The sequence below is a fragment of the Bos grunniens genome, chromosome 13, assembly GCF_055505025.1.
Source record: "Bos grunniens cultivar Pamir isolate PY7600 chromosome 13, Bosgru_T2T1.0, whole genome shotgun sequence".
Classification (NCBI taxonomy): Eukaryota; Metazoa; Chordata; class Mammalia; order Artiodactyla; family Bovidae; genus Bos; species Bos grunniens.
The window spans coordinates 45,480,430-45,615,694 of NC_141177.1; the positions used below are offsets into that span (position 1 = coordinate 45,480,430).

The 135,265-nt window shown below is 49.0% G+C and overlaps 2 protein-coding genes and 2 long non-coding RNA genes across 6 annotated transcripts; 2 read left to right on the plus strand and 2 right to left on the minus strand.

Moving 5' to 3' along the window:
- Positions 1 to 20,243: 20,243 nt before the first annotated feature.
- Positions 20,244 to 68,410, plus strand: RRBP1 (ribosome binding protein 1). Of its 3 annotated transcripts, XM_086333826.1 has the most exons (25): positions 20,244 to 20,425; positions 26,787 to 26,894; positions 41,287 to 43,675; positions 52,647 to 52,795; positions 53,836 to 53,958; positions 54,512 to 54,664; positions 55,255 to 55,373; positions 56,213 to 56,366; positions 57,787 to 57,925; positions 59,407 to 59,576; positions 59,704 to 59,738; positions 62,308 to 62,398; positions 62,771 to 62,863; positions 63,227 to 63,319; positions 63,402 to 63,485; positions 63,607 to 63,696; positions 64,135 to 64,227; positions 64,564 to 64,635; positions 65,101 to 65,196; positions 65,619 to 65,702; positions 66,182 to 66,268; positions 66,791 to 66,874; positions 67,035 to 67,133; positions 67,463 to 67,606; positions 67,871 to 68,410. In XM_086333826.1, the coding sequence occupies exons 3-25, from the start codon at positions 41,308 to 41,310 to the stop codon at positions 67,904 to 67,906; spliced, it is 4,656 nt and encodes a 1,551-aa protein (XP_086189952.1). In that variant the 5' UTR covers positions 20,244 to 20,425; positions 26,787 to 26,894; positions 41,287 to 41,307; the 3' UTR covers positions 67,907 to 68,410. The 3 variants fall into 3 exon arrangements, with proteins under 3 accessions (XP_086189952.1, XP_086189951.1, XP_086189953.1); XM_086333825.1 differs by lacking the exon at positions 26,787 to 26,894; XM_086333827.1 differs by lacking the exons at positions 26,787 to 26,894; positions 65,101 to 65,196.
- A 3,849-nt stretch (positions 68,411 to 72,259) lies between these two features.
- Positions 72,260 to 97,914, minus strand: DSTN (destrin, actin depolymerizing factor). The gene is made up of 4 exons (XM_086333828.1): positions 97,838 to 97,914; positions 77,878 to 78,185; positions 75,278 to 75,354; positions 72,260 to 73,459 (listed from the first exon to the last, which is right to left on the minus strand). The coding sequence occupies exons 1-4, from the start codon at positions 97,838 to 97,840 to the stop codon at positions 73,350 to 73,352; spliced, it is 498 nt and encodes a 165-aa protein (XP_086189954.1). The 5' UTR covers positions 97,841 to 97,914; the 3' UTR covers positions 72,260 to 73,349.
- LOC147360910 (uncharacterized) lies at positions 79,906 to 93,773 on the minus strand. The gene is made up of 3 exons (XR_015139490.1): positions 93,684 to 93,773; positions 81,069 to 81,169; positions 79,906 to 79,949 (listed from the first exon to the last, which is right to left on the minus strand). It is a non-coding gene; the product is annotated as an uncharacterized LOC147360910 (long non-coding RNA).
- Positions 97,915 to 98,361: 447 nt separating the features above from the next.
- On the plus strand, positions 98,362 to 104,047 carry LOC147360911 (uncharacterized). The gene is made up of 2 exons (XR_015139489.1): positions 98,362 to 98,598; positions 103,657 to 104,047. It is a non-coding gene; the product is annotated as an uncharacterized LOC147360911 (long non-coding RNA).
- The last annotated feature ends 31,218 nt before the right edge of the window (positions 104,048 to 135,265 follow it).

The following is a 135,265-nucleotide window of genomic DNA, read 5'->3' on the forward strand; positions in this document are numbered from 1 at the left end:
GTAAAAAAAATCTGCCTGTAATATAGGAGACCTGGGTTCCATCCCTGTGTTGGGAAGATCCCCTGGAGAAGGGAATGGCTACCCACTCCAGTGTTCTGGCCTGGAGAATTCCATGGACAGAGGAGCCTGGCAGGCCACAGTCCACGGGGTCGCAAAGAGTTGGACACGACAGAGAGACTAAGCACAGCACAGCACACATAGCCTTCAGACCTCTGGACTCAGCCACCCTGCCCCGATGAGGACCTCTTCCTCACTGGTGCTGAGCTGTACTAGGGAGGCACAGCACCACGTGGCCTCCTGGTTCTACTCCTTCAGTGTCTGAGGGAGCCTGACCTCCAGCTGCTAGCACCTGTGTCTCTTTGATGGGTGGCTTTCTCCAGCTCCTGGAGCCCACCCTGCCTGCAGGCGATGCAGCTGCAAGGCCAGGGATTAAAGTCTCCCTGGGGACATTCTTAACCAAAGACTGTTGGCGGTTGGTACCCTTCTGCTCAGGTGTGGTCATTTGGAGGACTGCTGTGTACCATCCTCCACAGGTCCCCCAGGATGAAGCCCCTGGTGCCTACAGCCTACAGGGAACCACTTTGACTATACATCCTGTCTTTTTGCTCCCTCTCCTGGCTCACTTCCACCCTCCCCCATCAGGACCAGCCCCCTAAATAAATGACTTGCCCTTGAATCCTCATTTCAAGATCTGCTTGAGGGGAACCCAGACTAGGACATCATGAACAAGAAATGGTTTTTGTCCTTGATAAGGTCACATTGAGAGGAGGAAAGACAAACTGGCTGAGTAGCACCGGGAGTTTTTGGGAATTGTTGGCAGGTGTCGGGTCTCAGGGCAGAGGCAGGTGGTCTGCTGGTGGCCCTTTGGGGCGTCATGAGGGTGCCCTGAGGAAGCGCAGGAGCTCAGCTGAGACTCTCCGAGGGAGGCCAGTGGGGACAAGGGGACTCGGCAACCTGGCCTGAGGTCTTTTTTTCCGCCCAGGGGGCTGAATGTGGTACCCGCAGGGGACTGAGTTGCTGTGTAAATTCCTCCTGCTTTTCACCTTCCTAGACAATTCTTCCTGAAAGAAGAATTTGGAAGGGGACCTGGAACCATATTAAATATGGCTCTTGTTAGGCTTGGACACCTTTCAGATGCTTGGAGGGGAGTTGATAAGAGTCTCTGCTGACCCAATGGGATGAATATGCTTTCCTGGGTGCCCACCTCATGCCGACACTGAGGCAGGATCAACCAACTGTTTTTGCAGGGGGCTGTGGTCCCCCCAGTTCCTTTCTCTCACCCCTCCGCATTGTTACCAGTCCTCCCAGGGTCCCCCAAACAAACATGTAGCCTGAATGAAAACACTGTGCCTGGCATCAAAATACCCTTCGATGCAAGTTCTCACCCCCTCACTCGAACACTTCACGTATGGAAATTCTGGAACTCCCACTGAGGAGCCCAGTGGCCGTTTGGCTGGGCAACTGCACAGATGGTTCTTAGGGGACGAGGCACCCAGAGTTCTTCTTGTCTCACATTTCCTTGTGGCTGGAGAGAGAACGAAGCCCATTGTACTGCCACGTGGGGTCAATGAGTCTGCACCTTCTCAGCATCACCCAGGACTCAAAACGTAATTGACTTTCTCTTTCTGATAATAGGCTCTGTATAATAGGCTCACTACGAGCAAAGCTAGTGGAGGTGATGGAATTCCAGTTGAGCTACTTCAAATCCTGAAAGATGATGCTGTGAAAGTGCTGCACTCAATATGCCAGCAAATTTGGAAAACTCAGCAGTGGCCACAGGACTGGAAAAGGTCAGTTTTCATTCCAATCCCAAAGAAAGGCAATGCCAAAGACTGCACAAACTACCACACAATTGCACTCATCTCACACGCTAGTAAAGTAATGCTCAAAATTCTCCAAGCCAGGCTTCAGCAATACGTGAATCGTGAACTTCCTGATGTTCAAGCTGGTTTTAGAAAAGGCAGAGGAACCAGAGATCAAATTCCAACATCCGCTGGATCATGGAAAAAGCAAGAGAGTTCCAGAAAAACATCTATTTCTGCTTTATTGACTATGCCAAAGCCTTTGACTGTGTGGATCACAATAAACTGTGGGAAATTCTGAAAGAGATGGGAATACCAGACCACCTGACCTGCCTCTTGAGAAATCTGTATGCAGGTCAGGAAGCAACAGTTAGAAATGGACACGGAACAACCGACTGGTTCCAAATAGGAAAAGGAGTACATCAAGGCTGTATATTGTCACCCTGCTTATTTAACTTGTATGCAGAGTACATCATGAGAAACGCTGGACTGGAAGAAACACAAGCTGGAATCAAGATTGCCGGGAGAAATATCAATTACCTCAGATATGCAGATGACACCACCCTTATGGCAGAAAATGAAGAGGAACTAAAAAGTCTCTTGATGAAAGTGAAAGTGGAGAGTGAAAAAGTTGGCTTAAAGCTCAACATTCAGAAAACGAAGATCATGGCATCCGGTCCCATCACTTCATGGGAAATAGATGGGGAAACAGTGGAAACAGTGTCAGACTTTATTTTTTGGGGCTCCAAAATCACTGCAGATGGTGACTGCAGCCATGAAATTAAAAGACGCTTACTCCTTGGAAGGAAAGTTATGACCAACCTAGATACCATATTGAAAAGCAGAGACATTACTTTGCCAACAAAGGTCCATCTAGTCAAGGCTATGGTTTTTCCTACGGTCATGTATGGATGTGAGAGTTGGACTGTTAAGAAGGCTGAGTGCCGAAGAATTGATGCTTTTGAACTGTGGTGTTGGAGAAGACTCTTGAGAGTCCCTTGGACTGCAAGGACATCCAACCAGTCCATTCTGAAGGAGATCAGCCCTGGGATTTCTTTGGAAGGAATTATGCTAAAGCTGAAACTCCAGTACTTTGGCCACCTCATGTGAAGAGCTGACTCATTGGGAAAGACTCTGATGCTGGGAGGGATTGGGGGCAGGAGGAGAAGGGACGACAGAGGATGAGATGGCTGGATGGCATCACTGACTCGATGGACGTGAGTCTGAGTGAACTCCAGGAGTTTTTGATGGACAGGGAGGCCTGGCGTGCTGCGATTCATGGGGTCGCAAAGAGTTGGACACGACTGAGCGACTGAACTGAACTGAACTGATCACTAATGATGTTGAGCGTTGTTTCACAGGCATGTGTTTTCATAGTTGTAATTCTTTGTGTTCGCTGCTTTTTAACTTTACACTTAATATTACCATTCTTTTCTGCTACCTTATAGTGTTCATGATCACTGTATTAATGGCTTCTAATATTTCAACAAGGGAATTTTATACAGCTTATTTAAACATTCCTCTATTAGACATTTATGGACTTTCCTAGTAGCTCAGTTGGTAAAAAATCTGCCTGCGATGCAGGAGACCCCAGTTCAGTTCCTGGGTGGGGAAGATTCGCTGGAGAAGGAATAGGCTAACCCACTCCAGTATTCTTGGGCTTCCCTGTGGCTCAGCTGGTAAAGAATCCACCTGCAATGCGGGAGACCTGGGTTTGATCCCTGGGTTGGGAAGATCCCCTGGAAAAGGAAAAGGCCACCCACTCCAGTATTCTAGTCTGGAGAATTCCATGGACTATACAGACCATGGGATCACAAAGAGTAGGACATGACTGAACAACTTTCACTTTCTATTAGACATTTATAGGACTTCCAGCTTCCCACATTTCTGAATAACACTGAAATTAATGTGTGAGTACATAGATTTTCTCCATATTATAATTATTTATTTTATATTAATAAAAAAATAAAATGACCAGGTCCAAGGCATTTTTGTGGCTTTGGGAGTGTAAAATATGAACTGAACATCAAGACCAGTGTCTTCAAAGGTACAAGCTAAGCCCCCTTCCCATCTCAGCTCTGGGCTGGGGTCTCAGAAGGGGGCCCCTTTCATGAATGCAATCCTTCTGTCGAAAGGCAGAGCTGATGGCAGCTTTGTAGCCATTTTTTTTTTTTTTTAATTGGAGGATAATTGCTTTACAATACTGTGCTGGTTTCTGCCATACATCAACATGAATCAGCCACAGGTATACACATGTCCCCTCCCTCTTGAAACTCCCTCCCATCTCCCACCCCGTCCCAGCCTTCTAGGTTGTCACAGAGCCCTGGATTGAGCTCCCTGTGTCACACAGCAAATTCCCACCAGCTACAGAGAACAGTGTGAAGATTCCCTAAAAAACTAGGAATAGAAATACCATATGACCCAACAATTCCACTATCGGGCACATACCCTGAGAAAGCCATAATCGAAAGAGACACATGTATCCCAATGCTCATTACAGCACGTTTTACAATAGCTAGGATATGGGAGGAACCTAGACATCCATCGACAGATGAATGCACACTGAATTTATGGTACATATATACAATGGAATATTACTCAGCTATAGAAAAAGAATGTGAGTCAGTCCAATGAGGTAGATGAAACTAGAGCCTATTCAGTTCAGTTCAGTTCAGTCGCTCAGTCGTGTCCAACTCTTTGCGACCCCATGAATCGCAGCACGCCAGGCCTCCCTGTCCATCAAAAACTCCTGGAGTTCACTCAGACTCACGTCCATCGAGTCAGTGATGCCATCCAGCCATCTCATCCTCTGTCGTCCCTTCTCCTCCTGCCCCCAATCCCTCCCAGCATCAGAGTCTTTCCCAATGAGTCAGCTCTTCACATGAGGTGGCCAAAGTACTGGAGTTTCAGCTTTAGCATAATTCCTTCCAAAGAAATCCCAGGGCTGATCTCCTTCAGAATGGACTGGTTGGATGTCCTTGCAGTCCAAGGGACTCTCAAGAGTCTTCTCCAACACCACAGTTCAAAAGCATCAATTCTTCGGCACTCAGCCTTCTTAACAGTCCAACTCTCACATCCATACATGACCGTAGGAAAAACCATAGCCTTGACTAGATGGACCTTTGTTGGCAAAGTAATGTCTCTGCTTTTCAATATGGTATCTAGGTTGGTCATAACTTTCCTTCCAAGGAGTAAGCGTCTTTTAATTTCATGGCTGCAGTCACCATCTGCAGTGATTTTGGAGCCCCAAAAAATAAAGTCTGACACTGTTTCCACTGTTTCCCCATCTATTTCCCATGAAGTGATGGGACCGGATGCCATGATCTTCGTTTTCTGAATGTTGAGCTTTAAGCCAACTTTTTCACTCTCCACTTTCACTTTCATCAAGAGACTTTTTAGTTCCTCTTCATTTTCTGCCATAAGGGTGGTGTCATCTGCATATCTGAGGTAATTGATATTTCTCCCGGCAATCTTGATTCCAGCTTGTGTTTCTTCCAGTCCAGCGTTTCTCATGATGTACTCTGCAAACAAGTTAAATAATCAGGGTGACAATATACAGCCTTGATGTACTCCTTTTCCTATTTGGAACCAGTCGGTTGTTCCGTGTCCATTTCTAACTGTTGCTTCCTGACCTGCATACAGATTTCTCAAGAGGCAGGTCAGGTGGTCTGGTATTCCCATCTCTTTCAGAATTTCCCACAGTTTATTGTGATCCACACAGTCAAAGGCTTTGGCATAGTCAATAAAGCAGAAATAGATGTTTTTCTGGAACTCTCTTGCTTTTTCCATGATCCAGCGGATGTTGGAATTTGATCTCTGGTTCCTCTGCCTTTTCTAAAACCAGCTTGAACATCAGGCCACAGGAGTGGAAAAGGTCAGTTTTCATTTCGATCCCAAAGAAAGGCAATGCCAAAGAATGCTCAAAGTACCGCACAACTGCACTCATCTCACATGCTAGTAAAGTTGAAATATTAGAAGCCATTAATACAGTGATCATGAACACTATAAGGTAGCAGAAAAGAATGATAATATTAAGTGTAAATTTAAAAAACAGCAAACAGAAAGAATTACAACTATGAAAACACATGCCTGTGAAACAACGCTCAACATCATTAGTGATCAGGGAAATGCAAATTAAAACTACCACACACTCCAAGGGGGCTTCCTTTGTAGCTTAGTCAGTAAAGAATCCGCCTGCAATGTAGGAGACCCAGGTTTGATACCTGGGTCGGGAAGATCCCCTAGAGAAGGAAATGGCAACCCACTCCAGTATTCTTGTCTGGAGAATCCCAAGGACAGAGGAGCCTGGCGGGCTACAGTCCATGGTGTTGCAAGAGTTGGACACGACTTAGCAACTAAACCAGCATCACCACAAACTCCAAGAAAGAGCTAAAATCAAAAAGTAGCCATACTAAGTGCTGGTGAGGATGTGGGGCGCTTAGATTCCATCCATTGAAGATGCTGCACCAGTTAGAAAATTGTTGGGTAGTTTTCCACAAAGTGATACATACAGGCCTACTCTATGTCCCAGCAGTTCCACTCCCAGGTGTTTCCCCAAGGGAAAGGAAAGCATCACAAAGAGACTGGCACAAGAAGTTCATAGCTGCTAGATTCAAAATATCTCCAGACCAGAAACCAAAAACAACCCACATGTCAGGTGAATGAATAAACAAATTCTTATGTATTCTTTAAACAGAATGTTAACCAGCAATACAAAGGAATAAACTGCTGGTGCATACATGCTAACATGATAATCCTCAAGAACACCCTGAGTGACAGAAGCCAGAGACAGAAGAGCACACACTTGACTGCATTTATGTGGAGTTCTGGAACAGGCCAAACTAGTTCAAGGCTATAGATGTGAGTCAGTGATTACCTGAAGGAGGGAGGGAGCCCCGGGGGGAATGGGCTAAAGGGTAAAAGGACCTTTGGGGGGAAGGAAAGCTCTCCAGTCTTTAGCACAGCAGTGGTTACTCAGGTGCATACTTGACAAAGGCAAAACTTATCAACCTGCACACTTAAAATATGTGAATTTTAAAGTACATAAATTATACATCAATAAAGGTGAGCCTATGTGTGTATTTGTACTCGTAGTGTGTGTATATACAACACATATTACATATAATGTGCGTAGTCACTCAGTCGTGTCCGACTGTTTGCGACCCCATGGACTGTGGCCTGCCAGGGTCCTCTGTCCATGGGATTCTCCAGGTAAGAATATTGGAGTGGGTTGCCATGCCCTCCTCCAGGAGATCTTCCTAACTCAGGGATTGAACTCAGGTCCCCTGCATTGCAGGTGGATTCTTTACCATCTGATGCAGCAGGGAAGCCCATACCACACACACACACACACACACACACACACATACACACGTTCATATATAGGTATTCTCTCTATATATGTATAAATACATAAATACACACACACACACACACACATACACACATTCATATATAGGTGTTCTCTCTATATGTATAAATACATAAACACACACACACAAATCACTTCCCTGGGCAAAAAATCAGAAGGAACTATACTAAAATGTGAAAAGTAGTTGTTTCATGAATGAGATTATAGATGATTTTTTTTCCTCTTCTTCAGTTCAGTTCAGTTCAGTTGCTCAGTCATGTCCGACTCTTTCCTCTTCTTAGGTTTGCCAAAATTTTGCCTGTATGGTTCATTTTTTACTTGATAGAATAATAAATGCTCATTTAAAAAAAATTGGCAGCTGCTAGAGACCAGCTCTCGTGAAGGTCTGCAACAGACCGAGATTTCATTGCATGTTCATGTGGTGAAGTCCTGTGATTTTTTTTTGCCTATATGTCCACCAATCAAAATCTTCAAACCAGGTACAAACCTCACAGCCCCTACCAAATCATCCATAATGTCTTTGCTGGAACAAATACTGTCTATTACCCACTACCTTTTTATATGTTTTTTCTCTTCAACTACATCCTGTGCTCATCAACAGCTAAAATAATATTTTTTATTCTTTGTATTTTCAATAGCATCAGCACAGAAAAAAAAAAAAAGAAATTTGGAGAAAACAGACCTGAGCTGACACAGGGTCACAGTATACAGTGGCACAGGCCTGCATTGTGCAAGCTCCAAGCAGATACAAACGGCTCCCCCGGCTGCGTGGATAGCTCCTTTGGAGTCGTGCAACAGAGTCCTTGGTCAGAATTCTGTCCCACCACTTCCTAGTTTGTGACCGTGAGGAAGTTACCTCCTCAGCATCAGTTTCTTCATCTGTTTGGTAAGGAATATTAATAAGGAAAATGACTGAATGGAGATAGCATATGTTTAAAGCCCTCTGCAAACTGTAACACACTCTACAATGTTAGACGTGATGATTCCTCTAATAAACCTGGTCTCTGCCTGGTGCTCATCACCACCATTTCCTCATCAGCTCTCACTCAGTTCCCTGAAGTTGTCAAACATGTTGCTGCCTCAGGGCTTTTGCACAACCTCTGCCTGGAAAACTGGTGTGCCCGTTTCTTCCCTCCGCTGCTCCTTCAGGTGATTCTGATTTTAATGACAGTGTCACTGGAAGCTTCCACTGAGAATCCTAAGACAAGCTCCCCCCACACACCCTCTGTCTCACTGTCTTGTGCTATTAGTACCTGAAATTATTTTGGTTGTTTAATGCCGATGGTCACCCCTGCCATCCCAAACTTCCTTTCATGGAGGGTCTGTGTCTGTTCTGTTCACAGCTGTCTCCAGCCTCTGGAGCATAGGTGGTGCTCAAAAACCACATACTGAGAATGAACAAATACTTATTGATAACTAGGCCACACGTTGTGTTTATTCAGTCAGTCTGCCAACTGTTTTCCGAAAACCAAAGACTGTGAGGCAAACATGGCTTTTTCCTCCTCTGCTGAGAGTGGGAACCACCCCAGTGGCTGAAGGAATCTGCCTGAGACGTGCTGGCGGCCGCAGGTCTGAACATTTGCCGGGGAGGCTCCACGTCAGCTGTGGTGATGACCAGGGAATAAGGAGGGCATTGTGCTGCCTGCAGAGACGGATGGTTCCAGAACAGCTTGGGGAAGCACCTCTGTAGCCAGGTGCTTTGTTCCTCTCTCTTTTTTGTCTCCCGACTGTGAGCGAGGAAACCAGGCCAGCCAGCCTTACCTTTGTTCCTCCCGGCTCTCAACGTGGGCTCTCTTTTACGTCTTGGTGTTGGCGCGAGCCTTGCCAAGGCCACGGTGAAATTTTCTAACCCAGGCCAAAGATGGAGCTCATTAACTTTCGTGCCTGCAAGAAAACACTTCTTTAGGAATTGGCGGATTTTGCTTTCTGCTAGAGAGTGAGACGTTTCTGCAAGGGAGATGAATCTAGGTTTGTAGGTGGGTCATTCGAGGGAAAAACGCAGCGGACCCACAGAGCTCACAGGCTGGCCAGCGCCGGGCATTGTCCATACCAGAGGCTGCCCCCTGCAGTGGCCTGATGGCCTTGAGCAAGTGCCCACCTAGTGCATTTCCAGAAAGTCCTCTGCCCTCTCTTCCGTCCCCTTCTAAAATGTGCACAATTCCTGGAAGGCTCACACCTGAGGTCAGGTGAGCCATCTCCCCTGCCTGGACCTAACACCACTGTGTGAATTGCCAGGATCTTTTTACATAGCAGAAAATAATGTAAAACTTTATTTTATTTATATATAGATGAAATGTATATTATAATGTTAAATATTTAATATGTATTGAAACAAACTATCTGTATTCATTAATAGAAAATAGGATAGCTTCCCTGGTGGCTCAGTGGTAAACAATCTGCCTGCCAATGCAGGGGACATGGGTTTGATCCCTGATCCAGGAAGATCCCCCACGTGCCATGGAGTAACTAAGCCCATGCATGCATCGTAACTACTTAAGTCCGAGTGCCCTAGAGCCTGGGCCCTGCAGCAGGAGAAGCCACTGCAATGAAGACCCAGCACTGCCCAAAATAAATAACATAAATAAAATTTTAAAAATAAAAGAAAACAGTGTAGAAGGGAAAAAGTGGACAATGTCACACAGGGAGGGTTGTGTATTCAGGTGATTTTTTTGGGAATTCAGGTGATTTTTTTTTTTTTAATAGAAGATTCCTAAGTGCCTAGCTTTATTTTTAATTAATTAGTTATTTTAACTTCTGGCTGCACTGGGTCTTCATTGCTGTGCACGGCTTTTTGTAGTTGTGGAGAGCGAGGGCTACTCTCTAGTTGAGGTGTGTGGGCTTCTCACTGCAGTGGCTTCTTTTGTCGTGGAGCACGGGCTCCAGGGCGCCCAGGTTCCTGTAGTGAGGGCACGTGGGCTCATTTGTCCCATGGCATGTGGCATCTTCCCAGATCTGGGATCGAACCCGTGCCCTCTGCATTGGCAAGCAGGTTCTTTACCATTGGACCACTAGGGAAGTCCCTTCAGGTGATTTTTTAAGCATTCAATGAAACAATATTCTTGTTTAGAAAATCTGCCTTTGTGTATATGTTGTGGAGAAGAAGAATGCAAAAATCACATGGATCTTTAATATAAACTTGAATGCCTTCCTGATGCAGATGGGTTAGAGGCTGGTGCCCCATTCTCACTGCCTGCCTTCACTTTCCTCTGCCTTTAGGGGCATTGCATGGTAAGCCAGTAATACTTTAGTGTGAATTACTCTGAGTTCATCTCCTTCTCTTTTTCTCTCTCTCACACACAGGCATACACACAGACACACATGCCACAGGTGGCACCCAGAACTCTTGTGAGAGTCTGTGAACTTACAATGGAAGAAGGAATAAAAGTTGCTTAAATTAAACTGGCTAACGAAATTCTGCTGAGGACTGGATTTTTCTGCCCTCAGGGGCCAGCAGCAGTCTAAAGAAGAGTGTCAATGGGGCCACAGGCTCTGTTCTCATCCCTTCAGATCTAATTTGTCTGCTGCTCACATTCAGATTGGAGACTGTATGCTTGGGCTGATCTGAGACAGTCTGCTTCATCTATTAGCTGGTGGAAGGGCCTGCCAGGCCAGAGGCAGAGAGCCGAGCCCAGTCACCCTCATAGGCCCTTTCTGGATTTTCTTTTCTTTTTTGCTTCTGGTTTAAAGACGTTTTTCAAAACTCTCACTAATGATTAAAAAAGGAGAAGAAGCTGATTAACAGAGTTCAAGAAGAGCCACGTGATGATTAAGAGATTCAGGAAAAAACACAGGGGAAAACAGGCTTAAGGAGCTGCAGTTTTTAGGCCTGGAGAAAAGAACCCAGAGGAGGGGATGGAATAATGATTACTAAGGGCCAGGAAGTCACTAATCAACCAATATGCACTCCATGAACACTGAACAGACACTGGAGTCGCGTTGGCATGCCTTAGCTGTGCCCTAAAGCCAAGATGAATAAGACTTCAGACAAAAGTACGTAGAAGGGATTTAAGACAGACACGAGAAAGGACTTCCCAAAGCAAAAAGCAGATCCTTGGCAGAATCAGAGATCACAGTGGATTCAGCAGGACTAATACATGACTCAGGCCTTTTATAAGTTATACTAACAGTAAAGATTCCTGTACACAGAATCTGCCAGCAAACTAGCGCTCAGTTGTGTTGGGGCAGCCTCTCCAGGGGGCCAGTGAGAGGGAAAAATGTATTCAGAAGTTTGGTGGAGGAAGTAGTTCCATGAACTGTTCAAAGGAAGAGAGAAACCAGAGTTGACCCAGCTCGGCTCCCACCATGAAGCAAGGTCTGGAGAATGCAGTGATGGCTCCAGAATGAAGGAGTAAAGACAGCCTTTGAAAGGGGGCAGGAGGGGAGGGTGTGAGACTGTGCAGAGGCACGGCGTGGGCACAGGCAGTAAGGGGCAGGGCCTGCTGAATGTCTGGGGCACCCGGCTTTGGGGAATCCACACCAGTCAGGCAGAGAAAGGAAGACCTGACATCATGGGAACCATCTGAGTCTCCCGAAGGTGAAGCAGGTGTGAGATGGAGACAGTGGTTTCAGAAGGTTGCGTTTGCTCAAAGTGAGGGGATGGATTGGAAAGAGAGAGAGAGAGCAAGAGAGAACACAGTTGGACCTCTCATGGCTCTGTACACACTTCATGCTGTTTACTTTGGAGCATCTACCTCAAGCTGGACGTTAGTCTAATGAATTATTGATTGCCTGCCCCACGCCTACCACAAGCTCACTGAGCATAGGATCCTGCTTTTCTTGTTCTCCATTGAGTTCTCAGCCCTGAGCAGCAGGGCTCGGTAAATGTTTATCAAAGGAATAAAATCAGGTGGTGGGGACAAAGTTCTGACATCCTGAGCTCTTTGTCACTGGTAATCTTAGAAGAAAAGAATCAAGGTGTCTAACGAGCTAGGCTAGTTAAGGAGGCTTTCTGCTCAGGGAGAGCCTTTCGACTTGACGGGCCTCAGATTGTGAATCTGCATGTCCAGTGTGAGGCATCTAGTCAAGCCAGGTGACCTCACAGCCACGAGGTATTGCTTATGATTGGTGCATCCCACCTGAGACAGAGGGGTGTGATTCCAGGATTCCTAGGACAACGGACCTGAGCAGCTCAGTAGGGCAATGTTTGCTGTTCACCAAATGCTTGCTGTTACCTGAGGAGCAAGCTTAACGGGGAATGCATGGAATCCCAGAAGAATAGTTGACAGGAGGAAGGTTTCATTAATTCCTGTAGGGTCTGTTATACCTGCTCATTATCCCCCTGGCTTTTCCACAGCAATAAATTTGTCATTTATAAGTGCGATGTCCTGAGTGAGCTACTTAACACATCTCTGAACACGAGCTGCCTTACTGTAAGCAGATAGTAATAGTAACGCTTCCTTCTCGTGGTTCTAGTAAAGATCGCTTGCAAAGCACTTTGGAAATAGGAAAGTACCAGGCAAATATTATTCATCTATTTCCCCTCCATATTTTCTTTGGGGATTAAGCCAGCATCAGAACAGTCCTCATTTTCACAAAAGCTTCTATCTCTAAGCTCACTTCCAACATCAGCCACACAACAAACCAAACATTTTTGACTCAAGTTATCTTTTACTACCACTAGCCAGCATAAAAATTAGTAATTTGGGATCTCTCTTGCCATATATTTTCTTTGTGTAAGTTTTCTTTTGCCAGTTACTATAATTTATCTATGGGCTTCCCTGGAGGCTCAGTGGTAAAGAGTACACGTGCAATGCAGGAGATGTAAGAGATGCAGATTTGATCCCTGGGTCAGAAAGATCCCCTGGAGGAAGAAATGGCAACCCACTCCTGTATTCTTGCCTGGAGAATCCCATGGATAGAGGAACCTGGCGGGCTATAATCCATAGGGTCACAAAGAGTCAGACATGACTGAAGCGACTGAGTATGCTCACATAATCTATCTATTGAGGTTTTTTTGGTAAGTGTATAACAACATTATTCTGATTTTGAGTAATGCTGCTGCAGAATTTAAATCGTCTGGGATGTCGTAGGTCCCCTGCTCGAGATTTTGCAAAACTATAAGATAAATGTGCTGACTGTGGAGTGTTACTGTTTCAAAACCTTTAAATTCTAAATTCATGTTTAAAGGAGCTACATTCATTCATTCATTTGTTCATTCAAGAAATATTTATCAGTTTTGGATCAACTCAGTTGGTATGCTGTTCACATCTCCTCTGCCATTCCTTTGTATATTCATAGCCTCTGATTGCAAACGCCAGCAACCTTTCTCAGGTTTTTCTCTAGGGGCATGGGCTGGAAATGCCAGGAGCAGTCTTCAACCAGCGATGGGTGGGAGCTGGTGAATAAGTATTCTGGCTTCCTCAGTTCTCAGATTGGGTACCTCTGAGGCATAAAGCTTCCTGTCTCCCAGGGCTGTTCAGCAGGATTAAGCTTCAGATGCCAGGGGTGGAAATTTGCTGGTGACACACTGTTTACCGGCTGTCTTCCTCCACCAGCTCACTTCTCCACATACTTCCTACTGATTCCTGGGATCACCTTCCACATAAAATGCTTTCACTCGCATCTTCTTCTTAAGGTCTTCTTTGGAGGAGAGCCAATCTAAAGTGGTTTTTTTTTTTTTAAATACTAGAATCAAGGCATTGGGTTAGGGGTTCAGGGAACACAAGAATCCATCAGAACAAGCTATTGCCTCCAACAAGTCCACTGCTCAGAGAGGGTGTGAGATGTGTGTTGAAATGTCACCATAAGCACATGCCTTATTTCATTTCCTGACATTTTCAAATCTTGTTGAGTCTGTCTTACACACACACAAACACACACACACACCCTCCATTCCAGTCCAGGTGACTCGTTTCTTTTTCAGATTTTTTTTTTTTTTTTTGATGTGGACCATTTTTAAAGTCTTTACTGAATTTGTTACAATTTTACTTCTGTTGTTTCTGTTCTGTTTCTTTTGTAGGGTGGGGCAGGAGGCCTGTGGGAATCTTAACTCCCCCACCAGGGATCAAACCAGCACCGCCTGCACTGGCAGGTGAGGGCTTAACCACTGGATCTCCAGGGAAGTCCCCAGGTTACTGTTATATGCAGTGGTGTGAAGGAGTCAGCTGCCTGGTAAGAGTTGTTTGTTGCATTTTCAGAAATTTTTAAGCAGTTCATTAAATACAGTCATTATTAAACATTTTTATCATGTAAACTTACAATGACATAGATTATATTAAAAACAAAAGTAATAGATACCTATCCTCATCACATCCTAATTATCTGACTGCATTTTATTATTATATCTGCCTTTAAGATTATTTATGAGATTATGTGATTTATAATAGTACTTTACCTCGAATTTCTTTCCACTTTTGTGTTCCATTACTCAGTAGCTTCAGATCAAATCCAATGGGAGTATTCACACCCCAGAAACTGCCAAATGCTACAAATTAGGAATGCTTCCCTACCCACCACCTCCCATAGCCAACTGTTAAATATTTACCAGCACATCAACCGTATCTTGCCTGGAATCCCACAAAAGCCTTCAAACTGGTCCTTGAATCCTCTATCACACATCCTAATGATTCTGCCCTCCAGGGCTGAAGTAGATCTTTTTTTTTTAGAGTGTTTTTTTTTTTTAACGTGGACCTTTTAAAAAGTCTTTACTGAATTTGTTATGGTATTGCTGCTTCTGTTTTATATTTTGGCTTTTGGTCAAGAGGCATGTGGGATCCTAGCTCCACAACGAGGGATTGAGCCAGCACCCCCTGCACTGGAAGTACAAAGTCTTAACCTCCAGGACTTCGAGGAAAGTTCCTTTTAAAATACAGATCAGATGACCTTACTCTTCTGCTCCAGGTTCCCACTCCCCCTGGCTGGATGGATCCTGAGGCCCCTTATCCTATCTAGCACCTTTCTGCCTCATGGCCTTTGCCTTCCTCTCCCTTCCTCCTTGAGCTTTAGTCACACAGCCTTAAATATATGTATGTATGTATTTATCTGGCTGCACTGGGTCTTACTTGCAGCACGTGGGATCTAGTTCCCTGACCAGGGCCTGAACCCGGGACCCCTGCACTGGGAGCACAGAATCTCAGCCACTGGACCACCAGGGAAGTCCCCACACAGCCTTCTTTTTGTCCCCTGAAACAGCTGCCAAGCTCCTGTTTCAGGGCACAAAACTGACTTTTTTCACTCATTCTTCCTTCTTTACATAAGATCAGCTTCTTTTCAACTCAGCCATCATCTCCCCAGAAGCATTTTCTCTGACCACCCTTTTGCATCCTCGGCACCCCAACTCCCAAAGGCCCACCCCTCTACTACATGAGCCCCCTCTCGTTCCTTGCAGCCTTTGGCACCATCTCTGTTCACCTTGCTTATTTATCAGTTGTCTTTTTCTTTTCCCACTAGAATGCGGACTCCATGAAAAGAACCCTTTGCCATATTCAAGGCTGTCTCCCCAGCACCTGGAATAGGACTGACATGTAGTAGGTACCGAGTTGAATTCATCTGTTGGATGAATGGATCATGTTTCATCCTCACTTTGGTTTCTCAGCCCCCACAGTTTGGTGGCCACCTTTTCACCTGCCCCTTCCTCTAAAGCTGTTCTGTGAAGGTCCCTCATGATTCCTGAGTTTCCACGTTTGATACACACTTCAGTCTTCATCTTGCTGAATCTCCAGGCTGCATTAACCATTCTTCACTTTTTAAAACTCTCTCTTCCGCAACCCCTCCTTCTCCTGATTCACCTTTTCCTCATGTTTCTTGGACTCAGTGGTAGGTTGCACCAGCGGCACCTTTTCTTCACCCTGTTCGTATTTATTCCTCCCTTGAACCTGGGTTTGTCCATGTGAGGTGCTTTGACCAACAGAATGAGGTAGAAAACAAAACAGCTCTAAGCCTTCCAGGGACCTTATGGAAGTGAACCCCCTCTCTAGCCTCTGATATCCCAGAAAAGGAGTGAGCCAAGTGGAGCAGCATCTGAAATGCTCCAGTCAAACCCAGACAAGAGGTGTACCGCTCCCCCCAGCCCACCCTACGCAGGAACCAGCCAAGACTAGCCAAGCCTCAGCTGACCCATAGACATGTGAGCTCTAATAAGGAACCGGAGGACCTCCCTAGTGGTCCAGTATTTAACAATCTGCCTGCCAATGCAGGCGATAAGGGTTCCACCCCTGGTCCAGAAAGATCCCATGTGCCGTGGAGCAACAAAGCCCATGTGCCACAGCTATTGAGCCTGTATTCTAGAGCCCAGAAACAGCAACTCCTGAAGCCCGAATGCCTTTAGACACTGTGCTCTGCCACATTTTTTTTCTTTTTTATGTGACATTTTCCTTCTGTTTGTCATTTATCACCCTTTTATAGTTGTTGATAAAGGAAAAACCTCTTTTTACACTGTAAGGTATCTTCTTCTCTTTCTGCCTACTCTTAAAAAAATAATTCCTTGCAAGTTAGAAAGCAAAGCCCTGGTGAGTTAATGGGCCATACAAGATTATTATTCTTGTATGTTTAGTTTTTCCTAATAAGAATGTTTGTTTTTAATATACAACTAAGATCCAAAAGGACATCTTTTTTTTTTTTTTCCTAGAGTTAGGCTGATGGCAGAACAATTTGCTTACAAACCAAATTCACCCTCTTCAGGAGCTCATAATTTGATGGCATAACTGTCACCATCACCAAGGTGCAGCATGTCCGAATCACCTCTAAATGGGTCCCTTGGGCCTGTGATGCTCCCTTTTGAGATGCATCTCTCTTGACCCTCTCCTTCACCCTCCAGGCTTTGGCAAAACACCACAGCTCGCGGGACCCCTTGTGCACTGTGCCAGGCTAGATCACAGGCCTCTGTCCTGTTTTCCCACCTTCTGGTCGGGCTGGCTTTCCGTTCTCTTTCAAGCTACGGCTGTCACCCTCTGCTCTTCTGTCTGAGTGCACCTTGACATCTCTCTGACTTGCTTGCATGTGACAGCCCCTCACTGGACTGTCATCCTAGGGGGTGGCAGGTACCTGATTCCTGAGCTCTGGCCTGGTGCTGGCCCTGAGCAGATAGGCCCCGGAGGCTGTGCTGTGCGATCGACTGTCTCCTCCCACGTGACTTGATAGTTCTGGGTTTGCTGCAGGGCCAGGGGTTCTGAGCCTGGGGAAGCCCCTGGCTCCCTCATAAGCACCCCCATCCATCAAGTTCTGGCTCAGTTCCTGTTTTTCCGCAGACATGCCACTGGGCTGAGATATACTGAGGAGGCGGGACCAGGCTGAGGCTAGGTCCATGGGCACAGCAGTGGCCGTGAGGGAAGGTCAGGCTGGACTAGGGGTGCATTGGGGCTTTGGGGTGACCTCCTTATGGAGGTTGGACAAGGGGCAGGGACTGAAGAAAGGAGAAGGCAAAGGCAGGGCCACTCGTCCATGCCGAACCATATGTTGCACTGGGGCCAAACCAGACATCAATCACAGGAGGGAGCAGACAGAAAGCTCCTTTATTTGTAAACACCCTTCACTCGCAGGAACTTTGTAACCCTGTGATTCATTTAACAACATTTATGGAACATGCACTTACGGAGCCCCCACTCTGTGCAGACGCTGTCTCAGCCTTGGGGCCACAGCTAGTAGAAGACGCTCGTCTGGACCCCAGATGCCCCAGGCACTCAGACTCTGCCAAGGGCTTCTTGCTGCAAACAGCTGCTTCTCTCTGCTGAAAGGCTGTCTCTGGCTTTAACTCTGGGTGAGTTAAAGTCCTTCCAGAAGAAGCCCTCCACCCACAAGGACTGGTGGGAGTCCCACCCTGTAGGTGGGACACCCCTGGGCAAGTTCCACATGGCACCCATGTGCCCAGCTGAGCCCTGCTTGCCTGCAGAGGTCACTTGCTTGACACTACTTTTCATCAGCCCTTCCCATCCTGCTGTCCCTGCTAGTGTTTCCTGGGATCATCCCCCAGGTGAGTCCCTTGCATCCAAACCCTCCCATTCAGGATCTGCTTCTGGGAAAATCTGAACAGTATGAATGAGTCTTAAGAAGGAGATCTCTGCCCACAGCAAGGCTTCCCAGGGTAATGGGGTCTTTACCGGGTCTGTGTATCACTCCTGGCTGTTTGCCAGCCTGGTAATGAATTCCAGGCACTCAACAAACACCAATGAATGAATGAATGAACAGAACAATGGAAGAATGAACCTCCAAAACCCAGAGTGGGTAGTGATTGTCTTACAAGATACACCCATGTTCAGAGAGCTTAACTGGTTTACCCATGGTCAACTAGAACTAGCTGGTAACATACAACAGCAGGAAACTGGAATTTTTTACTTTTATGTGGAGCTGGAGTTCACCACTGGAAAAAAGACTGACTGTCCAAAGCTAATCCAGGTTAATTCCCCTTGATTAATCATTAATGTGCTAGGGAACTGCTGAGATTAAAAATAGGAATGAACGGTTTAACTTCAACCCAATCCCTCTTTATTCTCTGATGGCTTATCTTTGCACATCTTTCTAACAACGTGTACAGTACCAGTGACAAAGGGGGAGGGAGTATGTGAATTGTCCAAGAAACAGATATTGTGAAGAGGATGCGGTGGCCACGCAGGGGTGGGGGAGGCAGGGGAAGCGGTGTGGGGCAGAACAGCCTCCAGCAGACCCCTTGGCCTCTCAGAAACCTTAATTTCAAAGAAATTGGCTTTGGCTCAAGTTTAAAGAGCTAGCTTTTACGCGGCACTGATATCATGGTTAAACACCAGGCCTAAAATTATCTTAATTGAAAGATTAATTTGGTATGAAGAGAGAGTGTTGGCTTATATAGGGCTAGGATGGGGGTCAGGGAGGAAGTCCCGAAAGGAAGCCGTTTGCTCAGTTTTCTGGGAAGTGGGCGAGTTTATTTGGCTCAGACCTCTCTCCTCCCCACAGCGCGGCGTAAATGCCATAAGTTCAGTTCAGTCGCTCAGTCGTGTCCGACTCTTTGCGACCCCATGGACTGCAGCACGCCAGGCTTCCCTGTTCAGCACCAACTCCCGGAGTTTGCTCAAACTCATGTCCATCGAGTCGGTGATGCCATCCAACCATCTCATCTTCTGTCGTCCCCTTCTCCTCCTGCCTTTAATCTTTCCCCGCATCAGGGTCTTTTCTAATCAGTCAGTTCTTTGCATCAGATAGCCAAGGATTGGAGTTTCAGCTTCAGTATCAGTCCTTCCAACGAATATTCAGGACTGCTTTCCTTTAGGATGGACTGGTTGGATCTCCTTGCAGTCATACAGAGAACTGCAATTGCGGCTCTGCTGCCAGTTGAGGTCTGGACTGTGCCTCGATGTAACCACCCTGAAAATGGGTGCAAGTGAAGCCCGCCCTCCATTCCTCTGCGCGTCGTCTGAACTTTCCGCCCTTTCCGCCCTCGATCCAACATTTACTCGAGAAAATTCTTTCTGGGGCCGATTGCAATGAACATAGGGACGAGCCCTCTCGGGACTGACCGCCGGCAGGACTTGTCCTCTCATCCAGCGCCCGGAGGGGGCGCTGCTGCGGGGGTAAGTTAGCTGGTTTTTAGACGAAGCATTTCTCCCTACGGTTCCCGTGTTGCGCAACCATCTGCTCAGGGCGACACCCACCGCCACATCAGCCCGGAGCGGGCCAGGGGCGCGGGCGGAGCGCCGCCTGGATTCGAACCTCCGCGGCCCCGCCGACCCAGAGCCTGGCCCGGGTCGGCGCCGGCGCGCGAAGCAGGCGCCCGGAGTGGGCGGGGCCGGCCGGGGCCCCCTCCCTTGCGTGTGGCCGAGCGTCCCGGCCCCGCCCCGCCCCGGCCCAGCGCAGGGGCCGAGCGCCGCACCACGCGGCCCCGCCCCCCGTCCCGCCCCCTACCCCGGCCCCGCCCCCGCAGCGCCTCCCCTCTCCCATTGGCCGAGGTGGAGGCCCGCCTCCCAGCCCAATGGGCGCCGCCGCGGCTCGGCCGCCGGCGCTCTGACTGGCCAGCGGCCGGCGGAGTGGCGGGGTGCGAGCCAATGGAGAAAGGCGGCTCGATGAATGGCTGGCCCGGGTGGGGAAGGCAGGAGGCGGCGATCCCTGCGGAGGGGGCCGTTCGCCAGCTCCGAGGCAGAAAGTGCCACGACTCCACACGCGCGCACGCAGCCAGCGAGCGGCCGGAGCGGACGGCGGACGGGGCGGGCAGCGTCGGGATCGAGGCGCCTGCAGCTGCTTAGGGGGCGGCTTCTCGGCGGAGGCTTGGCCGGCTCCTCTCTCTCCCGCTTCCGCGGCGGCGGCGGCGGCTCCTGCCCTCTCGCTCTCCCTCCCGCGTCTCCGGCTGCAGGTAAGAAACTTGGCCGGGCCCTGCAACAGCGGCGGCGGCGGCGGCGGCGGCGGCGCGCGGGCTGGGCCGTCGGGGCGCCGGGGCCGGGCCGGGCCGGGCCGGGCCGCGCCGGGAGTGACACGTCTCCTTGGCGGCCCCTCCCCCGGCGGCGGTGCCGCCCGCCGTCGCCGCGGTCGCGGACCTGGGCGAGGTGGGGGTGTCCCGGTGGGCCCCGGGGTTGGGGGGGGGCGTGTGCCGGGCCCGAACCCCATGCCGGGGGGCGTCGGCCGAGCGCGCCCGCGGTGTGAACCCCACGTCCTCGCCGTCGGCGGGTCCGGCCGCGGCCCCGCGGCGCGACGTGGCCGCCGGTCCCTCCCTCCCTCCGTCTCCGCCTGGCCGTCGGGCCGGCCTGCGAGCTCCGAAGTTGGGCGAAGAAAGTTGGCGGCGGGGCGGGGCGGCGCGCAGCTGGCAGAGGAAGGGGTTAAGCTTCGGGAAGCGGCCGGATGACGTTGCCGGGCTGGAGTCCGGGCCGGGCTGGGGGGGGGGAGGTGGTGGCGGAAGGCGGCGGAGGCCGGCGGGGAGAGGGGGCGGGATTGAATGGGGGCCGGGGCTGAGCGCGCCCACTTCGGGCTGCGGCCCCGGCTCCGCGGGGCCGATCGGCGCCGACGGGGCGGGGCGGGCCCGGGGCCGCGGAGGTGGGGTGGCCCGCCGTGCGGGGACCTGGACCGTCCAGGGCCAGACGCCCGGCGGGCCGCGATGGCAACTTCCCGGAGGGGTGGCAGGCGACTCCCTGCTCCCCCTGGCGGCGGGGCCGGGGAGCGCCGTTTTCCTGGCTGGCCGCGAGGACCCGGCGCGAGGGCGCCCGGCCGGGGACGATGAATGGGCCGGCAGTGCCAGGCCAGGAGGAAGCGGCATCCCTGGCGCGGCCGCCCGGCGCTGGCACACCGTCTGGCTCTTGCCCGGGGCACCCAGCCTCGCTCTGGGCTGGGAAGGGCGGGCTGGGGTCCGCGCTTTCCAGTGCAGCATCTGGGAAGCCTCGGGGAGCCCTCCCCAGATGGCAGATAAAAATCGGTAGCTTGGGTGGTATCATGGTCAAGGGTTTGACTTCCGCAAGCCCGCATTGTGGAGAGTCGGCCAGGCTGTTTAAACTCCGGGGTGCGGGTCCACGTCGGAAAGAGGGGCTGCTGAAGAGAGAAGCCGTGGAGACCCAGCACTCGTGGGAGTGGGCCACAGGTGTGAGAGGTTACTGTTGCATGAGTTTCTAGAGTGTTCAGAGGCCTGAAGGGAGGTGGGGTCTGGGTTTGCCTCCAGCCAGCCCGCTGCAGACGCAGCCTTGCCACGTCCCAGAATCTGGGTCCCACCCCCTGCCACGCCACAGACCCTTTGCTCAGGGTTCTCAACTTCTCTGAACTCGGATTTCCTTATCTGTGGCCTGGTGATAGAACCACCCACTCACAATGGGGTCAGGCAGGCTCCTGGTAGGTGCTGGGACATATGGGGACCTTGTGCAAACCAAGGCAGTTTGGCAATAACTCCTGGAGGTCAGAGGTCATCAGCCTAGGAAGCACCAAGGAAATGAAACTTTGCAGGCTCTTGGGAACCTCCCAGGTTTTGCCTTGTGTGCTGAAACTGTCCGGGCATTTTCTGGAGTTGGGGACAGCCAGAGAGCTTATTGGAGCTTTTTGACTGTTGAATGTCCCGAGACTCAGGTCTTTGGTCCAGGTCTTTTGTCCAGAAGGGCAGCTGTGTGCTTTACTCACGACCCGCGTGGCTGGGGAGCACCTCGAGTCCCCTGATGCTGTCCACTGTGCTGGGTCGTCTTGACTTCCGTTTAACCTGACACTGGGAAGTTCTGGTGACCCTGCAGTGAGCTGCTCTCTGGTGACGTCTCCATTCCTTTGTGAGCTCTCCACAGGTCAGCCCCACCACAGACAGCCAGTTCGTGTTCCTTCCAGGAAGAAGCTTCCAATTCTGAGGTCCGAAACATGCCACATCCCTCTCTATTTAAGTGAAGGAGGAAAGCTGGAGGCAGATGGTGGAGCCATGCAGGGTTTCTGGGCCAGTTGAGATTGGGTTGGAGGGAGGACCAGAGAGGGGGATGAGAAAGGTGTTTCTGGGACTAGAAACCGTGTCCTGTGTGTAGAACTGGAAGTACCATGCTGTAACAGAACTCTTTCCTTTCAGAGTTAGGAGTCTGCCTTTGAACGTCTCTACAGAGAGTAAGGGATTAGATTGGTATCTTGGTGCATGAATATTTTTTGGTGATGGGAGAGTTTTAAATAAATCTTGAATCACTGAGTCACATTTGAGCAATTATGTTCTTTGCTAAAGGGTCAATAGGCTATAGTGATGATACAGCACCAAATTCCTTGTAAGTGGTTGAATGCAAACAATTTGATTGGAATACTGGTTTATTTAGTAGCTGGGAGGACATGGCAACCCAGTCCAGTATTCTTGCCTGGAAAATCCCATGGACAGAGGAGCCTGCTGGTCTGTACAGTCCATGGGGTCACAAAGAGTCGGACACAACTGAGCAACTAACGCTTTGAACATAACAGAGTAAATGTGGATGAAATGAGGCAGACCAGCAACCTGGTACATTTTTTCCAGCTGTCTCACTGGACAACTAAAGCTCAGCCCAACTTGATTTTTAAGGTTTACCGTTTAGAAACAGATTCACAACTTTGATCTCCATCTCGGGTGTCCATCCAATGGGTGAGAATATGGAGGCCCAGCAGGTCAGGCAGTCATTAGGCTAGTTCCTGCTGCCCAGCTGCTGGGTGATGTGGGCACAGCCTTCTGAATGTTCGCCAACAGGCCTTGTAATTCCACACTCCAAGGGAGCACCTCGATCTGAAAATGAAGAGTTTCAGTGGAAGGAAGGTGGGGAGTCAGTGTGAAGCATGGCAGTGAGTGTGAAGACCATGCTTTCATCTCACATCTTTCTCCACCATCTCCTGTGTGCCGGGCCTTCATATACCGCAGACAAGTGTGTGCGTGTCTGCAAAAGCTCCTGTCTAGAACTGTTCAGTAGGGTAGCCACACAGAAGTATTTAAACTTTAATAAAATGGAAGTTCATTTCTTAGTCACAAAGCCACATTTCAGTGCCCAGTGCCATGTGGTGGTCAGCGCAGATTTCAATCTGTTCCCCTGCCACAGGGAGTCCTGAACAGTGCTGGTCTGAAGGTGGCTGGTGTTCCCTGAACATTGCTGCTGCTGCTAAGTCACGTTAATCGTGTCCGACTCTGTGCGACCCCATAGACGGCAGCACACCAGGCTCCTCTGTCCTTGGGATTCTCCAGGCAAGAATACTGGAGTGGGTTGCCATTTCCTTCTCCAATGTATGAAAGTGAAAAGTTAAAGTGAAGTTGCTCAGTTGTGTCTGACTCTTCACGACCCCATGGACTGCAGCCTACCAGGCTCCTCCATCCATGGGATTTTCCAGGCAAGAGTACTGGAGTGGGTTGCCAATGCCTTCTCCCCCTTGAACATTATGCCTCTGCTTTTCCTGATCATTTAGAGACAGTGTTGCGTTGAACCCTGTGAAGTGCCCATTCTGTAGGTCAGGAACAGTTGACTAATGGCAGTTCATGCGTGTCCACCTACTGAGATGTCACCTTAGAAAGTACTTTTGGACTGACTCGGGTGCACCTTACAAATTGCATGTTCAGGGCAAGAAGCAGGAAGCAGGGTCCTGCTCTGGAAAGATTCCTGCCTAAAAGCAGCACCATCAAAATGACCCAGTGTAACAGACATGGAAAATAGATATTGTGCAGAAAGCATATGGGAACGTAAATATTTAATTCTAAGTCAGAGAACCTGGGCAAGAGGGCCATTTGACATTACCGAAAATTAACCTGGGGACTTCCTTGGAGGCTGTTTCCTTAGACTCAAAAGTTCAGGTGAGTTTCCTGAGACCGGCAGGCCGACTCCCATGGCCAAAGGCCAGGCATACATGGCCTGTTTCCTTTAAGTGCCCTGTGTGATGTGTCTCTCCCACCTGCTCAGCAACTCAGAGCAACTGTAATTTATAAAGAAGGTTTTGCAATTTCTACGTTGGATTATTTTAGCAAGGCTGCAATAGCAGCCGGTCTCTGAACCCTGCCTAGTCCAGTGTCCTGGTGTTTGCCTGCTTGACTGGCATCAGGTGTGCCCTGGCTATTGGCCGCGCTCTGTTATATTCCATGTAACTTCGAAAGGATTGTTGGTTAGTATTTGGAGAGAATTTTTCTGAGCAAGCGGCCTCATGTCAGTACTGCACGTAGAGCAGCATCAATCCAGTTAACAGAGATCCCAGAGTGACTGGCAGCTGCCTTCGTGTTGGTCGGAGAGACCATGCTGGAAGTGATCACCTAGCTATTGTGATCGTGAACATCATCGGCTGGCCTCAAAGTTGGAATAAAAGACCATCTTAGACTCAGGGCTTTAATGTTGTGCCCTGACCCTGGCTGAGGTGTGAGTGAACCAGGTGTGTTTTGGGCTGACTTGAGACTGGTTCCTGGCTGGGGCCACACCTGCATGGAGGGCACTTGGCCAGCACATGAGGTTTGTCCAGCCCCATGTTGCTAAACCACTGAGCCACCTTTTAAAATTGGAGAAGCTGTTGTTAAAAATCTAGATTTTGGAGCTTTCTTGGGGACAATGGGGATTTTTGGGCCCACGGGATCTGTTTCTTGGTGGCAGCAGTGGACTGCAGTCGCCTCCCTGAGCAGGGCCTGTGCTCTTTTCCCAGCCCCCACCCCTCACTATACCTTGCTTGGGTCCCTGGGGGCACTGTCTGCTCCCACCTCTGAGAGCTCAGAGAAGCCAGAGGGCATCTGCCTGTGACCGGAGTAGTCCACCAGGGTCTCCCCCGAGCTGCAGCTTGGGGTGGCGGGGGAAGGGTTCTAATCCCCAGAGTAAGTGGTATGACCTTGGACATGACTTTGCCTTCCCGGGGCTTCAGTTTCCTCCTCATGTAAAATGGAACTAGGCCAGGTGGCTCCATCTTCCAGGCCACACACCTTGGTTTATCCTTCACTCTGTGCTTTCTCATACGTGTATTCTTCATGCCGGCAAACCTACCAGCTCCGTCCACTCACCCCGTCCCCCCCAGGCTGGCTGGGTGTGGAACCCTCATCCCCTGGTGTATTTCACTGGCTCTGGATGGTCTTCCTGCTCTGTCCTCACCCTCGCCTTCTGGTCTGTTCCCAGGGCAGGTCGAGCCACCCTGCATTAAGACCCTCCAAGGCCCCGCCTTCCCTCTGCCGCACTGCCAGCCCCACCCTCCGCTCTGGTCACACCGCTGCCCTCTGTTTCCTGGGCGTGCTCTGGCCTCAGGGCCTTTGCATGCACTGTGGTTCTCCCAGGGGAACTGGTTCCCAGACGGCCACGTGGCCACTCTACCTACTGTCCTCAGGTCGGCTCATGGGGCTGTCCCACTTCTCTGCACGATCACCACCTGATGTGTCGCATGTGTGACTGACTTTGTCACTTCTGTCCCTGGAGCATAAGCTCTCCCAGTGCAGGGACGTGTCTGCTCGGTTTCCCCGGGCAGCCCTGGCGCCTAGAACAGCAACGTATGGTAGATGCCTGTCCTGCCAGGCTAATGGAGAGGTGATTTTCTAGTGCGTGAGTTCTGTGAGTGTATTATAATTCCATCTCAAGTAGCCTGGATTGCTTAAGCATCAAATATAAACATGAAACATAAAATTCCAAAGCCAAGTGACGGTGGGGTTCCCTCCAGCCTGGCTCCTGCTGGGAGCTGATAGTTACTCGTGGCCACGCTGCCGCACGTGGGCCGTCCTCTGGTCAGCAGAGCCCAGGGCTCTGGAGTGACCCTCAGCAGAGGGCTCGGGCATCTGCTGTTCCCCCAGCACCCTGCCCTGCAGGCCATTGGATTGGCCTCGGTGCCACCTGTTCTCCGCTGTCTGTCACCCATGCGGGGCCTCGCTGGACTGGGCCCTTCCCAGGTGCCTCTGCTCGTTCCGGGAGGAGAATTCGCCATGAGATCCTTACCTCCCGACCTAGCTGAGGAGTTAGACTGGCTCGTGGGGCAGCCGAGCATATCGGTGACGTACCCTTACTAGGAGCCAAAACACTCTTTTTGGTTTGAACAATGTGCTACCTCTGAAAAGAGGTGGATTTTATGTTTTGTGAGCAGGAGTGTTCCTTAGTGGCAGGAGGGTAACTGACATTCCATCCCCGCTCCTTTTAGACAAACTCTGTGGGGCCGAGGAGCACAAGGGCTTGATGAGGCTAACCTCCTGCCTCCCCAACCGTGCGTCCTTGGGGCAGGGGCATGGGAGCTGAGAGGGGGGTGCTTGAGCAGGGGGTCGGGCTGGTCGTAGCCCCTTCCAGGCTGAGTCCACAGCCCTCGTCTCCTCCTGCCTTTGCTTTTAGGCAGAGAAACAGTTGATCCTAGACTCCGACCCCTTCTGATGGGAGGAACTGGCCCACTCATTTCACGCAGAACCCTGAGAGATCAGGTTCTGGCCCTCAGCCCAGGTGGTAAGTTTTCCTGGCACTTTTCATTCAGTGGTTAAAAGGTTCAACTCAACTGTAGCAAAACCGATTTCCTTTTTAATTAAGACTCACCCTGCATAGGAATTAAAGGTAACTTTGTTTCTGTTGAGTATGTTTTCATTTCCCAGGAATTCTAGACCAGTTGTAGTCATAAGAAAGAAAGATAATCCTGTGGGGAATTTTGTAGTAACCACAGTGATCGGGGGAGGTGGTCAGTACAGGAGAGTGACTGGGTGACCGATGCCGAACTGGCAGTCTCAGCAACACGTTGGGGCGTGGACGGGCCGGCAGTAGCCATGGCCAGACCCAGCCACCTCTTCCCTCTTAGGTTGGAAGCCCCAGGCCTTGTTCTGAGCATTCTGGTGTCAGAAGCCACCAGGGACAGTATGGGCTGTGGGGAGTTAAGGCAGGAAGTACCCGCCCGCAGGACCTTGGTCTCCACTTCCCCTCTCATGGGAGCTGCATGGTCAGAGCACGTGAGCAACCTGAGTGGTATAGGAGTGGCTGAGCCGGTACAGACCCGCAAGGCATCAGAGATGCTCCTTCCAGAGTCACCTGGACTTATTTTCCTACCACATTGGCATACGTATATTTATATGCATTAACTCTTTACTAAAGTGAAGTCACTCAGTCGTGTCCTACTCTTTGCGACCCCGTGGACTGTAGCCTACCAGATTCCTCTGTCCATGGGATTTTCCAGGCAAGAATACTGGAGTGGGGTTGCCATTTCCTTCTCCAGGAGATCTTCCCGACTCAGGGATTGAACCTGGGTCTCCCGCATTGTAGGCAGACGCTTTACCGTCTGAGCCACCAGAAAGTCCTTACTAAAGTAAAACTCTGTACTAAAGTAAAATACAAATATCGCAAAAGGCACCACTGTGTCTACAGCTTAATAAAGGTCCATGGGGCAGCACCGTGTTTAACCAGCAGACTAAGAAATGTGATCCCCCAGCAGTTCATCTGGTGCCCCTCAGCTGTTGCCCCTCCTGGAGGGTCACTGCCCTCCTGACCTTTAGCTCGCGGGTCCCTCCGCCCCCAGGTGAACTCAGGGGGAATGAACTCACACGTGTGTTGCTCTTTGGGTCTCCACTTGACAATGCATGTGAACGTGAGGTCCGTCCGTGCTCTGGGGCTGTGGTGGGTCATCCCTGTATTGTGTGTTCTCCATGTGTCACTCTGGAGGGGCACTCAGGTAGTTTCCAACTTGGGGCTTCTGTTACGATATATAACAAATTACATTATAAAGTGTAGTCTTGCCCCTGACTTTGATGACTGACAGTGCGGACTTTTCCCCCCAGCGCTGGTCCTCTGTTGTACCCCTGCCAGTGTTGTAGAGCCTGGACTGTAGTCCACAGTGGCTGACTGCAGAAAGGAACCAGGTGAGGCTGAGTTACCACTTCTCCTGATGACAGGTCCCTGCCTCCCGCCACCCTCACCCTGTCCTAGAGGTGGCAGTCCTTGGCTGCAGAGTTCTTCATCAAAGATGAGCCTTTGCAAAAGCCTTGTGGAAGGGTCAGATTTTACCAGTGGTGGTGTTTTAGTTGCTAAGTCGTGTCTGATTCTTGCAACCCCCAGGACTGTAGCCCACCAGGCTCCGCTATCCATGGCATTTCTGCCCACGAGCAAATGCTGTCCCAGCAGAAAGGAAGCCCCTTGCTGTAAATGCGGGAGAAGCTCGCAGAGAAGATCAACAAAGCCAGAGTTTCATTTTTAAAAAAGATAAGTCATGGTGACACGTATCAAGCAAAACTGGTCATGGAAAGGGAAAATAATATTGAGTGTCAAATGGGACTTCACTACAGATGTGGTGACATTGAAAAGATGAGTGGTTTTCATGAACAACTTGTGCCAGTAAGAGTCTACCAGTGTCCTAAGTGTTTATTAGAACCTGGAGGATCCAGGGGAGGAGGCTGCACCACACTGTACATACTAGACATCTTTTTTCATCCCAACGTGGCAATGATTTTGCAACTTTTAGCAACATAAGTCAATTTCTAGGAAAACGTAATTTAACAACACAGCTAAGAAGACAACCAAGAACCTGATGAAAGGGGTGCCTTCAGGAGCTCTATACTGAGCATCACACTAAATAGCAAGACACCCAGGTATTTCACTTTGAGATGAGAAAGAATGGGGTGCTTGCTGACACTCCTCTCATGCAGTGTTGGCAGTCCTGCCCTGTGCCAACACTCAAGAAAAGTGAAGCTGAAGATAGAAAGATGGGAAAGAAAGGAACAGGATCTACAGGCAATATGCTTACATGTGTCGAAAAATTTTTTAATCTATACTCTTAGTAGAAACAGGCAAGGTTGCCTGGAGTGGAGGGGTGGGCAAGAATCACCAGAGATCAATTACTTGTCAGTGTCACCAGCAACAGAGAAGGAAACTTAAGAGAGGCAATGTGTGCAATAGTGTAAAAATGGAAAAACCAAAAAAAAATACCTTTCCCCGGTAAGACTGCATGGCACGCGTTCTCTTCCCCGACCAAGGTACCTGTGCTGTTGTGATATGGTTCCCACCTGACCGATGTTTAGCGGAACTGTTGTAGGAAGGGGGAGGCCCCCCCTTCAGGGCCTCAAAAGCCGGCTCTTGTCTGACACTCGGAAAAGAATTGTCTGAGGAGACAACGTGCTGACAAAGCAAGAGATTTTATTGGGAAAGGGCACCCAGGTGGAGAGCAGTAGGGTAACGTAACCCAGGAGAACTGCTCTGCTACATGGCTCGCAGTCTTGGGTTTTATAGTGATGGGATTAGTTTTCCGAGTGGTCTTTGGCCAATCATTCTAATTCAGAGTCTTTCCTGGTGGCGCACGCAGCGCTCAGCCAAGATGGATGCTAGCGAGAGGGATTCTGGGAAGTGGACAGACACGCAATGTCTCCTTTTGACCTTTCCCGAACTCTTTTGGATGGTGGTGGCTTAGTTCCATATTCCTTACCAGGATCTCCTGTCATAAAACGACTCGTGTGAATGGTTACTAAAGGGCCTGGCCAGGGTGGGCGGTTTCAGTCAGTGTGCTTCCCCTAACAGAACCTGCATTCAGAGATGCTCAGGAGCATGCATGTGCTGGGGTTAGACTGAACACAGTGGGAAACCATTGATCCCACTCCCTGGGAGCCCCGTGTCCGCTGCAGAAAGAACTCTGCATGTCTGAATAGCCTGTGTGTGTCTTGAGGAGTCGGGGTTCCTGATTCCTACCTTGTGGGGTATGGTCTTCACTGATGAGGCAAGAAGATTTAGATCTATTTATGTACCTAAGTTTTCCAAAGACTATTATTCTGGAGAAACACAAAAACATGTCAGTGGTTTATTTATTTATTTATTTATTTATTTTTCCTTAGGCAAAGAAATTGAATCTGAAATGGCCAATGAATAAGCCAAGGCTTGGAATAGAGTACATTTCTATTTTTGGTGTTTTAGCTTTCTTTAAAATGAATAGCATTGTTTCTTGAAAATAGGAAGTCAGTTATTTCCATCCTCTTAGAACATGAAATAGATTATTTCTGAATATATCTTTCAGTTACCGATTTTTCTCTTAGTTTTTCTGGGTTTAAAAAAAAAAAAAAAGAATTAGAGGTTGCCCTTAAAATTTAAGATGAGGTGATCTGAAGATTTCATGTTAGATGGAGTTAATAAGGGAAGTGAAGTTGCTCAGTCGTGTACGGCTCTTTGTGATCCCATTGACTGTAGCCTACCAGGCTCCTCCGTCCATGGAGTTTTCCAGGCAGGAGTACTGGAGTGTGTTGCCATTTCCTTCTCCAAAAGTGAAAGTTGCTCAGCTGTGTCTGACTCTTTGCGACCCCATGGACTGTGCAGTCCTTGGAATTCTCCAGACCAGAATACTGGAGTGGGTAGCCTTTCCCTTCTCCAGGGGATCTTCCCAACCCAAGGATGGAACCCAGGTCTCCCACTTTGCAGATGGATTCTTTACCGGCTGAGCCACAAGGAGAAGCCCAAATAAGCATTCTCTAAAAAGTATAGCTGGGCTTGCAGGGTAGTAAAAGAGATTGCCAGAGGCCATAAGCCCCCTGGGAGGGGGTAAGTGGCAGGGACACGGAGGCAAGCTGGCCCTGTGGTGTAAGCTGGTGTCATCATCCAGAGTCTGGGTCTTGGGTCTTTGGCTTTTACGTCCAGGTGGGAGCTGTATCGGGGGAACGGAATCTCCTCCATATTCCCGTGTAAAACCTGCGCTAAAAGGGCTGCTGGTTGGGGTGGGGCGTGGCTTGGAGATGATAAGATGATCTGTCCTGAGGCAGGAGAGGCTGGGAATGTTTGGCCGGGGATGATGCTGCCGCTAAAACTCTGTCCTCACTGCTGCTTTCTCCTAAGGCCTTGTTGAAGCAGAGATAAAATAGCTCTTTGGAGACAAGCCTGAAATTCAGACCAGACAGGATTACCACTGATAAAATCCCCCAGAGACACTATTAAGAGGTATAAAAGTACTGAAAACCAATAATGGGGAAAAAATAGCACCAGGGAAAAAACAAGGCAAACTTGGGGAAAAAAAAAAAAAGAACCTCAAAGGACTGATTGATTACAGAGCTGGTTAGATTCAGCTGAAGAGACAATCGGTGAAGTGGAACACAAGTCCGAGCATCTCTCCTGAGTGGTGGCAGAGGTTGAGGTGCAGTTAGGAGTTACTGAAGAAAAGCAGGAGCATTGCTCCCCAGAACCCATGAAACGTGAGAAAGCACGGTGAGCCTGAATTAGACGATTAAAAAGAACTACATACCTAAAGGTTTTGTTGAATCCTCAGAACCCAAAAGATGGATCTTAAAAGTAATGAGATCTTTTTTTTAAAAGGTCTTATAAATGATAAATTGACAACATGCCTTTTAATACTAAGCACGTCCGCCCCTCCCCCCCACCAAAAAAAAAAAGAGAGAAATAAAACAGTATCTTCAAAGCGGTGAGAGTAAGTAACTCTCAGCATGGAATTCTGTACTCAGCTAACCATTCATGGTGAATGACAGTGAAGGAAAGAAATCCTTTCAGGGCTGCAAGAACTGAGAATGTTGCTAAGAGGAGATTCTTGATGAACCAGGTGGTCAAGGATGTGCTTTGGGGAGATTCAGAGATGCAGGAGGCCTGCGACGCAGGAAGCAGTGACTAGCAGACAGACGGGGGACCATTTGGGAAATAGAAGCATGAGTGTCTGGAACTGCAGAGTACCTGCAGGTGGTCCAGGTGTGTGTGAGGGAGAAGCAGCTTGGGGGGAAAGGAACCCCTCTTCATGGAGGCCCCAGACCCAAGCCTTCTGTGGCGCTCCCTTTGCTGGGAAGTGTCTGCTGTCAGGTGTGTGTGTTAAGAGAATGTAAGGGGAAAAGGCATTTTAATCACATTTTTTTTTTTATTAATCACAATTTTTTAAAAGAGCACTTGCACATAGACACACACAAAAGCAGAAGAGTGTAACTTTCAAATGCAGAGGACAAGATGTCTAGTGGAATGCAAAATAAGAAAATAAGTGAGGAATAAGCAAAGAAAAAGTACTGTAGACAAGAATAACAAGATGAAGGTGTAAATGAGTCCAAATACACAGCAAATCACAGTAGATGTTGATGAACTGGACCTACCAGTTACAAAGACAAATTGCCATGCTCGTCTTAATATAAAATCCAGCTATATGCTATTTTTAAGAGTTCCACTTAAAACATGACCCCAGAAAGGTTGGAAGTGAAGAACAGAAAATGATTCTAGGCCAATATTAACCCTCCCCAGAAATTGATGTAACTTTTAAAATAATCAGACAATGAAGTGAAAAAAAATCATTAGGGATAAAGAGGATCACTTTATAATAGAGGATAAAATAGTAGACACTTTATTAGGAAGATGTCACAGTTCTGATTTTTTTTTTTTTTTTTTCGTATTAAAGACACATTCTTTAATGACTGAAGAAGGGTCTTCATCATACACTTAAAATAAGGCAAATGCTCAGGACTGTGGCTCTGCACTCTGAGTCACAGCCACAGTGGGCACAGGGGTGAACATGCCTAGGAGAGCTCCGCCTTCAGTGCATTTCTTCATAAGTTTTGTTCAAGACAAAACCTTCCTTGACCCCAAACAAACAAACACAAGACTGACTTCAAGTGATGGACACAGCACATGGCCACGGAGGACCTCAGAGCTCCCTGTACTGATACACTAACGCCAGCGTCAGAAATGGGCCTGTGGCCTTGGGGAACGATCCAAAACCTGACTCAGCTTTCTGAAGCAAATGGTGTGACGAAGGCAGGTCAGGGGAGCCGAGTCTGCAGGAGGACACGGCGGCCCGACCTGTTCTGGCGACAGTGTCACCGGTGGCTCCCGTGCCTGCTGACACAGACACCACCAGGGCAGACACCCCGAGCCACCAGGCAGGACGCCGGAGAGGCCAGAGAAGTGGTGCGGGTGGGCAGCAGGGCGCCCGGTTCTGGAGGAGACGCTGACTGCAGCCCCTCACGTGTGCAGGGTGATTTTATATTCTAATAAGATGCCCTCCCAATAAAGCACAGATTGACAGATTCCCAGGAGAAACTGACAAATCCATGCTCATGGAGGGAGATTCTTAAAGCTCTCAATAGCTGTTAGATTAAATTGACAGAAAATGAATGGGGTTCTACAGAAGGTTATACACTGGAACATGCGGCCTTCAGTCCACAGGGTACATTGTGGTTGTTCAGTCACTCTCAGTCCGACTCTTTGCAGCCTCATGGACTGCAGCACGCCAGACCTCCCTGTCCCTCACCATCTCCTGGAGTTTGCCCAAGTTCACATCCATTGAATCGGTGATGCCATCCAGCCATCTCATCCTCTGCCACCACCTTCTCCTTCTGCCTGCAGTCTTTGCCATAGGACATGTTCGTAAAAGCTGACCACAATCTAGCAAAACACCCCAACACCATAATCCAAGCCAGTGCTTTATCAGACTGCAGGCCCAGCGTGTCATGACCCTCAAAGTCAATTTAATTTGTTGTGAAAAACTTTAAAAAAATGTTGATGGCTTAGTAGATACCAGTGCATGACACATGCAAATACTGAGTTACTGTTTCATGAAAGTCTTATTATTTATATGTTCATATACATACTGTTGGAGAAGGCAATGGCACCCCACTCCAGTACTCTCGCCTGGAAAATCCCATGGGCGGAGGAGCCTGGTGGGCTGCAGTCCATGGGGTCGCTAAGAGTCGGACACGACTGAGCAACTTCACTTTTCACTTTCATGCATTGGAGAAGGCAAGGGCAACCCACTCCAGTGTTCTTGCCTGGAGAATCCCAGGGACGGGGGAGCCTGGTGGGCTGCTGTCTATGGGGTCGCACAGAGTCAGACACGACTGAAGCGACTTAGCAGCAGCAGCAGCAGCAACATACGTACTGTTGGAGAAGGAAGTGGCAACGCACTCCAGTATTTTTGCCTGGAGAATCTCATAGACAGAGGAACCTAGCAGGCTACAGTCCATGGGGTCACAAAGAGTCGAACACGACTGAGCGACTTCACTTTCACTTTCATACATATTGTGCATATAAGAGGGTGCATGTATGTGTCCTGAGTCAAGTTATCTTCCTGGATCATGGTTACAAGTGTAAAAGCTTCGACCTGTATCACACAGAATGGATCCTCTGATGGACAGTGCAGTTGAATTAGGATTGTTGATGGTAATTCAAAGCCCTCACATGTTAGAAATGTTAAGAATGTTAGGAATGTTAAGTTAACGCTGCCACTTTGTGAGTCAGAGGTCTTTTGGGAACTGGAAGATACTTCAAACTGAGCACCGATGAAAATAGTGCATTGTAGCTTGGAGGATGAAGCTACAGTAATACTTTACAGGAAAACTTATTACCTTAAATGTTTCCTACAAGAAAAAAGAAAAAAAGGCCTGAAAGTTTATAAATGTTCATGTCAAGCAGTTAGAAAGAACAGAAGGAACCAATGAAAGTTAGAAGGAGTGATGAAAATTAATTATGTAGACTGAATCACAAACCCATAAACGGGTCCTGGAATCATCACTGAAATTGAAATAGCGGTTAAAGTCAGCTCTCTACCAAAGGGAACCTTCATACACAGTTGGTGGGGATGTCAATTGGTGCAGCCACTGTGGAAAAGAAGAGTATAGAGGTTCCTCAAAAAACTAAAAATAGAACAACCATATGACCCAGAAGTTCTGCTCCTGGGTATGTATCAGAAGGAAAACAAAAGCACTAGTTCAAAAAGACACATGCACCCCAGTGTTCCTAGCAACAGTATTTACAATAGTCTAGAGGGGAAACAACATGCATGTCCACAGACAGATGGATAAAGATGTCAGATACGTATATTATATATAGTGAAATACTGATGGAATACTACTCAGCCATTAGAAAAAGAATGAAATTTTGCCATTTGCCACAACATGGGTGGACCTAGAGGGTGCTGGACCTAGAGGGTATTGTGTGAAGTGAGATGAGTCAGACAGAGAAAGAAAAATACCGTGTGCTATCACTTATATGTGGAATCTAAAAAATACAACAATCTAGTGAATATAACAAAAAAGAAGCAGATTCACAGATAATAGGAAATAAATTAGTGTTTACCAGTGGGGGGATGGGAAGGGGGAGGGGCTGGACAGGGAAAAGGGATTAAGAGGTATAAAATAAGCTACAAAAATAAAATGAAATAAAACAAGCCCTAAAAGTATATTGTACAACATGGGGAGCATAACCAATCTTTTATAATAACTATGGATGGAGCAGTTTTATACTTAAAAAACCTTTAAAAATTGTGAATCACTATGATGTACATCTGTAACTTATATAATCTTATACAGCACCTATATTTCAATTTTTTAAAAAAGCAGCTCTATACCCACTCCTCCCCCTCCAGGAACAGATCGCGAAAAACCAGACTCTGACGGTTTTACAGGCCATTTCTTCTGAATCTGCAAAGAACAGAGGGAAAGGGGTGATCCTCAGCTTATGAGACTGAGGCGACCTTGCTGCCAAGACTGTGGAAGCACAGTCTGAGGACGATTCTGCCTCCCCTCACATGAGAGCTCACCCCCCCGAATCCCCCAGAAAAATGTCAACAGACCAAATCTAGTGAGGGATTATGAAGGAAAAGACTCACCATCAAGAAGTGTCTACACACTCAGAACCATCTGTGAGTTAACGCTAGAATGTATGTTATTTTAGTTCAACCCATTTCAGATTAGAGAAAATGTCGAGTGATAAAGAAAAAGCACTTGTTCAAACTTAATGCCCAGTTATTAAAAAGGAAAGGTAACTAGGAATATAAGACAGCTTAACCTGATACTCATAAAAAGTTTTCTACCAACACAGCATCGAATAGTGACACATCAGAAATGGAGACTCAGCGACAAGACCAGCAAGCCTGCTCAGAGTTCTTGCCGGGCTCAGGGACATGAGAAAAAGAGATGCTATGATACGGCTTAGAAAGCAAGAAACGGCTGTCTTTTCTCATAGGTGATTTTTTTTTTTCTTGAAGAGAATCCATAAACTCCTGTATTTGAGGAAAGTTTAGCGTAATATCTGGGTAAACAACACACGTGCAAATATGAATAACTTTGCTGGATGCCTGTAGCTAGAAATAGAAAAAGGTATCTTTTTCTTGTACACTTAAAAATAGCAATAACCTTAAAAACAAAAAAGACATGTAAGACTTTCTATAGAGATCATTAAAGCTCTTTGCAAGTATAATATAAAAGGATATTTAAATAAGTGGAGTGCTACACGCTCTGTTCAGTGACAGTTCCCATGGTGTACAGTCAGCTGTCCCCACCTTCATCTGTAAATTCAGTCTGTTTCAAAAATCCCGATGGAATTGGGATTTGGAGGGGATGCGTGGGCCAAAATGTGGTATTGATGCTGGGCACAGATAAGTATGCAGGTGGGACAGAGTGTAAGTCCATCAGACCTGGTGGCACAGAGGCAACTGTGCAAGGAGGAGAAGGGAGGAGAGTGGACCAGTTCAGAAGGGGTGCCAGGTAATTTAAGCCATGAGAGAAGCTGACACTGTTTCCTGTCATATGCCAGAGTAAATCCCAGGTGATTAAACCAAACTACGAAAAGCTTTCTGAAGTGTGTGGCAGAAAATAAAACAGTAAAGGGCTTCTCTCCCAGTGGCTGGGACCTGGGTGGCTGAGGCAGGGGTGTAGGGAGGTTTTCACTCTGTATCAGCTGTTTTGTGCCTTTCAAGTTTTGGCCCCTGGGAGTGCATTGCCTCTTTACACGACTGAGTGATTATTTAGATTGAAAGGAGAGCAAAAGTTTTTTCCTTAAAAGAAAAAGGAAACAGATTATCTTTGACTCTGTGGCTGGTGTGCTAAGTCGCTCAGTTGTGTCCAACTCTTTGCAACCCCATGGACTGTAGCCTACCAGGCTCCCCTGTCCATGGGATTCTCTAGGCAAGAATACTGGAGTGGGTTGCCATGCCCTCCTCCAGGGGATCTTCCCGACCCAGGAATTGAACCTGCGTCTCTTACATCTCCTGCATTGGCAGGTGGGTTCTTTACCACTAGTGCCACCTGGGCAGCTCCAGACTCTGAGGCAATAGCTGTGATACAAGAAAACACTGTAAAAACAAGATGGTTTAAAATGAAACCAAAGACTTGTTATTCAGTTGCTAAGTTACGTCAGCTCTTTGCACAACGCCATGGACGGCAGCACACCAGGCTTCCCTGTCCTTCACCATCTCCTGGAGTTTGCTCAAACTCATGTCTGTTGAGTCAGTTATGCCGTCCAACCATCTCATCCTCTGTTACCACCGCTGTCTCTTCTTGCCCTCAGTCTTTCCTAGCATCAGGGTGTTTCCCAAGGAGTCAGTTCCACAGACTTGGATACATTGAAAACAACAAATGGTTCATATCCAAGCTATGTAAAGGACACCTATAAATCAAAGAAAAAGGCAGCCCTTCAGAAGACAGGCCAAGCATGTGAGCAGGCTACATCACAGGAGAAGCGTGAAATGCTTTTCTCCGTGGGAGGCCCAGCATCACTGGCATCTGGCGGGGGCATGTCTAGAGGGTGAGGGGAGGATGGGGCCTCGTGTTGCCCCAGGGAGCAGTTGGCAGCATCTGGTGGCACAGTGCCCACCCTGGGCCAATGGTGTGTTCTGGAGGATAAAATGTTGCCCAGTGACACTCGCAGGGCTGGTCCCATGCAGCCCTTGCCAGGGTGGTCCTGGGCTTGACCGGTGGGCACCCATGGGTGAGCTTGGGGGCACGTTGGGTGTTGGTCCTCTGTGGAAGGAAAGATGAGACACTGAATGTTTATCTAAAGTAAATGGGGGAAACGTTTGGATTTGCTAAACCTGGGTGGTGGATAAATGGACTTTCAGAGTATTTTTCTTAATCTTCTGTATATTTGAGATACTTGATGATGCAGTCATATCTGCTAACGTCCCTATTCTGTTGTCATTCTGTTTTAGTTTTGTGCCTTCCTGGTAAGTCACTTACACCCAGGAAATGGGGCTGGGTCTCTTTGACACCCCCCTCCCCACCCCCTGCTATAGTTTCTCGGAGTGCCCACACATGGCCCCCCATGGCACAGCTGGGTGGTGACACAACCCAGCCCCAGGAGTGCTGTTGAGAGTCCTTTTGCAAAACCACCCCAAATCCCTGTTGCCAGATTGGACTGACCTCGCTAAACTGCACTAGCCTGGTCAGACTGAGTGAATCAGCAACAGTAGTCCATGCTTGGGGTGTCCACACAACCTCTGTTCCCCAGTCCTTACTCCCAGGAGCAGAAGAAAGCCATGCCCTCAGCACCTCCAAGGTGGGCCCAGGGTTTCAGCCATGGAGCCTGGGAGTGGTTCCTGAGCCTCGGGGTGGCCGTCTGTTCCCTGTGCTGGCTGGCCTTCTGCTTCACACACTAAGCAGATCGGCCGTTGTAAATAAACGTGTACATTTCATAGAAGTTTCTGGGATCAACAGCACAGATTCTCTGTGGTCAGCCCACTCGGGATGCAACGGCACACAGCACAGTCTAGTGGAAAACCTTGTGGGAGGTTTCTGCCAGGGTCCTTTGACTGTGTGTGGAGCACCTGGCAGGCTAACCTCGAAGACTGACCTTGAGTGTATTTGGAAGCGTAGGAAGTGATGGCCTCAGATGTCCGTCTGCCCATGCAGAGGGAAATACTCTCGCAGCTGGCTTCTCTCCACTCTGCCCCCGACAGAGAATATCTTGTATCCTGTGTTTGCCTAACTTGAGAGCCAAAGCCAGCTTTTCATCCATGGCTTTTCTGCCCAAACCACTCGGCTGCAGAATCCATGGTGCTAGAAAGGGGATGAAGTTGGGGGTGGCAGTGGTGGGGGAGCTGAGATGGGGCAGGGCAATGCCTGTCCTGGGGGCTGGGGGCCCAGGGCCTCCATGGGACCTGCCCGCCAGGGCACGTTGGGGACCCAGGGCTTGCAGACCCGCAGCCGCATGACCCGGGCCCCTGGCCAGGTGCTGCCTCTGGAGAAGAATGTTGCAGAGGGGTTTTGTATCCACTCTTTCTCGGGTTCTTTTCCTGGATATTGGGTAGAGTTTCCTGTGCTGCACAGTAGGTCGGAGGACTTTTGTCACCTAAATAGGATGGATGTCATGATTATGCTATTGCCTCATACCTGAAGCATGTCCATGTTGGCAGAGTTCTGAGGGGTCCTTGTGAGGACCCAGCATTTCAGTTGTGGACGCCCACCGAACAGCAGGGATTAGAAGGGGATGGTGGAACCTTCCAGCTTCTTGTCCTCACCCTCACACTCAGCTGTGAGTGTGGTCCCGAAGGCTCCTGACCTCTGTGTGTGTGGCACCCATGGCCAGAGGTCAGAACTCACTGCCCCAAGACCTGGAGGCTCCATGAGCCCCCTCGGGCTTGTGGACGAGGATGTGGAGTTTGACTCAGAGCTGCAGGCCCCGGCAACAATCTGGGAGAGGTAAGTGTCCAGCTGCCCCTGAGGAAGGTGCTGCCCTGGAGAGCAGGGCATACATAGTCCACCCTCCTCCTGCAGGGGTTTCGTGGAAAGACAGCAAAGTCATACGTTTTTCCTACGATGAGAGTGATTTTCCTTAGAATAGGATGCTGAGCTCAGTCCCTCCTCTCAAACCCGCTAATGTCAAAATTTGGATTCCATGGCTGTTTAGAAGCCCCCACTCGCACAGGAAGAGAAATCTCATTTTAAGCCACTGAGAAGCCTGGGCCTGGCCTATCCCAGCTCCAGAGATTTGGGGGACCGCTTAGCTCTCCTCCTTTGCCCCTGCCCTCCCCCAGCCTCTCACACACGCGTTCCCATAGCTACTGCACTGCTGGTCCTCCTGGGTCAGCAGGTCAGGTCTGACCCCAGGTCAGGGACTGGAACTATGATACCAGCAGCAAAATTAGTTGGTAAACGTTGAGTGTATCCAAGAAACAGACCCCTTGGAGTTCCTCGCTGAAGTCAGGTATAGCCCGGCTGACAGCTGTTGGGTGTGGACCTGGCCACCTCCAACCTTGTGGACTTTGGTCCCCAGCCAGCGAGAAGGGTAGTTCATACTCGTGGTTGGGAGTGTGTCAACAGACAAAGGGTCCTCTCCCCAAGGTGAGGAGTGGACCTGGTGACGCTGTCCCCCTCCCTCTTTGCAGCCTCTGGATGTGGAATTCAGACCTGAGGTCTTACTTGGTCAGCCTCCCAGGACTGATATTTCCTGTTTCCTAATGTGCGGATTCACAGGCTCCGATTTTCCTCACCACACGTTGATCACCTTTGGGATTGTAATGTGCAGGTTCTCATCTCTGCCCCTGGGTGGGTACTTGTGTTTATCAGGCCTGGGGAAAAGGGGGCAGCAGAGAAAGAGCGCTCATGAGACCCGCTGGCCTGGATGCTGTGAGCGAGAGCCAGCAGCTGTGTTTGATTTGACTCACATGGTATTCTTAATATCAGTCAACTTGAGTTGAGGAGGGGAAAAATCTGTCCTGATATGAGAAGGCAAAAGATACATCAACCTAGTGCTCACGTTTCTGCAGTCATCACCTGTGACCGGGTGACTCCTGCTCCTGATGTAGTTGGCACTCTGACACAGTCCTTACCACTTCCAGTTACCTAACACTGCCCGTGCTTGTGTTCATGTGCATCTTTGACCCTGTGGTGGGGAACATCTTGACCTGGGGTCACAGCTCCTGAGTCGCATGGGCGCCACATGCCCTGGTCATGGAGCTGCCTGCTGCCATCTCTCCATGGCTTCATGTGTCCCAGCTTGTGTAAAAGTTGCTCACTTCTGAGGGGGCAGGGAGAACAGGTGACAGCAGAGATTGCCTGGTTTGTTTCTTCTTTGATTTTATCAGTCTGAAGGATTAGTGGAACCATATGTTAGGTGCTGCGAGTGGGGACGGTGACTGTCAAATGCCTCGGTTTCTACAGAAAGTAACTGCCGTGTATGTATTTGGCAGGTGAAAGGAAAACCAGCCAGGATGGATATTTACGACACTCAGACCTTGGGGGTTGTGGTCTTTGGTGGATTCATGGTTGTTTCTGCCATCGGCATCTTCCTCGTGTCAACCTTCTCCATGAAGGAGACGTCGTATGAAGAAGCTCTGGCCAACCAGCGCAAGGAAATGGCGAAGACCAACCACCAGAAAGTGGAGAAGAAGAAGAAGGAGAAGACAGTGGAGAAGAAAGGAAAGACCAAGAAAAAGGAGGAGAAGCCCAACGGGAAGATACCTGACCATGAGCCCACCCCTGGAGTGACCATCCTCCCCAAGGACCCAGTGTGGGCACCTGCAGTGGCGGTGGCTCCAACCTCAGTCCAGTCCCCTGTGGTCACTGCCCCTGTAGCCACAGTATCAGCCATGCCTCAAGAGAAGCTGGCTTCTTCCCCAAAGGACAAAAAGAAGAAGGAGAAAAAAGTGGCAAAGGTGGAACCAGCAGTCAGCTCTGTAGTGAATTCCATCCAGGTTCTTGCCTCAAAGGCTGCCATCTTGGAAGCTGCTCCCAAGGAGGTGCCTATGGTGGTGGTGTCCCCAGTGGGCGCCAAAGGTAGTGCCCCTGCTACTAGCTCTACACAGGGCAAGAAGGGAGAGGGGGCCCAGAACCAAGGCAAGAAGGGAGAGGGTGCCCAGAACCAAGGCAAGAAGGGAGAGGGTGCCCAGAACCAAGGCAAGAAGGGAGAGGGCGCCCAGAACCAAGGCAAGAAAGCAGAGGGCGCCCAGAACCAAGGCAAGAAGGCAGAGGGGGCCCAGAACCAGGGCAAAAAAGCAGAGGGGGCCCAGAACCAAGGCAAGAAGGCAGAGGGGGCCCAGAACCAAGGCAAGAAGGCAGAGGGGGCCCAGAACCAGGGCAAGAAATCAGAGGGGGCCCAGAACCAGGGCAAGAAATCAGAGGGAGCCCAGAACCAAGGCAAGAAATCAGAGGGAGCCCAGAACCAAGGCAAGAAATCAGAGGGGGCCCAGAACCAGGGCAAGAAGGTAGAGGGTGCCCAGAACCAGGGCAAGAAAGCAGAAGGGGCCCAGAACCAGGGCAAGAAATCAGAGGGTGCCCAGAATCAGGGCAAGAAATCAGAGGGGGCCCAGAACCAAGGCAAGAAGGCAGAGGGGGCCCAGAACCAAGGCAAGAAGGCAGAGGGGGCCCAGAACCAAGGCAAGAAATCAGAGGGTGCCCAGAACCAAGGCAAGAAATCAGAGGGTGCCCAGAACCAAAGCAAGAAATCAGAGGGGGCCCAGAACCAAGGCAAGAAATCAGAGGGGACCCCCAACCAGAGCAAGAAGGTAGAGGGGGCCCAGAACCAAGGCAAGAAGACAGAGGGGGCCCAGAATCAAGGCAAGAAGGCAGAGGGGGCCCAGAACCAAGGCAAGAAATCAGAGGGGGCCCAGAACCAAGGCAAGAAGGTAGAGGGGGCCCAGAATCAAGGCAAGAAGGCAGAGGGGGCCCAGAATCAAGGCAAGAAGGCAGAGGGGGCCCAAAACCAGGGCAAGAAGGCAGAGGGGGCCCAAAACCAGGGCAAGAAGGTAGAGGGGGCCCAGAACCAGGGCAAGAAGGCAGAGGGGAACCAGAACCAGGGAAAGAAATCAGAGGGAACCCCCAACCAGGGCAAAAAGGCAGAGGGGGGCCAGAACCAAGGGAAGAAATCAGAGGGGGCCCAGAACCAGGGCAAAAAGGCAGAGGGGGCCCAGAACCAAGGCAAGAAAGCAGAGGGGGCCCAGAACCAGGGCAAAAAAGCAGAGGGGAACCAGAATCAGGGAAAAAAGGCAGAGGGGAACCAGAATCAGGGCAGAAAAGAGCAGAGTACCCTGGACCAGGGCAAAATGGTAGAAGCGGTTCAAAACCAGAGTAAAAAAGCAGACGGGACCCCCAACCAGGGCAAGAAGGCAGAGGGGGCCCAGAACCAGGGTAGGAAGGCAGAAGGGACCCCCAATCAGGGCAAGAAGGCAGAGGGGGCCCAGAACCAGGGCAAGAAGGCAGAGGGAGCCCAGAACCAGGGCAAGAAGGCAGAGGGGGCCCAGAACCAGGGCAGAAAAGTGGAGGCAGGCCAGAATCAGGGCAAAAAGGCAGATTCAGTTGCTAATCAGGGCACAAAGGTGGAGGGTATTGCGAACCAGGGGAAAAAAGCAGATGGGACCCCAAATCAAGGGAAAAAGGCAGAGGGAATTTCAAACCAAGGCAAAAAGTCAGAAGGGTCCCCCAACCAGGGCAAGAAGGTGGATGCATCTGCCAATCAGGGTAAAAAGGCAGAGTCAGCTCCTACCCAGGGCAAAAATGCAGACATGGTCCAGAGCCAGGAAGCACCAAAGCAAGAGGCTCCTGCAAAGAAGAAGTCTGGGTCAAAGAAGAAGGGTGAGCCTGGTAAGTAGCTTTGGTTTCTTTGTTAATGTGGAGAGACGAGCTGTCTCTAAGTGGCTTGTAGATTCCCTGTGGGGAAGCCATCTGTATCAGTCAGCTATTGCCACAACAAGGCTGCATAACAAACATCCCCGAACTGAGGGCCCTGCAGCATCAGTCATTCATTCTTGCTCATGTTTCTGTTGATTTGGGTGGAAGTTGACTGGTCTGTGTTACCTCTAACTAGTTTGGCTCCTGCCACAGGTTGACTTGTGGGTCAACTTCCACGTGTTCATTCTGGGGCCCAGGCCAAGGCATCAGTGACTCTCGAGGGCAGAGGACCTTCTCATGGTTGTGGCAGAGCTGTAAAAAGGCGCTTCTCAAACCAGGGTCCTGTTGCCTAGAGCAAGTTGTGAGACTGAGGCTGAGTCAACAAGAGGAAGTCCAGTGGGGAAAGGTGTGAGTTCGGAAGAGGTGACAATTCCCTCTACCACACTGTCAAGAACGAGAACAGTTCTGTGTCTTGCAGTCTCTCTTGAAAGTCTGGCAGCGTTCTGTCAGCCTGTTCTGCATTCTTGCCTCCCGCGGTGCTTTAGCATAGCTTTGTTCTTTTCTCCATGTTTATTGAGTGAATGACAGCAGGATGCTATTCCTAAGAAGCAGTGGTGTCCACACCCCCTGCCTTCCAGGTTTCCCTCTTTGCTACCTCCCATCCCAGTTGTGGGAGGGAGCATTATAGAACATTAAAATAGATATTATGTATCAGATACACATGTTGTTAGATAATGCATAGAACATGGATTTCCCATTACCTTTTCAGAGCAGATCACTGTAGAAACTCGACCTGTGAGTTCCTGTTTCATGTCCACCCCTCACTTGATAGAGTAGTCCAGTGTTTCCTTGCTCCCTCCGTCCCCTTTCTCTCTTTTTCTCTTGCTAGATTTCTTTCTTTCTTAGATTAGCCATTAGTCAACTCGGAAGATTAATTGCATTTGTCTTGGTGAGGCATCTTAGGGGCCTGAAATGTTGGGGTCTCTGCCAAGTTAGGCAAGCCCTCTGTTTGTTGCTGTCTCCCCTCTCTTGTCTTTTTCTGAAGCTGTATCCGCTTTTCTGCTGGGGGAACATTCTCTCAGACCACACTGTGCTCTGTGTGAGGTTCAGGGACCAGCCTACGTTTGCCCCACAGGTCATGACAACCTCTCAGGCCCTTTAAAAACCCACTCAGCCTTGGCCCTGGCCCCACGGGTGGAGGGAGCACACTTCCCTGTCTTCAAGGCAATGCTGTACCTGACCCGGGGCCAAGGGCCCTGGAGGCAGACGGCAGAGATGTAGGTGAGAGCTGGTCTGTTCTCTGGCTTCTCCTGCATCAGAGCTTCCTGGGATCATCATGACCCTGTAAGGCCGTGGACATTTGAAATAAGGTATGAAACAGAAACTTCACATTAGAAAGGAAGGCAGAATTGGCAGGTAACAAAAAGCGTTGTTGGGAGGAAGACCTAACTTTTGACCTGTGTGAACCCACAAAGCCGCTCACCTGAGGTGTAGGATAAGAGGAAGTTTGAACAGGAAAAAATACTGCGGTTCAGGACAAGAAAGATTATACATGATAGAATGATTATCACTCCCTGGTTACTTAGTAGTTTATTATTCTTCCCGCCAAAATTTCAATGGGCTTGAAAGTCGCCTCTTGAGGGAAAAATAAGTAAGAATACTGAATAGATTTTTAAGTGACTGTTGGAAGGCTGGTTCTGACTGATATGTGAACACTTTCTCAAACTGTTGGAATGACAATAGGGTGCTGGCCCGAGGCCAGCAGGTCAGGAAGAAGGATGGTCCTGAATAGACTGTGTTGTCGTCCATGGCCTGAGCATAATGTAATGTATTTAAATGCTCTGAAGCAGTGAGCCCTTCTGTTGCTGCTAAAATTAACTGCCTCAGTGACGTCCGTGTCCCACCAGGTGAGGGTCTCCATAGCGTCAGGTCCTAGATGTGTTGCTGCTTCATCAGAAGGCAGGTGCGTTTTTAACTTAGGGAGACAGCCCCATCCACCTTGCCCACCAAAGGCCTGGCACGGCGGACGGTCCCCTCAGTGATGAGCCCACGTGAGCATCTCACGTGGCTGTGTGGAGATGCAGGTAACGTTGGAGGCCATTAGGAACCCAGGTGTGGACTAGAGGAAAACACTTGGTTATGAAACAGAAGGTTGGGTTCTCTTCCCACTGTCTGGAGAAGAGGGAATTCATGGAATCCTTGTGAAGTAGAAATTTCTGGAATTGAAGCTCCCGAGCGTTGGTGGCACCATCCAGGCCTCCCCTGGTTTGCTGTCTTGAGAGTCACCGCAGCTAGCGTCTGCGTTGGTCAGGAAAGCAGCTTCTTGCCCAGGAAGTGTGTGGCTGTGGGTGTGCTTTGGGACCCTCTTGACAGGGCTGTCTCTCCAGCTCCTGGACTCGCGTCCACGTGAACGTGGCGCAGACCAGGCCCCCTGAACCGGACACACAGGCTTGGGCTGGACAGGAGGCACCTTCTGAGTTGGGCCCGAGCCCTTATGCTGCCAGGGGGCTTGGTTTGTGGGTGTCACTGAGGTGGGGAGGGGGGCAGGAGGGCGCCTGGGGGGCCCTCCTCTTAGACTCTGTGCCCTGGCTTTATGCCAAATGCCATCCATCCTGCAGACTTGGGCCTAAACCCTGGGCCAGAGACCATACCAGTTGGGCCCCGCCAGCCTCTGGGATGTGGAGATGCCCTTAGGCCCCACGAGTCATATGCTCACAGGTCTACGTGGGAGAAAGGCCGTCTTTGAGGGGAGGTCTGTGAGTGACTTATTTTCTTCCCTTCACCCATCTACACTTTCTAGTTTTTCTATAACATGTATTCTTGTTAGTGGGAGAGAAAAATTCCACATTTGTCTGTGAGTTGAGGAAACAGGCCCTCATTGGACCATGGTGGAGCTTGCACCCCTTTGGGTGTCAGGAGGCAGCCCAGCCCTGACCGCAGGACCCTGAGTGGCCTCTGAGCAGCGAGAGGGCCTCCTGCTTCTTTGGGGGCCCCGGGTGAGGAAGGAAGCGGCCAGTCCTTCTCAGTGTGTCCCCACCCCTGGGCATCCAGCTGACGGTGGGCACTAAGGTCGGATGAGAGAGAAAGGAGGTTTTTGCATCCTGGGGCCATCAACTCCGTGTTGTGAGAGGCCTCCTGCTGCTGCCAGACCCCGGGAAACGAAGGACTGGAGCCGTGTTCTGTGACCCAAAGTGGCCAGGAGAACATCACTCCAGGTGTGTGTAGTCTGCAGGGCCCCATCTCAGGCTGTATGACTGGACAGGAACTGCACCCCGGGGTCCTGCTGCACCCCAGCCTGGGGTGAGGGCAGGGGTCCTTCTATGCGTTTATCCCCCAGCGTTCTATAAGGTGGGCTTGTATCTCTGCCTGTTCTCTGACAGCAGTAACTAGAGTTCAAGTCTGTTTTGAGATTTCCCAGAAGGGGTGGGGGGGTGAGGCACCCTGGGCCTGGGTCTCCATCTGCGCCCGCCCCTCTCCCCAGGATACGGGGGCTGGTGAAACCATGCTTGATCCTCTCTTTCAAACTAAACTCGGTTTCTCAGGGTTGGAAGCTCTGAAGAAAACTACCGGCTCATGAGCCTTTATTTAATTCACTTTCTGTGTAAGTTCTTCAAACCCAGCTTTTCCTTTTCTTCTTTTTCAAAAGAACAAAACATCCCCTGGGGAGGCGAGTCTCGTGTCAGTGCGGCACTGTCACGCCTTAGAGAAGCTGCTGGAAGACGTTCTTCCAGAGCTTTCCGGTCATTCCTGGTCAGCCCTCTCACACGTGGCAGCACCGGGTCTCCCATTGTTGCCGGGACAAGGGCCCAAGGCTGTCCGTCCCCCGTCCTTTCTGCCGGCCGTAGGTCAGACCTCATGGCTGTCTGAGGCCCGAGGAAGGATCTCGCCCACAGGTCCTCCAGGGTTGTATTTCTTAAAGAAATACTGTGATGTGTTCTTTTTTTTTTTTTTTCAGATCTAAAATGGATTTTATTAAAATTGGTGTGGGGGTAACAAAAAGTATATAAAGAGAAAAATAAAGTCATTCAATTTGTAGAATTAAAAAAAAAATTCCATGAGGCATCATTATATGGACAAGCTCCCAGTCTATCAGCAGATGACTTTTGTCTCTAACCAGATGAGAAGGCCTGACTCAGAGGCCCGGGTACGGTTGCTCTCGACATTACTTGTGCTTTGCTCCAGTGCCCTCGAGATGCGAGGTGCCCGGGGCCAGTGCACCACCGTGCAGGGCCCTCACCCTGTCAGGGCAGACGGCCCGGGTGGTGCTGGGCTCTGGCCTGAGACGGGCTTGCAGTCGACCATCTTTGTGCTGCCAGGGGCCGTCCACTGCCATAGTCTCAACCCGGCTGGAGCCACAGCTGTGCCTCTGCCGCATCTGGGGGCTCGTCCATTGAGGGCCTGGGGGGGACCCCTTTCCTGAAGGCTCAGGAGAATCCTTCACGGCCACTGTCCGTGCTCCTGGAGGGTGGGGGCCGTGATGGTGCTGGCTCAGGTTCCTGTTTCTGGAGATGGGTGGCCTGCCGGCCACTCTGAATGGGGGCCGCCCTCTGCCCTTGGGGTCAGTGGGAGTCAGGAGCTTGTCTTGTCTCTGAGTCTCATGATTGGTCGAGAAGTGCTGGCTTCTAGGAGGGCAGGGGGCCCTTCCTGGGGGCCTGGGCCTGTGGCCTGGGTATGGCTCAGGTGACTGGGGATGTCCTGGAGGGCTTCCCGAGGCTGGACTCTGGCTTCCTGTCCAGGGGACCATGCACGGCCCCCCACCCACACAGTTGGGATGACAGCTGTGCAGAGGCATTGGGGACTGGTCTGGATGTCCTCCCCTAGCCCTGACACTGCACTGTGTGTCCCGCCCTCAGAGCCCCAGGCTTAACACAGGGTCTCTGTCGCCGCCCAGTTTCCTAAGCACGCTCAGCCCCTGGCCTGGATTCGTCCCTGACCTGCCTGGTCCCCCGGCGTCCTCAGGTGCAGACCCGGCTCACTCCCAAGTGATGCTCCCTTGCCCACGAGGTGACACCTGGATCCCCAGGGCCCGTGACGCCTGGGACCCACTGTAGCCCTGCCTGCCTCTGCTCTGCCGCCTTTGGTGCCTGTCTTTGCTGCTCCCTCCCTTCCTGGAGCCCCAGCCCTCGCTGCTCTCTGCCCAGAGCATTTGGCATGAGCATCTCCTGCGATAAAAGCCCTCTCAGCGTTGCTGCCATGGCCGCTCCCTAGGGGTCCTTGGGGCTCTGTTGATTCCGTGTCTGGGGTCTCCTTCCTTCTCCTGCCTCCTTCCCTCCCACCTGCATTTTGCCGACTGCAGGGTACATAGTCGATGCTTACTTGGTGTTGGGAGACCCCCTAGGCAGGGCTTAGGGAACCTGCAGCAGCGACCAGCATGGAGCTGGCACCTCCTGATGACCATCCTGGGGCCTGGCGACCACCCCAGCTGGATCCCAGCTGTCTGTCGCAAGTGCGGTTCCTGGAGCAGCTCCGACGTCACCCTGTCATGGGCTGAGCCAGGCATGAGCAGGGCAGGGCTTCCAGGGACCGAAGCAGCGCGGGGAGCCCACCAAGCGCCCATTGGCTGAGACCATTCACGGGCTTCTCCCCGAGGGACCCCCCCAGTCGACACTGAGAGGGAGACTTCCATGCCCTCTGCAGGACTGGAGTGATGTTGGGTGATTAAGCCTCCAAGCGTGGTCACAGACGGGAGTGCAGTTCTGGAATTTGAGGCTTGTGCATATTATACGAGTGGTGTGTGCTTCGGGGCTGAGGGCCCAAGGAGACCCAGGCTCCTAGCTTTTCTAAACATGCTGCCCCCGTGACCTTGTGTGCAAGGCAGGGGCTAAAGGGGCACAGGCCATGGTGCTGGCTTGGCATGACTTATCTGCAGCGATCATCGGGGGGCAGAGGAAGGGGACCCCTTGGAACAAGTCCCCCCTGGGGTGCTGTCTGCTCAGGGAGGGGCCGGGTCTGGGGTGTGCCTGGCCCTGCTCATGGACCCTGCGGTGCTTTCCCTGTGCCCAGCGCGTTGCCATTTAACCTGTCATGTGGGGGAGGAGTGATTGTCACCCTTCCTCATGGATGAGGAAATCGGCGCAGAGAGGTGAAGCCGCTTGCCCTAGGATGCCCAGCTGGCAAGGAGTTGAGCCAGAATTCAAGCTCAGGGCTCCAGGGCCCTTGTTCTGACAGGGTACCCACTGCCTGCAGACCTGCAGACTAAAACCGGCCCGTGGATAGGTTCAGCCCTGAACTGACTCCATGAGACACTGGCCCTGCCTGGCCACCTTGCCCTCCTGGCACCTGCTTTCTCCCCTAGGCCTCTGGCCTGTCCGCACCTGGAATTTCAGATGCACCATCGTGCGCAAAGCCTTGGCTGCCCCTGTCTTCAGGGAGTTCACGGCCACATGGTCTTGGTGAGGCCCGTGGCTTCACAGAACAGATGTTGAGTCTTCGAGAGATTTATCTCGGGGCCTTAAGATTTACCAGCCCCAAGGATTCTTTCTAGCCTTGGAGCATTTGCTGGAGGAATGTTAGTCCCATGTGTGGGTCAGTGTGCCGCCTACCGCCCGCCCCCAATACCCAGTCCCCGGCCCCTGTGGGCTTGAGCTTAGGGCTGGGGGTTTGGCCAGAAGACCTTGAAACCCAGAAATAAATGCCACTCACGTGGGGCTCAGGTTCCTGCTTCTTGGTTCTTTTCTTTCAGTTTTACTTCCCCTGATTTGGGGAGACTAGAGATGGTACCGTCCTTAGCCTTAATGGAGAAATATAACGTGACGTCTCTGAAAATAATTTTGAAGTATTTATATGGGGGTGGAGAAGGCCGTGAAATTTTCTGTTGGGGTGAGCAAGGGGAAGTAAACTTCACTATTGCATAGCTTTACAAGTTTTGTATTACTTTGTTTGATTAGGAAGTCTAATACAATTGAGTGTAATTACGTGAGACAGTTTTAACAGACATGTATTAGGATGACACTCTCCCAGTCTGTGCAGCAGGCCCTCCAGAAAAGACGCACGTGTGAGACCCCTGAGGTGACACTGTGAAGGGAGAGGTGTTCCTTATGGACACATAGCTGCATCGTCCAGCTGCTGAGTCCCCTTCCCCAGACCACTCCTGGGCCTGGGAAGACAGGCAGTCTGGGGCAGGCAGTGCTTGGGGTCCCCAAGGCTGGAACAGAGTAGCCAGTCTGTCCGGTGGAAATACACTGTGAGCCACATTAAGAAAGGCGAACGAAAGACAAATGGAATTCGCTTTAATGATGTATTTCACATAACCCAGTTTACCCCAAATGCTGTATCACTTCAGCTTGCAATCAGTATGAAAAATTTTTGCAGATCCTTGACATTCTTTCTTTTCATACCAGGTTTCAGAATCTGGTGTGTGCCCCTCCGGGAACCACTCCTGTTCCCACCACCAGCCCCCTGGCAGGTGCCCGCGAGGCTGGTGGCTGCGTGTGGGCAGTTCAGGGGCAGGCCTGCCTCTCTGAGTCCAGAGAGCAGGAAGGAGGTTTGAGTGGCCGGCCTCAGCCAGGCTGTCCTGGCAGGTCTGACCCAGTGGGCGCCCTCTTCTGGAGAACCCAGGCAGGAACATCGGGCTTCCAGCTGACCAGAGGAGAGGAAGCCCAGAGACCAAGGCGCTGACTGTGGGGCCTGCATCCGACTCGTTCCTTCTCTCTGGGCTTAGCTGTCCTCGAGCTGTCTCTTGGGTGCAGAGTGAGTAAGTGAAAGGTGCTCAGTCGTGCCCGACTCTTTGCTACCCCATGGACTATACTGTTCGTGGGATTCTCCAGGCAGAATACTGGGGTGGGTAGCCTTTCCTTTCTCCAGGAGATCTTCCCAACGCAGGGATCAAACCCAGGTCTCCGCATTGCAGGCAGATTTTTTACCAGCTGAGCCGCAACGGAAGCCCCTTGGGTGCAGAAGTTCTCCATTAAAATTATTTAACATACATATTTCAGTGACAACTGTGAAGACTGAAGGGCGCTACCCCTCCACCCCCAGTTTCCATGACACCTTGAGCTCTAGGCCTGAATGTTAGTCTGGTTATCTTTCATTCCCGAGCTTTGCAGGTCAAGAAGTTCTGAGTGAAGGTACTTGTAGCAACCACACACCCCCACCCCCTCGTCCCCTTTACAAGGGCATTCTGCCAAGTGTTTTCACGTGTGATGAAAATATTGTGACAGGCAGAGAATTTCGTGTTGCCATGGAAACCTCCGCCTCGCTCATCCTTGGCGAGGTGGGCTTGGCGGCAGGTGCCGCTGTGGGCAGCCACTCTGCTTTGTTTCGGCTCGTTTGGGGCCCTGTTTTCCGCCGAGGGCAGGTTGGAGCCGCAGCATGAGAACAGGGGCGTCCCTGTTCACCCCCTCTTGCCTTTGGGGCTGCATGAGGGCCTGTGAGAAAGCGGAGCTCTTGTAGGGATGTTGGGGGTATCCAGGGGTGACAGCTGGCTGTTGGCACCTGGCGCTGTGTCCTCTAACAAGTCAGGTGCTCCCAGCCCAGCAGGTGGCCAGGCCTGGATGAGGCTGGCCCAGCCATCCCTCCTGGAACCTGCCTTACTCTTCATCCGGGGAGAGCTGCAAATAGAGGGTCTGGACCGGGACACGTGGGAGGTGGCTTCCCCCTCCTCAATGTGGGGCTGCAGCCGTCGGGCTGATGGGCTCGCTGGTCAGTCTGGACCCGAGAGCCACGGAGTGGGTGGGCGGTCTTGGCAGGGCTGTGAGCCTCTCTGGGTGGTGAGAGCCCGAGCTGGACCGGGCCGTTGGCTGGGGAGAGTGTGCCTTGCCCACGTCTGCTCCTGATGATGAAAAGGTCAGGGGTTGTCTCCTCCAGCCCAGGGACGCTCAGTGTTTCTCTACTGGGGACCATCTCTGTGCTGTCTGGGCAGGACCCCAACTGGCTCCTGCTCCGGGGTATGCTGGGCTTGGCTGTTGTGCCCGTGTGTGATGCCCACCCTCCCCTCCATCCACAGGGCCCCCAGATGCCAATGGCACTCTACACTTGCCCTACAAGACGCTGGTCTCCGCTGTTGGAAGCATGGTGCTCAGCGAGGGAGAGGCCCAGCGGCTCATGGAGATTCTGGCCGACAAGGCGGGCATCGTGCAGGACACGTGGCACAAGGTGGGCCCCCCTGCCACATTTGGTGCCACTGCAGCTGCAGGCAGCTGGCCAGGGGCCACCCCCACACCCAACGTGGTCCCAGGGCCCCGGCCTCCCTGGGGCTTGTCCAGCTGCACAGAAGGTCCTTGAAACCCCTCCACCTGCCTCCTCGCTGCCCCTTCCTGGGATGGCTGGGTGAGTCAGCCCAGCTGCCACTACAGGAGGGGCATCAAGGCGGGCGCAGGAGCTGGCCCACTGGTTTGTGGCCAGGGCTTGGGGGCAGGAGGGAAGATGCTTGCCTGTCTGGATTTTCCCCCTCTGGTGCAGAGGCCACGAGCTGCCCCCAGGAAGTGCTGTGGGGCACGTTTGTTCCTTACACAGAGCCTGCATCATAGGTAATTTTGCTAGAGGATTTTGTGGTGCCTCAGAGGTGAGAGATGTCTGGGGAGTGTTCTGAGAGCCAGCCTGGTGGTCCCTGTCCCAAGGCCACTGGGTTCTTTCAGCCCTGGCCCCCGCTGAGGGGAGACGGGCCCTGGGGTCACAGGAGCTCTTTGCTCAGTGAGCTTCTGTCCGTCTCCTGGGCTTGAGTGGCTGGATGTCATGCTGACCACACCCCTCCACAAGAGAGGCCTGGCCTCAGGCCGGTACACCCAGAATACACCCTCCCCACCCCCAGCCCAGCCTCCACACTTCAGCTGGCCCCACACCGCCGCTCAGGGCTGGGCACTGAGCCGGGAACAATGGCCAATGGCCTCCAGCAGGCCTGGGAGAGGCCCTGACCACCATCAACCTGGGTTAGGGAAACGCCATGCTCCCCACAACTGCCCCCGGGGTCCAGAGCTTTGGGTTCAAGCAGCTCCTGCACCCGCGGGCCCAAGGCCTGACGGGCCGGGCAGCTGAGGTGGGACCTCCCCTCCGCGTGTGTGTGTGGTTGGCAAGGAACCACTCCTACACCATCCAGCCAGGGCTCTGCTCGTGGGTCAGGGTTTGAGGGCTGGACTGGGGCTCAAACCCCGCATCTGCGTGCCTCCTGTTAAATGTGGCTCTGTGGGCCTCTCCAGGCCACTCAGAAGGGCGACCCTGTAGTGATTCTGAAACGCCAGTTGGAAGAGAAGGAGAAGCTGCTGGCCACAGAGCAGGAGGATGCAGCCGTCGCCAAGAGCAAGCTGCGGGAGCTCAACAAGGTGGGGCCGGGGTCTAGGGCCAGTGAAGACCCAGGACTCCAAGAGCCTGGGCTGTGCCCATGAGCTCCAGTCTTGGGGGTCTGGGCCACCCCGACACAGGGTAGGGGTCTTGCTCAGGGGCAGTTGGCACATGGCTGCTCCTGTCACAGCTCACCTGGGGTTTTTTTGCCCTCGTCTCTCCTGGGGAGGAAGCCCGGGTCCCTGAGGGGCTGGCAACACCCCTTGTCTTGTGACAGCCGTGCTTTCCCAGCAAAGTGCTATGTGTGGCTGTCGCCTCCTCTCCGTGCGCAGCCTCTCTGCGGGGCAGCAGGTGCAGGGAGGCGGCCGGGGCCTCAGGGCACCCTGGGCCCTGAGCCCTGGATCCTTTCATTCACAAGGAGTCCGAGTTTCTGTCCTGAATTAGGGCCTTGGCTCCAAGCCAGGGGGGATGGTGTGTTTTGTGGGGAATGGATGGACAGACAGCCGGAGTGGGGGGCTTATCAAATGCTCTGGGTGGTGCTGGCCTTGGTTTCACCTGATGAACTCCTACCTCCCTGCCCTCTGCTTTCTCCAGGAGCTGGCAGCAGAAAAGGCCAAGGCAGCCGCCGGGGAGGCCAAAGTGAAGAAGCAGCTGGTAGCCCGGGAGCAGGAGATCACGGCCGTGCAGGCGCGCATGCAGGCCAGCTACCGGGAGCACGTGAAGGAGGTGCAGCAGCTGCAGGGCAAGGTGGGCACAGTCACGGGGCGGGTCCTCCCAGCCTGGTTTGTTGGGGGCTGGGGGCGGGGCAAGGGGCTGTTCTCTCTGGCTGGTGAGACGTGCATGCGTTTAAAGAGCACTTTCTGAAAATACTCTGGTCCTAAGTGGTCATGTTGGGACATGACCATCCCTTACTCTGGGGGCCTGTGGGTCAAGTTCGCAGCTTCTCCATGACCCTGGAGTCCTGCTAGCTCTGCCTTCTCCCTATGAGATTGGGAGGACCCAGCAAAACAAGGGGCCTGAAATCTGCACGGTCCCAGTGCGGAGGGCCTGGCCAGCTCTGGCCTGAGGACTTGGAGCCTTGCACTGTCTCCTCTATCCCCCTGGGGTGGCAGGGGCTGCGCCCAGGGGGTCAGAGAGTAGGAAACAGGCGTCCTCGGGGTGGCTGTGGGCTCTGTGCTGTCTCAGGACCTTGGTCAGCAGCCGAGTGAACCAGCACGCCTGGGCTTTGGGCTGAGCTCTCTGCTAGGGGCTTTTGTCTGCGAGCTGGGAGCTTGCCGACCTTGCTCCTGAAGTGGCTGTCCTTGCGAGGCTCTGATGCCCCTCGGATGCCCTTTTAGATCCGGACACTGCAGGAGCAGCTGGAGAATGGCCCCAGTGCGCAGCTGGCCCGCTTGCAGCAGGAGAACTCCATCCTGAGGGACGCCTTGAACCAGGCCACGAGCCAGGTGGAGAGCAAGTAAGCCCTGCATGCACCCCAAGCTGCACTTGGCTCCCAGAGCCCGCCAGTTGGCCTCCCACCCCAGCCCCGGGGGCTGGGGGCCATGTCTGTGCCCCCCAGTCAGCAGAGCAGAGCTGGTCTTGGCCAGGTTTCTTGCCTCCCAGGGTTGGGGGACAGTTTTGTCTGTCCACTTCACCTGGTCTGTCACTGTCGCTGGCTGGGCAGTCAGTCCTGCCGTGAGGAGGTGCCAGGGAAGGAGGTGGCAGGCTGACAACCTCCTCACGCTGGGAAAGGTGGGCCTGGACCTGCCCCCCCGGACTGCCTGCCTGGTCCTGAGACCCAGCTTCTGTGCAGCACTGAGGGGTCTCTTCTGTAAAATGGCACAGCCTCCCGCTTTGTGTGGCCTCCCGGCCTGGTCGTGGTCCCTCTGGCCAATGAGTCCTGTGTGTGGACTTGAGCCCGCCAGCACCCCTGCCCTCGGGGTGGAGAGGCCCGTCCACCTGTCTCCCAGGGCTCGTCTGGGCCCAGATCAGCCGTGAGGAATTAGCCGCTGCTGTCGGCTCTGTGGGCTGCTTTCAGGCCCGTGTTGCTCTTGGCTCTCACTGAGCCACCCCACCCACCCTGCTCGTGAAATACCATTTTCAACAAAACACATCTCACCCCATGTGGCTAATGATACAGAGGAGCTTCAGCGGGGTGGGGTCCAAGACTCGGGCAACGACTTAAGAAAGAGCTGGGGCCCCAGAGGATGGCTCAGGGCCATCTGTCCCCATCACCCTGGGCAGCTCTCAGGGTACGCGGGAGCCGACTCAGCCCTCTCCTGTCCGTCATTCTGGGGGCTGGTGACTGTCTTGCAGGCAGAATGCAGAGCTGGCCAAGCTCCGGCAGGAGCTGGGCAAGGTCAGCAAGGAGCTGGTGGAGAAGTCGGAGGCCGTGCGGCAGGAGGAGCAGCAGCGCAAGGCCCTGGAGGCCAAGGCGGCCGCCGTGGAGAAACAGGTCCTGCAGTTGCAGGTGAGGGGCGGCGGCACCCCTCGTGTATCCTGCCCACCAAGCCTCTCCGCCTGGCCCATCCGGCCACCTGGGGTCGTCTGTCCTCAGCTGTGACTGTGGCTGCCGGAGACCCAGGCAAGGCTGGGACTGGAACCCTCAGCCTTGGTCTTGTTACTGGTGATGCCTGGTCAGCGTCAAGTGGGCGCCATCTATGTGCTTGGCATTTGTTCTAAACACGCACCAGCGTTAATTCTCAGCTAATTTTCCTTGTAACCCCGTGGGGTAGATACTGGTATTATGTGCCATTTCTCCAGAAGGGACGGGAGGCAAAGAGTTAAGCAAGGCCCCCCAGTTCACTTGGAGCCAGGACACGAGCCCCCAGGCAGTCACCCACCCTGTGTCATCACAGGTCCCCGCACAGCCTCTGGCTTCAGCACCCGGTGGGGCTTCTTCCCTTCTCAGCCCTGAGTGTGGCCTGGGAGCTCATAGTTACCCAGGGGGACACCCGTTCCCTGAAGGGAGGAACCCCCACAGGGCACCGGGCAGCTCCCTGTCAGCCGAACGAGCCCCACATCCCCCGGCCAGCCTGTCTCAGGGCAGTTGTCACCCTTCTGTGTGTGTGACTTCTTGGGGAGAACACATGAACCCAGGAGACCCCCACGGCTTGGCTCCTGTTTCTGCTCGTCACTGAAGCTCGGCTGTAGCACATTGTAGTGTGTCACGGAAAGGACTAGAAGGTTCTTTTGAGACTGCTATGTGCGCAGGGGACCCAGGACAGGCACAGATAAACAGGGGGATTGTTTGGGTGGAATTGAGGTGGGTAGTTTGGTGTAAAGTGGGTCTGGCCCTAGTGAGATGGGACTAGGACCCCTAGGGAGAGCCTGGTGCGTGTGCTCTGAAAGCCCTTGGGTGGTCCCGATGCTCCCAGGGCTGGAGCCACCCCTCCGGTTCCAAGTTGTCATCGTCACTCTTGTCAGGAAGCCCCAGGCTCTGCGCATCTCCTGCTCAGTCTTGCCATCCTCAGTCACACAGAGTCCCCACAGTGTTGACCCTGAGGCCCCGGTTTTTCCACCTGTAACGTGGGTGTGATGGTGGTACCTGTGTCTTGGGGTGGCCGGGACTCACCATGCTGACACATGGGCGCCTCCACAGCACCTTGCCCAGAAACACTCAGCAGCTGTGACCATTCCCAGGTCCCACTCAGGTGAAGATGGGGCGACTGTTGGTCTCATCTGCAGCGTCTTCCGTGGGTGCCCACTCTTCAGGGGTCAGGATGGCTCCCTGGCCTTGTCTAGGGGGTGAACTGACCCAGATATCTAGGCAGCTTTTCTGCTTCGTCGGTACGGGGCGGCAGGGAGTGAAGAGCTCTGGACGGCAGAGCCGAGAGAGTCCAGCCTCCCGCTCACACGCTCACAGCCCCCTTCCCTCGGCTGGTCCCCAGGCATCTCACAAGGAGAGCGAGGAGGCCCTGCAGAAGCGCCTGGACGAGGTCAGCCGGGAGCTGTGCCGCGCGCAGAGCAGCCACGCCAGCCTCCGGGCAGACGCCGAGAAGGCCCGGGAGCAGCAGCAGCAGATGGCAGGTGAGGGCGGTAGGGGGCCAGCCCCGTGGGGCAAGAACACCTGGGACCCTAGACTCCTGCACCTGTCGGGGGACACACGGGGGTGCTTGGGATCAGGCCTGGGGTCTGGAGGACTGGCCGTGGTGGCTGGATATGGGAGGTGGGCTCGGGTGGAAGACGCTGCCACGAGGGCTGCCGCTGGCCTTCTCCTTCCTCCAGCTCAGTAAGGCCCAGGGCCAGGTCTGGAAGTGGGTCATGGTCCCCCATGCTCTCAGGGCACCTGCCCCCTCAGGAGGTGGTGAGACCCCCAGGGCACTGAGGGCCCCTGGAGAGGCAGGGCAGGCGGTCTAGTGACCAGGTTGCACAGCCTTGTGCTCAACAGACTTCCAAGTGGCCGCTGTGACCTGGAGCAGGTCCTAGAAGCGGCCAGTTATGTCTGTGAAGGGCCACGCAGTAGTGATCTCGGCTTTGTAGGCCAGATGGTGTTTGTCACAGCTGCTCAGCTCTGCTGCCACAGTGCCCACATAGCCCAGGACAGACAGGCTTGGCCGTGGGCCAGGAAAGCTCTATTGACAAAAGCAGGCTATAGGCCGGGATGGCTCAGGGTTCTGGGCTGCCACCCCCTGCTGTGATGGGCCTGGTGTAGCTTCAGGTGGTCAGGGGAGGCCTCTGGGGAGAAAGGTCTGGATGACTGGAAGAGGTCTGCCTCACAAAGGCCAGGAAAGGGCAGAAATGCCCGGCACAGAGCCCCTGAGGAATGGGGACAAACTTGAACTTAGACTGTACAAGAAACAGACCGAGGAGGTCGGCGCGCAAGGCTGGAGATGGCAGCAGTGGCCAGTGTAGGGGCAGACAGGCGGGCCCAGGTGACCATCCTGTGGAGTGATGAGGGCTGGGAGTGTGGGTGGGGGTGGCGGGACCAACCCCACTTGTCCTTCCGGATGCTCCAGCTCTGGCTCAAGAAAGGACCGAGGCGCAGAATGGCCCGGGGACCAGGGCTGGGCCAGGCAGCCACAGAGGTGCCCAGAGGATTGGGCCAGCAGTGGATGTGGATCCCCAGGCCTCAGAGATGAGTGAGGGGTGGGGAGGAGGACACCCTCAGCATAGCCCTGTGTGTGTGGGGCGAGCCTCGGGCCAGGGGCTGTGCAGAGTCAGATGAACGTGGCTGGCATTCTGAGCCATGGTGGGATGTTGTGGAGGTCGCCAAGGGGAAAGGACACGCCAGGAGCTCCCGCCTTTGTCTCAGCAATGTGAGCCGATCTCCCAGGAGCAGAGTTTAGACTCTGCAGCAGACACCCGTTCAGATCCCATCTTTGCCAAGTGGTGGGGGCACTTTGTTGTCCCCCGGTGTGCAGAAGCCTGGTGGTGACTCTCCACCAGCTAGCTGGTGGGCTGCCCCTGGTGCGCCGTGTGTCTCGAGCCCATGGGTGTGTGCTGGGCAGCCTGGGAGCGTCTGTGTCAGTGACCCCCCACCCCTGACCCACCTGCCACCCCTTCTGCAGAGCTGCACGGCAAGCTGCAGTCCTCCGAGGCTGAGGTGAGGGGCAAGTGTGAGGAGCTGCGTGGTCTCCATGGGCAGCTGGATGAGGCCCGGGCGCAGAACTCGCAGCTCACGGAGAGGATCCGCTCCATCGAGGCCCTGCTGGAGGCCAGCCAGGCCCAGGATGCCCAGGTCAGCACCCCTCTCCCGGGGCCCCTCCACCCACCCCACAAGCCCCGCCCCCCCCCTCCGCCCCCCGCAACGACCTGCCGTCTGAGGCATGTGTCCTGGTGACCATGGGGCTCTTCTCTCGTTCCAGGCCAGTCGAGTGGAGGCCGACCAGCAGCAGGCCCGGTAAGAGGGGCCAGGGGCCCAGTCTGGGTGTGGGATCCCTCCCCGGATCCCGGGGAGGATCCCTGAGAAGCCCTGTCATCCCCCCCCCTCCTCCAGTGCCTGTGGGGAGCAGGAAAGAGGGTAGGACCCAGCCTGTGGGGAGAGTGGCCGGGCCTCCTACTGTCCATCCATTCATCTTTCCATCCATCTCTGGAAGGGAAGGACTGGCTGGTTGGGGGTTTCTCTCCATGTCTATGGGAAGAGGGATTTTAGGGCTTGAAGTCATAACTCAAACAGAAAATGGGTCACACTCCCCGAGTGGAGAACCTTGGAGGTTGCCCAGACCTTGGCACAGCTCTGGCCATGGTGCAGGGTCCCAGCTGACCAGACACGGGCTGGTACTGGGTGACGTCAGCGGCCAGCCCCAGGCTACCGAGACTGGGGGAGGTGCCCCAGGCCAGGGGGCTGGATCCCTTGGAGTGACCATCACCTCCAAGTGTGTGTCCCTCAACAGGTGCCTGCGGGCTCACGGGGTGGTCCTGGCTGCTGTGGCCGGGGGCCCTCAGGGCAGCCATGTGGGGTGAGGCCTGGCGATGTTGTCCGTCCCTGTGCAGGCGGTCGGCCTTGTCCTGGGCTGTCTGCTGACCAGGCTCCCTTGTTCTGGCTGCTGCCGCTGGTGGGTCACCTCCCTGGTGCCTCTAGACCACGACCCGCATTCCCGGCTTCAGGTCTGAAGGCTGGGGAAGGAAGCTGGCCTCTTGGAGGCCCCACAGCGCCTTGCTGGAGACTCAGAAGCAAACCCTCTCCTTGCACCTTTCCAGACAGCTCAGGGCAACTTTGTTCCTCATGGTATTTGTGGGGGTAGAGAGGTTGTGTTTATTTAGTGTTTTGTTCTTGTATTTTAGGATCAGATTCTTGGACCACACTGCTAATTTCTAGGTACTTAGGTCATGTTGTAAATAGGGTTGATTCTAGTATTTTGCATCCTGCAGATGTTTGACAGAATGAGGGGTTTTTAAAAATTTTCTTCTCAGACTGTTTATCTGGAAGTTGTGACTAGGCCAGGCCATCCTATTCTGGGGTGGAGGTGAGTGATCCAACCCCATACATTCTGGAATGTACTTCGGGCAGTGGCCACCAAGTGGGGTGACTGTCAGCGTGTCCTTGTCACCCGCCGGCTGTGTCTTCCTCCTTGGGGGTGCTCTTGCAGGGATTTGCAGGGGGCCAGCTGCTGCAGAATGCCGGCGGCTTGACGGAGAAGCTGTGAGGGGTCCCATTGGTGCTTTGAGGGTGGGGTCAGGTTCTGTGGGCTGAAACTAGCATCTTAGAAGTCCACAACGGCCATCTTCCAGGCTGGGTGCAAACTGTACTTAGAATGAAGGTGAGGGTCAGGGCAGGCAGCACACAGCCCTCCCCGAGGGTGTTGTCTTCACACACTTCCTTAGGGTGGCGGTCCTCAAAAAAGCTGTCCACTGTGGCCCCTGGTGAGAAAATCAGAACACATGTTCCCACTGGGGGCGTCCTCGGAGGGACTTCCTTCCTGACCCTAAGCGGTCCTGGTTGTGCTACTTCAGGTCAGCACTAGTGGCTTCCTGTCCTGTTCTAAATCGAGACTCAAAAGATGACATGTTAAAGTGTCCATTTGCAGCCTCTTTCTCAGGACAGCCAGAGACGTTCTAGAGTGTCCACCCCGAGCTATCTGGGTGACGGGGCAGACAGAACCACATGGCCTTGAGTCTGGAGGGAAGCGTGAGGAGGTGGTGCCGCTGTCCTGCCAGCTCCCCTGGTGTCTGAGGTCCTCTCGGGCCAACGTCTCAGAGCCCAGGTGCAGGACTGAGGGGGAGCCTTCGGGTCCCGGCAGAGCCAGGTTTTGGACACAGGGCGGTCGCGGCAGGGAGCCAGGGCCTGCCGGGCACCACCAAGAGCAGGAATGTTCCTGATGGACTGCGGGCAACTGTGCTGCCTGGTGTCCTCCCAGGAGGCCCAGCCGCGTCTCTCCAGGGCAGCTGTGGCCGTAGGGAAGGGCCAGGGCCGCAGGCTGTGGGACAGAACGGGACCAGGCAGCAGAAGAAGTGAAGTGAAAGTCGTTCAGTCGTGTCTGACTCTTTACGACCTCTTGGACTGTACAGTCCATGGAATTCTCCAGGCCAGAATACTGGAGTGGGTAGCCTTTCCCTTCTCCAGGGGATCTTCCTGACCCAGGAATAGAACTGGGGTGTCCTGCATTGCAGGTGGATTCTTTACCAACTGAGCTATCAGGGAAGCCCTTAGCAAAAGAAAGAGCACCCCAAAAAGCAACGGTCCAGGGCCTGTACCGGCACTGGCCACGCGGCTGCTCTGACCTCTCCGTCCAAGCAGCTGTGTCCCCAAGTGGGATTCTGGTGGCCTCTGGGCCCTCGGCTCTCGGGGAAGGGGCCTGGGCAGTTGCCCAAGCTCCTCTGAAGCCTGTGCCTTGTGAGGGAGGGGCCTGGCCCTCGTCCCAGACCCCATGTGTGCCCCTGGGCACCTGGGACAAGGAGGGGCTCCGAGACAGGCCCTGGGGGGGCTGCAGGCCTTCAGAGCCAGACAGTGACCTGCTGTCTGTCCCCAGCCTCATGGAGCTGGAGTCACAGGTGTGGTGCCTGGAGAAGGAGGCCACGGAGCTCAGGGAGGCGGTGGAGCAGCAGAAGGCGAAGAACAATGTGAGTGTGGGGCCGGGGCGCCTGCCGTGTGGATGGGGAGGGGCCACCTGCCGTGTGGACAGGGGCCTCGGCTGCATCCTGGCCCAGGCCGTCTTCCAGAGCCTCTGACCGCGCCTCCCGAGGCCTGGCTGGGCCAGAGTCGGCCTCCAGATGACTGGAAGCTCTTCACTGAGGAGCCAGTGACTGCCCTCATCTCCCCACCCCCAGCCCCGCAGACGAGTCTCTCTCTAAAAGGCACCGGGTCACCCCGAGCCATCAGGCGCCAGTGCTGCCTAGCATCCCCTGTGGGGTCTGGAGGCAGGTCAGGGGGGTTTGCATGCCCTGCAGAGACCAGCCTGGCTGGGCATGCTGACCATGCCCCTCTCCTCCCAGGACCTCCGAGAGAAGAACTGGAAGGCCATGGAGGCTCTGGCCTCGGCCGAGAAGAGCTGCGAGGAGAAGCTGCGGTCCCTGACTCAGGCCAAGGTCAGTGTGGGCTCCGGGCTGGCGTCAGTCAAGCTGGTCAGCAGAGCTTGCAGCCACGGGCAGGGCAGCCCTGGGCTCAGACTGGCTCCGGAGTCCATCCAGGGCCCATCCCTGCCTCTTCTTACGTGTTCTCTGCCCACCCTCCCGCCTGTTTCCCCTGGAGAAGTGGGGAGCAGTGAATCCTTTGTGCTGCTTCTCAGCTGGGCCTTGCCCTCCAGGGCCACCGGGGGCCCAAGCTTGGTCTGTCTGCGTGGACTTTGTTTGTATTGCTCTTCTGCCCTGACATCTTGTCTGAACGATCCCCCTGAGCACCCAGGCTGACCACTGCACTCCCCCCGCAACCCCTGCCCGGACTCCCCACAGGAGGAATCGGAGAAGCAACTCAGCCTGACGGAGGCCCAGACCAAGGAGGCCCTGCTGGCCCTGCTCCCGGGGCTCCCCACCTCCACCAACCAGGTAGGAGGCGGGGTGGCTCCTCTGGGTCCCCCCGCCCATGAAGGGGTGCATCCCGCCCAACTGCAAAACATTTCTGTTTCAGAGTTACGCTGAGTGGTTGCAGGAGCTCAAAGAGAATGCCTGTTTGGAGTTGTCGAAGCGGCCGCAGGCGAGCCCGGAGCCCTCGGTGAGCACGGACAGCCATCCAGCCTCACAGCCTGCCCTGTCCCCCGGGGGTGCCTGGAGCCGGTCGTCAGGCTTTGGCTCACCAGCCCCCCTCACCCCTCCCCTTCTGCCTCCGCACTCAGGACTTGGCCGCTAAGCTGAGGGAGGCGGAGGAGACGCAGAGTGGCCTGCAGGCCGAGTGTGACCAGTACCGCAGCATTCTGGCCGAGACGGTGAGGCCCGGCGGGGAAGTCCAGCGGTTGGGGGGCCCGACCGGGTCGCTGGCTCTGTGACCTTGGGTGGGCACGGCCCCCCTCTGGGCCCTGTTCCTGTGGCTGAATGGCGAAGAGGGGTGCTCAGGGTGAAGGTCTGGGGTGAGTCTGAGGCGGGAGGGGAGTGGTTGGCTCTCCTATGACACCAGGAGCCAGCCCTTGCGCTGGGGCTGGCCCTTCCTGGGCTGCTGAGGTCCACCTGCTGCAGACCCATCAGAGACGAGAGTCCCAACGGCTCTGTCTTCTGCACGCTGGCTGGGGGAGCCCCGCTCCAGGGCCGCCCCTTCCCCGCTGCGTGGCCGGCAGGGCTGGGATCTGAACAGGGTGGCCGCTGGGGCAGGGAGGGAGCTGGGGGATGTATGTGGGGTCTGCAGGCCATGCTCACGGCTGCCCCAACAGGAGGCCATGCTCAAGGCACTGCAGAAGAGCGTGGAGGAGGAGGAACAGGTGTGGAAGGCCCGGGTGAGCGCCGCGGAGGAGGAGCTCCAGGAGGTACGGTGCCCGAGGCACCCAGGGTCCACCTGCCCAAGCAGGCTGCCAGGGCAGAGTGCCATCAGTGCCAGGGGGACGCCCACAGGGTCATTTGGGTCACTTGGGGAGTCGTTTCGGTGACGCCACATGAAGTGTGGTCACAGAAAGACTCGACAGCTGAATCCTGGTCTCTAGGAGACCCCAGCCCTAGGAAGAGGGGCTGGTCACTCTGTGGGGCAGGGGCACCATGGGCTTCCTGGGGTGGGTCCTAGGACAGCTGTGAGGAGACGCAGCAGTGCATCCCTGGTCAGATCCCCCAGGGCTCATGCTTGACTGCCCCTTCCTTGTGCTTTGTAGTCACGGGTCACCGTAAAACATCTTGAAGAGGTTGTCGAGAAGCTCAAAGGGGAACTTGAAAGTTCTGATCAGGTGCGTGGGGGCTCTGGGCAGAGAGCGCCGTCCTCTGACGGAGGCTCCTGTGGTCGTTTTCTTTCCTGGTCCACGTGTCCCTGCTTTTCCTTAGTGAGCGGTTATGACCTCGGGGTGGCCGGAGGCAGCATGCCCAGGGTGGTGCACCGTGGCTTCTGCCGTCGCCTCAGGAACTGTGGGAGGAGGGTGCGGGATAGCCCCGCCACACTCGTCCATCCACCCTGGCCTTGGAGCAGGTCCCCCAGCACCGACCTTGCAAGTAAATCTCTAGGCCTGAGACCTCATCCTGTCCCGGGGTGCCTGTGTGTGGCACCATGTCAGGGGTCTGGCCCCGGGCACCTCCTGGAACCGTTGGGCTGTGGAGGCCCCCTCCAGCCCCTGTCCCCGAGCCGGCCAGCCCTGATCCCCGTGGTCGTCCCTTTCTCATCCCACCCGTTTGCGGCCTCTGACGCACGTCCTGTCCAGGTGAGGGAGCACACCTGGCGCCTGGAGGCCGAGCTGGAGAAGCACGTGGCGGCTGCCAGCGCCGAGTGCCAGAGCTATGCCCAGGAGGTGGCGGGGGTGAGTCCTGTCCCCGGCAGCCCCGCAGGCAGGGCTGGGTGAGGCCGGCCAGCCTGGCAGTGCGGGAATTCCTCCACCTGGTGCAGCGACGCCATCCTTATGGGCAGGCATTTAAACGTGACAGGGCTTCATGTTCAGGCAGCAGAGAGGACAAGCTCAGCACCCCGATTCTGGAGTGATCTCAGACTTCTACCTTTGCTTTGTAAGACACTCCATAACTTGTGAAGGCCTGGGAGAAGCCATGTCCTGAATGCCATGCTTCCCAAGTCTTAAAAACAGCAGAAACTGCTGGAGGCTGCCTCCCCCTGCCCTCCCCTGCAGGTTCCCGGGGCGGGTGCCTGCATGTATTGGGTTCCCTGAGAGGTGCTCACAAGAACTGGTCGTCTCTTCTTTTCTCCCGCCACCCGGCTCTGTTTTCTCAGTTGAGGCAGCTCTTATTAGAATCTCAGTCTCAGCTGGATGCGGCCAAAAGTGAAGCCCAGAAACAAAGCGACGAGCTTGCCCTGGTGAGTGGCCATGGTGTGACTGCTTGCTCTGTGGGGGCTGGGTATGCATGTTCCCATGCCCAGTCAGAGGGGATGTGGGTGGGCTGCTGGAGGGGCTGCTGGCACGTTTGCTTGACCCTGGGCCTGTGGCTGCTAGGACCACAGTGTGGCCTGGGAGGTCCCCTCCCTTGCTTTGCGCGCCTCTGTCTCGCATGTACCACATTCCCTGGGAGTCACTGGGCTCCATGCCACTGGCCTTGCAGTGAGTGGAGTGTGTGCACAAGGGCAGTCTGGTCCCTCAGCTGCAGTTTGACTCTAGCAAAGGGTCTCGGTGCTGGCCTCCCGCCCCCCCCCAGGAACCTGCAGGGGAGCCCACACAGGCCATGCTCATCAGAGCAGGTCCCCTGAGGGGCTGTGGCTGCCGAGAGTGCCTGTGGTCCTCCTGGGGAGCTGCGTGCATCCAGCCATGCCTCAACACAAACCCAGCCTCCCTGTTCCAGGTCAGGCAGCAGCTGAGTGAGATGAAGAGCCATGTGGAGGATGGTGACGTGGCTGAGGCCCCCCGAGCAGAGCAGGACCCCGCCGAGGTTAGGAGGGCGAGCCGGGTGTTGGTCACTGACGCTGCGTGGGCTCCTGCACCCAGTGCGGGGCGGGGACAGCAGCCCTGACGCTCGCTGATCACCAGCCCCGCTCTGCCTAGACACCTGCTTCTGAAGAGATGCAGAGTGGAAGGAAGGGCGAGGGCTGGGGTGTCTGGTGGGGCACTCACCCTCCGGACCCCTGATCCAGCCAACTATCAACAGCCTCCCCATGGTGGTGGCGGCCTCAGGGTGGGATGGCCTCCTGGGCCAGGGCTCGCACAGGGCTGATGTTCTCTGTCCTGGGGTCTCAACAAAGGACCCCGCATCCCATTGGCATCTCTCCCCCATCACCCAGCTCCCTTCCCCAGCTGCTGGGTCCCGCCTCCCCCAGGGGAGCGGGACCCAGGGGAGTCAGGACTGGCTGTAGGGCCCAGGCCACCCTGCGTGTCCATGGCAGGGCAGGGTGGGGGGCCCTGGGTGCCTAAAAGGGTCCTGCCTGCCCCAGATTCCAAACGTGTTTGCCTGCAGCTGAAGACGCAGCTGGAACGGACGGAAGCCCTGCTGGGGGACGAGCAGACGCGGCGGCAGAAACTCACAGCCGAGTTTGAGGAGGTCAGGGTGCTGCTCAGCTGACAGTTGTCTGTCAGGGCCCTTGTGGGTCAGGGTGGCAGGGCTGGGCCAGCCGCAACCCACCTGGGGGATTGTCACTACATCCTGTCACTTGCCTTCTGTATGGGTCCTGACCGCCCCCCACCCCCACCAACCCCCCCAGGCTCAGCTCGTGGCGAGTCAGCTGCAGGCGGAGTTGGAGAAGCTCCGTTGCACCAGCGCCCTTGGGTCTTCGGAGGTGGAGGAGGCTGCACAGCTGAAGGTACTGGGCGCCATCACTTCACGCTCCCTGTTGTCCCTGGAGGCCCCTTGGGCACAGTCCACCCTAGTTTAGGGGAAGGTGAGGTGGGGGAGTATTCCTGAGCCTCCAGTATCACAGACAACTGGATCAAGTAGAACTTAAGGCCAGTGCTCAGCAGCCAGTACGTGACCTCAGGGGCTACAGCTTCGAACAGCCCTGTAGAGACACTCCTGATTGTGGCCAGGAGACCGTGTCCTCCTGGGCCTGGTGTGATCCCACAGGCACAGCCAGGGGGCCCGTCCTGCTGCATGTCATGTGTAGGCTGATCCCCTTCAACCCTCCAACCGCAGGAGAGGCTAGAGAAAGAGAAGAAGTTAACTGATGACCTGGGACGTGCGGCCACCAAGCTGCAGGAGCTTTTGAAGACGACCCAGGAGCAGCTGGCAAAAGAGAAGGACACGGTGCAGAAGCTGCAGGAGCGGCTGGACAGACCAGTGAGCGCTGACCCCGAGGGGCAGGGGGTAGGGGTGCACAGGACCCTGGGGAAGGCCAGCAAGGAGGAGATGTGGACTCGGGGGCTGGAGGGGTGAGAACAGAGATTCCTGAAAGCTGACCTTGGACCCCTGCCAAGCCCTCGGTGTCTCCTCCAGCCCCAGGCCACTCTGGTGTTGGGCTGCAGGCCGTAGTTAGGGTGGGTTAGGAGCCGGGGTGAGTGCGCCCCCGCCGGCCAGCTTCTCCCCTTCACCCTCTGTCCACAGGAGGACGGCAGCTCAAAGGAAGGCACTTCTGTCTGAGTCTCCTGCAGAAAATGAAATTACTGTTCAACTTACCAAAATGCCTTACACATTCCTTACAAATAAACCAACCGACACAGCGTTATCCGGGCCCAACTTCGGTAGCTCTGAGAAGCCATAAAGACAAGAGTTTCTTAGCACCAGAAGTAGATCTTCCAGACCCAGTTTGTACAAGAAGAACCTTTGTCACATTCGAGAAACACTATCGCCCTGGCCCGGCCCTGGACCACCAGCCAGCAGACGCCAAAGCCCTCGTCAGCCGTGCGACAGACCCAGGGCTTGTTCTGGGAGGCGGGCCCGGGGTCTGTATGTCAGTCAGTGCAATTGTGTCTTTCGCGGGGTTGGGGGTCGGGTGGTTCTAGTGCTGAGTCCCTAAGGCTGCAGAGCAGACTGGAAGGTCACAGCCAGCGAGGCAGCAGCCCCAGTCCCCGGAAGATGCTGCCCCCAGAACCGACGCGTGACTCCTGGGTGTTAATGCCATTAAAACCCGCGTGTCGCCCGGCACTCTGGTCTTGTCCCATCTTCCTTGGGGGCTCCTTCCAGGAGAGAATGAGTGTGGTTTCTGGTCCCCCAGTGCCCACTGGGCAGGGTGAGGGAGCAGGGCCTGAGATACCTGGTGGCCTGATGGATGCACGGACTGGTCCCCACCCTGAGGAGCAGGGCTGCGGATGGCCCAGGCCATAGTGTGAAGTGAGTTCCAGGAGTGAACAAGGGACTCTCTATCCTTCTGGCTGGACCCGGGCAAACATCCACTCCTCAGGAGGGCTGTAGACGGCATCCAGCTTAACTTGCCATGATCCTTGGACCCTCATGTTTTCGGGGATCTGAGTCTGGTCAAGAGGTGAGTTGGGGGCTTCGTAAGGAACCTGGAGTTTAAGCCAAAAGTGGATTTAGAGGCAGGGTCATGGGAGTGGTTGCATCAACCCAGAAACAGAAGCTGAACTGAAGCAGCCCCCAGGGGTCTCTGTGGTACTTCCAGCTCAGTCCCAAGACTCAGAAGCCTGGGAGAGGGGTCTGATGGGCTGAGTGTGGCTGGGGGAAGACAAGCACCTGGATGGCAGGTGCACCCAGATGGGAGGGGGGTCTCACCCCTGCCTGAGAGCCTCGGCATCCCACACCTCCAGGCTGGGTTTGACTCCCTCCAGGGTGGTTGTCACCAGCACCTCAAGACCTCAGGGAGGGAAGGTTCCTCTAGCTGCCTTGGGCCACATACACAAGTAGCGGCCAGGGGCTGGGCAGTGCTGACCTCAGGCTGCATGACCAAAACCAGGTGCTGGCTTGCAGGGGGCACTAGGTCCGTGGGCCACCTGACTGCTGAGTGGTCTTAGGTGTGGTGACTGTGTTGGGATCATGGTGTTGGAAATTCTGGGATGATTCCCCAGAGACAGAGCAGGACCTGGAGTTTGCCGGGAGGGAGGAGGGGTCAGGGCCGAGGGGACAGGGTGCAGAAAAATGGGATGAGGGGCCAGGGTGGGTGAGAGGGCCCCGTGGAGCTGGGTCATGAAGGCAAGGGGTCTGAATGGGCAGGGCACCGGAGCCACTTAGGTTTCCCAGGAAGGGAGATGAGACCTACCTGTTCCAGACCCCTGCAGGCGGCTTAAGTGGAGAAAGGAACCCCAAGGGCCGGGGGACACAGGCCAAGGGTTCTGGCCAGAAGCCTCAGCGGGAAAAAGTGACTGATGATGCCTGTCAGGCCACAGGCTCGGTTCTCATGTGACATCTCAAGTGCTCGTGGAAGGGGCACCTCCCCCATCCTGCAATGAACCCCCAGGGAGTGGGAGCAGCTCACCTGGTGAAAGGCGGCCTCTAATACCTGCTGAAGTCTGGAGGCCTGGGGCCTTGCCTTGGCTGGAAGGGAGGCTTGTGACTGTGGAAGCCGTGACCAGCAGCCCCTCACCCCACACCCCTGTGAGCTCCTAACTCCGGGCAGGGCTCACGACTCATCCACATACAGGAACCTTCACCCAAGGGCAGTGGTTCAGGGCCATTTTCTGGTGAACAGCAGCCCTTATGTCCTGTACCAGGTCACCCGCAGGACCTCCTTCAGGTCCTCTGTAGTCTGCTTTTCCACTAAGCTCCCCTCCCCCACCACGCGGCTGAAAAGCTGGGGACCCTTAGGCAGGGCTCCCCAGGTGGCTCAGATGGTAAAGATTCTGCCTGCAACGGGTGAGACCCAGGTTCAATCCCTGGATCGAGAAAATCCCCTGGAGAAGGGAATGGCAACCCACTCCAGTATTCTTGCCTGGAGAATCCCATGGACAGAGGAGCCTGGCAGGCTACATACAACCTGTGGCGTTGGCAAAGAGCTGGACATGACTGAGTGACTAAACTTAGGCTAAAGGAACGGGGTCACCTCTGGGGAAGGAAGGCTCAAAAGACCCTAGGGGTGCCAAGCTGCTGCCTGTGGGCTCCATCCTCAGACCACCTGGAGGGCTCCAGCATCCATGTCTGGGGATGGGCAGGGTGAGGGCCTCCACACCTGCCAACCACTGGCCCAGCAGCCAGAGGCCTGGCAGCAGCAGCTCCCGGCCAGCAGGGGGAGCCTGCAGACCTTGCTGTCCAGGGGCCAGGTCCAACCTCAGGCTCAAGAAGATGGGGGAGGCGGTCAGGGGTAGATGGGGGCGTGGAGAGGCAGCCACCTACCCCAGACCCCAGGTGACAGAAGAGCTGGGAGCTCTGAAAACATCCAAGTTCAGAGGCTCCCGGGGTTGACCTGAAGCTCAGGGTCTCGCTGCCCATTAGCAGCCCCTCTAGACCTGGAAGCCCCATTGCAGCTTTTTGGACTACCTCTGGTCACCTGCGTGGGAGGGTCAATAAAATGCACAACCCCTGGGATGCCTGGCCTTCAGGCAGTGAAACCACCAGACATGCTCCACAAATGCCTAATAGGACGCAGAGCCCAAAAGAAGAGTTGGTTTCCTTCCAGCCTCAAATGGAACAAAACCTAACTCAGAATTCCAGATTTTACAAATAAATAACTCACCAGGGGTGTGATGGGAATACCTTGGCAGGGTGGGGGGGGTGGGGGGAGAGACCCGAGTGCTGTATGACCTTGGACAAGTTACTTTACCTCTCTGGACTGGCTGAGGCCCTGGCTCAGTAAGTCCCCTTTCAGTGCCCCTCCCCAACCATGTAGTGACCGTTCTTCCAGCCCCAGCCCAGCTAGAACTTGGTCTGGAGATGGCTTCCACATTTTGAAAATACCCCAAATTGTGACCAATCAACATGTCTGTCCTCAGGCCCATTTAGGCTCTGAGAGTCCAAAGACGAGCTGGTAAAGAGTGGAAGTCACACAGGTGTGTGTGGACCAGCTGTACTCTGAGGGGAGAGGGGCTCTAGGAAAGGAACCCACTCGACCAAGCCCCATCTTTCCACCTGTCACTGTGTTCATGGTTTTCTCTGAGATTAATATTCTCGGAATAACTAACTTCACAGCCCACCTCTAAATGTCTGTTAGCTCTAAAAGTCAGTGGTGGTATCTGCTGCCACTGCCTCGGGGCAGAAGAGCAGTCGTTCAATGAACCCTGAGTCAGCTTTCCACCCGCTCTTCTGCAATGTGTGAGCACCTGTCAAAGTATAAATGTGCTGGAAGCAGACAATACCTGCAGTTGTATTCCTCACCAGGGTCAGCTGAGGTCCAAGACTCTCATTTTGCAACAGTTACCTGTAGTGCTGGTGAGCAAGAATCTAGGGCCCCAACCTCAGGAATCTAGAAGCTCCTTGACAGAGAAGTGACTATTAGCATTTCCCAATTTCTGGAGCTGAGTGCCAGGAGCTATTTACATGTCACACCCCCGGGCACTGCTCGAAACCTTCCCCACAGCACCCCACACACATACCTGCACAGAGGCAGGTGCTCATACAAGCGGCTCCACACGTCACAAGGTGAAACCACAGAGAAGACTGTCTCCTGAACCTCCTGGCTCTGCCTCCGAGGCTGATTCTTCACCAAGGCCGTCTGGGGCCTGCAGTGCTTCTCGGGCGCCTATCCATACAGTCACTGAGAGCACTGCTTTGCAGTAGAGAAATTTAGGATGAAAGAATGACAAGCAGCCTGTATGTCACCAGTAGCCAGCACCGTTTTCTAGATAATCTGGAAAGAAGTATTTTGATCAAAGCATAACCTTTTTTTGGCTCCCAAACAAGAGAAGAGATAACAGCCTGGCATTTAGATAAACATTTGGAATAAGAACGACTTCCAAATATATACCAACCTTTTCATTCAATCAGAGGAGGAAGGAGCCGTGATCTTAACTGTAATTGTCTGAAATAGCCAAGCCTCCCCACCTAACCACACATGTGGAAGGCAAAATCCTTTATTCCCAAGTCACGCATGAATAATTACACAGGAGAGAAGTTAAAAATGCTTCCTTTATTACATAAAGCCAGTACTGCTACTTCTAAATTCCACCGTTTGTGGGTCTCTAGGTGCTCAGTGTTATGCCTGTGATGTGAAGGACAGTCACTTCCAGGGTGCTCAGCGCGGCTTCCTGTGTCGTCCATCATACCTGCTCCACACCGCATGTACAGTTGCAAGCTACTCTAGGAGAGGAAGTTCTCCCGGGCCCTAGAGTAAAAGTAACATTCTTCCATACTTTATCATACCAGAAGCAACAAAGTTCTGAAGGAGACATAATTAGTTAAAGACAGCACAGAGTCACAGTCTGTCAATACACTACCCTCACCGTTTTTCATTAACAAAGTGGGTTACGCTGGAGCCCAGGTCTGCTTTACAATTCGCTGTTATAAGATGGTGCACACTCTCCTGAATCCAGGGTGCAAGGCCACTCTCAGAACAGCCTCCCGACCAGCCCTGTGAGTGAGTGGCCCCAGGTTCGCGAGTGGCTTTCTCTACCAACTATGGGCTGCAACAGCGCTCTGCAAGGTCAGCACTGGTTCGAAGCCTACACCTTTCAAGGCAGTCTCTACCATGCATCCAGTAGAATCACCAAGTTAGGACTTTAGTGCTGTTACATGTGAGGAGAACTACTTTCCCTGATTCAGTTTAGCTCAACAGAATAAAGAAATTTGGGCCAAAATTACAACCAGATTATGACCAAATCTCTAAGCAAAAAAGAAAAAAGTAAATACCTGGTGAGGTTAACAAAGATGCAGTAATTCTCTTCATGTGGCCACCTACTGGTTTGTGAACTGCACTATTAAATATTAAAAATTACGAGCTTTAACAAAAATGTTTATAACAAGCCAACTCATCCAAACAGGCATTTGGCCAGTAAGAAGTTAATTTCACACCAATAAAGTTTTAGAGTGTAGATTTATTTAGGGCCATTTGCACATGTTCATAGAATAGTTTACCCCCACAAATGACAAGACAGCTCCCCTTCAGTGAGTCCCTAGCCTAAACATTATCTGCTTTACTTATACATAGCAAGAGGATAACATTAAACACAGAAGCTTTCGATTTGTGGCACCAGATGATGGTCTACACAGGGCATCCTTCAAAAGCTACAATTAGGGATCCACCTAGCTTTTCAGCAATACAAGCCCGATTGAGGTCTTCTGGCCCATTTGCTTGACACTCGTGTTTTATGCCTAGGGAGGAAAGAAAACAATTATGTTTAGTTATGGCAGCGGTTTACCTATTTCTTTAACACAGCAACTGTTTTAAAAGGCCGGTTTAAACAGGGGTGGGACAGCTGTGGCAGAGCAAACCGCGGGCGAGTACACGGTGATGAGTCATCTGAAAGCACGGGCACCGGCGAGAGAGACTCGAGAACTAGTGCTGACAAAGAGGCGCCAGACCTAGCAGCGCACATTCTAGACGCTTCCACTCACATAACAAAATCAGCCAGAATTACTCTGCGCTGTTAGGAGCAGGGGGCAGGGAGGGGCAGCAGTGAGGCTGGGATGCTGGTCATCAGATCAGGAGACAACCATGCTTCACGTACGCTTTCCATAGGTAGGCTGTTTTCAACAAAAAAGTTAAAAAGCGGGAGTAGGAATCCTTTTTCCTGGTTTTTGAAACGTACGTTAATACATGAATTTGACACTTTGATTCAGCCGGCTGGATTGAGGAGTAAGAGCACAAAGGGGATCATTCTGCCCAGAAAGCAGCCCTCCGGTGGCTGCACACCCCACGTCCAGGCAGCTCTCTCAGAGACGGCCTAGTGATGGCCTTCTCGGGAGGACAGCGCACGGCACCGGGAGTCCCGTGTACAGCAGAGGCTCTGCAAACAGCTGCTCGCTTCTGAACAGCTGCCTTGTTTTCTGGTTTTCCGTAGTTTTGAGACTGTTTCTTGAGCTGCTTTTAGCACAGAGGGGCAACTTCTAGACCACGCGGGACCACCGGGAGAAAGCCAGAGATGCTTTCGCTGGGGAGAAGGGCAGGAGGGGGATGCCTTGCGAGTCACCAGAGCGTGTCCACAGAGCAGCTCCTCTCCGGGACGGCAACACAGAGCCGGGATACATCCCACACCAAACAAGCACGTGTGGAGCCAGACAGGGATGCAATGAGGCAGCACCAGGTTTCAGGGAAGGAAGTGAGAATTTTGTTTTCCCACGTAAAACAAGCTAAGGCAAATCTGCCCTACTGCAAGAATATAAAACCAGTCACAGTGAAACCAAATGAACATGACCATGGGCCAAGCCCTTGTGACCTTGGCTCTCCCAGCGGTTTGGAGCCAGTCACAGCAGGAAGGCGGGCACCTTCCCACCCTCAGCTGGGAGGACCCAGGCCCACAGAGGTTATGCAGTCTGGGCTGAGCCACACAGCAGTTAGATGACAAGCTCAGCCCTCAGTGGGCTACGGGCACTGGCCCCATGCTCTGTCCATCATACCAGCATCTCCATCTGGTTGGAGACAGAAAGTAGGTCCAGGCCATCTTCTCAGGATCCCCGTGACCCAGCGGCAAGTCACATATAACCGGCCAGCCCTGGCCAGTCTCCTTTGGACACAGTTGAGTCAATAACCTAAAAACCATACCATTCCAAAGAAAAGCCAGCAATAAGAGCATCCCTTCCCATTTATGAACACGTCCTTTTTGCTACTTGGCTACGTTCAGAGGCAACAGCAGATTTATCACTTACTATGACCGATATAAACCAATTTGTCTCCACCTGCCCTGAGAGAAACTTGGCAACGTCTGAAACTAGTTTCAAACCAGACTGAACAAGCTACACACACACACACACAATGTTGAGAGCGCAGAGTATCAGGCACAGGCCTCCCGGCCCAAGGACCTGCAGGAGGCAGAGACGTGCTGAGAGCCGGCTCTGCCTCCGGGTGTCCTCAGAACAAGCAGTGCCCTTCGCTCCGTGTGGAGGTTTACCAAGGAGATGAGGAGCCGCTCTGAAATGAAGCCCCACTCCTTGGCTTGCCACACCCGACACCTGGCGGAGGCTAGACCTTACCTTGGAACTTCTTTTTGATGGCATCCTTGGAGCTCGCATAGATCATTTTACTCTTCAGAGGAGCTAGTTCTGGTGCCCTGGAGAGGAGAGGGGCCCCAAAAGAAGAAAACCAGTTTAGAGAAAGCACAACTAACATCGCGCTACACAACTGCATCAGATGGGGGAGGGCCCTCAGCCTTCTGGGAGAACTTTTCCAACTGCACGGTTTTCCAGTTCTGCTCCGAGACTGTGCCGGACGCGCATACATAGAGCAACTTGTGTTGACCAAGGAAAAAAGTCAGGGACCAATGATCAGATTCAGTTAATGGAGTGAAAATAAACAACACTGGATAATTCACTGTATTATCAATTGTCTTCTTGAAAATACCTTTTTAATCATTTGTATCAATAAAGGATTGAGTTCAGGCTAATAACCACCATCTTCATGAGAGGTTTTTTAATAATTTCTGGTGGGAAAAACTTTCAAAATACAGGAAAGTATAGAGAATAATCTGTGAATCAAGTATCTGCCACCCAGAATTAAGAAATGCTCCCAATTTTTGCTTCAGGTTTTTTCGGGAGAAGAATGTGAGTGAAGTCCAAGTCCCCGCACTGCCCTCCTGGTCACCGTGCCCAGGTCCACTCCAGCAGCAAACTCTGACCGTGTGCGCCTGTTTTCCATCTCGGTCTAGCGTCACAAAACACAACACAAAGATTTCTTCTTCTAAGCTTAATGGAAGTTCAGCGATAATGATGTCTTGCTAATATTACTATTACGTTACATTCACAGATTTTTCAGTGCCTCCCCCTCTTGAAAAAATACTGCATACGCTTTACCACATTCATTAGCAGCAATACTGAAAAGCAACAGATACATTAACAACCCACAGAAAAATCTCATCTCCTCAAACTGCATATCCACACATGCATTATTTCTCACTGCACCACTGAACCTCAGGCCCGCCTGCGTTCTACACTACATGACACCAAAGGGTAAAAGGAGTGTAGTTAAATACTTTTAAGCACTTAACAACTCCATTTAGTGGCCACATTTCCAGGACATCATCAGTCATGAACACCATGGACTTGTGTGTCCCTCACCCAGTCTGATGCCTGCCAACAGCAGGCCAAGTCTATTCTTGGGAACAAGATGCGCATTCCTCCCCATTCTAGGGTCCAAGGAGGGTGGCAAAGCCACAACGTGGACCTCAGATACACGAGCTACAAAATTCAGTGGGTACGTTTCTTATGCAAAATAGGTCAGGGACAAAAAAAGCTTTAGCTGTTCTCATTTTACTCTAACCAGATCTTTAAAATACTTTAAGAGCCATTCCCTGGGCCCTAAACAGAGCCTTTTACAGGAAACTCCTAAAATAAGGTTTTATGTTTTAAAAAGTAACAATGCAAAATAAAACACAGCACTAACACTGGAATTTTCTCTTCTTCATTCATTTCCCAAATGTTCTTTAATGACGATGTATCATTTTCTTAGTGGGGAAAAAAAGGGATAAAAAACCAGGATAAAAATAGTGCAAATAAAGGAAATATTCACCAATTTAAAAGCTTAAACTTTTACCTGCCATATCTGCGGCTCAGAGTAAATTCCAGAGGGGCCAGGGCTCTCCCTGCTTTTTTCACAGCTACTTTCCCAGCCCTAACACAACACCTGGCATGCAGCAGAAATAAAAGTTTAACAGATGCACTTTCATTCAACATGCTCAGTGTTAATACTCAGTACTATCTTTAAGCATGTGTCTGTGGCTACCAGGCCTGCTCCACAGCAAGAGCCCAATATGACCTCACGTCTGTAACCCCAAGGCATCTCTGCAACCCCATGGCATCTGTTTCCCCAGGTGCAGCCAAGGGCCGCAGTGGACTAGGGGTGGCCTAGAGTCACATTCCTTGAAACCAGAATGCTCTGATCTCCCAGTCCCCTGGCACACAGCTAAAGAGCTAAACCCCTGCTTGCCTTGCCCAGCTCAGGCCAAAGGATCAAGAGGACCCACAGGGCCCACCCTTGCTCCCCAAATCACAAGCCATTACCACCTGCCCCTTTAGAAGCTGGAGAGATTCTCACTATGTGGCAATTCCATATCATGGGATGTATAGTAATATGACTAAGTGAGGATCAGGGTGACTTTCAAGTCAAACTTAATCTCAAGTATGAATTTACTTGAAAAGACCAGAATAATTTAAACAGCCTTTCAAGAAAAAGGCCATGTAAATGGCTCTACAGTTCTTTCCCGCTGTGTGAAGCAGCACTGTTGACAGAGCTTTCTGCAGTGATGGGAATGTTCTGTCTCAGCGCTGCCTAACGAGGCGGCCACTCATCACACGTGACTACTGGGCATCTGAAATGTGGCGACTCAAACTAAAGCCGAACTTCTGATTTTGTCTCATGTCAATAGCCCCAAGAGGCCAGCAGCTACCCTCCTGGAGAGTATGGACGAAGAACAAATCCCAATCAAAGATGACGACCGCACCCGCTTCAAAAGCACAAATCAATTGGGAAGAGGGCTGGCTCTGGGCACAGTGTCTTGAAGACTCTGGAGAGGAGCTAAGCTGACAACAAGAGATTAACTCTGAGTTTATGAAAACTTGGTATTTTTAACAATGCTTACCACAGGAAAAACATCAACTCCTCTTTTCTGGATTCCTTTGTTTCAAAGCTTGCATCATACAGAGCATAGCGACAATCTTTTTCAGGAAGCATCCCCACAAAATGCTTGAAAGGATCGGTTATGGTGACACCAACATCTCCCACCAAGATCTCTTTGCCTTCCTCCACGATGATGCACTTTTTGTCTGCACTGAGACAGAAGATGACAGCCTTCTTTCTTTTCTTGATTTCCTCTGGCGTGGAGCACTTCCGAACTTTCATGTCATAAAAAATGCGACATACTTCATCGGCAACTTGCACTCCTGAGGCCTAGAGTGAGAAGAAAAGAACATCATAAAGGGGTACAACCTTTATCATGCCAAATAAAAAACACTATGACTTCTGGTTATAGACTGGTATGCACTTACATGTCATCTACTAGGAAGACTAGAAAATCTGAGCTGCAAACACTAATCGCAGTCATTAAACTTTAAAAAGATGACACGTACAAAGCCGTTCATCACATTACGTGGGAGTAAGGGAAGATGTGGCCACAGCGGCTCCTCTGACCCCAGAACCTGGAAGACAGAGCTTCCTGGGGTGGTAGGCTAGTTTCTTCTCACAGAGGTTGCTCAGAGCCCAGACTGTGGGGAGTTCTCTCTGCAGTTCAGGTGTTAACACCCCCTCCCAGATTCTTTTCATAATGAATAACAGATGGTCAGAGTAGCTGGGTTGGGAAAACTCCACTTCTACAGCATACCCTTTGCTAATATTTTAAAGGTTTTTGTTCTATTCACATGTCAAAATTATGATTAATATCCAGTAATGTATCAGTCACATACCTTTTAAAATTTCACTTAAAAAATCGCCAACTTTTAAATTAAAATTAGAATAAGTAAGATTGCTAGGAGACTAGACCTTAACTATTTACACCACAAGTAAAGAAATATTTATGTGATGTGATACAAGTATTAGCTAACTAACAGTGATAACTGTATTGCAATACATAAATGTATCAAAAACCAACACCCTGTAAACCCTAAGCTTACATGTTACATGTCAATTTTATCTTAATTAAAAGTAGATATTCACTGTTATAACAAAGAGGATAACTTAATTCGGGATTGTACTGACCAGAAGAAAACACACAACCTTTTATCATATAATATTTGCTATCCTTAAATGAAGAAGTGGTCACACAAGATGTTGGTAACGGAAGATCTAAAACTGGGTTTTGATCTTTTCATCTTAAGGAATGTGCTATTCTCATTAACTTTATTTACAATTTTTTATGCTTCATTAACTACTTTGGTTTGCATGTTAGCTTTTCTAAAACAAGAATTGTAAACTTAATGGAATTTAACTACTGAACAATACCAATTGTTAATGACACCCAAAATTAACATCAAGTTTTTAAGAAGTTAAAATGCATGTGAGATGAAAAAATAACCCGCACACTAGGAAAAAAATTTGCAAACGATACATCCAATAAGAAATTTGTATCTAGAATATAAAAAGAAACCTTATAACCACAGTTTAAAAAAAAAAAAAAGACAACCCAATCTAAAAATGGGCAAGCGATCTGAATAGACATTTCTTTAAAGAAAATTTAAAAATGGCCAAGAAGCACTTCGAAAAAATACTCAACATTACTAGTCATTAGGAAAGTGCCATAAAGTCAAAACCATAATGAAAAAATACTGCACACACACTAGGATGGCTGTTAACAAAAAAGATGACAATGACAAATCTTTGTGAGGCTGTTGACAAAACAGGGCCCTTAAACATTGCTGAAAGAACCTGTCAAACAGCACAGATGCTTCAGGAAACCGTCTTGCAGTTCCTCAAAACATTAAGCATGGAGTTAACACCCAGCAATGCCACTCTTAGTTGTATATACAAAGGAAGTGAACGTCCATACAAAAATCTGTACCTGAAAGTTCATGGCAGCATTATTCCTAACAGCCAAAAAGTAGAAAGAACCCAATGTTTATCAGCTGGTGAACAGATAAACAAAACGTGGCATATCCATACAATGGAATATCACTCACCATAACAACGAGATGCTGTCACCTGCTACACTTCAAACTGTACCTTGAAAAAGATTATGCTAAGTGAAAGACTGAATTGGGAGGCTGAAGAAGACTCTTTAGAGTCCCTTGGACACCAAGGAGACCAAACTAATCAGTTCTAAAGGAAATCAACCCTGAATATTCACTGGAAGGACTGATGTTAAAGCTCCAATACTTTAGCCCCCTGACGTGAAGAGCTGAGTCGACTCATTGGAAAAGACCTTGATGCTGGGAAAAATTGAGGGCAGGAGGAGAAGGGGGCGACAGAGGATGAGATGGTTGGATGACATCACTCCATACACATGAGTTTGAGCAAATTCCGGGAGACAGTGAAGGACAGGGAAGCCAGGCATGATACAGTCCATGGGATTGCAAATAATTAGACACGACTGAGCAACTGAACAAATGAAAGACCAGATGTAAGAGGCCACATATCTCACAATTCTATTTTCATAAAATGTTCAGAGCAGGCAAATCCATGGACAGTAGATGAGTGGTTGGAGAGGGAATGGAGAGTGACTACGGAGCCTCTTTCTGTAGAGACAGAATGTTCTGGAATTTGACAGTGGTGATGGGTGCACAACTCTGGAGATAAAACTGAAAATCTGTGAACTGTACTTTACGGTCTATGAACTGACTCTCAATAAAGCTGTTACTTAAAACTGCATGTAAGAATTCTGGGGGTTAAAATACACAAAGATCCTAGCAGTTACTTAGTATTAAGGTAACTGGGCCATTTAATCATTCATTCATTATAAAAGTCGGACATGGCTGAGCAACTGAACCACAGTCCCACCTAATCTAATCCACATCCAATCACTAAAGTTAACGTGTCAGTTGCTCAGTTGTGTCCCACGCTTTGCGGCCCCATGGATTGTAGCCCACAAAGCTCTTTTGTCCGTGAGATTCTCCCGATAAGAATACTGGAGTAAGTAGCCATTCCCCTCTCCACGGGATCTTCCCAATTTAGGGATTGAACCCAGGTCTCCTGAATCACAGGCAGATTCTTTACTGTCTGAGCCACCTGGGAAGCCATAATTCACCTCAATCCCACCTGATCTAATCCAAATCTAACCATATTCACTTCAGTCCTAACTAATCTGATCCACATAGATACAGAAAATTAAGGCCAGAAAATTACCTCAAAAGTTGCACAATATCACTTTCCCACTTCTAAAAACTACTTTCTTAAACCTTCTGTTACTGCTTTAGGAGAAATATTGTTCCAGTCGTCACAGTCATCTATGTAAAGCAAGTTAAGAATCTTTATTTTGATTTTTCACCCTTCTCTGCCTCATTCACTCTTTATACCTCAGATCAATTCTCTAAAACCAAGTTGAGTTAAAACCACTACCGCATACTTCCATGTGTCTCTAACCCATGACACTCACTACAGTTTCAAGTCTTGTCTGTAAGATTATTTGACTGTCTCCCCAAAGGGGTGGTAAGTGCCTTAACACTCTTAAGTCTGTCTTGTTCACTTTTATATTCACTTGATATCAAAGATGAATCAGATTCTCAAGGACATGCACTGATGGAGAAGACGAAGACAGGGGTAAAACACTCATTATTCCTTGATAAACTCCAACAGAAGGGCGTTTATAGCAGGCAAACTGGGGGTGGGGTGGGGACACAGGTAAGTCACGGAGCGTTTCCACTCTCTCGTGAGTCACTCTTTCTGAGGGCCTGGAAGGATGAAAAGACAGTTTCTGACTAACAGGACCCAGCGTGCACAACATGAGAAGAGGGGACTGAGATGGGGATGGGCAGGGGGAGGGGGGAGGTACTGGATATTTTCAACATAAAGGTGACCAGAGCTGCGCTTTTGGAAAATAATGAAGAGACGCATAAGACAACCAAGCAGGAAGAGAACTGTGGCAAGACCATCACCTGCAAGGCTGATTCTGTCAGCAAGGCAAGAGCTGATGAAGACCTCATCAGGGAAAGGGGAAGCACGCAGGGAGGAGGGTAGGCGGACGCGGTGAAGGTGACAGTCACCTGTGCACCACACCCTGGCTGGGAAGGGAGGGTCGGAAGGAGTGAGTCAGAATCAAGTATTTAGTCAGCAGGAGGCTGACTAACATCACGAAACACTCATCTTCGTTATACAAGTACAATCTCTTTGTGACGAGTTAACGCTGTAACACCAGCTTTTGCCCTTGAAAGTAATTTAAAAAATGTACAAGGCAACATGTTTATTTGATTCAATTGTAATGAATAAAATACGCTTCAATGTGTTAGACTTTGGTTTACTTAGCGTATACTTGGAATATATTTGGTATGGAAGATTAAACAACTGGTCCCTAGACCCCTGATAATGACTCTTATGAAGCTAAACTAAAACAAAAACCGCAAGGGCCGACTGAGAAGGCAAGGGAACCACTACTCCTCCAGCCCAACTGGCTCTGCCCGCGCCCCCCACCCGCACCCGCTACGGCTCGGGGCACCAGCAGGGCTCTTCTTCCGCCTTCCATCAGCAGGCGACAGGGAGCCAACTGCAAAGCTGGGGTAGAGACTGGTGGGATGGAAAAAAGGAAAACTAATCCTTAAGTAACTATAGTTTACTAACTTTTTAGAGGCCAAAAGAAGCTAACTTGAAATTAAAGTATCAGAATTATGAGAGCAACAGCTCCACCCAAGCTTCCCCACAACCAGCTGCGTCACCTCGGGTGTGTCACTTAACATCTCCAAAGTAAATGAGTTCCTCAGCTGACTTATTAGATCAGTATTATCACCTGGGGATCCTGTTAAAAGCAGATTGTGCAGATTCCGATTCAGAGTATCTGGGGCAGACTCTGAGATTCTTACATGGCCAATAAACTCCAGGCGAAGACTGATACACTGCTGCTTTAAGTTTTAAGAAACATGATAAAATCTTAGCACTCATTGCTATTTTACTTCTCTGCCTACAAGTTTAATTTTTATAATGAAGCAGTAGAGATAAGAGTACATTACAAAAATGAATAGGCCCAAAGTCAAAGCATTTTTGGGAACACGGTCTCCTTGTAAAGCCTAAAGGGGTCCCTTCTCCACATGGTGTTTCAAACAGAAGACACAGCAGTAAAGAAGCCAATTATTCTGAAATATGGTCCATCTATCATAAAGATTAAGAATTCCTATGAGTAGTAAGTCCCCTGGATTTGTTACCACAAAAAGACATTACAAGGAATCTTCAAAGCAGGTGTAACCCTGATACACACAACCACTTGTTTACTGTGTTTTTACCTAACAGAAAAGATCCTCTCCCATAAGTATCAGTTTTCAGTATTTTTCTAAAATGTTAATTATTAACATATTAACTGCTAAGCTGTCAAAAAAAACATCCAAAGTCTATTTTTTTTTTTAAAGGAAAACCAAGCTCAGTTGGGATTCTAAATTAATTTCTCTGGTGGTCTAGGGGTTAAGACTCCGTGCTTCCACTGCAGGGAGTACCAGTTCGATCCCTGGTTGGGGAACTAAGATTCCACATGCTGTCCAGCAAGGCCAAAAAAAAAAAGGAAATTTATTTCTAGAGAGTTATTTTTATTCAACTGCAAAGTTTTAACAATAAAGACCTTTAAAGGATACTCTGAAATAGGACCAAAATCTGCTGCAGTTAGGAAAGAAAATCTTGAGAGCAAAAATAGATCTGCTATTACAACAAGAGCCTTGTGATTACCTTAAAAAGATATGTTATCCACAATTTGAGTTTCTCTCTGTTCTGTATCAGTGACCACTGGAGAATTAGCAGTTGCTCTTAGAACTCCACCCCCATGTCAAAATAGTTGCTGTTAAATGATTAACTTCACTGTATTTTATCTCATGTGGCTACCAGTTTTAACTTGTTCTTGAAGCATGGGAGTGCTTAGCCCACCAGGCTCCTCTGTACATGGGGATTCTCCAGGCAAGGATATTGGAGTGGCTTGCCATGCCCTCCTCCAGAGGATCTTCCCAACCCAGGGATTGAACCCAGGTCTCCTGCATTGCAGGTGGATTCTTTACCGTCTGAAACGGATCTCAAACCTGAGTCATCTCTAGAAGAGCTTCTGTAAAACACTGATTCAGAGACTAAATGAATACATGGAGGCACTGCCTTTTATACTCAACATACACTCAATGTACACTTGTTTTTAAAAACTTATCTTTACTAACAGAGAGGGAAGGAAAAGCTACAAAGACTGTAAAACACTGGGTATTTTAAAGTTGCAGATGAGTGAACACATTTAAAACATCAATTCTCTCCATTCTAGTGGAAGGGTGGTAAGCTTCGAAAGAAGCTCAAGTTTCTGATTCAATTACTGTAAACAACTGAACCAGCTAAAATGTGATGGTTCACAGCAGCCCATCTTTCCCCAGAATATCACAGTGGTCTATGCCTACACCACCAAACGCAAGGACGACGCCTGACCGGCTCCAAACTTGATGTCAGCTATACCCAACAAAGCCCTCACTGGAGAAAACAGGAATGAAAGCTACTGTCTTACCTCCGAAAATTATTATATTTTAAAAAATTATTTCTCTAAGCTGAGAGAGTCTGAAATATTTGAAAGTAGGATATTGCATAGCAGACAAATACAATTTCAAATTTACAAAAACCTGGCAGAAAAAAAGGCATTAATTACGTCCTTTCTCAACCTGCCAACTCTTAACACCCAGCATAAATGCTAATCAAAGGAACTGGGGAGTTTTAAATGGGTTCATGGATATCCTTTACCTACACTCTCCTTGCACAAGGGCCAGGAGAAACAGAAAATTACTGACTACAAAATATTTAGGCTTCTGCCTACTACACACAGTGCCTCGGAGCAATAATGTTGAGATAACAAATGAGAGTGACAACTATGTCAGGGACATTTTTACATGTAAGGTTTAAAAGCCTCACAGATTCTGGGTCAAGAAGGGTGCTGAACACATACATCTGTCTCCCTACCAAAATGCCACTGAATGTTCAAATAAATACGAATGCAAGTCTGAGAAGGATTTAGGTGCCCAGGTCTCCTCCTGAATGCCACTCTGCCGCCACCCCACATCCCAGGAATTCTGGCGAGGGTCAACAGAAGAGTCTTTCTGGCTCAGTTAACACGCCGAAAACAGGAAAATAGGTGGCCATGTGTAGGTGTCACTCTACCACCAGGCCCTGAAGCCTGACCAGGCATCTCTGACTCTGCAGTCCACTGTTCCAGAGAGCCGTGCTGAGCCATAGTACCTTCTGTGATGACACAGACGTTCTCTATCTGCACTGTTCAACGCAGCAGCCACTACCACATGGGTGACTGAGCATGTGAACTACGGCTGATGCAACTGAGGACTTTAAGTAGCTTAATATAAAACAACATACAAAAAATTTACTCAATACATACTAAAACAGTACATTTTGGGTAAACAAATTTATATAGCTTATTATGTCATTTTCTGTCTTGGAAAAACTATTTAGCTTTATGGATGCCTCGTATCATCAGGAACCTCAGTTACTGTACTAGGCAGTAAAATAATGCCTCCAAGGGTCAGGATTTCAACTTGAGTTTAACAATTATAGCCAACTACTGCTGGAGGTGAGGAGGCAATCTTGGGGGGGAATTCAGATAACAGACTCTCTGAGAGGGGTGTATTCCATGTGTTAATTTGGAAAAAGTCAAAACCACCAGATAATTTAAAACTTATAAACCTGACCTACATCAGTAAACCACAATTCACAAGGATGAAAACTTGGACCTGTGGGGTGAGCTAACAGTTTCTGTACTACAGTCTGTCCCTGCCCAGTAAGTATAGATCAGACCATCGACACACAGCATCCTCTATCCCTTGGTAAGTCCAAACTGTCCAGAGCTGCTGAGGATGGTTTTATATATTGTGCCTTGCTCATGGGGGCCTGACCAAGGGCGCAAGAAGGAGCTAGTTAAGTTCCTGTCCCACTAGCCAAGATAGGTAGGTGCCCATAGGCCCTAGATGTGGGACAGCCTGTCTCCCAAGGCCACACCACCCCGAGGGATGGCCACTCTTTCATTTAAACAGTCACTACAAAGACTATCAGTGATCCAGAAAACATTCCAAGTTAACTCCCTGCCCTAACTCACTGGTTCATTCCCCCAAACCAGGGCGACCAAACAGCGTTAAATTGATAGCCAATTACCACTTGTACAAGTCCTTCTTCACCTCACAGCAAAACAAACCATGTCCTTGAGACAGTCTATGCAGATCAAACAGCAACTCTACCAGCTATATGGTAAAATTCAGAGGTGCACAAAAATGATTTTATGGATACACTTTACTTAGTTGGGCGGGGGGTGGGGGGGGTGCGAGGAACCTCTACTTCAAAAACCTAAATTCTCTGAACCACCAGCCATAACCTCACCAGAAAAACAAATCTTACAGAAAAATTATTTCAACACCAAAGTAGACTAGACATAATAAAAGCCCAGTTGCTAAAAAATAATCAATCTCTCTTGCTCGGATTGCCTGCACTCATACAGACAATCTGACTAGGGTTAACAGGTTCCTCACCCAAGCTGGGAGGCAGGGAGTCAGAGAGGGTGGGGAGGAACAATAACAAACCGGACAGAGAAATAAAACCTAACAACAACAATAAAATACATAAAATTAACAAAAAATTTAAAAACAACAATAAAAAAAAAATAACAATAAACCTGACAGAGAAAATAAAAGTCCCCATTCCCCTCCTACCCACTCCCAAAATGTAGACAGAAGAGCGGGAGGGGGAACACCAAGCAGCAGCGAGCACAATGGCAAGCAGTCCTAGGTCTTTCCTGTTCTCTTTCAAGCGTCTCATTTCCTTCAGGATAAACCCATGCCACGCAAGTCCTTTATGCCGTAACCTTCCAGTCTCCTTTCCCACTTCTCCCCGACACCTACCACGTAACTGCGGTCAGGCACAACTGTGACTCCCTGAATGCACCACACGCATGAGTGGTGCTTTACTTTCCTCCTCTCCTCTGGCAAAGCCTCTAGGGCTCAGCTCAGGCATCTCCTCTGGGAAGTCAAGGCTTACCTGGTCCCTCAACCACCATCTGAACCCGAGTGACTCAAGGCTTCCATGTGCCAACACAGAGGATAATCATTCCTAGCACAGCATCACCAAGGACGTGATCAACTTTCTCTAGACTGCATTCCTTAAGGGGAAGAACTAACTATTCTACCTAAGAAATATCATCTACTTGATTAGGTTCTGAAAAATGATTATTCCATTTCTATGAAATGCCCTTCAACATGTTTTTCCCCATCCTTTACAGTACAATACTTACACCAATGAAAAGATTGTATCTCAAAACTTTAGGGTCTCCTGAAGGGGAAAAAAAAGAGCAAAAAACTTGTAAGCAGAACTTCAGGGGTTCAGAGGTTGAGACTCTTCACTCCCAAAGCAGGGAGTCTGGGTTCCATGCCTGGTCAGGCAACTAGAGCCTACATGCCACAACTTGGACCCAGCGCAGCCAAATAAATAATTTTTGTTTTAAATTTCCTTTAAAAAAAGGAATTTCCTTTCTAAATTTCCTTTTCCCTGGTGGCTCAGATGGTAAAGAGTCTGCCCGCAGTGTGGGAGACCAGGGTTCAATCCCTGGGTCGGGAAGATCTCCTGGAGAAGGAAATGGCAACCCACTCCAGTACTCTTGTCTGGAAAATCCCATGGCTGGAGGAGCCTGGCGGGCTACAGTCCCTGGGGTCGCAAAGAGTCAAAGACAGCTGAGCAACTTCACTTTCACTTTAAAAACACTTCTAGCAATTTCCATTGATCTCCCTTGGACTGTTTTTTCCCCTGATGAGACATGCTATTCTTGTCTTTTTCTTAAAGACACAAAACTTCAGTCCTCTGAATGCTTTTTGCAAAAATTTATGTTTGTTTTTTAGGTTCCTCATAACTGACTGACAAAAAAAAAAAACTTTTAAAGAAGGAAAAATTTCACATAGCTTGATTTTATAAGTGACAACTCACCGCATATCACATCAAGGATCCATGAAAGTACTTGTGAAGATGGTGAAACTGAAAGATATTTTTTGCGCTATAACTGATAAACTGTTAATTTCAGGTGTACAGTACAATGTAATGATTCAGTATTTGTATACACTGTGAAACAGTCCCCATAAGTCTGGTGAACTTCCATCAACATAAACTTACAATCTTCTTTCTTGCGATAAGAACTTTTAAGGATTTGTTCTTTTAGCAACTTTCAAATATTCAGTAAGTATTATTACTTATAGTCGCCAAGCTGTTCATGACATCCCGGGAACACCGGAGGTTTGTGTCTTTAGATCACCTTCACCCATTTCGCTCACCATCCTCTTTGGCAACCATCAGTTTGTTCTCTTATCTGCGAGTGTGGGTTTTTTCTTTAGACTCCTTATATAATTGAGATCATACAGTATCTGTCTTTCTCTGTTTTACCTACTTCACTTAGCTTGTTGCCTTCAAGCTCCATCCATATTGTTGCAAGTGGTAAAACATCTTTTTTATGGCTAAGTAATATTACATTTATGTATTTATAAGTGCACATATATATGCCACATTTTCTTTATCCACTCATCCATCAATGAACACAGGCAGCTTCTATGTCTTGTCTACTGTAAAGAACGCTGCAATGAACAAGGGCTTGCATACATCTTTTATTCCTTTGGATAAATACCCAGAAGTGGATCATATGGTAGTTCTTTTTGAACTTTTGGAGGAATCTCCATACTGATTTCCATAATGAAAAAAAGAAAAGAAAGAAAGAAACTGAAGTCACTCAGTCGTGTCCAACTCTTTGCGACCCCATGGACTATAACCTTCCAGGCTCCTCCGTCCACGGGATTCTCCAGGCAAGAATACTGGAGTGCCTTGCCATCTCCTTATTGAGGGGATCTTCCTGACCTACAGACCTAACCCACATGGCAGGCAGACACCTTACCATCTGAGCTACCAGGGAAGCCCAATTTCCATAATGACTGCACCAATTTACATTCCCATAAACAGTGCACAAGGGTTCCCTTTTCTTCACATCCTCACCCACATCTGTTATTAACATTTCTTTCTTATAACTGATATTCTAATGTATATATAGTCAATTAATTTACCTCAAAAGAACCAAGATTATACAGTTGACCCTTGAATACCTTGGGAGTTAGAGGGCCCGACCCTCAGTGCAGCTGAAAAGAAGCATATAATTTTGCAGTCAGCCCTCTGAATCCGTGGTTTCACATTGGTGGATGCAACCAACCACACATTGTGTAGTACCGCAGCACAGATCTATTGAAAAAAATCCGTGGCTAAGTGGACCCAAACTGGTGCTATTCAAGGGTCACCTGTACAATGGGAAAGGACAGTGCTTTAACAAACAGTGCTGGGAAAAGTAGACAGTCATGTGCAAAAGAATCTTACAACATAAGGAAAATGACTCAAAAAATGGATTAAAGACTTGAATGTAAGATCTGAAATGGTGACTCTCCTAAAAGAAAACACAGATGGCGAACTCTTTGACAGGTCTTGGTGATGATTATTTGGATCTGACTACAAGAACAAAAGCAACAAAAGCAACAAATAAGTGGAACTATATCAATGAAGAGACTTCTGCACAACAAAGGAAACCATCCAACTGAACTCGTGGGAGAAAATATTTGCAAACCATGTACCTGATAAGGGGTTAGTATCTAAAATATGTAAAGAACTCACTCATACAATTCAGGAACAAAAAATTCAATTAAAAAATGGGCAGAGGCTCTGAATACATGTTTTTTTCAAAGACATACAAATGGCCAAGAGGCACATGAACAGGTGTTCAACATCAAGGAAACAAAATCACAATGACACACCACCTTAACTCTGGTATCTTTATCAATGTCCTCTGCCTAACACATACACACAATCCCCCTCTACCCAGAACTGTATCCTAAGTGCTGAGGTCAGTTCTTGGCATATAATTTCTTAAGTATTTACTGATAAACTGTTGATGTTGTAAACCTTGGGGCTTCGCTGGTGGCTCAGATGGTAGAGTCTGCCTGCTATGCAGGACACCTCGGTTCGATCCCTAGGTTGCAAAGATCTCCTGGAGAAGGAAATGGCAACCCACTCCAGTATTTTTGCCTGGAGAATCCCATGGACAGAGGAGCCTGGTGGGCTACAGTCCATGGAGCTGCAAAGAGCTGGATATGACTGCGCAACTAACACTTCCACTTCCATTGTAAACCTTGAGGGCCAAGAAGAACTGTGTTTCAATCTCCATTAATTACTTCAGGAAAAATATGAGTGGAAGACAAGATTTTTTATATTTAGAATCAAAGTCATCTGAGAAGTCAAATTAAAAAGTTGATCATAAAAAAATGATCATGTATAATGATTCCAAGCAAAATAACATGAATTTAAAGAATATAATAAACAACTAAAAAGACATGTTTTAATGCACTCACCCACTGTTTGCATTTTATCTACAATTATTTAAGTATGCACTAGTGTAATCAGAATATAAAGAAATGAGACTATTCATGTAATTTGGATCAAAGGTGGTTTAATATTACTATTTTAGCCAATGCTGCGGAGAAGGCAATGGCACCCCATTCCAGTACTCTTGCCTGGAAAATCCATGGACGGAGGAGCCCGGTAGGCTGCAGTCCATGGGGTCGCTAAGAGTCGGACACAACTGAAGCGACTTAGCAGCAGCAGCCAATGCTGATAAGCAGCACTTAACCATGTGCCAGGTATGCTTTAGTTTATTACATACACACCTCACCCAGAATGCTGGGATGGCAGGTACTATTACCATCCCCATCTGGAAGCATGATGAGCTGGAGACACCGCACAGTCAGTCATGTGTCTAAGGTCATATAGTTAATAAGTGGCAAGAGTCAAAACACCTAGACAGCCAGACCCGGTGTAGTCTCACAGCTATGATACAATACCCCTTCCCTGGGCTGCTGTAAGGATGAGTGAGATACAGTAACACAATGCCCGACACACAGTAAATACTTATAAGTTATCTGAGACAGCATTACTTCTTGTTCTTTGTTAAGCTTTCAAGTGCTCTTCTATGGTTCAGGATACCTCGGTGAGCATCAAATATCATTGTTTCATTTTTAAGAGAAGGGAACTGGCACTGCTGATGGGGCTTCTGTACGCCAGAATTATATCAAAGCTGCCACTCTGGACAATACTTGCCTTATCTATCTCAAAGGATTTTCACTATAAGACTCAAATTACATTATAACACTATACAAAGAGAAGATACTTAAAACTCAATTTCCATTGTATTTTTTTAAAAAAAGGTAAGGAAGAATAATAAGCATAAAAATCAAAGCAATCCATCTCTGTGGGAACCTGCCCCATCATAACGAAGAATGTCCTTTCATTCACTTTCATTCAACAACATCTGTTGCGGGCCTACTAGCAGAGACTTCATGCTATTGAAACACACAAATCCTGTCTTACGGAGCTCAACGGTCCAGTTCCACAAAACATCTTAACAAGTCCCATAAAACAGTGCAATCAGTAACAGTGCTATCTCAGCAGTCATATGCAAACATGCAGAGAATTAACAAAAGTGCTGGTATCCACATTAACTTCCCCTTACAAAGTCTGACACTGGTCCATCAAGGCAGCCACTAGCCACTACATGTGGTTTACTGAGTCCATTAAACATGGCCAGTGTGGCAAGTAACTGCATTTCTAACCATATTTCACTTTAATTAACTTAGGGACTTCCCTGGTGACTCAGACGGTAAGAAGTCTGTCTGCAATGAAGGAGACGTGGGTTTGATACCTGGGTCAGGAAGATCCCCTGTAGAAAGAAATGGCAACCTACTCCAGTATTCTTGCCTGGAAAATCTCATGGACAGAGGAGCATGCCAGGCTTATAGTCCATGGGGTTGCAAAGAGTCAGACACAAATAAGCGACTTCACTTTTACTTTCTTTAATTAACTTAAAATTTAAAATCAATTATCCATTCCATTACTGGAAAACCAAATAAGCTTGGAGCAACTTAGGTATGTGAATCTACTTTTTCAACTGTAAAGTTTATATCTAAATATATACCAAATGTGTCCAGTGAAAACTGAGGGTCTGAATTGAGATGTGTTGAGTATAAAAATATATACTGGATTTCAAACAATTTGTATGAGAAAAGGATGTAAAATGTCTCATTTTTGCATTGATTAAATGTTGACATATTTCAGATATATTTCATCTTTTTATTTTTCTAATGGGGCTACTGTAAAATTTAAATACGTAAGTAATTCACATTTTATTTCTATTCAACAACACTGGTCTAAAGATGACTTAAAACATTCTCAACACAGAAATTTGAGAATTCCTCAGAGCTTCGACAACTGACTTATAAGATTGCTCCCTAGCAACCTAGAGAAGTTTTACCCATATTTGCCCATGCTTTACTTTCAGCTCTATTACTACCAAAAAAAAAAAACAAACTATGAGCAAAAATGGGCTACATGAAACAATTAAAAAATAAACACTAATTACATTTACAAGTTGGCAATCTCCTGAAAACAGATCAAGATAGGAATATGGGTAGAAAATTCATCTTTCTTTTCTGTGATAAGACAAAGAGTAGCAACAACCTATAAAGTAACGCAAAAATGTTGAAAGGAGTAAACAGTCTTTCCTTAAGGTGATCCAAAAGCACAAACAAAGATAAATTACTTTTAAATTAGGTTTCCTGCTATAGTATACACTGAAGTTTCCATCTTTCAAGCACTCATCCTAAACCTTGTTGTAACAGTGTAAGATAAGAGTTCTTTGATGGTCCCTTGTCAGGTCAAAAATAAGTAAAGCCAAAGTCTTGTTATTTCACACTACAAATTAAAATATGAATTTTAAGAATTTTGATTGCATTTTTACTGAAATCGGGTATTTTTTAAAGATCTACCAAAAAATAGATTCTTCAATTTTAACACAGCAGACACATCATGAAATAGGGTAAACAGCACATAAGCATTACAATGTCAGCTACTAGAAGGCAATCTTAAAAGAGTTAAAGATCACTCAACTCTATGCAGTCCTTGTACAGAAGAGTCCATGATGAATTAAGCAACAAGTTTGTCAAAGCATTACTGAGATGGACCAATCTGACGTCTCTCTTCTATGCTTCTCCCGATGTAAAATTTCAAGCAAAATGAATAGGGGACAGCTTTTAGAAGAACAATTCCAAGTGAAACTCACTTGTAACATTGAGGCAAGGCGGCAGGGACAGAAGAAAAAGGAATTAAAACATTTCTGAGTGCGATGTATAATACAAATCTTTGGGTATATCTCTCATGGACAACCTGGAGAGGAATATTATGCTATGTGGGTAGGAAGCTCAAGATGCTGAAATGACAAGCATTATTTAGGTATGCAAATACCAAAGAGTCCAACAGAGACTAGACCTGGCTATTCAGACTAGAGCCTTCAGATCAGATCAGATCAGTCACTCTGCAGATAAAAACAATGTACATTTTAAAAAAACAGTTTTTAAAGAGTTTCAATTTTTTTTTAAATTTCAAATTGAGTTCAGCTCAATTATTACTGAAAGAAAATAGCTACATTGTCATAAAAACACAAATGTTTAGTCTTCCTATATACTAAAAACATCATTTTGACTTAAACCAGTTCTATTTGTGAAAAACGATAATGGTTATTTTTGCTTATTTTTGATAAACTTTTTTTTTAGAGACATTTTAGGTTCACAGCAAAATTGAGCAGAAAGTACAGATTTTCCATCTATCCCCGTGTTTGTTTTCTTTTTTCTTTTTAAAATATCTTGGCTAAATATACTGCCTAGGAAAAAAGAAAGAAAAGGATACGGATAAAGCAGAGGATGTTAATCTCCACACCCAAACATAGAACTCTCTTCTGGATCACTCTACCACTACCAGAGCCTCACAAGGGCAGCTGGCTAGAATTAAGAGTATTGAGCTTAAAGAAAAGCAGGTGCCAGAGATGAGGGACATCAGTCTTCATTACGCAGGTCTGGTTCTGAAATGTCTCATTAATATTCTTTTAAGGCTGGATTTTATGGATCCACAAATGAGCTGAGATGAAGACATGAGGAGTATTTAAACAATGTCAGGCTCACTGAGAATGTATGCGTGTAAAAAATGAAAATATACTCAGCTATTGCTAATGAGAGAAACACAAATTAAAAGAATGAGAACCCATTTCACACCTACTGGATTGGTTTTCAAGGTCACATAATGCCAAGTAATGAAAAGACATAGAGTAACTGGCTGATGGGATGCAAACTAGAACTAAACCTCACAAAGCTCTTTTTCTCAAAGTTGCAAAAGGATGCATGAAGCATGGTAACATTTATATAAAAACTAACAATACATCAAGGAAACATAATACAGATACACACATGTACAGCTCAAAGTGTGGAACATCAATGAGAATCAAATGAATCAGCTGCAGGTGACCATGTTGAACTGTACCTGAGCCCTGTGCTCCTGGAAAGCAGAGATGATTAAGAAATCCACTCCCATCATTTTGTGTTCAGGGTAACAAAATGACCCTGCCCTTCTCAGTTTATCAGCCCCAGGTTTCTTTTTTTGCAGATGTTCCTCATTTTAATTAATGTTCTCTCAATCCCAACAGCCTGCAAAAATCATCTCCTTAATTGGCCAGTAAGTGTATTACTTCTTTGACAAGGAGACGTTACCTCTAGGGAGGGAAGGAAATGGGATGAAGATGCATAATTTACCTAACATAAAAACATGAAATATGGCAAAAAAGTTAATCTTCTTTTGTACATAGGAAACTGTTAATTCTGTGTACCTTCCTGCTTAAAATGTTTCAAAATCAGTTTTTAAATTATTTTAAAACCAGATATGGAGCAGAAAAGGCCCCAAGTCAATTAATCCTTTACAGACTGTTTTCAAATATGTTAAACAGGCATAGGAATAATACATGACCAGCCTTTTCTACTGGATGGCTGTAAGTAAAAACGTTTTTGCTAATCATCAGGTGGCAGGATACACTTATAATTCATTCTGAGCCAACAGCTCAGTTTGTTAGAGCTGAGTTCTGATCAGGGTGAGGTTAAGGAAGAATTAATGCCTTTGAACTGTGGTTTTGGAGAAGACTCTTGAGAGTCCCTTGGACTGTAAGGAGATCCAACCAGTCCATCCTAAAGGAAATCAGTCCTGAATATTCATTGGAACAGGACTAATGTTGAAGCTGAAACTCCAATACGTTGGCCACCTGACGGAAGAACTGACTGACTCATTTGAAAAGACCCTGATGCTGGGAAAGATTGAAGGCAGGAGGAGAAGGGGATGGCAGAGGATGAGATGGTTGAATGGCATCACCGACTCGATGGACATGAGTTTGAGTGAACTCCAGGAGGTGGTGGTGATGGGCAGGGAGGCCTGTTGTGCTGCAGTCCATGGGGTCGCAAAGAGTCAGACACAACTGAGCGACTGAAGGGTGAGATTATCATGCAGACCTTTACTATTTCAGGGGCAAGACTACACTGACTGGCCAGAGAGCCACACAGCTATGCTGCAAATGCATTTACATTATCACAAGAGTAGCTAGGCCAGTCTCCTGTGATGTGTCAATCCATACCCAACAGGAAGAACTACTCAGCAGACAACCCTAGGAATTTGATGATAGGCTGGTAAATAATCTTCGTATGAGGAAGCTGGCACACCCAGTACACACGCACACCAAAGTTTTGTTTGGAGTGTGTATATGGTTCCTGTGAAGGGCAGGCTTATGGGGTGTTTTTTGTTTTTTCTTTTTTTTGGCACTGTAAAGTGAGACTATGCAAACATGAAATCTCATTTTAAAGTGCCCAGGGTGATTTTGGGGGTTGGTTTCAAGTTACTTTATTCCCAAGTGCTTCTAGAAGTTAGTGAGTACCAGGAAGTGATTTTGTTAATGTAGAACCAACTCATCAGCAGTTAATACTTAATCCTAAAAAAAAAGCTAAGAAACTAACCAACAGATCTAAATAGTTTCAAACACAGACGTAAAGTGCTACAGTCTGGAATAACTTTCAATCTTTTCAATCTTCACTATATTCTTTAACAGCCGGATTGAAGGGAGGATGCTCTTGTGCTCATAAGCCTAAATCGAACAGTAACTTTTAAAAATAGTCATCTACACAAATAAACCTATCTACAGAAGAGTCTCAGACACAGAGAACAAATTCAATTCATGGTTGTGAAGGGGGAGGAGGTTAGGGGAGGGATGGAGTGGGAGTTTGGGGCTAGCAGATGGAAACTACTATACAGAGAATGGATAACCAACTAGGTCCTACAGTACAGCAAAATAAATCATATTCAAATATCCTGTGACAAACCACAATGGAAAAGAATATTTAAAAAGAGAATGTATACATGTGTATGTGTGTGTGTATATATATATATATGTACAACTGAAGCACTTTTCTGGGCAGCAGAAATTAACACATTGTAAATCAACTACACAATTAAAAAAATAGAAATAGTCATCTGCATTCTGAACTCACATTGAAAGCATCCAAACAAGAGTAGTTCATAAATTTTTCCTAAGTTTGAAATGTATTCAGACTCCACCCATCTTGATTTTTATTTCTCCTCCTCTTGAGCCATAAATAAAACCGACCATTTTATTTGAATGTACAGAAATGAAGTTAAGCTTTAAAATTCAAGCATTTAACTAAAGTAAAAAGGTTTGATTCTTTTTTCAAACAGAAAATGAAGCTACATCATATCAGAAGGCACTAAAGCAGGCTCCAATCTGATTCAAAGCACTTGGACTGGAATGGATGGCCTTAAATTGATGAAAACTCAAAGCCGTTGGATGAAGTCTTTTAGTGTAGAGTAATATATAAAGTAGTATAATCTTAAAGCAGTTAAAAAGTTGTAAGATGCTGATCCTCTCTGTAGCTCACAGAATTAAACCAAAGAAGAATCAAAAATCGAACAGCAAATTCCTACTCCGTATTCTCAGTCATTAAGAAACTACTGGTTAATCTTTTTTCTTCCACTAATGAGCCACTCGGCATAACTATGAAAGAATACCTTAAGAAAATCCAAACTGTTACTCAGTGAAAACATTTTGTATGCAGATGAACTGGTACTAGCTGCTTTCAGGCAGACAGATGCAATAACAGTGTAATATTTCTAACAAAGTCTGGTAAGCCTTCGCCTGCAAATCATTGACCAAAAATGGTAACAGTGTGCGCGGACTAAAGAAAATGACTAAATGTTCTACTTGGTTGTCCAGTTAATACCACGGTTCTACAGCAAACTAGAATGCTACTTTGGAGGGAAAAATAGGTACATTAAACAAAAGGTCCAACATCTAGAATATGCAGAACATCTGTTTACTTTTAAGCAACTCGGATAACTTGATAGACTTGACAAAGCTTTTTCATTTACTTTTATTAGCATCCCAGCGTCAGGGCCACCCCGCTGTACGCCAAGGGCTGGCAGAACCAACCTGCCTGCAGGTAAAAGAAAATCTGTGACCACACGGGGAAGCCAGACAGGCCACCGCCCGGCCGGACCGGAGGGACGCGGACCGAACCGTCGGGGGCAGCAGTCAAGTGCCACAGGCCAGGTTCAGAATCACCAGGGTCAGGCCAGGTGGTCATCCCGCGCCCCCCCTCCCCCGCCCCAGGTGGCTCAATCAAGGCCTCATTCCTTTCCCTAGATGCACAGACCTACCGGGCCGAAACCACCCGAGTCGCTGACCGCCCGCGCCCGGCCTCGGCCAAACCAGCGCCGACGAAGCCTCCACTGGAGGGAGGGCAGGTGGGCCCTGGCGGCGAAGCCGGGGCGCCGGGCGATCGGCCCCGGCTGGGCTGCCGAGGCCGCGCGGGAGGCCTCGCGGCGGCGGCGACAGCGAGAATGTGGAGGCCGGCGAGTCGCCCCTGCGCGCGGCCCGGCGGGTCGCGGCAGCGGAAGCCGGGGTCCCTTCTTCCCTCCCCTGCCGCCCCGACCTCGAGGCGCCCCAGAACCCCGCTCACCATGTTCGCCGCGGCGGTCGCAGAGCGCGGAGAGGGAGCCGGCCGGCGCCGAGTCTACGGAGCGTCCTCTTCACCGCAGCCCGGGCGAGCCTCCCGGGGGTGGGCGGGCACCGCGGGCCCCGACGCGGCTGCGCACGTCACGCGCTGCCCACCGTTGCTAGGCAACCGGCCGGCCTGGCAACGCCCCGTCCCCGCGGACCCGCCCCACTCCCCCATCTCCATCCCTCAGCCTCCTCTGACTCCGGGCAGGCGGGGTCCTCCTCAGCTTCCGGATACCGGGGGTTGGACCCAGTACCCCTCATCAATTAGGGGCGCTGACGAGGTCCTCCCCAAGCTCGGACGAGGAGGCGGAGCTTGAGCAGGGGGCGGGGCACGTGGGGGCCCCGCCCACTGCGTTGCCGTTGTCCTTACATGGAAGTAGCCACCTGGCCAGGTGTGCGCCGCGGCGAGGGGCGGGACCGAGGGGGGGGGGTGTTGCCGAGGAGGGCCGAGGGGCGGGGCCTGAGGGCCGAGGAAGGCAGAGGGGCGGGGCCCGCGGCTGTGGAGACCGCGGGGAGGGTCCGCTGGAGCCCGGCGCCGGCCTCATGGGGGGCGCGTCCCGCATTTTTTTACCTACTTTGGTGCGATTCCCGCCAGCCTCCAATGATTGGCCCAGCCCCGGCACGTCAGGCCCTCGGGCGAGGGGTAAAGTCTGCGCATTTTTCCTCCTTCCCAAGGCGACTGTGGCAGCCCTGAGTTCTCTGAGTCACCGCTAATTTCAGGTCTGGAAAAAAAAAAAAACAAGGAGCGATTTATTTATCTTCGGGAACAGCGCGGGGAAGGAAGGCCTTGCAGCCCGCAGGGTGCGGCTGGAAACGGCCTGCTCGCCTAGGGAGGGTGGCGCCGGCCCCGCTGCCCGGCTTTGGGGGTTTTTTAATTTGGGATTCCATTTGTTTCATGGGCAGTTGCATCAGAAACACACTTTTCAGAGGGCCAGAAGGAATCCCAGCGTTTTTTTCAGAGGGCGTTTCAGTGGAGGATAAAGGGAACAGAGAATTTACAACCTGCATGATGACGTTTTACTTAATTTAGGCTCCCCAGAGCATAACGCGCCTATCCTATGTGCTTTGTGCTCAGTCGCCACCGACTGTTTGCGACCCCATGGGCTGTAGCCCAATAGCTTCTTCTATCCATGGGATTTTCCAGGCAAAAATACTGGAAGGGGTAGCCATTGCCATCTCCAGGGGATCCTCCTGACCCAGGGATTGAACCCAGGTCTCCTGCGTTGCAGGCGTATTCTTCACCATCTAAGCCACCAGGGAAGCTATGTGCTGTGCTATGCTTAGTCGCTCAGCCATGCCATTACCAACCCAGGGATCAAACCCGCACGTCTTGCATTGGCAGGCAGATTCTTTATTATTGAGCCACAAGAGAAGCCCCAGCAGGCCTCTACCAGAACTGTTTTAATTCTCCCAATGTTAGGTTTTTGGACGAGATAATCAATACGCTTTTTGTTTTTCCTGGGCACTATATAAGGTCTAGATTATATGTAGCTTTTTATTCTGCCCATTTGGCATAGAAACCCATTTCTCATTACTGTTCTGTTTTTTTGTTTGGTTTTGTTTTTAAGGAAAAGTTTTTAAAAGTGGCAATTTTTAAGCCTTAGCAGCTACTGCAGAATTTTTGGCAGGTTAGAGCAGTGGGTTTCAACGTGAAAGAGAACTTAAAATCAGATTTGTGTGCCCTATCCCAGAGTTTCTTGATAGTATATCTCAGGTGAGACCCAGGAATTTCTAAGGATTCTTGGGTGATGCTGATGTGGCTGTTGGGTATTAGCACTTTGAGAGGAAAGAACCCACCTGTATCCACCTGAAACTGGAACCTGTGTCTGGAACCCTGTTGGCCTGGGACTTGGAGTCACCCTCCACCTCTGAGTCCTCGAAGACTTCCTTTCTAGTCCCAAACTAAATCGTGTTCATTTAAGGACACAAGTCAGGCCTGCTCCGGCCTCTCATGTCTTTTGTCCTCCACGCTGCCACCAGAGTTCGGTCCAGAAATAAGAATTTGATCCTGTTTCTTTAATGCTTAAAATTTTCTGTGACTTCCTCCAGAAATCTCAGCAGGTCAGTCCGGCCCTCCTGCCTCTGGCCTCAGCCTACCTTTTCTGTCCTGTCTCCCACATTTTGCAAATTTCCCAATTTCCTTCCCAACTAAACTTCTCATTCCAGAACTCTTCTTACTCTGTCATGATCACAGGCCTGCCAGTCTCATCCTGGAATGTTTCCAGGAGTCTGGAGATCTCTGACCACTTTCCAAGGGATCAAAAGTGGGTCCTTCATAAGTGATACAAATGAACTTACTTACAAAACAGAAAGAGACTCACAGACTTAGAAAATGAATTTATGGTTGCCAGGGGGAAGGGATAGTTAGGGACTTTGGGAAGGTCATGTCCATACGGCTATATTTAAAATGGATAACCAGCAAAGACCTACTGTATAGCACAGGGAACTCTGCTCAGTGTGATGATGTGCCTGTGTGGATGCGGGGGCGGGGGGTTTGGGGGAGAAAGGATACATGTGGCGGAGTCCCTTTGCTGTTCGCCTGAAACTGCCACAATATTCTTAATTGGCTATGCCCCCATACAAAATATTTTTTGGTGTTAAAAGATTGAAATTAAAAAAAAAAAAAAAGAGGGTCCTTCTTTAGTACCAGAGTTCATCACTTCTCAAATCTTGATAAGCATCCAGACCACCTGAAGATATTGTTAAAATGCAAGTTCAGGTGTTTAGAAGTGGGGTCTCATATGCCCCAGGTGATTCACATAGTACTCGTCCTCAGAAGACACATAGTGAGGTCTGCTTTCAAGTAAAGCCACACCGAGCACCTGGCAGTAACAATCCTGCTGCCCTTCGCCTCTTATATTATTCCTGTGATTCATCTCATCTGTAGATACTCATAGATAGGCATGCATATGATATATACAAAAGCATGTTTAATTGAATACATTGTTGCTATTATTTCAGACAATCATTAGATCAAATTAAGAATAAGAAAAATAAAACCTTTTATTTTCCCTTCACTTCTTTGATGTTCTTTTTTCATATAGATCCAAGTTCCTGACCTCTATTCTATACCTTCTCATTAAAGAATTTCTTGTAACATTTCTTTCAAGGCAGATCTACTGGCAACAGGTTCTCTTAATTTCTGTTAGTCTGAGGAAGTCTATTACTCCTTCACTTTTTTCTTTTTTGGCTGTGTCTCATGGCTTGCAGGATCTTAGTTCTCTAACCAGGGATTGAACCCAGACCCTCAGCAGTGAAAAAGTGCAGAGTCAACCACTGGACTGCCAGGGAATCCCTTCTCTTTCCCTTTTGAAGGATAATTTTGCAAGGTCCAGAATTTGAGGTTGGTGGGCTTTTTTCTCTCAACACTTTAACATATTTCCCTTTACCCTCTTCTTGCTTGAATGAGCTTTGTGGAAAAAGTAATTCTTATCTTTCTTCCTCTACAGATAAGATTTACCCTCCTTGCTTCTTTCAGTGTGTTTTGTTTTGTTTTTGGTCTTTGATATTCTGTAAGTTGAAAATGACAGACCTAGATGTAGGTTTTTGGTTTTGTTTTTTATGTTATTCATCCCTCTTGGTGTTTTCTTAGCTTTCTGGGTCTGTGGTTTGGTGAAAATAATTAGGGGAAATTCTCAGTCTCTATTGTTTCTTCTATTCCTTTCTCTTTTCCTTCTCCTTCTGGTTTTCCCATTACCTGTAAGTCACCTTTTGCTGTTGTCCCTCTGTCCTTGAATTATCTGTTCTGTATTTTTCAGTCTTAGTTCTTTTTCCTTTTTGGTTTTGAGGATTTTGTTGCTGTGTTCTCTAGCTCAACTGTGTCCAGTTAGGTATTTCCCTAACCCAGAGGAGTTAGGCTTCAGTATAATCCTGATTGGTTAGGGTCTGGTTAACTAGTTTACCCTGAGGGCAGGCCTTGTGAAGAAGAACAAAGTGGGACTTACCTGGTGGTCCATTGGTTAGAAATCTGTCTTTCCAGTGCAGGGGACTTGGATTCGATCCCTGGTCAGGGAACTGGAATCCCACATGCCGCAAGGCAACTAAAGAGAAGCCCCTGCACTACATGCTGCAAATAAGACCCAATGCAGCCAAATAAACAAATGTTTTAAAAAAGAAGAAGAAAATGTTCTGGAGCAAGGATCTGCTTCAATCTTGGGGATCTAATGCCTGATGATCTGAGGTGGAGCTGATGTAATAATAATAGAAATAAAGTGCACGATAAATGTAGTGTGCTGAAGCATCCTCAAATCTCCCCAGTCCATGGAAAAAAATTGCCTACCATGAAACTGGTCCCTGGTGCCCAAAAGGTTGGGGACCGCTGCTCTGAAGGATTTCAGAGTGGCTCCTTTCCCCATCCCCAACTGCAAGCAGGAGGGAATTTCTCTCTGATATTTACTGTGGGAATCTGGTGGAGCTCCAGGAGGCAAACAGAGGGTGTAGGGGTCCCCCTGTGACTGAGTGTCTCTGGAGTTTTTCACTGTCAGACTTGTCCACCCTGAGCCTCCAGCAACATGTCCATCACAGTTCAGAGCTTCCCACACGGCACTGGTTCCCACGGCGGTTTCCCCTTGTGAGTTTCTGATCTGGAAGCCACAGCTCCCTGTGTTTTCCTGTCTGTCTCCAGTTTGAGGGGCAGCGGTTTGCCCCAGTTCTCTCTCTTACGGATCCAAGGAGAGTAGTCTGTCCAGCTTCTGACTTGTGGTTAGGACAGAGTGGCAGCCTCCAGGCTCCTTAAGGGCAGAAGTAGAAATGTGACATCTACCTCTGCCTTCTAAAGAAACTTCCCAGAAGCGCCAGGCGGGGCTTCTCCTTTTATCTCACCAACGAGAACTCAGTTGTATGGCTACAAGGGAGTCTGGAAGTGTGGTCTTTTCTTTGAGCAGCAATGCGCTTGGCTAAGAAGCTAGAGTTCCTTTCCTGAGGAAGAAGGGAACATTGGGAGGTGACAGCGGTGATGGGCACAGGTAGAAACAATTGTTAGTCCTGTTCTACAGATGTGGTGAGGGGAGGAGATGGTCTCTAGGAGCCCAGAGGAGTAAGTTGTCTGTTTATTATCATCAGGCCACATGACATCACTCACAGTGGTGCCACCAAGAGAACTGGGGACTCTTTGCTGCTTCCTAAATACCACAGGGGGTGGGGGTATACAAACCAAGGCAAATGGCATTCTGGGCATTCCTTTACCGTAGCCTAGTTCTGCGGGTCCAGGCAGCCCCAAGGGCCTATTTTAGAAAAGCGCTAAATATATTGTTGTGTATTCATCGGAACAGGATAGTCCCACATGGTAACACTATCGATTTCTCTGTTAATCCTTAAAGTCATATACTGCTATATAACATAAAATTTGAACACCTATGACATGTGTTTTTCAGATGATAGTGTACTACTAGAGAAAATGGGGTAGAATGTCACACAATTATTCTGATCAGTGAGTTTTCATCCCTCTTGGCCTATACATTCCCTTCAAGAGTCTGGTGAAAAGTAAAAAGCAATGTATCTGCAGTTATATTCTTTTCACTTCTGTTAGTCTAAACAAAGAAAATGGGCAACACTCAACTACCTCTGACTTACAAAAACAGAACTTTCTTATGGTTCAGCCTAATGCACACCAACCAAGTAGGAGTCCTAGCAGCCCGGCCTTTTGAAAGGATGTTTGCACCATCCCATCTGTTTTCACCACCTGAATTTCTCATGAAAAAGAGGTGTTAAAAATGAAAGTTTGTGTTTGGAGGCAAAACATTGCATTCACAGCAGGACACCACTTTGCATTTTTTTCAGTTAGATTTGACAACTGGGATCCTACTCTTTGCCAGCTGTGGCCGTGTTGCCACCAGGAACAAGAAGATGAATAAGTCATGGGCCCTGCCACAAGGAGATCACGAGTGCGAACAGATCGATGCCAAGATAAACGCCACCCAGGATCTCTTGGGAATTCTCAAACTCCCACTGATGAGGCAGATCATAGCAGGGAGATGTTACTGGAGCTTAATGAGCAAGGCATCCAGAGAGAGACGAAGAAAGCATTTGTTCCCAACATGATTTCTTACTGAGGTTGGGGAACACGAGTCCAGAGGGGACGCTCAGAGATTGATGTTTGGAAGGAAAAAACACAAAGCCTTTCTACCAAAATGTTAGACTCCACAGACCAAGATACCTAGATAGATATAAATGTGATTTCCCCCCCACCGAGGGGATGCTTTGCTGTGCTTCCTAGTTTTCCCTTCCTTTGGGGATGGGAAGAAGGATGCCAGCTGATAATTCAGCCAAAGATACCCAGGTCTGCCCAATGAGGAGCTTGCGGCAGGCTCTATGACAGCTCCCATACGGGAAACAGCTGAGGGACCGTAGTTGTGATGTGACATTCGAGGGTCTTTTACTGTAAGACACCGGTATTTCTGCCATCAGTCTCTCAGTGCAGTGTTTGATACCATTGTGGCCAGCTCCAGCTGTGACTGGCTGTGTAACCCCTTGCACAGTGCCCCTCTCCGGGCTGCCTTGTCCTCACCTGCAAACAAGGTATTGATTAGTTTAATTTCTTTAGCTCAAAAATGTGATGCCTACACTAAACAGAAGATTTATTGAGCGTCTGGTGCAGTATCAGCCATTTGTAGAGTATATCCTGTTCTGGTGTTACTAAGGCAGACCCTTGAATTTTGGTTGAGAAACTCAGCCTTGGGCTCTTGACACAGGGCCTATTTTTACAGCAAAATCAACAAGTTGTTATAATTGTCCAGGTGGTGGCCTCATGGGCTTCTCTCAGGCAGCCACACCTAGGGGGAGGGAGCTGATTGGCACAAAGGGAGAAAATAGCATTAATGTCACGTACTCATCCATGTCAGTGAGAGGCTGACATGTCACATCATACAGTCATTTGTTTATTTTTATTTTTTTGGTCAGTAAATTCAGGCTCAGTCATTGAGAGGTGGTCCCCTGGCAAGGTTTTCCATGCTGGAGCTGGAAGGAATCACTTGCTCATTTGTATTTCTCGTGCTGTGAGCCAGTGAGTCACTTCCTGGCTTCAAACTTCAGCTTCCTCTGTTTCCCAGCCCCAGCCTGCTCTCCTTCCCTCCCGCCCATCTCCCCCCGCACTCTCCAGCCAGGGCTCTGAACTGGTGAGCAGGAAGGGTCCAGGCAGCAGGCCGCACAGCTTAAATGGCTTTGACGTCTCAGAGAAGGACCCTCAACGCAGAAGAAAGTGTGTATGTGGTCTGGTAAATGCTGTGTTGGATTCCAGCATTTTTTTCTTCCTTATATTTTAAATAATTCTAGCAAAGAAGTACCCATAGAAGGTACAGCGGAGTTCGGGTTTATTTTATGACTCACGGAAATTTCTAAAATGATAAATATTGGCTCGGCAGGAGCCTTGACAGAAGAAACACTGAACCAAACCAGACTCTATGGTTACAAGAAACAAGAACAGTGTAGTCAACAAATAAACTGGGACTCCACTTCCAAGCTTTCAGAGAAAAAAAGAGTCAGCCCTCTTGTGAGGTGGCCTTCCTGGCCAGCCACAACCTCTTGTGTTTTTCCTGAGTCCAAAAACTGAGCTGTTGCGAGACCTTCCTGACTAGGAAGCCATTTCAGATACCTTTGGTTTTGTACTTTAGGCCTGACTGTTTCTGACTAATATAATGAAAATACTTTACCAAACATAAAAATTGATGCGGGTACAGTTGGAAATATTTTCCTCTCAGAAAAGAAAAATATTTTCCTTCCTGAGTAAAAATTCCTCCATCTCTCAGTGTAGAAGCAACGAAGCATTCTGGGAAGAATGTTGGGAATCCAGAATGCCAACTTGTTTCAGGGAAAACTTAGAAAGTCTGAGCCATAAATAATGGTTGGACTCCTGAGTAGGATTTTCATTTCTCGTGAAACAAAGTCAGCATTATGTAACTTCCATCAGCTGATTTGATCTTCTACAGTGTTAGTCCCTCAGTTGTGTCGGACTCTGTGCGATCCCGTGGACTGAAGCCCACCAGGCTCCTCTGTCCATGGGATTCTTCAGGCAAGAACACTGGAGTGGGTTGCCATTTCCTTCTCCATATTTTCTAAAGAAAGTATACAAATATTCATACCCAGTGCAAAGACTGATGTCACAGCTTACCAAAACCTGGTAATAAGTAGCTTAAATCTTCCTTTCAGCTGCTTTATCCTATGGGACCAAAGTAAGTTTATTAACAGAGCAGCTTTACTTACTAGTAGTGTTCCTCAGGGAGGCTTCTCTGGTGGTTCAGTGGTAAACAATCTGCCTGCAATGCAGGACATGCAGGAGCCTCAGGTTCGATCCCTGGGTTGGGAAGATACCCGGAGAAGAAAATGGCAACCCACTCCAGTATACTTGCCTGGGAAATCCCATGGACAGAGGAGCCTGGTGGGCTGCAGTCCATGGGGTCACAAAGAGTCAGACACAATTTAGAGACTAAAAACAAGAACAACAGTGTTATTCAGGACTGGCTTTCCACATACACACGCACTTTACAGTCTGGAGTCATCATAAATCCATAATAAGGAGGTGCTATGTTCTTGCCTGGAGAATCCCAGGGACGGGGAGCCCGGTGGGCTGCCGTCTATGGGGTCGCACAGAGTTGGACACCACTGAAGTGACTTAGCATACCATAGCATGAAGAAATAAAGTGAAGCCATGTGGTGCTGCCAAAATTAAAAACAGTGAGAAAAAGCTCAGGCTACATTTCCATGCCTCAGAGAAAATGGACTAATGACTGTCAGGCGTGTGAGGGTCCTGAGCCAGGGACCCGGGACAAGGCCACAGATCTGAAAAGACGTCTCTGTCCATCTGCGAGGTCAGCACGAAGGCTTCCTTGGGAAGAGGAGACCATGGTGGGATTGATGCAGACCTGCAGGACAGAGAACCTGGAGCGGTTTGTAAGGGAGGTCAGAGGGCAGAGACATGATAAAGTGACTTTATCTGTGCTTTGGTAGGGAAGCCATTGACCAGCCTGGACCATGGCAAGAGGGCAGCCAAACACTGCATCCGACTGCCCTTTGCCCCGGTGTCCAGGAAGCTTATCTCCAGTTTCCCGGAGGGAGGGAAACTGTGAGAACCAGGTTATCAGGCAGATGAGCCCCGGGCTGGGTATGGGTGCTGAAGATCTGGGACTTTGCCTTCCGGAGGCCCAGCCCATTGCATTCTTTCTCCCTTTGCTTCTCCATCATCTTATATTAATAAGTATTGTCACCTGCTAGGGGGAAGCTCTTTCTACCCTTGAGGTTGTGGCAGGAGTGCCCGTAGCTATCCATGGTGATGCTGGCAGCACAGAGCCAGACATTGTGGGAGGAAGGCAGTCTGATAAGAGCTTCCCTTGGTCATCTGCTGGCTGGGCCAAAGGACAGTAAAAATAATTACAGGTCAGAGATCACCTTGTTGCATTTTTTTTCCTGGTTGTTTAAAAATGCAGGCTTACTTTTTTAGTTCTGAAAATGTATTAGAAAGAAAATGTTCCCCACTCATTGCCCCATTGCCTTAAGCCAGTCATTTTAGAAGGTGATTTAAAAAAAAAAAAATTTAATTATACAAATTACCTGGAGTAGTTTCTCTCATTTAAAAAAAAAAAAAAACACAGAAAATTTCAATTTCTCTCTCCTGCAGTTCTTTGCCCCTTACCAAGATGAAGCTCTCGCATTGGTTTGGAATGTATTTTCTAGTTTGTACACCTACACAACCACACACACACACACAACCGATCTTTCGATAGATATAGCTTTGCATTCCTATGACTTTTCAAAGCCATGACCAGCATCATATTCTATCATTAGCGAGTACCCCTGTGCAGGGAAGACGCCCTGATCCTTGCCTATCACTTCTCTCAGTTCTCAGCTAAGATGTCACCTCCTCCGCGAGGCCTTCCCTGACTACCCTGTCTGAAATTACCACACACACCCCAGCCATCCTGTCCCCTCTGCTTTTTAATGTTGTTTTTTTTTTCCATTTTAATATTTAATTCTACAGAAAAAACAAATTTTATATCCCTTTTTTAAAATAGGGGGAAACTGTATGAGAAGCATGTTCGCACACCTCTGTGAGAGCTGGTTAATACTGATCTAATTGCCTGGGAGTTTCCCGAGTCACATCCAAGAAATTATGTCCAAGGTCCATGTGAAGGGAAAGAGCTCTGGAGAAGCAGAAAGGACTCAGGTAAAAACCTTCAGAGGATTGTAGGGAGGTGGGTCTTGCTGCTTAAACAATGAGGTTGAAAAAAACAAACAAACAAAAAAAAAAAACAATGAGGTTGAGCTCTGAGCATCTCCATTTCTTAACACACCTTCTAAACCAGTCACTGAGAGTGGTTTTACCCACTTTGGGGACTTTTATAAATTCAGAGATAAAAATATATACATATAAAAAGAATAGAGAGTACTGAAGGCTTCAGCTGCTAAGCTGCTAAGTCACTTCAGTCATGTCCGACTCTGTGCGACTCCATAGATGGCAGCCCACCAGGCTCCCCCATCCCTGGGATTCTCCAGGCAAGAACACTGGAGTGGGTTGCCATTTCCTTCTCCAATGCATGAAAGTGAAAAGTGAAAGTGAAGTCGCTCAGTCGTGTCCGACCCTCAGCGACCCCATGGACTGCAGCCTTCCAGGCTCCTCCATCCATGGGATTTTCCAGGCAAGAGTACTGGAGTGGGGTGCCATTGAGCAAGGCTAAAAGAGACCCAATATGGCTAAATAGGTTCCCTGAAAAATGTTGGGTCCACCCCACCCCTAAACCTGTGTGTGACAGGTGAAAATGCACAGTAAGAAGCGCAGTTCCCGGTTTTATTTTTCTCCATGTTACCCACCACCATATGACACAGGGCAGGTTTCACCTGTTTATCTTCTTTACTTTCTGTTTCCGTCATTTGAATATAAGCTCCCCAAGAACAAGGATCATTATATATTTTTTCACTTCTGTCATCTCAGTGCCAGGAGAGTGTTGGCACATCATAGGTTGTGAAGAACACCTGTTGAATAAATAAATGAATCTGATTCCAAAGAGTTGGTGGGGAGACACTGCTGGTGTAGACCCTGTGGGTGTAGACACTGCTAGAGGGCAGCAGGTATCTTGTGAGCATGGGCACCAGAGCCACAAACCCAGGTCAGCAGAATAAGAGTGGGAAGGAATTGGGGTCCACCAAGCCAGCCCTGGAGAAGGCAATGGCACCCCACTCCAGCACTCTTGCCTGGGAAATCCCGTGGATGGAGGAGCCTGGTAGGCTACAGTCCATGGGGTCGCTAAGGGTCGGACACGACTGAGCGACTTCACTTTCATGCATTGGAGAAGGAAATGGCAACCCACTCCAGTGTTCTTGCCTGGAGAATCCCAGGGACAGCGGAGCCTGGTGGGCTGCCGTCTATGGGGTCACACAGAGTCAGACACGACTGATGCGACTTAGCAGCAGCAGCAAGCCAGCCCTAAACTGCCTGCCTGTACACCCCACTGTATTTGGTTAAGCTATTGTTGGGTGCCTGTTCCATGTATCCGGATGCAAGAGCCCCAATAATTCAAAGATGTGAATTTGAAGAGGATATCTTCAAGAGGCTAAGAAGGAGTAAAGAAATGGGAAATCCAGAAGCACATGGTATCTTGGACCTAAGAAAGAGTGGTTCATGGAAGCAACCTAAATGTCCATGGACAGAGGAATGGATAAAGAAGATGTGGCACATATAGACAATGGAAAACTACTCAGCCATAAAAAGAATGAAATTACACCATTTACAGCAAAACGAATGAACCTAGAAATTATCATACTGAGTGAAGACAAAGACAAATATCATGTGATATCACTTTTTTGTGGAATCTATTAAAAGGGTACAAATGAACTTATCTACAAAGCAGAAATAGAGTTGCAGATGTAGAAAACAAACTTACGGTTACCAGGGGGTAAGGGGGGAGAGAGAAACTGGGAGATTGGATTGACATATACACACTACTATATATACAATAGATAACTAATAAGGACCTCCTGTATAGCACAGGGAACTCTACTCAATACTCTGTAATGACCTAAAGAGTAGATAAATGTACATGTATAACTGATTCGCTGTACTGTATGCCTGAAACTATTAATAACACAACATTGTAAGTCAACTATACTCCATTAAAAATTAAAAAGAAAAGTAAGGGCATGTGGTCAACACCCAAATGTTAGTGAGGAGACACAAGAAGGGGAAATGGGGTGTTGGACTAAGAGCATCTTTTGTTGACTCCTATTAATCTGTGAAGTCAGTCTTGACCAATCTTTATGATTAACTTTATGTGTCTCTGAGGCTCGGCTGCAGTGCCCAGTTGCTTGTTCAATACTTGTCAAGGTGTAGATGTGAAGGTATTTTGTAGATATAGCATATAATAAAATAATATGGTTAACACTTGTAATCAGTTGGCTCTGAGTAAAGCAGATTACTGATTTGGATGGACCTTATCCAATCAGCTAAAGGCTGTAACATCAAAAACTGAGGTTTCTGGAGAAGGAATTCGCCTCAAGGCTGTAACGGTAGCAATTCTTCCTGAATTGCCAGCCTACTGACCTGCCTTGATGGATTTCAAACTTAAGACTGCACTTCAACTCTTAGATGAATTGCCAACCTTCCAGCCCTCACAATGGCATAAGCCAGTTCCTTAAAATAGATCTCTCTCTCTCTCTAAATATATATATATATATATATATATATATATATATATATATATATATATTAGTTCTGTTTCTCTGGAAAGCCCTGACTGACACAGCGTCTGTTGAGAATATCTTCAGACATTTGTCCAATTATTTCCTTAGGCTGAATTCCTATGAGTAGAATTTGCTCGGTCGAAATTCCTGAGCTATCTAAAGAAATATGAAGCATGTTGTCAGTTTGCCATCTAGAAATGTTACATTCCTAGGAACAGTGTAATGATGTCTGGGTCCCTGGCCCCACTTCAGTGTTAGGTAAGTCTCAATGATCTTTCTAACCTTCACCAGTTTGTTGGGAGGTGCCACTTTCTCGTTTTAAATTTGCAATATTTGATGAATAACGAGATTGAACATCTTTTCATATTTTTGACCATGCACCTTCCTCCTTATACTTTAACATTCCATATCAAACTCTATACTTATTTCCTCTAGAAACCTAGGCCATTTATATATGATTTTCCTTTTCATTTGAAAATATTACAAATGGTCAGACTCTGTAACAGAAAAAATTCTCAACTGCTTTTGATCTTCGTCTACTTTTCTATTAGATATTTGTCCTTTTCGACTGATTTGTAATCTTTATATAATACTTTGTCATTTATCTACTATGCAAACTTTCCCCCTGTTTTTGATTAGCCTCTAACATTGTTTTGGGGTTGTTGCCGTTAGGTTTTTTTGTTTGGGTGTTTTTTGGGTTTTTTGTAGCACAAAAGAGTATATTTTATGTGGCCAAATCATTCATTCTTTTTCTCTGAGGCAGTTATTTATTTTGGAAATGTCAACTACTTTCCTCTTTTCACATGAAAAAGACACAAATGATCAGATTATGTAACATAAATTTCTCAATTTAGGAATGGAGTTCATAAGTGTTAATATCACTCTAGTATCTGAATCTTTTCCTGGATGCATGGGAAAGTTTTGTGGTTTTTTTTTTAAGATTTTTTGATGTGGACCATTTTTAAAGTCTTTATTGAATTTGTTGCAAAATTACCTCTGTTTTATGTTTTGTTTTTTTTGGCCCCCAGAGGCATGTAGGATCCTGGCTCCCTGAACAGGGATTGAACCCTCACCCCCTGCATTGGAAGGCAAAGTCTTAACCACTAGACCACCAGGGAAGTCCTGGGAACTTAATATGTTATTTTTCCTAAAAACTTGAGTGGTTTCAGTTACTGGGAAAGCATGTTATTGCATCTGTTAAAGTTTGGTGATTTGGGGGGGAAAGAGGGATTTTTTTTTCCCCTTTTTCATGAAAACTTAGCATTTCCACAGCAATGTGAAAAAATATTAGCCACACTTTCTAGCTTCAGGTGATAAGTATTGAGGTAATGTTAAGCAATTCAAGGCAGAGTTGAAGTTTAAACTTCACATATTATTCTCGATGCTGTATTGACTTGATGGAAACTTATACATGTTTTTGAAAGTGAAAGTGAAGTCGCTCAGTCGTGTCTGACTCTTTGCGACCCCATGCACTGTAGCCTATCAGGCTCCTCTATCCATGGGATTCTCCAGGCAGGAATACTGGAGTGGGTTGCCATTTCCTTCTCCAGGATACATGTTTTTAAGTTACATAATTTATTTCCTATCTTAATATCTCCATTAAAACCAGCAGAGAATGAACACAGTTGTTTTGTTGCATTATTATGACTATAGGGTCGACCCACTGAGTGTGTAGAGGAACTCATTTAATGATCAGAAAACAAGGATGCGGATTCTAGAAGCTCTGCCAGGCCCAACCACCTCCCCCCACCCCCCGCCACCTCGCCGTGTCCCTAAACTTGTTCCTCTAAACCTGAAGGCTGCCCTTGGGATCAGCCTTCAACCAGAGATAGGGAGTTGGTGGGTAAGAATGCAGCCCCCCTCACCCCTTGGTGGGGTGTCTTTCTGGGGGTCCTGCTCAGTCTCCTGGAGCACACAGTCACACGGAGCTCCAGTTGTCCTCCGTGGTCATTGTGGGAACATCCCCGTAACTTGCTGCCTTCTCTCTCTATCCCCCTTCTTCAGAAGCATCTACTGGTGCCTCAGGACCCTCTACCCAGTACACTACAGTCACCCCTCAATATACATGGGGGGTCAGTTCCAGGACCCCCTTCCCCAAACACTCAAGTCTCTATAAAATGGTGTCCTATTTGCGTACAAGCTATGCACATTCTCTCTTACATTCTCTATCATCCCCAGATTACTTATAATAGCTAATAGAATGCTATGTAAATAGTGGTAAATACAATATAAATGCTGTGTAAATAGTTGCCTGAATGTGGACAAATTCAAGATTTGCTCTTTGGAACTTTCTGGAATTTTTTTCATATGTATGTAAAATTTTTCTGTATAAATTATATATAATTTTTCATGATATATGTGGCAAGGCTTGCAGGATCTTAGTTCCCTAAGCAGGGATTGAGCCGACCCCCCGCAATAGTGAAAGCACAAAATCTTAACCACTTGGACCACCAGGGAATTCCTTCCAATTTTTCCCCTAAATATTTTTAATTTGCGGTTGGTGGAGCCCGCAGACGCAGAATGACAATGATACTTGTATTTGAATCCTTGCCTCAGGGTCTGCTTTTGGGGGACTCCAAGCCAAGACAAATGCTTAAAGTAAGTCGGCTACATGCAAACAATAATGGCTAATATTTATTAAGAACTTACCATTGTAAGCACAAAAGGGCTTCCCTAGTGGGTCAGTGGTAAAGAATCTACCTGCAATACAGGAGATACAGGTTCGATCCCTGGGTTGGGAAGATCTCCTGGAGGAGGAAATGGCAACCCACTCCAGTATTCTTGCCTGGGGAATCCCATGAACAGAGAAGCCTGGAAGGCTGCAGTCCATGTGGGTTGCAAAGAGTTGGGCATGACCTAGCCACTAAACAGTAACAATTGTAAGCACATCACTTAACCCTAACAACGTCTTTTGGGAGCTAATATCATCTCCAGCTTAGGGATGAAGCACGTGAGTATTCAATCAGCTTTGGGAGGGCATTTTGCTGAGAGATGAGCTGATACAGTTTTTGTTTTTACTCTCTCTTACCATCCAACTGAAATCTGAGTCACTGCAAGTTGCCTTTTTTTTACCCCCAACCACAACAATAACTTTTCTCCTGGTTTTTCTAAAACATAAGTCTGTTTTTTTAGTGAATCACCATTCCTGCTGTTTTTGTCGAAGCTAGCTACCAAGCTTACAATTTATCATATGATAAGGGTTTCCATTTATGCCCTAATAACCAATTGAAAGGACCCAGGATGTTAGCTGGTTGTGTGAGACATGTTCATTACTGGTTTGAAAGACAACGTTTCACAGGCTTCGGATGACCTTTATTTGAACTGAAATATTCTTCCAGCCACTGATCTTATTAACGTTTTTCTTTGTTTCAAGGCAAAATACTATGCTGTCTTCTCAGTCCCTCTGTTGGTCTTCAGAAAGAGTAAAACAAATGTTGTGTGTTTTCTAGAAAATGTTATCAAACTGTTTCCCAAGTTAGGTCATTGCAGCTGCAAAATTCTTGTTTGGGTAGAAAATCTGGCCAAAAACAACAGAGCCAATGGTCAGCCATTATTTCAGGGGGAAAAAAAGGCCTGAGATTAGCTAAGGATCGCTGTCTACCATTCCACTAAAATAGAGACTGATTCCTCCAGCTGGGCCTGCATTATTTTTGAGATTAATCTTTTTTCTTCCTTTATAGAGCTATACTTTAATTTACTGGCTGACTCCCCCAGTTTTTTAAATGGCCCCAGAACATTTTGGAAGCTGTTTTAACTCTATAAGGCAATTTATTGTAAATTAATTTTCAGAAACTTCTTGAGCCAACTTGACATGAAAACAAACCATTTTCTCAGGCTATATAGTCTAATTGTTTCTTAAACTGGGCATTTCAAGTTAGGGTACCACTTTACATACTTGGGAAGACTGATTCTCTTTGAGTTGGCAGAGCCAGAAGAAAGGACATTAAAAATTTCTCCCCATGAATTTCTGCCACTGGAGAGCTGCTGCTGCTGCTGCTGCTGCTGCTAAGTCGCTTCAATCGTGTCCGACTCTGTGTGACCCCATAGATGGCAGCCCACCAGGCTGCCCCATCCCTGGGATTCTCCAGGCAAGAACACTGGAGTGGGTTGCCATTTCCTTCTCCAATGCATGAAAGTGAAAAGTGAAAATGAAGTCGCTCAGTTGTGTCCGACCCTCAGCGACCCCATGGACTGCAGCCTTCCAGGCTCCTCCATCCATGGGATTTTCCAGGCAAGAGTGCTGGAGTGGGGTGCCATTGCCTTCTCCGACTGGAGAGCTGGGTCTGTATTATTTCACAGATAATGTGATAGAGTAAATGTTGAGCACCTGACTTTCAAGGGGCATGTGCCCTGAGTGTCTTTATGGTGTTTGTCAGTTCCTGTGCATCATGGTCTGTGAGTGGGTTGGAAAAGAATTTCCAGACACAGAATATTTCAGAATAGAGTTTATTAGAGCGAGAGATGCTGTTAGTACAGTGGGCTGGCTCAAGTGAGAGCCAACGACTTTTATGGGTTGGTAACCAATTTTTACAGCCTCAAGACAAAATTCCTGCTGGAAGGGTGGCATTAGGTGACTGGTTAGGATGCTATAGGTGGTAATAAGATGGGTATTTTTATCTAAGATGGAATCAAGGAGCTGACTGATATAGACGGGAAGGGATTCATGGCAACAGTTGCTATGGGGCTCAGTCCAGAGTTGACCTTGGTACAGGGCTCTACATCTATGGCCTTGATACAAGGCTTTACACCCGTGACCTTGGTATAGGGTTCCACACTGTGGTGTAGACATTCCCATCTGGCTAATTTCAAGCTACTAATGAGGTGTCCCCCCACTCCTCAAATTCCTGAAAACCTAACAGTTGGGTCTTATTAGCTCTTAAGAAGCAGCCTCAAATGCATGCTTGGGACCACTGGCTTGTTAGCTCTGAGGTGCCCTGGAATTGGTCTTAGAGGTCCCTCGACTTCACGTAGCAAATCCTGGCAAAGTGGCATCTTCAGGTCCACTATGTGTGTTACCCCTAAACTCAGGTTGCCTGGAAAAAAGCAATGTGCCCTGGGAGGACTGCGACCCAAGTTAGGGTCATCTAGGACAGTCCAAGGCATGTTAGAGACCAGGGCAGCCGGCAGCTCTGTGGCTGGAGTTTAAACTGCCGTGTTCAGCAGAGACTGACCGCAGAACAAAATAAGCAACCGGAATGTGGCCTGGATGCCACCCTTGGTGATGGGTTTTGTTTCATGTTTACATCTGAAAAGCCACAGCCTTGGAGGAGCCTGGGAAGTGTCTTCATTATGTATCACTTGAGGACGTCTCTTCTTTTTTTCATCCTCTTAAAATAGAAAGCTCTTTTCCAAGGAATTAATTTTTCCTTTGAATGTGTCTTGTAACTGCAGTCGTTCTGCTGACTGGTGCACTGTTTTCTTCCACAAGTAATGTATTTTTGTTTTGTCCTTGTGTATTTCCTCTAAAGATGAAAGTTTGAACAGAACCATCACAGGGGAGAGCCGCTACTAAATCTGACTTTGAAACAGCCCCATCAGCAAATGTGGGGTGAAAGGGCCAGGCCTCAGGTCCAGCTGTTGGTCAGAGCTTCGTGCTTCATCGTTGAATACCCAGCAATACTCAGCTTTCCCATTTTAAGGTTTCAACACGAACCTCCCAACATTCAAAAAATGTGTCTTTCATGTCCAGTTTCTATCTAAGATTCATTTGCTCTTTAATTGGTTTTTATCAGATACCTACTCTGAATCAGAAGCTCTACTAGTTGATGAATGAGATAACCATCAGGGTTCTTCTGTATCTAGCAGGAAATAATGACACAAACAGTCTAGCTAGAGAGGATTTAATCAAGGGACAACTTCTAGGGTTCTGGGTGGGGTTAAGTGTATCAATCCACCAAGCATGGTGAGGGACCCAGGAACTGGCAGGAACAGGTAGGGGTCATGCTTGAGGAAGAGGGAGGTAGGAAAGGGGTCTCCCTGACCTCCTGCTGGTGACTCCTGTTTGCCAAACTGCACAAGAAATCAGAGGACATGGAAGATAGGCGATGCAACCCCGGAGGCCCAGCCCTTTGGGGTTTAGAGCAGCCTGGAGAAGCGTGGAAGGTGGGTCTCTGGGACAATCCTCTGGCAGTGACGGTCTTTGGAGAATGAACAGCATTAATATCATTGGCTCCGCCCTCAAAGAGCTGCTGGTAGCCAGGATGGTAGAGAGAGAGGTGGAGCCTTAGCCAGAAGGTATCTCGGCTCAGCCGTGGGGGCTCGGGTGTGAAGACCTGTCTTGACATCCATGTTCATGAATTAATATGCACGAGCTGAGGTGTAAGAGATGCAAAGGAACGTATTGGTATCCAAACCAAGGGATGTAGACAAATGAAGAAAAGGATGGTATCTATAGGGTGAGAAGGAAAGCCAGATGACACAAGTTTGAAATTAATGAAGTGGTGGGAGTCAGCCGAAATCAACCGGGAGCAGGAAGCAGAGGGTGGAGCAGCAGGAACACCCACATCACTCAGAGCCTTATCCAGATGAACCAACAAGTCACATGGTTGCAATCAGTCGTTCTCTGGATTTGGGCCAAATCTATTGTGAAAAAGAAGAACAGACCTGACTCCATATTGGATCAGTTCCTTCAGCTCTGAGGTTTGTTCTCTACTGTTGGGGCTTAGTCTTGTGGGCTCTGCACTTTTGGTAAAAGAATATTGACTGTAGCCTGGAATATACCCAAGAGCCCATTCTCAAAACTCCAATCTGCCAATGTATAACATTTCCCCATTCACATAGAGGACACAAACCCCTTACTGGGGCTGAAGAGTACAAGAGAGCCTTTGAAACAATAAAAACAAAGTTAATCTCAGCCCATGCTTTTGGACTACCACATCTGAAGAAAATCTGTGAAAGACAAGGGTAAGTCTCGGGTGTTAGTTCAGGTTCTGGGAGACATCCCTCAGCCTGTCACCTACTTCTCAAAGTAGCTAGATCATCCTGGTAAGGGGTGGTCCCTTTGCCTTCAAGCTGTAGTTGCTACTTGTGACAGACTTCAGGAAGCTGAGAAATTTACCCTGGGGCAGCTCCTCACTATGTACGTCCCTCACCAGGTCTTTTCTTTACTGAAATGAAAAGGGGGCTATTGGCTGACCTCCGGGAGAATGGGAAAGTACCAAGCCGTTCTCTTTAGACAATCCCAGTGTAAGACAGCAGGTCTCTTCAGCCCTGAATCCAGCCACATTGCTCCTGATGGGAGCCACACAACACAGAGCTGGTGTCCTCCAGCAGACCAGACTTAACAGACCAACCCTGGGCTGACCCGGAGTTGGAGGTGTTCACTAATGGGAGCAGCTTCACAGACGAGGCAGGTGATGCGCTGGGTACACAGAAATACCCCAGAGAGGAGTGTTGAAGTGAAACCTGTCCCCAGGGAGCTCAGCCCAGAAAGCAGATGTCATTGCTCTAACAAGAACCGTCTCTGCTGCTGAAGGGAAGTGGGTGAGCATATATACAGACCCTCGCTCTGCATTCTTTGCAGTATATGTACATGAGGCAATCGGAAAAGAGAGGGGCTTCCTCACTTCAAATACTAAGGACACAAATCACACTGCTGAAATCCTGTCACTGTCAGAGGCAGCCCATAAGCCCTCACAAGTGGCCGTAATGTCCCTCCCAGGACACCAAAGAGGCGAAACTCATACAATAAAAGGCAAGCAGTTAGCTGACCACGCTGCAAAGAAGGCAGTCATCACAACATGAGAGGGTCACGTCTTTCCCAGCTCTGTCAAAATCCCAGCCAGTGTACTCAGGAAAGGACAAGGGAGGGGTTGAAAAAAGGAATTCACTCTTGATCACACCTCGCCGGGCTGGAAATACAGTGCAGAAGGAATTGTTTTGATCCCTGAGGCTTAGATGCTCTCCGGAGGCACCTTCATAATAAAACCCATGACGGGAGAGATGCCACCTTACCAAGGATTCCAAAGCATATAATGGGCCCTAATCTGCAAAGAACCATCCAGCGAGTCACTCAGAATTGTGTGATTTGTGCTAAAAAAACAATCCAAAACCTGTTCTAGACACCCCTTCGCCCCTCGGGAACTCAGTCCTAGAGAGGAACCTGCCCCACTGAGGACTGGCAAGCAGAGGGGCTGCGGAAAACTTCAGATGCTTCTTAGTGTTTGTGAACACTTTTGCAGGATGGATGAAAGCATATTTCACCTGGACAAAGAAATTCTGAGGTAGTTAAAGTTTTCCTTAAAGGGAACTGTTCTCCAATTTGGAGGCCTAACAGCCTTCAAAGTGATAAGGAGCCCACTTTGTCTCCAGTATAACCAATGACTAAAGCACTGGATGTTGACTGAAACTGGATTCATCCTGGAGACCACCATCAGTAGGAAAAATGGAAAAAATGAATCATATATTGAAAAAGAACATTGCTGGGACTTCCCTAGTGGTCCAGTGGTTAAGACACTGTGAGGCCACTGGAGCGGGTATGGGTTCCACCCCTGGTTAAGGGAACTGAAGGTCCCACAGGCCGTGTGTATGGCCAAAAAATTAAAAGTTTATAAGAGTAATAAGTAAAGATATAACTTGGAATAGCATCCCTCCTGATTTCAGATCAAAGGTAAGCTGGTACACTTTGGAAGATAAGACATCTCTTGTAAAATAGCTCAATCAGTTCCTCTTGTTTTCCGTAAGAAAGCAGTATGGACCCGTAGAAACAATGGATACACCAGATGTAGGCTTAAATCTGTGGCTGTGTATTCCTAATAGAAATGCCTTCATGGATGTTTGTGTCTAATTCCTTAGGATCCATTTCCTAAGTGGTGTGAATCGGGGTCTGGAACAGCTTCCTTTTAGGGCACAGTGAGCACGCCATTTGGCCAACTGTGGCTTGATGATACATCAAACCACTGGACAATCTATTCCTAGAAGAGAAGAGGGTGGTTCAGATGTACCCTGACCCAACTTGAATGTGGCAGTAGTGATATCATTTAAGATATCATTTAATGATATCTTGAAGTACAGAGCAGAAATATGAACAGCATGGCTGGATTGAAATCCACAAGAAATTATAACTGTGAAAGAGACATCTCCAAACTTGGTCCTGAGAATGCTGCCTGTTGGGACAATGACTCATTGCTGCATCCCTGGGGTCAAGGATACGACCACTTCTCATGCATAACCAGAGTGATGACACATAAGTAGGTGTGACAAGGTCTCGACCACGTTCCATGGTTGTGCCCCATCGTCTGGTGCTCAGGGAAGGTGAGCTTAGGTATATTTCAAAACCCCTTCGTCATTTGTGTGTTAAACTCCTACCATGAAATCCTGGTGAATCAAAGGAGCATTTTTGCATTTTCTTGCTATCATTATGAAGCATCTACTCTCAGCACACATTTTCCAGAGGTGTTTGGGATTTTGGAGGGCAGCTTTCTCTCTCTCTCTCTCTTTTTTTTTTATGATTTCAAACTTACAGAAAAGTTGCAGAAATAGTACAGGGTACTCCTACTATACCCCTTACCTAAATCCACCAATTATTTACATTTTTCTCCATTTGTTTTACTATTCTATGAATTGATTTATATGTGTGTATCATATATTGTGCTCAGTCACTCAGTGACGTCCGACTCTTTGTGACCCCATGGATTGTACCTGGCCAGGCTCCTCTGTCCATGAGGATTCTCCAGACAAGAATACTGGAATGGGTTGCCATGCCCTCCTGTATCATATATACACGTATATATTATTTGTTTTCTGAAACACTGCCAGTAAATTAGATATTGTGCCTAATTATTCCTTAAACCAGCATGTATTTACTGAGAACAAGGTCCTTTTCTCATACGCCATTGAATGATTATCAAAATTAGGCAGTTTAACACATACTGTTACTATCTATTCCATTTTTCCATACTTGAATTTCATCAAACGTCACAGTAATGTTTCATGGTAGCGTTTTTGTTTTTTCTGGTCTAGAATCCCATTCAAGTTCATGCACTGAATCTAGTTGTCATACTTTTTCGGTCCCATCAGTCCAAAACCGCAAGGAATACACGTATCAGCACACTGGATATTTGCTTCCGTGTCTGTACTGAACCCGAAGGAAAGCAGGTAGATGCTTAGTGCCCTCCTGGCTTTGACAGTGAGAGAACCTGCAGCTTCACTTTCCCGAAAGCCTGTAGCATCCACAGTGCATGTGCAGTTAGAGAGAGAGCCTTGCTTTTGAGTGTCTTTCTCCCTCCGTTGTCCCCCTTCACGGTGACACATCACTTATATGGCAGCCGAGCTTGCTCTACAGCTGATGGGGAGGTCGGTTTAAGGAGCAGGGCCTGGGAGTCAGAGGTTTGCCCTTTCACTCTGGAGTTGTTGGCCACTTTACTCAGTAAGAGCCTCTCCTGCAGGACCTGTTGTTCCAGTTTGGTGGCACGGCTTCAAGCTGTGCATCTGTGCACCCAGCCTCCCCCCACCGCCACCCGCTGCTGACTGCAGTTGCCCTAGGGGCCAGGAGGCAGGTGTCCACTCTCAGGGCAGCGTGGCCCTCTTGTGGCACATATCTCTATGTCCTGGGAAAGGATAGACTATCAAAGGAGACCGTATAGAATCAGAATGCTCCCGCAGCCTCTTAGATGATCAGGGCTGCCATTACAAAGTCCCGCAGACCTGGGGCTCCAACAATAGTAATTCATTTTCTCACAGTTCTGCAGGTTAGAAGTCTGAGATCAAGGTGTCAGCAGGGTGGTTTCTTCTGAGGCCTCTTTCCTTGGCTTGTAGATGGCTGTTTTTCTCCTTGTATCTTCACGAGGTGTTCACCCTCTGTTCCTGTCTGGGCTTCCCTGGTGGCTCAGCTGGTACAGAATCCGCCTGCAATGCGGGAGACCTGGGTTCAATCCCTGGCTTGGGAAGATCCCCTGGAGAAGGGGATGGCTGCCCACTCCAGTATTCTGGCCTGGAGAATTCCATGGACCGTATCGTCCATGGGGTCACAAAGAGTCAGAAACGACTGAGCGACTTTCACTTTTCCTGTTTGTGTCCTAATCTCCTCCTCTTATCAGGACACCAGTCATATTTCATCAGGGCCCACCCACATGACCTCATTTCCCCCGAGTTACCTCTTCAAAGGCCCTGTTTCCAAAATACAGTCACATTCTGAGGAACCAGAGGGTGAGGACTTCAACATATGAATCTTAGAGGACACAAGTCAGCCCATAACAAGCAGGAAGCTCATACAGACACCTTAGCTCAGATCTATCAATTTAGAAAATGGGTTAAAGGAATCATTCAAGGCCACACAACTGTCAGACGGCAGGGAACCCCCCTCTACCCTTTATGTTTATAAAAAGCCCGGAGCAAACTCAGAATGTATCTTAACTGAAAGGGAAGGTTTAAAACTCTATAGGGTATGAAACTGACTAAAAGACAAACCATCTCTGCCTAGTTTTTGTATTTGTTCAGTGGATAAACAAGTTAATCAAATTTTTTTTTAAATATCATGTATTGAAGCAAGTTAACATGGCAATAAAAAGATGTGATGAACATAAAGCCTGGTAGATTAAACTAATTTCTAATTATATATATTTTTATATGACTGAAATCACCATGCATGTGGCTTTTTGTTTTATCTCCTCCCGTTCATGTTTGTTATAAACATTTCACTGATGTCATCACATATTTCCCCATGATTAAAATTGGTCAATGGTTACAGACCATTTTCTCCTATTGTTTTTGCCCAGTTGACTAAACTACTTCTTCTCTGTCCCCCTCCCTCTCTTTGCTTTTTTCGTAGCTACACAGCTATAGAGTGAAGCAAGGAATCTTTTTCAGATGTCTGCATTGCAAAGTGCTTCATGTATAAGGTGATCACAGTTTTCCCAAAGGGTTTTGAAAATCATCTCAGCCTAAGAAAAACTGCAAGAATAGTACAAACAACACCCATACACCTTTTATCCAGATTCATTGTTACTATTATTAGTAACAATACTAATTAATACTATTAATAGTTACTATTAGTTACTATTAGAATAGTAACTAATTAGTTACTATTATTACCTTTACTAATAGTTATCAGCTTACTATTGTTGCTATTATGCCCCACTTCCTTTCTCTTTTCATACATTTGATTAGTTAATTAGGCTGTGCTGGGTCTTAGCTGTGGTGTGTGTGAGTTTTAGTTGTGGCACGTGAACTCTTAGTTGCAGAATATGGGATCTAGTTCCTGGACCAGGGATGGAACCCGGGTCCCATTGGACTTCCAGGCAAGTCCGTCTATATGTGTCAATATTTATGTTTATGTGTACATGTATACAAGTAATTTTTAAACCATCATTTGAGGGTAAGTTGCACACATCATGCATTTTACCCCCAAATTGTTCAGAGGATATTTTCTAAGAATACAGACATTATTTTACTTGTCTGTGGAGTAGTCATAAACTTCAGTAAATTCAATATTGATTCAGTTCTAATTTATTGTCCATCTTCCAGTTTTGCCAGTGGACCTAGAGGTGACCCTACAGCGTCTTCTCTCCTCAGTACAGAATCCAGTCTAGGATCACTATGCATTTGGATGTCATGTCTCCTTTAACCTGGAACGTTTCCATGTCTCTCTTCATTTTTTATGATATTAACATTTAAAAAAATATTGTTCCCGTCTATTTTTATTAATAACATTTCTTATTTGGGGTTTGTCTGGATGTTTTTATATGATTAGGCATTGGAAGGACTGACACTGAAGCTGAAACTCCAATACCTTGGCTGCCTGATGCGAAGAACCGACTCTTGGAAAAGACCCTGATGCTGGGAAAGATTGAAGGCAGGAGGAGAGGGGGACGACAGAGGATGAAATAGTTGGATGGCATCACCAATGTGATGGACATGAGTTTGAGTAGGTGCCGGGAGTTGGTGATGGACAGGGAAGCCTGGCGTGCTGCAGTCCATGGGGTTGCAAAGAGTTGGACACAACTGAGCGGCTGAACTGAAACGGATGCATTCAAGGCTGGGATGAGATGCTGTGTCCTCAGACAAACCGCAATACTCTTGGGAGTGAAAGAGGGAGCCACCTATACTCACACTGTGATAGAGGGGATAAATGTGGATGGTCTCAGGTGAACTGGGAGGCACAGTGACCCTTGTTCTGTAAGTGACTATTCCCCTTTACCATACTGGGGCCAGATGGGTTTGCTGGCTGAGCTCCTACCACCCACAGCTGCTTCATCTGGCCACCGTCCTGCCCTTGGCTATGCCCAGCCACCTTGAAGTCAAGACATCTCTTGTTCAAATTTACCTGGAGTAACTTTCAGGTCTCCTGTCATGATGAAGATTGGTTGGTTGCCTGGCTGTGCAGGATAGAGTGTGAGATCTGAAATGCTAACTGCTCCCGTGCAGACTCTCAGGCAACCCTCTTGTGTTTCAGCTCTACTGTGACAGAGATGAACAAACCTGATTCCATGTTGGGTCTGTTCCTCTAGCCGTAACCATTGTGCCCCGTCGCCTGTGCTAACTTCTCCGGGGTCTGCACCTTCTGTCAAAGCGTGCTGCCTATAGTCTGGAATGTACTTGAAAGTCCTTTCTCAGAGCTCTGACCTTTAAAGGGGTAACACTTTTCCATTTGTATAGAGATAAAAAGTTGCAGAATAGAGAATAACACTTGTCTTATTGGAGGTTTATAGGAACATTGTGACCAGATGTACCTGGACAGCTGCTGGAACAAAGGATTCCTGCACCAAGAAGTCTGCAACAACCAGCCACACCCCTCTCCCTTCTTAGTATAAAAATGGCCTGAATTCTAACTCAAAGAAGATGGTTCTTTGGGACACAAGTCCACCATCTTCTCAGTCTCTGTTCCTTGCCCTGACAACTCATCTCTCCAGTTATTGACCTGTCATGTGGCAAGGAGTACGAACTTGGACTGGCAAACACTACCCTTCACCTCCATCTTCTCCTGTATCTGCTACGTACAATTCCTAAAATTTTCTGAGATCCTCTTGCGTGAACCAGCTTTCTTCTCCCACCCCCGGAGACAGTCCCGGAGACAGCTGGGTTTCAGCTTTCTCCACAGCACCACATCAGTCTCCCGGAATCTGTCCCTGGTCAGCCTTCTGAAAATCTGTTGACGGAACTTGTCCACTGTCATCTTTTCTTCCTTATTTTTGTGAAACTTTAATCTCAAAAGATTCCTTACTCTCATTTTTGGTGGGGCTTGGTGAAAGGAATGGAGGTAATGCCCATGTTCCAGGGTCACTCATGTGGAGCCTTTGAGCCTTCCTTTGTGGGACTCCTCTTGCCACACCTGCCCCGGTTTAGCTACAAGTTCAGGGAACTCAGAGTACACACCTCGTTTATGCTATTTCATCTGGAATTCTAACTTGCCTACCTGCCCACCCACCACTCACTGCTGCTGCCCTGATGCAACCACAGTGCTTTGTTACCATCTCTGTTTTTGAACTTATCCCAGATTTCTTTGTATCTTCATTTGTTAAGTAGGAATTTGTCTCCTGCCCTTTAAGGGTAAGGACTTGACCTTGTCCAATATTTAACTCTTCCAGGTGATGCTTTGTGAGTAGATATTTTCTAAGTGTTCCACTGGATTAAACAGAATTAATATTTTTTCTGTTGTTATGTTTCTGGAAGTTTGTATTTTTCCCAAAGGGCTCTCCATGGGGGACAGACTGGGTGGCTGGTCCCAACGCTTCATTCTGTTGTGATAGAGTCACACACCACACCCTTGAAGTGCCCTTGGGTGGGCCATGTCTCTTCCTTGCCCCTTGACTGTGGCTGGGTACTTTGCTTTGTTTAATATTCATTTATTTACTGATTTTTGGCTGTGCTGAGTCTTTGTTGCTGTGAGGGCTTTCTATAGTTGTGATGAGCAGGGGCTACTCTTCTTTGAGGGCTTCTCATTGTTGCGGAGCACGGGCTCTAGGGCATGTGGGCTTCAGTAGTTGCAACACGTGGGCTCAGTAGCTGTAGCTTCCGGCCTCTAGAGCACAGGCTCAGTAGTCCTGGGACATGGGCTTGAATGCTCCGAGACATGTGGGATCTTCCCAGGCCAGGGATCGAACCGGTGTCCACTGCCTTGACAGGCAGATTCTTTAACACTGAGCCACCAGGAAAACCTTTCATTTATTTTTATTTGTTTATTTGACTTGCACCGGGTCTTAGTTGCAGCATGCAAACCCTTAGTTGTGGTGAAGGAGGAAGCAGAACAGGCTCTATCTTGAAAGCGGGACTCCATCTTGAGCTGGACTGTGGACTTTGAGCTATATGCCCAGTATCTATGGAAACGACATACCAACTGGAAAACCAGGCCCCCGGAAGAAAGTGAAGTCGTTCAGTCGTGTCTGACTCTTTGCAACCCCGTGGACTGTAGCCCACCAGGCTCCTCTGTCGATGGGATTCTCCAGGCAAGAATACTGGAGTGGGGTGCCATTGCCTTCTCCAGGGTATCTTCCCAACCAAGGGATTGAACCCGGGTCTCCCGCATTGCAGGCAGACCCTTTAACCTCTGAGCCACCAGGGAAGCCCATTGTAAAAGAATACCCTAATTATCTGTGTAACCGGATAGAATCATACATTCTATTATGCTTATTGGGGTATGACCACAGGCCTATTGATAATTGTCCACTGTTACCTAAGCTTAAGGCATATGAATCACGGGTTAACTTTGATTGTCAGGGAATTTGGGGAGGTGGGTTTGTGCACGTACACTTAGGGTATATAACGTTTTCGCAAAAACCGGTCAGGGTCCTTGGCTAAGAGGAGACTCTACCTTGGGCCCACTGGTGTAATAGACTGCACTCACTATATGCATTGTCCTTTTAAATGAGTTTGTTTCCTGGAACGTGTGGCTACAACATTTGGTGCATTGGCCAGGAAACTCCTCACTTTGAGGAGACAAGTCCCATTTGGGACTACTCCGACTTGAATCTTCTAGAGGGGGGAAGGCGCCTCGCCCTTCTGGAAGGATTTTGCTTCTCAACGTCTGGACCTTTCATGTTAGCAGGTAGTGGCCGGCAGCAGGGGAACTTAGCACTCAGGTGAGGAGGAACCTACCTGGCAGAGTGGAAGAGGGGGCCTGATCACCTGCCTGGGAGGGACTAGAAGGGGCACAGACCCACAGGAGCCTGGAATAGGCAGGCAGCGATTGCTTGTTACACATGTCGACGAGCATGTTAGGGTTTAGGGAGGAAATTTGTGAAGGTCATTTAGGAGGTGTGTCTACGCTGTCTTAGGGAAAATTATTACCAAGCAATCGCGAGGGGATTTTTTAGGAGAAGAAACTTGGTCCTTGTGTGCTCATATTCTTCCCTCCACCAGGAGGTGTCCTGTCTGCTGTGAAATTCTTGACCCCCTCATAATTGTCAGGCTAGAAGGAAGGGGATACATAAGTGAGTATGAATTGGCCTTTCTGGAGACGGCCTGGGACATGGGATATTTAACCCCTCTGTGTTTTCATCCGCACCTGATCAAGCCCATCAAGGCAGAACGGACTTTAGGGAGAAACAGTCTTGAACCGTGTGGTGTTCTGGTTTGGCCATGCTGACCGGCAGGTGAAGACACGCCGATCCCCTTTCTCCCTCTGGGATCTGGAAGGATTTGGATGAGGATGACCTGCCCCCCCCCATGCCCCCGCCATACTGGATGATGACGTGCCAGCTGCCCACTGCTCCACTAGGACCGGAGGCTGCCTTAACGCCCAATCCAGGGCCAGGTGAAGTTCCTGCAGCAGCCGCTGCTCCTCCACCAGCTCTCCCAGAGGTCGTAGAGCCACCACCTTGGCAGGCTCTGATCCCAGTGCAGAAGCCTCTGGCCAACACTTTCAGGATCCGGCTTCAGCCGAACCGCCCAAGCTATACCCGCCTCTCCCAGTGAGTACTGACAGGAAGGGGAAAGGAGACACCAGAATCAAACAGAGGCTGCGCTCTGCTAAGGAGCCAGAGGAAAGGGCCCCGTTACAAATGCCCCTCAGAGAGTTACAGCAGCCTCCGGTTCAGGGGGCAGACGGCCACTACCATCAGCCCCCTGTAGCCTATTATTACCAGATTAGGCTAATGGAGACTATTTTTCGAACCCACTGCCCTACATGCGGAGAAGGCAATGGCAACCCACTCCAGTACTCTTGGCTGGAAAATCCCATGGACGGAGGGGCCTGGTGGGCTGCAGTCCATGGGGTCACTAGGAGTCGGACATGACTGAGCGACTTCACTTTCACTTTTCACTTTCATGCATTGGAGAAGGAAATGGCAACCCACTCCAGTGTTCTTGCCTGGAGAATCCCAGGGATGGAGGAGCCTGGTGGGCTGCCGTCTATGGGGTCGCACAGAGTCGGACACGACTGAAGCGACTTAGCAGCAGCAGCAGCAGCCCTACATGGGATGACATAATCCAACTACTAGTCTCCCTCTTCATCACTGAGAACAGACACAGGATCCCGAGGCCAGAAAATGGTTAAGAGAAGTGGCACCAGAGGGTACTGCAAACCCGCAGCAGTGGGCAGAGCTAGCCACCCCCGATTAGAGGCCCAGCTGGGACTGTAACACAGAGGAAGGGAGGGGCCGCCTGGAGAGATCAGGCAGCTGTTTTACAAGGTCTCAAGAGGGGGGCCAAAAACCTATAAATAGGGCAAAACCCGTCAAAGTGATTCAAAGGGAAAGTGAATCACCCTCTGAGTTCTATGAAAGACTGTGCGAGGCCTGTGTACTTTATATGCCAATAGATCCAGAGGCTGCTGGGTCTCAGATGGTGATAAATGCAGACTTTGTGTTTCAAGTCTACCCCGAAAATGTCAGATGGGGGGACACCAAGTGACTCATGAATTTTTATACATCCCTAAATGCTCAGTACCTTTGTTGGGAAGAGACTTGCTGTCTAAATTGGGGGCACAAGTGACCTTTCCCCCCCATGAAAGACCCACTTTTTGAGTGGGCTTCACCACTTATTTACTCTTACTCTCAGTAACCCCCAAGATGAATGGAGGTTACACCATCTCCTGGAAGGGAAACCGGATGGGCTGAACCATTGAGAGAGAGAGTTAACTCAACAATTCCCTCAGGTCTGGGTGGAAGACAACCCTCCCAGGCTTGCAAAACAAGTCCCAGTGGTAATAGAACTCAAACCCACTACAATTATGTCAGTACCCACCTTGGGCCTGCCAGACCTTGCTAAGCCATTTACTCTTTACGTGACTGAAAAGGACAAGGTAGCTATGGGACTGTTGTCCCAGACTATGGGGACATGGGACAGACCTGTGGCTTATCTCTTGAAACGGCTGGACAATGTTGCCATTGGGTAGCCAGGATGCTTATGGGCAGTTGCTGTGGTTGCCTTACTGGTCCAGAAGGCAACCAAGCTGACTTTGGGCCAAGATTTGATCATAAAAGTCATGCATGAGGTCAATACTCTCCTTCGAGGGGACCCCCATAAATGGCTGTCGACATCCCGGATTACTCAATACCAGGGACTGTTATGTGAGAACCCCCGTGTTGCTATTGAGCCTTGTCAGGCCCTGAATCCAGCCACTCTCCTTCCTGTGGGAGAAGGTGGGCCCTCACATGTAGTAGTAGTAGTAGTAGCAGCAGCTTAGTCGCTAAGTCGTGTCCGACTCTTGCGACCCCATGGACTGTAGCCTGCCAGGCTCTGTCCATGGGATTCTCCAGGCAAGAATACTGGAGTGGGTTGCCATTTCCTTCTCCAGGGGATGTGCCCAACCCAGGAATTGAACCCGGGTCTCCTGCATTGCAGGCAGATTCTTTACCAACTGAGCTATGAGGGAAGCCCTGGCCCTCACATGATTGCAAGGAAATCCTAGAAGTTTATGCCAGCAGACCTGACTTAAGAGACCAGCCAATCCCAGACCCACATTGGGTCGTGTACAGCAATGGCACCAGCCTGGTGAAACAAGGACAATGACTGTCGAGATATGCAGTAGTCATGGAAGAAACCATCGGTGAGGTTAGCTCTCTGCCATCACACTGGTCTGCTCAATGGGGCAAACTATATGCTCTAATCTGGGCCCTCCAGCTGTCAAAAGGCAAGAAGACAAACATTTACACAGACTCCAGGTATGCTTTTGCTACTTTACATGTACATGGGGCTTTACAGAAAGAGAGAGGTCTTCTGACAGCCAACAGAAAGGTCATTAAAAGTAAAGAAGAAATTCTGACCCTATTAGATGCTGTCTGGGACCCAGCAAGGGTTGCAGTCATACACCGCCGAGGACATCAAAAAGAGGATGTTTCCCCAGGCTCGGGGAAACAAACTGGCAGATAAGACCACTAAACAAGCAGCTGAGGGCTTGGAGGTGACAAGTGAAGCCCCTATTAAAGCTCTCGTATTGGCAGAGCTGCCTGAGCTAACTCTGGCGTCTCCAAAATACACTGAAGCCCAAAACCAACTAGCCAAAGTGGAAGGGGCCATCAAGACTGAAAAGGGATGGTAGGAATTTCCAAGTGGCAAATTATTGGTACCGGAGGAGCTGGCACCCACTCTGGTAAGCCAAACACACCAAGCATCCCACCTAGGCCATGATAAACTGGAAGAGCTAATTCGAAAATATTTCTTGGTTCCCCGCCTCTCTTCCCTAGGCAGGACAGAATCTCAGAACTGCACTGCCTGCTCACAGGGTAATGCTGCCTCTTGGCATAGACAGAAGCCTCCAGGGATTCAGCTGAAAGGCACGCTTCCCTTTGAACACCTGGAAGCAGACTTCACTGAAATGAAACCTCACCGACACTACCATTACCTGCTTGTCATGGTATGTACGTTCTCGGAATGGTAGAAATTTTTCCTACCCGGACTGAAAAAGCATCAGAAGTAGCCTGGTGCCTGCTTAGGGGAATAGTTCCCAGATTTGGATTTCCTACCAGCTTTGGATCAGACAATGGCCCAGCTTTTGTAGCTGATTTAGTACAAGTAAGCAAAACTTTAAGCATCAAATGGAAACTGCACACTGCCTATAGGCCCCAGAGTTTTGGGATGGTAGAACGAACCAACTAGACACTTAAAGAGACACTCTCCAAATGGATCATAGAGACTGACTGCTCCTGGGTGGACTTGCTTCCAACGGCTCTGCTCAGACTCAGGATAACCCCGTGGTTCCATGGCTATTCTGTGGATGAAGTTGTATATGGGAGGCCCCAAAGGGGGCCTGTTGTGGGGCTGTGCCTCTGTCTGTGATGGATGGACATTCCTGGCAGGTGTCACCGCTCTGCCAAGGAGATTTTAAACCACTCTACTCTTTTCTGGGACAACAAAAAGAGACTTGCCTTTCTCTTGTCAATCATAGTCTCTCCCTGTTCTCTCGGTGTAAGCCAGATCTACAGTCAATAGGCTTGGGTCATGGGGTTACATATTATGTAAACACCAGTTTCATAGAAGTAACAAAAGCGGTAATTCAAAACAGAATGGTTTTGGACATGCTTACAGCTGCTCAAGGAGGTACCTGTGCTATAATTAAGGCTGAATGTTGTGTATATATTCTTGATTTATCTGGCAATGTATCAGCTGCTTTGCTGCTAATGCTAAGTCACTTCAGTAGTGTCTGACTCTGTGCGACCCCATAGACGGCAGCCCAGCAGGCTCCCCTGTCCCTGGGATTCTCCAGGCAAGAACACTGGAGTAGGTTGCCATTTCCTTCTCCAATGCATGAAAGTGAAAAGTGAAAGTGAAGTCGTTCAGTCATGTCTGACTCTTAGCGACCCCATGGACTGCAGCCTATCAGGCTCCTCCGCCCATGGAATTTTCCAGGCAAGAGTACTGGAGTGGGGTGCCATTGCCTTCTCCAGCAATGTATCAGCTGGTTTGCTGCTACTACTAAGTCACTTCATAGATGACATGAAAAACCAGGTAAAAGCAATGTCAAATAAAAACATTCCTTTCTGGACCTCGGTACTATCTTGTGTGAGGGGTGATTGGTGGAACATTGTTATAGTTGCCTTGATAGTTCTGCTTTGTGGACCCAACATCTTACAATGTATTATGAACTTTGTAACCCAAAGGTTGGTGGTGTTCTCCCAAATTGGCAGTTGGAGAGCCAGGGTGCAATATATCCCTATGAATGATGCTCATACTATGAGTTAAGAGCATCAAGAAGGGGGAATGAAGGAGGAAAGAGAACAGGCTCTATCTTGAAAGCAGGACTCCATCTTGGGCCAGACTGTGGACTTTGAGCTATATGCCCAGTATCTTTGGAAACAACATACCAACTGGAAAACTGGGCCCTCAGAAGGAAGAGAACCAGGGCTCTCCATCGCTGAAGATCAGGTCAGATAGATTAGTCGCTCAGTCGTGTCTGACTCTTTTCGACTCCACGAATCGCAGCACGCCAGGCCTCCCTGTCCATCACCAATCCCCGGAGTCCACTCAGACTCACGTCCATGGAGTCGGCGATGCCATCCAGCCATCTCATCCTCTGTTGTCCCCTTCTCCTCCTGCCCCCAATCCCTCCCAACATCAGAGTCTTTTCCAATGAGTCAACTCTTCGCATGAGGTGGCCAAAGTACTGGAGTTTCAGCTTTAACATCATTCCTTCCAAAGAAATCCCAGGGCTGATCTTCAGAATGGACTGATTGGATGTCTTTGCAGTCCAAGGGACTCTCAAGAGTCTTCTCCAACACCACAGTTCAAAAGCATCAATTCTTCGGCGCTCAGCCTTCTTCACAGTCCAACTCTCACATCCATACATGACCACAGGAAAAATCATAGCCTTGACTAGACAAACCTTTGTTGGCAAAAAAAGTCTCTGCTTTAGAATATGCTATCTAGGTTGGTCATAACTTTCCTTCCAAGAAGTAAGCGTCTTTTACTTTCATGGCTGCAGTCACCATCTGCAGTGATTTTGGAGCCCCCAAAAATAAAGTCTGACACTGTTTCCACTGTTTCCCCATCTATTTCCCATGAAGTGGTGGGACCAGATGCCATGATCTTCGTTTTCTGAATGTTGAGCTTTAAGCCAACTTTTCCACTCTCCTCTTTCACTTTCATCAAGAGGCTTTTTAGTTCCTCTTCACTTCTGCCATAAGGGTGGTGTCATCTGCATATCTGAGGTTATTGATATTTCTCCTGGCACTCTTGATTCCAGCTTGTGTTTCTTCCAGCCCAGCGTTTCTCATGATGTACTCTGCATATAAGTTAAATAAGCAGGGTGACGATATACAGCCTTGACATACTCCTTTTCCTATTTGGAACCAGTCTGTTGTTTCTTGTCCAGTTCTAACCGTTGCTTCCTGACCTGCATATAGGTTTCTCAAGAGGCAGGTCAGGTGATCTGGTATTCCCATCTCTTTCAGAATTTTCCACAGTTTATTGTGATCCACACAGTCAAAGGCTTTGGCATAGTCAATAAAGCAGAAATAGATGTTTTTCTGGAACTCTCTTGCTTTTTCGATGATCCAGCGGATGTTGGCAATTTGATCTCTGGTTCCTCTGCCTTTTCTAAAACCAGCTTGAACATCAGGAAGTTCACGGTTCACGTATTGCTGAAGCCTGGCTTGGAGAATTTTGAGCATTACTTGAGTAGCATGTGAGATGAGTGCAATTGTGCGGTAGTTTGAGCATTCTTTGGCATTGCCTTTCTTTGGGATTGGAATGAAAACTGACCTTTTCCAGTCCTGTGGCCACTGCTGAGTTTTCCAAATTTGCTGGCATATTGAGTGCAGCACTTTCACAGCATCATCTTTCAGAATTTGGAATAGCTCAACTGGAATTCTATCACCTCCACTAGCTTTGTTCATAGTGATGCTTTCTTTCTAAGGCCCACTTGACTTCACATTCCAGGATGTCTGGCTCTAGGTCAGTGATCACACCATCGTGATTATCTGGGTCATGAAGCTCTTTTTTGTACAGTTCTTCTGTGTATTCTTGCCATCTCTTCTTAATATCTTCTGCTTCTGTTAGGTCCATACCATTTCTGTCTTTTATCGAGCCCATCTTTGCCTGAAATGTTCCTTTGGTATCTCTGGTTTTCTTGAAGAGATCTCTAGTCTTTCCCATTCTGTTGTTTTCCTCTATTTCTTTGCATTGATCGCTGAGGAAGGCTTTCTTATCTCTTCTTGCTATTCTTTGGAACTCTGCATTCAGATGTTTATATCTTTCCTTTTCTCCTTTGCTTTTTGCTTCTCTTCTTTTCACAGCTATTTGTAAGGCCTCCCCAGACAGCCATTTTGCTTTTTTGCATTTCTTTTCCATGGGGATGGTCTTGATCCCTGTCTCCTGTACAATGTCACGAACCTCCGTCCATAGTTCATCAGGCACTCTATCTATCAGATCTAGGCCCTTAAATCTATTTCTCACTTCCACAGTATAATCATAAGGGATTTGATTTAGGTCATACCTGAATGGTCTAGTGGTTTTCCCTACTTTCTTCAATTTAAGTCTGAATTTGACAATAAGGAGTTCATGGTCTGAGCCACAGTCAGCTCCTGGTCTTGTTTTTGCTGACTGTATAGAGCTTCTCCATCTTTGGCTGCAAAGAATATAATCAATCTGATTTCAGTATTGACCATCTGGTAATGTCCATGTATAGAGTCTTCTCTTGTGTTGTTGGAAGAGGGTGTTTGTTATGACCAGTGCATTTTCTTGGCAAAACTCTATTAGTCTTTGCCCTGCTTCATTCCGTATTCCAAGGCCAAATTTACCTGTTACTCCAGGTGTTTCTTAACTTCCTACTTTTGCATTCCAGTCCCTTATAATGAAAAGGACATCTTTTTTGGGTGTTAGTTCTAAAAGGTCTTGTAGGTTTTCATAGAACCGTTCAACTTCAGCTTCTTCAGCGTTACTGGTTGGGGCATAGACTTGGATTACCTTGATATTGAATGGTTTGCCTTGGAAACAAACAGAGATCATTCTGTCATTTTTGAGATTGCATCCAAGTACTGCATTTCAGACTCTTCTGTTGACCATGATGGCTACTCCATTTCTTCTGAGGGATTCCTGCCCACAGTAGTAGATATAATGGTCATCTGAGTTAAATTCACCCATTCCCATCCATTTCGGTTCGCTGATTCCTAGAACGTCGACATCGCTAAAAGAATACCCTAATTATCTGTGTAACCAAATAGAATCATACATTCTATTATGCTTATTGGGGTATGACCACAGGCCTATTGATAATTGTCCACTGTTAACTACCTAGGCATATGAATTATGGGTTAACTTTGATTGTCAGGAAATCTGGGGAGGTGGGTTTGTGCACGTGGTAGGGTATATAAAGTTTTCACAAAAAACTGGTCAGGGTCCTTGCTAAGAAGAGACTCTGCCTTGGGCACGCTGGTGTAATAAACTGCAGTCCACTATATACATTGTCCTTCTGAGTGAGTTTGTTTCCCAGAACACATCGCTACGACAGTGGCACGTGGGATCTAGTTCCCTGTTCAGTTCAGTTCAGTTCAGTTCAGCTGCTCAGTCGTATCTGACTCTTTGCAACCCCATGGACTACAGCACACCAGGGTTCCCTGTCCAGCACCAACTCCTGGAGCTTGCTCAAACTCATGTCCCTCGAGTTGGTGATGCCATCCAACCATTTTGTCCTCTGTCGTCCCTTTCTTCTCCTGTCTTCAATCTGACCAGGGATCAAACATGGGCCCCCTGCATTGGGAGTGCAGAGTCTTAGCCACTAGACCATCAGGAAAGTCCCCCTGTGCTTTGGTTTCACTAAAGGATGTTAGTGGACATAAAGCCAACAAAGGCTTGGAGTGGTCTGTGTATCTGCGCTGGCTCCCATCCTTCTGTCACTGTGAGTTCCGGGAAGAGC

Excerpts from the sequence above, each read along its gene's own strand:
- RRBP1 (XM_086333826.1), top strand. The coding sequence starts at position 41,308 with ATGGATATTTACGACACTCAGACCTTGGGGGTTGTGGTCTTTGGTGGA. Across the intron at positions 43,676-52,646 it reads AAAGAAGAAGGGTGAGCCTG|GGCCCCCAGATGCCAATGGC; the intron begins GTAAGTAGCTTT and ends CTCCATCCACAG. Across the intron at positions 63,320-63,401 it reads TCCCCACCTCCACCAACCAG|AGTTACGCTGAGTGGTTGCA; the intron begins GTAGGAGGCGGG and ends TTTCTGTTTCAG.
- DSTN (XM_086333828.1), bottom strand. Across the intron at positions 75,355-77,877 it reads GAGTTGATGTTTTTCCTGTG|GGCACCAGAACTAGCTCCTC; the intron begins GTAAGCATTGTT and ends TCTCCTCTCCAG. Across the intron at positions 73,460-75,277 it reads CATCAAAAAGAAGTTCCAAG|GCATAAAACACGAGTGTCAA; the intron begins GTAAGGTCTAGC and ends TTTCCTCCCTAG.